Raw genomic sequence first — 130,581 nt, 5'->3', positions numbered from 1 at the left:
GAACTTATAAGAATTGAATTTTGAAAAGACAAAAAAATGTGGAAATTCATTTGACTTTCAAATTCGTCGTTCATTATTACTTCCGATTCGTTTGTTTTTGCAGAGACGGTTCAAATACCTATTCATAATAACAATACAACCTCCAACCTCTTCTTTTTCTCACACATAAGAGATCTGGTTCATTTCCACAAAGCGCAAACATAACGGTTATTTGGGCAAATGTGCCGATGAATGCATATACCTCGGTCGGGTATTGCATTACTTCCTCTAAACGAACACGTATCGAAACAATTTGATAAAAAAGTTTATTTATCGACGAAAAAAATCCAGCACAAAGCATGTGTTTGGCTGAGGTGCGACCGCATCGTGCTATTATCGTTGATTATCAATTATCGCAAAATCGTGTAGCATCAAAGAAATCCACCAATAGATCATTGCGTGTGACAGGTTGTGTGAGTAAAACGCGCAATTGAGAATAAAACAAAAAAAAAAGACAAGAGCCGATTACACGCAGACAATCATCGCAGCTAGCTGATGATGATGGTTCGTATAAAAATTGTTTGCGCTCGCACACACATAGACACGTGAAAGAGATTCACTTACAGCGGCATAAATATTATAATTAAAAATGATTTTTAGATTGCGCTGTGGTTATTATGTTTGCCAGTGAATGTAAATTGAAATGAAATCCGCTCATTTTATGCAATTGTAAACATCAATTACTTTATGGTCGGTTTTAAGTTGGTGCTGCAATTGATAGCGCACTCGCACAAAAATGGCAACAGTGTGAATCGAGTGTTGGAGTTGGAGCACTTAATAGAGAGAAGAAAAAAATGGTATGAACACAAAAAAAATGAAATGATTAAATGAGTAGTTCGGTTTCAAGAGAAGAAATAATTTTGTGAAGCAGAAGAAAGACATTTTACACCCGATAATGTGGCCAGACAAGAAGTGGATGTGTGACGATATAGCTACAATTGAAAAACCACACATTCGAAAGATCTGTTGTTTTCTATTTCATTCGCTTCTCAACTGTACACGTACACTCTTGATGCGGGCATCTTTGTTAATTTATAGTCACGAATTTTGCTTGCATACACAATTTTCAGCGGTTTTTATTCCGTTCATTTTATTTCAGCGAGCACACATTGCGAGCAAGCGATCGAGCACACACACACATATACATTTTGGCTTCAACATTACGATTCTCTGGAACAAAACGGGCGATTACACATGTGTCTTTCGATATGCATGTGAACATTGGGCCAAAGGAGAAAAGATAAACAAGACGAAAACGAGCAACAACAAAACGTAACACTCACAAAGCCCCAAAAAGATTTATTTGATATGAACTTTAAATCATTTTGCAACACACACACACATTACGTCGAGCACTGAAGAGTTCGCGCGAGCGCGCTCACAAGATAGATCCGTAATTCACTGCACTTTTCCATCGGTCGCAACTGTATCTACAAAAAAGTATCTACGGATCGGTATTTAAGAGTTAAAGAGTTAGTTGTGGCTGGATAAACTTTTACATTTTCATTGTCGGGCCTCGGAATATTGTTGTTTGAAATCAATATAAAGATTTGTTCCAGAATTTGAGTGCGATACAAATTGCATGAAAATAGCAAAAATTGTGATAAATTCCAATAATTTGAAGGTGTTAGAAATAAATTATGATATTGCACACACGCTGCTGCGGAGACCACAGAGATCCACTTTGGCCATACATCAAAATATGAAATAAAATTATTCGCTTTTTTGTGTTGCGAAAGACTTATTCCATTTTGATTGCCATCGTATCAGCCAACCGCTTGTACATCCATAAAATGCACTGCACGCATCCAAAACCGATGAGAATGTGAGAATTCACCTCTTCCTGAACTTTAAAGTTACACACATTTCGCGCCCGCAAAGAGAAGAAGAAGAAGACGGAGGAAAAAAATATATTAGCCTAATTGCATAGCGCTCATTGGCACTGTACCACAAATGAGGAGGAACAAAGAAGTCGCTGGGTATTATAAAATCGGTTGAATGTGTTTCTTCCACACAGAAAAATGTGTTTGGTTCATGTTCCTAGTTCGTTATCGGTGCCGCATATTTAAGCTCACACGTACGTGATATTTAAACAACGGCTATGATGGCATCGTGAAGAAAAAAAAAACGCTGCAGCCAAAGACAGAGAGGGAAACAGAGAACCAAAAGTGTGAGCACAGTGTGCTCGTACACTGTAATTGTTCGTATGAATTGTTATTACAATGAACAAAGTATCAAATTGATTCGGTTGGTGAGAACGGGTGAGAGAGAGAGTAAAAGAGTGGCAATATGACGGTGGTTGAAAGTATGGTGTTAGGAATTTTGTCATATTCCGTGTTTCACATATTTGTTCGATGCACGACAAAGACAGAGAATCGACCAAAAACTTGTGAAAAGAAAAGACATCCAAATCTGAGGCGATTATAAATTCACTGTTCGCCCCGTTCGTATCCCTCGCACAGCATAGCATTTTATTAATTTTATTCGCGTTTCACGTGCAAGACCTTTGACTTAATTTAATAAATAACAAAAATACAGATCATACTAGAACGGGAGATAAACGAAGGCGAAATATCTTTTCTCATTCGCGCTTGTGATATGAATTGTGAAAATGACGAGAATCAAAATCAACGGCGAGAAGAATGTGGCCTGGAATCGAAGAAAAATTCACCGAATGGACTTGATTATTACGAAGCAAAATGCTTTGGTAAATAGTTAATCGCGTGCAAACACGTTTGAATCAGAAAAGAAAAAAAATCTTCATCGATGGATTTCGTAACTGGTTTATGATTCTTGAGAAGTTCACATATTTGGCTTCTGATTAATGCGAAGTTTTTTTTTTGGGGGTTCATTTAAAGGCTTCCGCTAATTTGACACCGCGCTTCATTTTGGCATTTTAACCAAGCGCATATAAACCGCTTCCTAAGTGTATGTGTAGACATTTTACATGTGAAACGTAATATAACGGGTTTCCGTTCAAGATGTACACGAATATGATTTGCGAATACGTTTGCATTTTCGGTGGGTGGTAACCAAAGTACTTTTACGTTGCACATACGCTCGCTCGCTTGCTCTTACTCTGTTTCATAAGTCGTTGGCATCTCTGCTTGCCACAAAAACATTATATTTGTATCCGCTGTGAAAAGCTCACGTATCCACTTGATTGCATGCAGTTTGACTTTTACGATACAATGAATAGCAGAACCAGTATCCAACTATACACATTGATGCTTATGCGTGGAGTATAACACTCAATACGTGCGATTGATAAGGATGACACGAGCATCCCTTATGCTTGCATTCCAGAGGATAAATCGCTAAACAAGGCCATCTGTTAGCTAATAGTTTTCGACATATGAAATTGGCATCGATGCAAAAAAAGAGTCAGTGATTCGACTATTTTGAAATCACTTGTCTCATGAAAGAAACATCACCATCTTTTATTAGCAAAGCAATTTGCGTAAAAAAGAGGCATCCGAATTACTTGACTGGAAAACTGTGTGCAGGATGAGTATGAATACAACATGAATGCCGGCATAAGAGAAAAAGAAGGGAAAAGTTCAATTAATGCGTCTCGCGCGAATTGAAAGTTTTTTTTTTGTGCTCAATTTTTCTTGGCACTCCGACGATTTCGACTAACTGTTGCGACGACCTTCCGCTTCGACTATGTATACAATTTTTTTTGTCTTTCGTCTATTTGCTGTTTACTATGCATTATGAGTAACTTTTCCACTTTTTATTTCATCCAGAGCTCTACATTTTTCCACATTCTTTTTTTTCGTCTCTCTCTCTCTCTCTCTCTCTCTCTCTCTCTTGCTGTCTATCTCATTTCAGTGTAAACAAGTGCGTGATGCGCGCTGTGTTAATATTATATAATCCGTCAGACCTACTCTGTAATACAATTTGTACACGCTGAATTTCATTTTCTCGCGTTCGTTATGTTTTGCTTATATTTTTTGTTACTAGTATGTTCGTTTTCTATCTCTCTGTTTCTCTGTGTCACATTGTTTCCTTTATTCCGAAGAAATCTTGAAATTTTGGGCGAAAAACAGAAGCGGAAGAGAGAATGCTAATGAACAAAAATGCCTGGAAAAAGGAAAGTGCTACACGCAAACAGACACAGAATAAATATTGAAACATTAATGTGCCGGTGGTTAATGACTTTCTGCTTGATGTGCGCGCTTTTTTTCTATCTTTCTCTCTCTCTTTCTCTCTCGTCATCCCATGCCGCTCACGTCTCGCGCTTACACTTGCCGAACATTTTGGAGTTTAAGTGTGTAACACCGTATACAAGGAATTTCATTCATAATTTTAAAACAACGATTTGACTGCTACGAAAGAAAAGGTTCTTTGTTTGCACTTTGGTTTTCTTTTGCCTTGAACTTCTTTGGATCGGGCAAAAGAGCGACATAGAACAGAAGACAACGAAAAAAAGAAAGAGAAAGAGATTAAAATCTGTTTTGTTGAACCGGTTAAAAAAGAGTAACTGCTCTCAGAAAGTCAGCTGACTTATATTCTTGCTGCATTTTTGTATTGAGATATGCTAACTGACGTTGTTGCCGGAAAACTTGAGCCAAAATACCGTGAATAAATTTGCCGTGATAAACTGTTCAATTAATCGAATTTGCATTCATCTAGTGGAGAAAATGTAATATTCTCACTTCAATTGCGGTAATTAAGTCGAATTCGTTTTGATTCAATGAGTGATTATTGTGTGGCGTTCTCATTTATGCCGCCACTGACAAGCGAACGATTATAAGAAACAAAAAAAAAACACCAACACAACGAGGGATGAAAGACAAATCTCAAACGCACATAGCCGCGTTTATATCGATGTCGTCATCGTCCTCATCAACAGCGTTTTGTGTATTTGCATTTCTCTTGTATCGTGCTACGACGATTCTTCTTTTTTTTCGACGAATTGGTGTATATCGCAAAACAGCTGGTTGGTGTTGCTTATTTTTTTTGTCGCTCATTATTTCTTCTTGAAAATGTGTGTATTTTTTTGTATTTTGCGTTTTCGTTGTTTACATATTTTTTTGTAAGCCATCGAGCGCGCGATCTCCTTTTTTTGCACCATTCTTATTTCGAAGCGAAAAAAAGTATATTTTTTATGGTACTTTTCTTTCGGTACACGTTTTACGTTCCGCATGCTCTACATTAGTTCTACAGCCGGCGTGGATATTGCATCTGATTCGCACCGCGTTCCATGATGCCTCTTTTATTTATATTTATGTGGCTCTTGCGTCTTCTCATAATTTTTTTTTCTTCGTCTTTGATTTTACTTTTACTTTGTTTCGAATATTTTTGCATTTTTTTTATGCGTGAATTTATGTATTCTTTTCTCCTTCATTTTTCATGTTTGTTGCACGATAATAATTTGCTGTTTCGTGTCCCAATTCTATATATGTTCAATCGCTACCAGCCAAAAGTATTGAATTAGAACGCATTCGCGACTACTGGTCTTTCCTTTAAAAGGATAATTAATGTGTTTGGCGTTGGATTTCGCTTTTTGGCAATGAAATTGACGACAGCGATAAAAAAACAGATTATTTCTTTTTCTCTTTCTTTATCTCATCCTCCTTAAACTGCTTTTTCTTACTTTTTGCATTTTACACGAGAACATTGAACAAAAAAAAAATACGGTTGCATATAATAAAAACCAACACGGGTTCCCTTCATTCATCAAATTCAGTGATATCGTTGAAAAGCGCATATAAATTGTAACAAAATAATAATTTCAAATTGACAAGCGATATACACGCAAGGTTATTAGTAAAACATGCTTATATGATATCAATCTGTGCTAATTTCAATATAATTCAATTCCTTTATGCTGTAGCATTGAAATCGATTGAATGACAATGAAGGGAGAAACCAAGGCAATGAAATTAGATTACATAATACGAGTTAATTGAAATAAAACAATGTTTTGAGTTTCAACCGAAACCTCTGCTCATTCTAGAAAAAAATTAACTCTTCTTCGGGCCTTTTTATTTTGGAATTAATTATTAAAAAAAAAAATTATTCAAAAATGATCTTTTAAGTGTGGCGATATTCATAAAAATTTCCATTTTTAACACTTCTGTTAAGTTACCTAAACGGTTGTACGGATTTTGCGATATATACATATTTGTGCATCTCTTTCTGTCTATATTTCTCCAAAAAGCTCACATATGCGTTGAATACGAATGCATATGTGTTTGTTTGAATAAGCGCCGATTTTGAACGTAGGTAGGGATAAATGGCTATTTAACAGTGACGCGCGCGCATATGGAATATCGATAAAAACCAGCCGTATTCATACGCCTGATAAGAGTTCTCGTATGTATCAATTTCCACACACGAACGATTATATAAGTCTCGGTCAATTTCTCCATACACACACGTGAGAGCTTTATACTTCTTCACCCCGCCGTGTGCGCAAAAACGGCAACAATATAGTTCACTGTCCCCTGTCACCGATCTTCTCCTTCGTTCGCATATTTCGACCCATTTCTAAAAAAAAACGTTTAAAAAATTGTATTTCTAAAAAAATTTTGCGTAAAAACATTGAATAATTTCATTAAAAAAATTAATGGTGCTAAAAATAAAGAAAAATAATGATGAACATCAAATACGTTACACATATGCGCTTGACATTGCTCACGCGAATATATCGTGTAAGTTGTTTCTCCAGCAAATTGCTGTAATTCCATTTGACGACCGTAAAGTCCATATGAGTACATAAACGAACTAACTACACACAATATATAATCCAACACACATCGACTCCGACGACAAACCGCAAAATATCGCGCACGCACTTATGTATTTCGGAGCGAGCTGCTAACCACTTTGACTCTCCTCTCCTCCGCCTTCATCGGTGGCCGACTGAATGCATGTGTTTGTATATACCCACATGTGCGTGCATGTGTGAGTGATCGAAATAAATAGCGCGACGGTTTTTCAATCCGAAATATAACTATTTCCATTTCCATTCGATGTAAACGGATCGGCCGGAGAAATGCGTTTGTATATTTTGGTTTCAGTTGGTATAAAATTGTCCGAAATTTCCATAAATAGCAATTGTTATCTTTCGACGTTTATGTATTACTGAACGCTGTACGGAATGCGTTTTTTTATTGATGAGACAATCGAAACGAAGATCTATGCACCAAGAAAAACGGAATCGAAACCCAAATTCAAATCAATCCACATCCATTGCGTTATGTGTATACTCTTTCCCTCTTTGCATTATTTGTTAGGTTCATAAGCGTGCAAGTGTGTTCACTGTACATATAGAATACTCTCAGTATTTGGAATTGAATTGACGACATCATTATTGTCGTCGTCGTCGACGCCGTTGTCGGTGTGATTGCGTTTATTGTACATGCGGTTGTATTTGTGAAAAATATCGTTGCGAAGAGGGTTTAAAATTGAATCAGATGCATGAACGGATATGCAGAGAGTATATATTCATAATATACTAAACCAGAGAACATACATGCATCGATACAACGGCAAAAAAGTACGTTATACGACCGAAACGATAATAATAATAACAGCAGCGTCGACTGCTTCACTTCGAATTGCCGAGAGTACTTTTGCTTATTTCCAACTTAAGTTCATCTGTTTCTGGTATGGTTCTGTTGTTTTTGTTGTTGTTGTGCCTCCTAATGCGGCCGCTTTTATTATTGTTTTTGTTGTTTGCTCCGGCAAGCAATTCTAGTACTCTTTTCTACGATGATGTGCTGTGTGCATGTTTACTTACCTATTGCTATTCGCTGCAAACACACCGATAATTGTCAATCTCTCTTGCTCTTGCTTTGTGTACATGTTGTATGTGTGTTTTTTTTTTTTCATTCTGTTCCATCTTTTCTGTTTGTAAATCGCGCGTTCACTTCTTACCGCACACCGACGTCGCTGTTCGCGTAGATCTTTTTAGACCGCGCGCACGAGTTTTTCATATGTATATAATGTGTATACATAATTTGGTGTGTGCATCACGCGTTCCATCCAACAAATTCTCCATACGATTATATATTTTGCGCGTTTCATATCATTTTCCATCCACGGCGGCACCCGCTGTCTATGTAGAAAGAGTGACTGATTTTCGCCTGCTGTTGCTGTTGATGTTGTTGTTTATGTACATTGCACATGAGAGTGTATGTTAGTGGCTGGCTCTGGCTATATGTTGTGTCTGTGTGTTTCATTTTTTACTCTTGTACTGTACATGGTTAGAGTGAGAGATGATATTTGTTGTACTCGAGAGAGAACGCGCGCTGGCTGACTGGTTGAGAGAGTGTGTGGAGTTGTGTAGTATATTTACAATTTTGATGGTGGGACCGGTGACCAGCGCGACTCGAACTCGCTCGTGATATAACGTATTTTGTTTGGCCCATCATATTAGATGTAAACGGACTGTCGCGTTGTAAGGACGTTTGCGACGTGTTGTCGGCTATTCAATTTTTTATTATTATCTCCTCTTGTGTGTATATCTCTTCTCTGCACTGAGTGTATTTTCTCATTCAGAAAGTGTGTAAAGTGTGCTGTAGCGTGTGCATCTGCAACCAATTGTCAATGCAAATCGACGATTTATTCGAATTTGTTATTTTCAATTCCATTCAACTGAAGAACTATACTGTCATCGAGTTTTTGATTATTATTTTTTTTACGAAAAATTTGAACTGAAGAAAACTTTTTGAATCAATTGTAGTGACATGTGTGAATAACGATTCTAAAAAGTGGACATCAATATAAAATCAGTTAATTTTGACTTGACTTTTTTTGCGAAAACACATCAACTTTTGAAAAAAAAAATTAAACATCTTTATGTTCGGTATAAAAAATTTACCACATTCAAAAAGATAACAAGTGACACAATATTTGAAGGAGCTGAACAATATTTTGTTTTTATTTTTGGATATTCAAAAGATTATTAAAATAAATTTTATTTTAGAAGAAAACAAAAACTCAACTTTGTGCAATAAATTTTTAAATTTGGATTTTATTATTGGATTTCTTTTTCTCGTCAAATTCACGGATTATCTACAAAAAAGTGATGAAATCATTTGATTTTCAAACTGGATTTTACAAAGACACACATATTTTATTTAAATAAGCATTATTTTTCACACATAATTAAAGGACTGCAATGAATTGCTAGCGAATGAACACTTTGACAGAATATTTTAATTCGCAGTTTTTTTTGAAAATCAATCGAAAAAGTTATGTAGCATGATAGAAAATGATTTAGTGCAGTGAATATTTAACGAATTTTAGCGGACATTGGCCAGTATTTATGGATTAATTTCTGTTACAGAAAAAATAATCCAATAAGATTTTTATATAGTCTAAAAATCCGAAACAGATCCAACCAAATATGAATATGAATCATTTCACAATAAGTGAGAATAACGATTATAAACACTAATAACAACTCAAAGGAAATCATTTCGATTTATGTATGCGTCAAAGATAAAAGACAATACGATCAAACCATAAAATTGCATGGTTTTAATGAAGAAGTGAATTATTTGCTTTGTTTTATCAGATAAAGCAACTCAAAGAAAAATTGACTTTTATTTTCGAGGCTGTGAAGTGTCAGATAAAAAAAATTGCCAAAATGAGAATCAAAATGCCAGCCGTTCGAATTGCTCAAGGTGAGACATTTTTAATTCATGTAGTAATTCCTTTAAATTTGTTTAAAATTTGTGTATTCAACGTTTTTCTTTGTGTAACGAACAATTCGATTGATATGACATTAAAAAAAAAATTGTTTCGACAAAAAAAAAACTCGAAACGACTGAAATTCATAAAATTCTTCTCATTACATCATCATCGTTGCTTGTGTTTGTCACCACATGTTTTTTTTCGGTTAGTTTCTATTTTACACTCAAAACTCTATCAAACACCTTTTTCGCAGTATGATTTTCGGTTTCGGCTCTTTTTTTCATATTCGGGTGACGGAAGCATCCTTTTCATTTTCCTCATTTTATTACACACAGACACAACACTCTTTCTCTCCGCAGTTGCTCGATTTTGTTTATAATGTCGGTTTTATTTTGCGTAGTGATACATTGCATAGTTTTGTGTCGTCTTAAAACCCCTTTCTGTTTTCAACTCTAACTAACATTAAGGTTTCAGGTATGAACGAACGAAGAAAAAAAAAGAATTATTTAACGAAACGTTGTTCGGAAATTACATTTACTATTTGCACGGAACTAGTTTAGCTCGTGTTTTTCACGTGCTCTATCTTTCAAAACTCATGTGTGTGTGCGTGCGTGTGTTGTTCTTATTGCATATTACAATATTTGTCGTGCACTTTTTACATTTGATTTACAATTTCCGCTACGAGAATATTTTCTATATCTTCATGTCACAATAGTAATTTAAAGTGTAAACTTCTAATTTCAAGCTAAAACTTTTTAATTAACTCAATCGTCGAAAATTCGTTTCCGACAACATGAATGCCAAAACATTTAAAAGCAAACCAAGAATAAGAAGAAAGCGATAAGTGAACGAATATGAATAAAAGACAAAGGGTGAAGTTTTATCCCGTTTGTTGCTTCAAAACACAAGAATTGCTCAATGGGTTTTCTGTTCCATTTGAAATGCGCGATACAAACATCGAATTCTTTGTGTGAATTCGTGTGTAATATATTCATTAAATTTATCAGTCGAAGATGATCGCAGCCAAATATTTTCGGTGTATATGTATTTTTATCGAGCGCCCGCTTTTGCCACCAAGTTCAAGCAAAGATGAATCATTTTTTCGGCTTCCTTAAAAACGAAGACAGAGCAACAACAGCAACAAACTAAAAATAAGAGAAAAAACTTATCATCATTCCACAAATTTATTGTCGTCGCAGACGGTCGACTTTGAAAGCAGAGCAACAAACTAGATCGAAAGTCTGTGCCATTTCGACGAACGGCACCGAATCGAGGGGGTTAAGAGATGAAATAGTAAGGATAATTTCTTCTTCCTTTTTCAGTGTTGGCACATTTTATGCACCCGTATCCAACGACAAGGAAAAGTGAAAAGAAAATTGGCTGCATGGTTTTTTTTCTATCTCTCTGTGTATATTTTCATCTGTATTGCTCTTTTTTGTCTTCGTTTTTTACATAGAAAATATATATATGTACGCGTATATTCTGACTGCGAAAAGTTAAATTCGCGAGATCGTACGCTCATTTACTTTTACATTATGTAAATGAAAAAGCCGTGTAGCATCGCGCTTTCGGCATTTATCTTTGCGTATATATACAATTCGGGGTTTCCATGTGACACCCATCGTGCTGCTCTTTTTGTGCATGCATAAAATTTTCCGACAAAATGCGGTCGCATTGCATCGATTACGCGCAAACACCAAACAAATTCAGATTCAACATTCAGGAAATGCGCCAAATTTCCAGACTGAACATTCGGTTTTGGTGTCGTTTCAACCACCGACGACTGAAAAAATTTAATTTGCAATTGATTTGAATCGTGTATTATTCAAAAATGTTTATGAGAGGAAACATTTTCTCAAGTGTAAAATGGTAAATCAAATTGAAATTGACCGCAAAGTGCTACTGCAATTTCTTCTATTTGAAAAAAAAAAATCCCATCGATTCATCATCGAAAATCATTTTTCGAGTCATTAATCGATGCGAATTTGCGTATCCAAACGATAATTCGTCAGCGAAAATGTGCAAAATATGATGGTTTTTTGGAACCGTCGATGCGGTGAACATTTGAAACTCGAACATTTTGTGATGTATTCGGTTGAATTGTTCACCGTTGAACACACAAACATATGGTCTCCAAACGCGCAATGCCGTTGCTCTGCCCGCTTTGCTGCTGAAAGACCGCTTAAATTATTCACAAATTAATGCATTTTCGTTACGCTTCACTTTGTGTCCCAAATAAGTTCTTTAATGAATTCGATCGTTGTTTAATTTTGCGTATAAATATTTCTTTTTTTCTACTGTATATCTGTCATATGAGTTGGTTGGGCATCGGTTGCATATTTCGTTTTCTCATTTCAAATATTGTTGTTGGTTTCGCTTGGTTTTTTGAAAGAGTGCGCCCATCTTGACATTCATACAAAAAAAAATTGATTGAGACGAACGTTCTAGAGAAGAGAAAAAATAAATAAACACGAACCACCAAAAATACAGTCGAACCAAAATTATTCAATTCATTTTATGCACATAATTAAACGGACCATAGAAACATGTGGCTGTATGGCGAACGCTTTTCACTCGCTATCTAAATATTTTGCTAATTGCTATCCAATAAAAGTGTACGATTCAACACAATTTCGTATTTTTTTTATCTATACACAGCAAATTCGTCTTTGGAGATATTGTTTACTTTCCTTAAAACATTCTTATTGTTGAGTGGAGAACATTTGTCCATATTTTAGTGTGGTTTTTGTCACAAAGCTTACGCAAGTGTATGTGGTTGATAAAAAATAGCAAAGCACTTTCGCACACTTGTCAATTCGAACAACAGATATCGAGAAAAAAATCGAATTATCAAAGTTTAAATTATTCGTAAAATTCAAATGAGAAAAGTTTGAGCCAAACCGAAATAAATAATTCACACTTCAGAAAAATAAGTCACATATGGACTAGTTGGTTTAGTTGACGTGAACAATTCTCGTCATTCGACCGATACCAAAAATTCGATTTTGTATTCATTTTTTTGTGTGGTTGGTGCAAGTGTTCGGTTTGTCATAAATATTTAATTGGGAATTGTTCTGCAATGTTTGCGGACCTTCATATCATCAAAATAGACAATTGACGTTACTTCGAATGGAAATGAAGTTCAAATAAAGAATATTCGATGTTGCGTATGTGTGCGAATAAGAAATAACCGCCTATTCATCGAAACCATTCGATTTTAGGTCGATACAATGCCGTTTTTTTTCGTTGTACGTGCCTTAACTATGAAATTAAGACAGCAATGATAAAAACTCGCACAAAAACCAAACCAGATTTTTTTTCCCAAATTATGTTGAAACTTTTATCCATTTTAATTGAAATGTACGTCAATTTACTTTAGCAAGTTGACGACATACACCGATATAAATACAAAAGTCAGAAAGAGTAACACTGGTTTTTAGTCTATTTTAATTGCCCGGTTTTTTTGTATGGAAATCGGTTACACGCATTCGTCAACTGATGGAAGACCAGAATGCTATTTAAATTTCATCGCGTTTTGCATGAGAATAAAAATAAAACAATAAAAAGAAAGGAATGATGAAAAACAAAACCAGCAATACATTATCCGACGTAGGTTTGGTTGAATGTTCTTTGACCACCCGCATATTGTTGTTATTGACCGACTTTTGTGTATCCAGTTGTTGTATTGCGCATTGTTTTGCCCAAAGTATGTGTCTTTTTATCTATCTCCTCTCTTCGCCCGTTCGATGGGGTTTGGTATCGTTCACACGAAACGGGCAAGGGCCTTGTGCGTCACACAAATCGCGCAATAAAATTTGTTATATATTCATTTTAATGCTTGCACAACTATAAATTGGAGCAAATGCACTTTTGATTTGTTTTTTTTTCTTTCTGTAATTAAGCATGGTGTTTGCATTGCAACCATGTACAAAAACAACTTGTAAATTCCACGAAAGTGGTTTTTTCAAAGTACGAACAATGTCCAGTAAAACAAACTGTGAATCATTGTAAATGCTTCTTTTCGCAAATTACAAAACTTTGTAGAAAATAACGAAAAAAAAATCGAATTGCCCACTTGAAACATATTTCTCTGGGTGGTTTGTTTGATACTGTCTTAAGTGAGTATACAAATACCCAATCTTAGGGATTAGTAAAACACGATTGTTTGATCAATGATGATTTACCTCGAATAAATAACGTAGAAACCAAATTCACCCAAAGGTGTTCAATATAAATGAACATATACATCTATTTTGTGGTTTATCGCAATCAAGCAAATGTTCGAATGCAATGTGAAAAGGACATATCATACTTCGCGTATAAGCAATCGTATGGCAAACAAAATGTGTATTTGTTTGGATAATTTTTCATATAAAAATGTCAATTGAAAAGCGTGTGGTGAGCATTGATCATAAATTGATACGTCCGACGGGCAATTGGTGTGCGCACCACACCCACATAATATCATTGTTTTTGAAAAGCAGCGTGACAAAAAAAAGAGTCATATCAATAGCAAACCATTTCTTTTATCGTCGATATATTTATTCGCAGGAAATGAAAACGAAACGGTGACCCGGTGTGTTGAAAATCCGTGCAATTGACCGTAGCCTACCAAATGCATAAGCGGGACTCCTTATCGCAAATTTTGAAAACGGAAATTTGTTAAAGATAAGACAATTGATTGGGTTCTATATATCCATAAACCGAATGACAGAAAAAACAACAAAAGAAAAATGGTCCGAAATCAAATAACACATTTCTTGTGGGCTTCTACGTACACCAAATGGGAACACCATTCGAGGTGCTTGATTCGATGAAAAATAAAAGCCGATGTCGTTTAACGCATGTACTAATTATTTATTTATTTGGAACAGGTGATAAAACCGATACATATATTCTGCTCGTATGTATGTTTAAATAAAACAAATAAGAACGAAAATGAAAAAAAGAAACGAAGCCGACATTACAATTACGCATATGCATCGAAGTGAAGGCGATAAGAATGAAACGAAACAACTTATGACTAACAATAGTTGCGCCAGCGCCAAAATCCATTCTCACTGCATAAATACACTCACACGCATTCGGAACAAATGGACGCTGTTTAACATACACAGTTAAATCATTGTTTATTTGTGACAACATTGTCGTTCACACTTGATAAAGGCAATTTGTTCTGTTCTGGTTTTTGTCATTTCTTCTTCAATTGAATTCGGTACGTTTTGAGAGCACGAAATAATGATTATTTCGGTCGTTCTTGTTTGCTTCTTTCTTGTAACTTTGCATAAAAACAACAAATAATATTCGTGTACAATATGACTTGAGTACGGTTACTCTCTCTCTTTCTTTCGCAGTACCCTCTGGGATACAATGTAACTGATATTGAAAAAAGACACATTTTTATCGAAAAAAAAGAGTTGATCGTTATCCACTAAAAAATACCATTAAAAAAACTGTGCATATGTTCCCATATCCAATTGAAATGTGTGTCATGCATGTGGAAATTAGCCACCACCGGAAAGGGCAATTTTCAATACAATTTACGAATGTAAATGAAAGGTAAACAATGTCAAATTACCAAGTGTTGAATGTTTAACCGATAAAAAAAGCGACTATTAAAAATGGACAAATTAACTGGAATCGTTTACACGCTCACGTGGTTTCATTTGCATAATTCATACACCTTTCTTCAAACACACAATGCGCACAAGTAAACGATAAATGAAACCAGTCATCAAGTCATCGTGTGGTCATCGCCAAATAAAGGCGAACACCAGAACCGATTTAAGTGTGTCCATTTGATTCCAATTATTCATAACAATATGAAGCGAAAAGAAAAGAATATCACTTGGACTTGAATGGTGTGTCCATAAGGCGCTATTCCATTCATTGAACGATGACCGCTTGACCTCTCCGGCAATTATCTACAGATCAAAAGATTACACATATGAATAGCGCTGTTAGCAAAAAAAAAGTCAACTGAATTTCCCTGCGACCACTTCAAGTTTGCATCGGAACACCGGTTAGTTTGCAAAAGAGTGTAGAAAATGAAATACCGTCGTCTCTTTTTACAAAAATGACGGTTCTTGTTTACTTGCCGTCAAGAACATTGCTCAATTAAAATAAAACTTTGCACTGAAAACACCGAACAAAACGGTCGGCATTCATTACACTGTTTATTTCCGAACAATTGCACATATACAATCGCTTGTTGCCATTGATGATGACTGCTTGAGTGAATTGAAAGACAGCCGCCTTGATTTTCGTTCGGAACGAGAGGAAAGAAATTATGAAGTGTGATGCATATATAGAAATCGCAACCCTTATGCAAAAGTCCATCTTGATGATTACGATATATTTTTTTTATTTCTTTTGCGCACAAACAACAACAATAACAAGAGAGGATTGAAAAAAAAACCAGCATAATTATGAGATGGTTCAGTGGAAATCGCTTTTGTTGAAATCGATGACGATGTCCGTTTTTACCAAAGAAAAAGAGAAAAGAATGGAAAAACAGCGGCATTTGTATTGATGCTGCTTTGGACATTGCTTTGGTCTTTCGTAACTTATTTACGTCGTCGATTTGGGAAACAAAGGAAACGGCTTTTATACACACATACATTCCATGGCATCAAGAGAATTATAGTCTCTATCTCTCTTGTTCTTGTTTACTCTACCTCTGCGTTGCATTCACCTCGTCGAATGAAGTGAAGAAAACGAGACCTAAACAAAAGGAAACGTTACAAACGAGAAGGGTTTGGTCGCCCAGTTGATTTTCTTCAGTCCTCTGGCTCTCTCTCTCGCTCGGTTCACGTAACTCGAATTACTTTTATGCTTGTACAGAATCATACTCGATTCCTTCTTTTATTCTTTCGTTTGTTGTTGTCTTTCGAATGTTTGTCGGACATTCGGTTTTGTTTGAATAACCAACGTAAATTTATGCAAATCAATTTCAATGGAAAATGAATTTTAAGCACATGAACAACTGTTTTATGAGGGTATGAGCTGTGTGAAAGGGTCACTCTTCGTTAATCATGCACTGCGAAAAATACATTTAGTGTGTGCTAACGACATTAAATGCTTGCGCGTTTAATTTTTTTTTCATGAAAAAATATAGTCACAATGAAATTATATGTCAACCGCGGTGATGATCTTGAACGTAATGAATGCATTCGGAGCCTATTTAATGCTAAAATGTAGTGGATATGTTGAACACACTCATCAGATATTCGGGAATCGATTACAATTTTGATGTATAAATATAACAATGGGTTCAGTGAGTGAATATAGTGCGTTTGACCAGCATAATGAAAAAGGGTTTCGACAACAAACGGAAGTCAGAATATTCACACATACGCACATGACTGTGTCGTTGATTGTACAGAAAATCCTTTAAGCCATTGGTTGTGTTTTCAAATCAATTGTATTTTTGTAATTATTGTGTACAAGCAGTCTAAGTCCGACACAAAGTTCGTTTGCCAAACGGTAATAATCAATCAATCAATCAATCAAACGCCAACACAATAATCGTCTTTTAAATAAATGATCTATACGCGTCTATTCAATAGCCGCCTCTGTGTAATTGATTTGTATCCAATCAAGAGAAAAGTAATCGTTTCAAGCCATTCAAGCGCAAAAATTATTCATCACAATTCAGTGCTAACAAATTACAGATCCAATTCATTTAAAGTCTATTAATTTAACGATCGAATTAATGGTATACAACGAAAACCATATGTGACCGAGTAATTATATCGCCAACGGAAAACCGACACATTCAAAGCGCATAATGGTTAAGACGCAAAATCAAAATTCAATCAAAACAATGTATAACAATGCCAATGACACGACAACACCAAGAAAGTTCGTACGGACTTCACGGTTGACGTTGCCGGTAAAGTGTTTTATGGTTGAAGTCATTATGTTAGACGTATAAAACGCATTTGAAAATGCTCACAAACTCAAAAGAGGGAAAACAAAATCATATGAAGAGTTCAAGCTCAACGTCTAACAATCGTTACATCTTACACAAAAACTGTCATATAAAAACATAACAATTTCTATTGTGTTCTACTTTTGATTCGTATCCAAAGACTCTTCGAGACCTTACCGTAATTTTCTATCGCTAATTCAGGCGTCATCATTCGGTGGCTCACTCATTCATTTTTTCCTCTCATTATGCATTGAAGTAATTTAAATCGAAAAAAAATCCAATTGGAATGTTTGTGCATGTTGGCGTGACAAAAAAAAAAGACTGACAAACATCGAAAGAAACATACTTCTAATTGACAACTTTTCAGTGCAATTTTTTTTTTTTTGAAGAATAAATTCATTACAATCAATTTCATTGAAAAAGTTCGCATTTTGTGTTCTTTTCATTGGAAACCTAATAATATGACGATGAAATGAAAACGCTTACCATCATTATGTTATAGCTGCGATTGTTGTTGCTATTTCCACCTGCATGGAGTACTCTAATTAAAAATCACATCAAAACATGTTTTCGGATGTTTTACACGGTGATTTATTATCGATTCGAAGCGTCTGTGCACTAATTTATGTTTGTGGTAAATTCCAAAGTATAAGTGTTCTGTTTACGCATTTTCTCTCGTTTTCAATTTATGTCCAATGTTTATTTCTGTCGTATATTGCATCGTTCAATTTTAATTCCAATTAAAATCAACTTTTGTCGTTAGTTCAGTGTGTCAGTTGTTTGCAATACACCAGAAGTCCCCTTGTAGCACTCGGATTTTTTCTTCCTCATCCGAACGGTATTTGTTGGTTGGTGGAATCAGAGTCTGAATTTTGAAAAGGCCAATTTTAATAGAAAAACACGAAACACGACTGAAACATCATTCGTATTGGAGAAAATGGATATAGATATCATCGATTCACCGCTACCAGTTTGATTTTACCAGCAATTGCAACAATGTGCAATTTTGAAATTATTGTCCAAAAACCATGATAACAATCTATGTATCGTTGCAATTTTGCATTGTGGCGCTATTGTGGTGATTGTTAATTGTTTTTCAATTCACAAATGTCTGTCATTGTTGTTGAACTTATCACTGAGGGTTATGTGATAAACAACAGTTGAAAAATAGACAAGTTGGTCACACAAATTCACTACAAAGTATTGACTTGTACCATCGCACATAGCCACAGTAAAATGCAAATGTTCACCATCATTCCAATTCGCTAACAAATTTTCAAACCGGCAATGTCAATAGACAAACTGATCACAAAAGCTGAAAATGCATCTGTCATCGAAACTGAACCATGTTTTTCATGATGAAACAAAATAGGAAAACTCTCGGCGAGAATCAATAGAATATTGTATAACACGTTTTTTACCTCTCGTTGCACACCACACACACTCACACATGAGAATTAGGGATCTCTGGCCTCAATGCAACACCGTGGTTTTTAACATGAAAATCACATCAAACTGGCATTTCGAAATTTGGTTTGTTGACAATGTACACGCGGAAATCAGGTACACTCATATTCATTTATGCGGTTTAACCTTTTGAATGGACCAGCATATGTGTGTCTTTTTTTTCCAAAAACTGAACATTCACCCGCTATTTTACTCACGCTAACTCGCTCTCTTTCTCTTGGTTGCATGGCAATTACAGGCAGGAAAACATAAACTGGTTACCAAATGAATATATGCTCAACTCCAGCAACACATCTCATTGTCATGTTGAAATGAGTTAGTGCCCATTAAAAATTTATAAGTCGCTTACGTGCACATTTCACGCTGTTTGTCACATTCGGATGAAATGTATTTTGGCACAGTGTGCATAGATTTATTTTTATTTGTTGTGGGTAAAAGTTTTTCTTTTTTTTTGTGATGTTCACTTGCTATGCATACGCATTAATTGTATTGACCTGTGTCTCATTAGCTCATGTAGCAATTAAAACGTCCAACTGTGTGGCAGAAAAAAGGGCTTAATGCATATTAAAACTTCAATATCGAGAGGGCATGAGATAATTTTAAATGGCATAATTCAATATTCAGCGCGTGAATATTTTTCCCCGGCCATCGAAAGAGGAAGAAAGAGAGAGGATGGGAGAGGGAGGAAGAGAAAACATTCAACGAAGTATGAGTTTTGCATAAAACTTTAACATATATTCAAATCAATGTACATCATGACTTTTCTATTTCGAGCGCTTGTTTTCAAACTCAATTAAATATTAGTTTGTGATGAAATTTATTTTACTCGCTCAGTGTGCGCCATATCAATTATTCAAATGGATTTTCCAAACAATTTTATTTTAATTTCATGCGAAATCATTTTCCATATATTACACTTGACGGCATACGGTATTTTTTTTTTATAATTCGGTCGATAGCGTTTTCGGAAAAAAGCGTAATAATTGGATTGCGTTGTCAGGCGACCGAGAAAAACTACATTCGCTTTACGTTCAAAATGAGCAGGAATGAAAAAAAGCTCAAGATAAAATGTTCATTATGAATGTGCGGTCGACCAGTGTCGAAACGATTCCATAAAAAAGTGAACGGCATACACACACGTTATCACTGCAAATGTCAAACAAAACGAATTCACTTGTTTTGGTTGCGTGCGTGCGTGTGTGTGGTCGTCGTTTTATGTCAGAGAAAGAGTGAGTGAGCGAGCGAGCGCACGACTGAGTGATATGTGAATTTTGCAACGGACACCTTTTGTTCTTTCGATAAAGATAGTCATGGCTTTTCTATTCCATATTTACATTTGTTTACTCTATTACAAATAAAATACAGGGCGATGAGCATATACGAGATAACCACACACAATATTCATACTGAAAAACGATGACGAAAAACTGTACAATTTCGTTCAAAATAATCGGTTTATTAAAATTGGAATCATCATCATGAGACATGCGCTTCACTATCTCGAATGATCGAGAGTACATCATGCATTGCCCGAGTAAAAAAAAACTTCTCATGGAATTTCACTTAAGTAAACAAAACGACTTAATTTTCCATTGTTTAACTTTAAATTAAATTGTTTCGTTTTTCATCGACACTCATCCATTACCAAATGTTTAACGCCACTCGAATCGATGGATAATAACGTATATTTCATTGATTTTATTAATAAATGGTTTTAAAAAATCGGTAAATATTGTCAAACACATGTTGAAAATAATTTTTTATTTGCATTCGATGCTGCGCGAAGAATTCTGGTCCACACACTATTTGTTGTAACGACATACGATCGGCGATGATGAGAACGAAAAACATCAATTGAGAATTCGAGAGGGAGAGAGAGAGAGAGAGAGAAACTGATCTGAATAGATTACAACTTTTATTTGCATAGAAACAGAGGCTTGTCATGAGAAGCCAGAAGGTCTAATGAAGTTGTTTTGGGTCGATTTTTTTTTGTCAGTGTTTAAAGAAAAACAATAATTTCAAAAATAATCCAAAACCATATGTGGCGACTGTTTAATCGACTTGTATATTTTTCACATCAAAATAAAAATAAATGTATTTGACGCTGACCAGTGAAGCAGCTGCGTTTGTAAACCACTGTCTAGTGCGTACAATAACCCGTATATTGATATGAACTGAGCCGTCTTTCGATATAAAAAAATATTTAATATTGACTTTTTGCCTGGTTCATTATTCTCTGTGTCCATTTTAGAATGCCAAATTTCAGCGAAATGGCGATGATTCAGCCAATGAGACACGTGTGCTATGTTTTTGAAGCGAAAAAAAAAACATCGCAATAGTGTTTCCAATCTAATTTCAAGTAGTTTTTCATTGGTGTTCGAAACAAAAGCCAACTCACCAGTTCCATTCAATTGAAATAAAATGCGACCAACAAGAGACGGTAAACTTTGCTTTTAAAAAGTCAAAACTATGAATCTCTCTTTCTCCTGCCAATCTCAGTGCGAACAGAGAAAACACGAAAGCAATCAGCATCAACAACACACCTTTTCTTCTCTTTTTTCCCAACTCTTCAGCGAGTTGGTTTCTTTTCAAAGTAACATTGATTTAAATGAATCGCCATGAGTTGTGAAATGTGATGATGAAGAAAGAGGAAAAAAAGCAAAACAAAACGAAACGAGAGAAGAGAAAAAAAAACCGTACGCCAAATAACAACGACACTAACAAAAAGCAATTCTCCCGCCGCGCATTCGTTCACGCCTGGACCAATCGAACGCCAGAATTCTTTTTTTGAATAGTAATCATCAACATGACATATATAGCCAAAGAGTTGAATAAATAAGCATCAAAGTGAATTTACACACTTTTTTTATACATAGCCCCTTACAATCGGCAACGTTCGGCTCGTTTACCGTAATGTATATATATATATAACCGAAATCGTATGCAAAACATACCATTATAGCAAAATACATTCTCGAAAAATATAAAAGAATGAAATGACGGCAAAGACACGACACAGCGAAAGAGAGAAGGAATGTGAATATAACGGAAAAAAAAACACGAATGAACAAAAGACAAGACTTAGAATGTATTGAGACGAAAAATTAAAAACTGGTTTTTCGAATTAACACAAAAAATTTCTTTGCCGAAATCGACTACCAATTGAAAACACGATCGCCGTCAAGCAGTTAATCGCTTTTGGTTCTAATTTTCGATTTTTCGCTTCATACATAGTTTTACATCTCTGCGGCCCTTTTGCATGTATGTGTCACACAAAATTCGTGTAAATTATTATTCATTCAAAGGCCGCTCGGAATATCTGAAAAATTTCGGTTGAACCGAAGAAAATCGAAATGTACTCGGAATTCATTTTATGACCGAATCTCACAAAGAATTACATTTTTATGGTTCTTTATGTCAGTCGTGGAATCATTTGATATTGTTATGTCATCTCTATTATTAAAGGATTGTATAGAGAGCGGTTTTTCTATAGTTTTAGCGCAAATGACGCAACTATGATGGTGATGATGATTAACTCACAATTGCATGGAAAAGCCATAAAAAAACCTCTCGCTTGCAAATATTTGATTTGACAATTTAAAGATCGCCATTTAAAAATGTCTTACTAATTTATCTTATTTTTCTTTGTCTCATTCATATAGGTAAGCTTCTCATTAGTCATCACATTGGCACACATACATTGAGTGAATGCGTTTGTATAATCGAATTTATCACTGAATTGCCAACAACGAATCGTCGGTCGCGTTAACGGTTTAAGAAATGAGGTTTGTGTACGAAAACAAAATAAAAAACGATGAAGATTATTCACGATAAGCGCGAAATGAAGCGCAAAACCCCAAGTATATTAGATACTCGTATGTCTCTATTTTATCATCAAAGACAATATTTCAGTTTATTGTGCATGCGTTCCATTTAACGCAATTTTATTTTATTTACATAACTATTATTTTTCGGAATAAATTAACCAAAGCGAATGACAAAAGAAAATATACTAGAATGAATGATAAGTGGCGATAGTTTATTTGTCGAAATAAAAGTAATTAATTTGAATTGAAATGGTAAATTGGAGTATGGTTCATAATTTTATTGTGCCGAATATACTAAAAAAAGCCCCGAAGTTTGTTTGATCGAATTAAAATAAATAAAAGCAGGTGAATTGAAATGTCTGACCAATGTTACGGTTAGCGTTCACCCTCAGCTGACTTTGTACGCTTACTACCCATTTGCCCACGATGTTGTTTCGTTGATGGTACATCCAATGTGTAATATGTGTTGCTATGTAAAATTAGCGCATAAACAAAGTAAATTTCCCATTGCTATTGCCATTGTTTCTTCTACGTTCGGTGAATATTAGATCGGTACCATGGGCTTCACTCAATAATTCACATTTCATATTTTCATGTCCAATTGGATTTATGGCATTGCCGTGCACTCTACAAATTTCAACTTTGACATAGCGTGCGCCGTGGAATAAAAAAAAACTTCCCAACGACGAATTAAATCCAATCATTTATAAATGTTAATGGAATTTGTCGACACTCACATACATTGGAGAGGTAGAGAAATACAAAAAAAGAATAAAAAAACCCAACAATTTGTTTGGTTTTATTTATTATAAATTTGTGTGACGTAGCGCCCCCATTTTCCAGTTGTCATTGAAAAGAAATATTTATATGTGAGCTGACTTGTGTTTTTTTTATCGCATGGAAATGCGAGATATAACCAAAATAAATTATGAACTTCGATTGATTTGGGTCTTTTGGCCGACTCGGTACCATATACTTATCCATCCAAAATCGCATTTTTATTTGATGGTTTCAGCCTCTGTTTGTTGACGACGTCCCAACCAAAATGACCCGTTAAATAGGACATTATCCTTTTGTTTATCCTTTGTCTATGATAAAGTTCAAGAAAAGGAGCGATAATATCACTCATTTACTGCGCACCACATGATCACACACGCACACACAGGTTCATAGAAAACAAAAATCATCGATCGACCTGCGTGTTTACAGTTGCTCTGGTTTTGTTCTGCGGAAGAAACTGAAGAACAAAAACTGAATAAAAAAAAAGAAATCCGCATCAGTTGACAACGAAACCAATTTCGTTTATTATTTGGTTAGCGCGTTCAAAAGACGATAAACATTACTATCCACACACACACACCGCGCGCTCTGAAATGACGAGAAGAGCAAAAATAGTTCGTGAGAACTAGATGTAAAAGAGATAGTTATCGATTTCACATCGGTTTATTCGACAAGCTTCGCACCGTGTTCCGCCATGGGCTCAGCCATCGATTGTGTGTTAACCTCATACGAATAGGCAAATAAAAACCACCAGAAATTTATATATATATATGGAAAATAGACAAGGGAAAAACTGTCGCGGCAATAGAGAATAAGAAGAGAGATAGAAAAAAAACGTGGCCAAATCAAAGACAAATACACACAATATTTGCATATTGCCAAAGATCTAGAATGAATGTGCAGCACACACACACATATTGTGGCATCGGCTATTCGAGAGATTGCTCTTTGGCGCTCGATTCCAATGAATCGGCAAAAACTCGATACGACGATGCGGCGTGTGTAACTCGGCTTTTTTTCATACTGCTCGCTCTAAATGAACGTATACGAATGAAGAAAAAAAAGCAACAAATTAAAATAATCACATCACAACCGCATTATAAATTATTGTATATTTTTCTTTGGCCAAACTGCTGTTGCCTGATGGTTCGACTCACTTTTTGCTCTGTGCTCGCAGTGTGCACCGAATGAAATATTGTCATATAAATGCTATAGAAAACTTGAAAATTATGTAATAAATAACGCAGACCGAATGAAATATAAACGATCAAAAGAGTATCCAGTTTAATTCGATCGTCCATCGTTGTCGTCGATACACACAATGGTCTTTGAACAACAACAACAACTGAAAGTCACCATTATCAATGTCGCGCACTGTTCATTGTCTCCGTTTCTCTCACTCGTTCTCTCCTACTCTCTCGTTCTCTCCTTATATTCGGGATCAAATCGAGACCGTTTCTGAATATACATGTGTATCCATCAGTGTGTGGCGTCACCGTTGCCATTTATGCAAAATACGAGACAAAAGAGGAAAAGGTTCTAGATTTCGATTATTATTATCGCACTCATATCTTTTAACTCGTTGGGTATTGTTATACCGTTTTGTATATCGTAAATCGTTTCAGTATGACCAAAGCAAGAACCACCGACATTATCACATTAATTTATACCTGAGAAAAGCATTGCCGAGAAGACTTTTGTTTGCTCTTCAGATTTTTCACCATTGATGCACTTACCATTTGCACCGATCAAAGCGAATACAGACAGGCAAATATATATACTCGGTGCAGAACATCGTTTCTCGTTTTGGTAACAATTTATTTGAACAATATTCAAAAGATTAGCGACACAACGAAACCTTTTTTATGTCGCATTTATTTTACGCTAAACATACAGATTGAATAGATCATTTGATGGCGTGACCATAGCAGAACAATAAAATAGAACAAACAACGAAAGAGTCCAACGTGAGAAATCTGAACGAAAAGGATTGATACACAATTCCAAATCAAAATTTCCAATGAAGTTGATTTATTTCATTTTAAATACTTCCTCAAACAAATGACCCACCCAAATTCAATAAATCACAATTTGGTCAGAATAAATTTTGCACGAAATTGAAAGACCAAAAATGAAACAAAGTAATTCATCTCATTGTGAGTCCTTTGTTTGTCACCGAAAACACAGTGAATTTCTATACAAATAGATCACATCGAAAATAGAGAGAGAGACTATTTAACGGTAAATGTGTGCACAGTATGAGTATGGTTTTCCGTTCGAATAATAACAACAACAGATAATATTTGAAGAGGAAAAAAAGGAAAAACAGAGAAGGAAAATGGATACAGCACCTGTTAAAAGTTCCCATGGTTGTCGGCGTGCAACTGTGAATGTGATGCATGGCCATGGACTACTACATACAACACACAGAAGCATCAACCGTTTTAAAATGGTTCGTCATTATATTCATTTTCGGCTTAGCCGCAATTGACCTGAAAAACGGAATCAAATGCCAAATCAAAAACTGTACTACATTTTGATGTGTTTAAGGTCAAATGAAAGACACGAATGAATGGGCGTAATGAAAAGGAAGAAATAAAAGGAGAAAACGCGCACAGAGACGAAAACAGATTTTGTACAATGATTTTAGAACATGAAATCCCATTTTTGGTCTATAACAAAAACGCTAAATACGAACGAGAAGACATGGCCATATGGTTCTTATTTTCAATCATGATCGATGTGAAAGATTCCATTTGGATACTCAGAATGAAAAAAATACGCACATCGTTTATACTCATTTTTTTATGTAAACCACATTATTTTTTGAATTTTATGACCTCTTCAGCCAGCGACATGAAAATTCATGTGTAAATGTACACTAAGCGGTCGAATGAAGTGAGGGCGGCCAAACGACAAACAAAATGCTCTTTTGCACTTCATCATAAAAATACTTAAATTACATGTTTTTCGTCGTCGTTGTTATTTTGTGTTCGTGTGAGAATATTTATTTATTCAATTTATCCGTGTCCCAATGCGACCGATATTGATCTCTCTCTCTCTCTCTCTCTCGGCACTAGATAAGTATAAGGATTTAAAATAAAATACAACCAAAACTGAACAAGGGTCATTTTTGACCTGTTGCAGTTTGTTTTCTCACCAAAGAAGAAGCACATCATTTTTATCCTTGCTTCATATCATCCAGTTATTTAACTTAAATATTCTCTCTTTTTTTTTTCGTTTTAAGAATGTTACTTGTGTTTTACTGTTATCCTCTCTTTCTCATTCTACGGTCCGAATTCCCGAGACAAATTGAAAAACCAAATACGGATCAAATTTAACAAGATTCTCTTCTTTCTCTATCTCGGTTAAACATGGAAGCAAACATCATACATCAAAGCAAAGTAGGAACCGAGGAAAATACCAAAGACCATATCGAATAGAAATAATCACATTTGATGTATTTTGTGAGTGAATTAGATATGTCGGATATTTAATCTTTATGGTCATTATATTTCGTTTTGCTCTCTATTTCTTTTACATATTTTGTTTCAAGTGGCTACATTTTTTGGTGCGTAATTCATCAACATTTTAATGCACTAGCTTCAGAATTTCATCATTTTTCAGTTTATAATATTAATAGTTGGTTATGTCATGAAGTAATAAAAGGCAGTGTAAGATTTAATGCTAAAATTGTCCAATTTTAATGTAAATTCCACATCATATCCAGTCACATATCCAAAAAGTATATACATTGTACAAACATTTAATTCACCATTGTTTGGTGTAATTTTGCTGCCCAGGATAATGTCGCGTTGGTTAAATTGCGTGCATGAATTGTGAGCGATTTCCATGTTACACAATACGATGCATGTTAAACAAAATTGTGGCCGTGTGAAGATGATGAACAGTGAGAAAATGCCTCGTGCAAGTAGTAATTAATAAAAAAAAACTATGAATTGATTTAGAGCGTTTTCTCTCTCGCTAAGACAATGCGCAAGCCCACTGCCAAAAGACTGAGCTAATTTCCAAATCAAAGTGCAAAGACAAAGAGAAATTAAAACACGTCGAAGAGGCATGCGTGTGGAAAAAAACATACACACAAAACAAAAATTTCCATCTTTCAAAATGGCATGTAAAGTCAGTTCAATCATTCTTGCGCATGTTTCCTCAATTTTTACTGTTAGCCGGTCGTGCGCATGAACAATAGTCTTTGTATGTGCATTTTCGCTGCATCATCAGCGATTAAAAATCTGTGTGTTCTCATCTAATGCAAATTGAAATGCATCCAGTGCATGTGAAATGTAACTTGTGTGTGTGTGTGCGGTCATTAAGTCAGCGAAGTAATTTCATTTGAACTTTGATGCTGCTGCTTGCTGCTGTTAAACACACGACGGTCGAAATGATGTGCATAATGTCAGCGTTGCATGCAATCGCATTTTAAATGTGCGCTTAATTTGTGTCTACGGCGCTTCACATTCATAAAATCATTAATAAACAAATCATTGTATCGTTTACATGATGGGAAAAAAAGAAGAAATGCATCACACATACACACACGAAAGATGCAAAGAGCGACCTGTCTTGCCAACTTTGTGCTCATGATGATAATGAGTGTAACGTTAAAATTAGCGGGTGTTAAAATATTACTGGCAACGAAAGGATCGATTCGCATTCAAAAGAGTGAGACGAAACAGAAGAGAAGAAAAAAATTACGATGCGAATAAATAGAAACAACAAAAAACAAAGGCTATTTTATGCGAGAGAAAGAAAAAGAGTAAGAGCGAGTTTGCATTATAATTATCCAATAGTGCAACTGCGCGAAATGCATTTCGTATCGAATTCCCGTGGCGAACTTATTCATTTGTCTTAATTTGGTCATGAAACGAATCTCTTTTTAGCCAAACAGTAACAAGTTACACATACAGTGCTGTCAGTCGTTGCATGTAGCGAGAGAGAGAGTAGAGTCGAATCAGCAGCCAACGACATTAAAATGCAGAAAAGCAACAGTTCAGAAAAGTTGTAACACTGAAAAAGACGACGTAATACGGAAAACAACGAATGAGAGAACATAAAGAAATTGGATGCGAATAGAAGAGACAAACGAACGAACGACGAAAAAAATAATACAGTTGAGAATCAAAAGAAAAGAAAAATGCATACGAAAAATCGTACGGCCGCTCGCATGAATGTGCGAAGAAGAGCAGAGCGAGTTGTAATGCGCGCGAGTTACTTGAAAAGTGTACACAATTCAAATGTGATTATTATGTGTGATGCCAAGTTGTGGAAGGTGTTCGTGTGTAGACATGATAGTGGCGACGGGTTTATTGCATATTTTTTCTTCCATCATTTTCATCGCACAAAGTCCATTTCAAATCTTACACAAAACACTTTGAACAAGCGATGTAAGCAAACCTGCACTCATATCAATTCGACACAAAAATTGAACAACACCAACTACAACGAGCAGCAGCAGCGTGTAGTGACGTTGATGAAGAAGAAGAATCAAATCAGAGCAACAATTGTGAGAATATTCACATCACACAAAGTATATATTCGTCGATGGCATAGACCATTTAAAAAAAAATTAATGGAGAAAGAAACGAAAAAAAGCATACATTGCAATTTTTTAATTGCTCCCGTTGTACACCTGACGAATGCACCAAGAAATACGATTATTTGATTATAACTGCAAATTTTCAAGTTATTGTACTTGCCAAGTGGCCCAGAGGAAACACACAAAATGTACACTAGAATCTTGGGTGTGTGCAGGTTTCTAAACAAAATATCTGAACTTTTCGGAATTTTTCTACGATTTTATGCATCGCCGTGCAATTTAAATGGGATTTGTGGGCCTCGACTTTGTTTTCCATCAAGTCTCTTATCACTTCTTGTTGCGTCTGGCAACTGGCATTGCCAGTGTGAAGCACTAGATTTATATTATGAGAATTTTAAATAAATGGTGACGCGCTGAAAAATTACGATGCGAAGACACACTAATCGTCACATCGACGAAACTCACACAGTTTCCTCTCCATCTCTTTACATCATTCCAATGAAAAGTGATGCGATTACTTGGCATGCACCTCCTATACAATGTCTTTTTTCTTCGCGTATTTTTTTTTGTTGTTCAGTTGCATTTGTGGGTGCAATTAAACATTGTTTAGTTTGACTTGTTTGGTTGCTACTGTTTTCATTTTATTGTTTTTACAGGCATGTTTTCATCGACCGTCGTCGCCGCCACACACACATAAATTATTGTTATCAAATATGTTAATAGAATGCAATATTTATGTGGGTGCGTGTTCATTAAAATTGAATTTTTTTCTTCTCTGTTTCGTTTTTTCGTTCAAACACAGAGATGAAAGAGAAAGAAAACGACATGCACACGAAAAATTGTAACAATAACATAATAGATACAGTTATTCCTTTCCGTTTGTGCGTCCCATGTGTGCATATTCTAAAAAATAACAAGCCGCTAAGACAAATATTAGTAATGAATGCGGAAGAAAAGTTCATTTTTTAACGAAAAAGAAAAAAAAACATCGACCGTTTTTCTTTTCAATTTTCACTCTATTCATGGAACGCATGCGGTAATGAGAATTTTTTTTTTCTCTCGTTTCATTGAAATCCAAGTGCGCTCCACAATTTATCACACTCTGTGGTCTTTCTCTGTTTGTAATCGCGCTATATACATTTCGATTTAAAAAAAAAAACCTAACGGTTTTTACTCGTCTCCATTGTTCAAATTACACGGAATCACGCGCACACATTGCCATTTTCCAAATTGGCAACAAACTATCTTAAGCAATTAGCTAAAATACGTGTCGATTTCCATGGGTGACATTTATCAATTTATACATATAATATATAAAATTTGTTCGATCGATGGAGAATAAGAAGAGAAGAGAAGAAAAAAAAACCTGCGCGCATTGTGATCCAAAAATGTCGAAAAACATTGACCAAAATTATCTGGCAAACAAAATGGAAAACATTTTATTTATTGTGTGCATACAACAACGGACCATATTTGGTGATACGAATGCGGACGATATACTATTTATAATAGCGCGTACATATCGACAAACAACGATGCTCACAAACCGCAGAGAGTGATATATTTGCCAGGCGAAATAAAATAGCCTAGTTTTGCTCATGTTACAATTTCTTTAGGCTCTTTGTAGGTCTTGTGGACGACGACAAGAGAACAAGCAGTGAAGGCACGATAAAAATGTGTCTCATTGCAAAATATATTATGTGAAAATTGTTAAAGATCACTTGGCTCTCTTGTCTCTTGACTGACTTTATTTAGCAAATACGCTCGCGCGCGCACTCACACAACACATGAAAATTCACTGCAATAACTCACAATATTCCGACAACTGGAGGAGATATCGAGCGATCGAACGAAAAAAGCAAGTGCAATTTTTGTCTCCAAATCTAAAAGCCGCATCTGAATCGGCTGAAGAGAGAAGCGAGAGAGGAAAAATCACTGCAAAGCAAAAATCCCAAAATCAATTCATTTCCAATTCCATTTAATTTAACGTGTTCGTTTCGATTACAAACAAACGATTTAAATGGTGCAATACATAAAGAATTCAAATGGATAAAAGTGCAGTTGCGCTCCACAGCTGACGATGAATATACGAAAAATAGACAAAAAGGAAGAAGAAGAAGAAACAAGAAAAAGAAGACAAGCACATTGAAAAAGAAAAGAAAATCAAGAGAGCGCGAAAAATTGTCGCTTTAAAATGCGCAAATCAATGTTTTAATTCGATCGACCACGGGATTGGAAAATGTTCCGCATCGAGTCAACGTTTTGCAAAACAGCACTGTTTCTTAGTCGCGCGTGAAGAAATAAACCAAACTCCAAAAGAGTTAGTTTGGTTAGTATGCAGTTCATTTTGTACATTTCTTTCGTTTTTTTTTTTTGCACTATTTTATGTAAACATTTGACTAGTTTTATTACTCTGATGGGATCAATTCCGTAATTTTTTGTTTCGTTTGTTTTTGTTTCGATTGGTACTTTTTACCGTTTAGTTTTATTTCGATCGGATTTTTTGTTCGTCTGTTGTTGCACTTCATCAACCCAGAAGAAATAGTGTGGTTTTTTCTTCAATTCACAGTGCCGATTTATCGCGCGCGCGCGAACGATACGATGCGTACACCTTTGTACCATTGAATCGTGGAGTTAGTAAAATGCATTGACATATTCACAAGAAAAATGTACCGCTGTTTTGCAAAATCCTATATGAATCGCGATGTTGATGGTGTTTTTCATTCGCATATGTTGGGCCATGCAATGTGCTGCTTCGCTGCTGCTTGGTTTATTTATTCTCATTGCATCTGTGCAGTAAATGCGAGTGTAAATTGTGAATGGTGAGCGCGAATGAGCGCGCGCTTCACTTACAAACAAACAAATAATGCCCGTTGCACCATTGAACTGCTAATTATTTTCTATTTTTCTCACGATCTACATATGTAATGCTTCACACACAACCGCTTCACATGTATTCAAATCAAAATCTAATATCCAAACGCATACACAATCGCGAGCACTTTTTAACTTTGTACATACACCCGAAACTGAAACAAACACACACACACACGAACGCTATCCACTTGAGATGCATTGCACTTTCTTTATATTTTATGTTATTCTTCTGTTTGAAATGAGAGACACTAACCTAAAGAGAGAGAGAGAGAGAGAGAGAGAGAGAGAGAGAGAGAGGGAGAGAGAGAGAACGAGAGAACGCCTAGTTGCGGCGATTTTTACACAAGCAAAAGAGGAAGCACGTTACTTTTTATCACGGTATCCATTTGAATTAAACATGGTTTGGTTCTTGGTTTTGTCTAGGTTTTTCGTGGATGCCAAACTATCGCAAAAATGTTCATATCCGCTATTTTACCGAAAAGAATTCGTGTCTTGCGCATTTTTGCCATGTGTTAAATTCACCTTTTGTACGAGTTAATACCAGTTTCGACAAAAGTGTGAATTGGCCAGGTACATTTTGTATAGATTTACAAAAGCCGATAAAAACAAATACGTCACATTCATTTCGCGTGCACGACGGTCACAACTCAAAAGACTCCATTCATTAGCTTCAGAATAAAACGAAGATATTTTCTTTCTTCTTCATCTAATTGATGGCAACGGCAAATTTCTAACGCTGATGGTTAAATCATGTGAACTTTTTCAAGTGCTTCAATGACTGAAATGTCAGTTGAACAAAACAAAAAAAAATAATCGCGGCCAGCAAAGTGACAAAACCGAGTGTCTGCGAATAGTGGTCGTTGAATCGACTATATTTTTTTTCATAAAGCGGTGTACATGATAGACCACAAATGGTTATGAAGTCAAATGATGCTTTCACAATAGTCATTGCTTTCTTTTCGAATGGAGAGCATAAAATTAAGCAGCAATCTTGCCTTTTGTGTGATGTGACAAAAAGAAGAAGAGGAAAAAAATCGATTAGCCGATCCATGGGAAAATGGTGTTACAGTGAAAGAGTTGGAACATTACTTCGATTGAAATTGAAATGGGCATTAATCTCGACAAATGAGTCACCCGAATATTCGTATTGTGAACGTACTGAGCGCGTTCATTATTTCGTTTTGCTATTGAATCCCGTACATTGTCCATCGCTGCAAAGTTTTCACGATCAAACAACATGATCATATACGCACTTTATTATGATTTTTCATCATACAAACACTAGATCTGTTCAAAAGCATTTAGCTATGCGTTGTATTGCTTGTAAGCAGCAATAAATATACAAAGCAATTCGATTGTTCTGAAAGAGCCCTTTTGAATTAACTCGATTCCTTTTTGGTTGTTGTTATGTTTGAATTCGTTTTCTCATTTTTATTTTGTCCATTTTTTTCTCTTCATTTCACGATATTTCGCATGACAATATGAACAATATGCACATACACCGACACACATATTCACACGACAAAAGATGAGGAGAGAAAAAAAATAAGACATCATCGAGTTCGATTGTTGCTTGACGATACATATAGCATCGCATACTTTGTTGATTTCCATTGTTTGCGGTCGAACGTTATTGTTTTCGTGTCATTCTCTCCGTTGTCGTGACACATTCGGTATCAAGTCCAGTACAGAGCATATACAAAGAGCAACGGTAGTTTACCTGTGTGCACAATCGCTTTGATCTGACTAATGACAAATGGTAAAAATGTAAAAATATTTCACTCGTACAGGCGATGTCATTTTGAGGTGAATCAATTTCTTTCGATCGATATTTTTGATGGGAAACATTCATTTTTCGTTCACATTAACCCTTTCTCTTCATTGAAAGACACAGAGAACAAAAACAGACAAACAAAACAATCTCATCTCGTTTACTGACTCTGCGGACCAATTTCAAATTACATATCTGTCATATTTTCATTCGGGTTTTTTTTCGGAATTTTTTGTTTCTCCTTCTTTGAATGCGGGGTTCTTTTTGTTATAAAAATCTATATTTTGTGGTTTCTTTTCATCGTCAATTTATCTGTCGGAATGCATTTCTCTGTGTGAAAGAGAATCTCGCTGCATTGACCGAATACACTTCCGAATGCTAAGTAGATGCACTTAGGAATTATTATTTTTTGGTGAAAACACACACACACATCCCACCATGGGAAAGTTTCGATTGACCGCAGTGCCGAAGAATGATGATCATTAGCTTTCGGTATTTGGCATGAAAATCTTTTCAAATTAATCCTTTTGATTTTCGGTTCGATTGGCGGTGGCACGAAGTACCCGGCTTATTAATATGGAATATTAAGCATTGCGAATTTGCGTAAAGTATTTGTGGTTTGGTTTCTTTGTTTGGCGGAAAAAGTGTGAAAATTGCTCTTTTGCGCAAATACACATTGGCACACTTTTTCAAAGCATTTATGCAAACGTGAGGACCACATTTTCTCACGGTGCATAAAGATCGAAAATCAATGAATGGTGACCAAACTCTTGAAGAAAAAAAAAACCGTTCATCTCCTTGGAAACACACACATACAAAATGTACCGCTTTCTTATATGGTTTTTTTCCCTTTGAAGCATAGACGCAAGACGGTTTTTATGCGAATTTATCGATTTGAATATACAGATTGTGTGATGATGCCGATTAGAACACCAAAGTAATATACGGAAAGTAGAGCAACAATAAGACACAGAAAGATTTTTGCTACGGTGTCGCCTATACGCCTTGACTTTTTCCGCGTTTACATTTGGTTTGTGCGAAAATCGGCAAATCGAGCCTGTTTTTGCCGTATAAAAAGCGGCAAAAATCCGTTGCATAGACAAAGCGTTTGCAAGGAAAGAAATGCATTTTTATCATTGGATTTTTATCGATTTCAATGCACTATGCATGAATCGATGTATTGGCAAAATCAACGAAAACGATTTGGAAATGTTCCAGTCTTGCATAAAAAAAATATGCTAAATTTTTCTGCTGCGATATGTGATCGGTTTTTTTTCTCTTCTATTTCATTCAAGTTGATCGTTACGCAAATTCAGTTTTATTATGGTTTGGATAAAAATCAGCCAGCAAATTGTATCACCGTTGTGATCGTTAATTGTACTTGTTTCTGTCTTCTTGTTTGAATGTGTGTCGCTTTGCGTTTTTTTTTATTTATTTGATTTTTTTATGTTTTCTTCTGATATTTTTTTTTGTTATTGTCGTTGTACATTTCTTCGAATGGCGTTTGTTTGACTTGTTTCGTAATCGAATCACAGAGATATACTCTCGGCGGATGCGATTTGAAATAGCTGTGTGTGTGGTGCATTGCACGGTTGTCTGTTTGCGGGTGCGCATTTTCTTTTGTTTATGTCTCGCGACCAAATTGGTATCGATTTACTCTCTCTTTCGCTCTCAAATTGAATCGAATCGCAGAAACTTATTATTAATTAAGCAAAAGCGGCGTATTTATATCTATAAAAATGAACTTGTTCACTTTTTTGTATTGCGAGATGCATTGAATCTATCGATTGGATTGGCATTATTCTATGGGTTGCAGCTAAATTCAATGAGATTCAATGCAATTCACATGTTTTGCTTTTCCCTCTCTCTGTTCCTCTATTACCAATTCTTTTCCCTCAATTCGAATAATGGAAATAATAAAATTTTATTTACATGGCCTGATCGGTTGGTTTGCAAAAAAAAATCGTATTAATTTGGCGTTTGGTGTCGTTGATTATAAACAATGTGGTCTGATTTTAGTGCTACTACCTGCCCGCAAAATGGGAAGTGTAGGTGAATACATTGATCCATGCACCACACACAACTTGAAATTCGTAATTCGAAATCGCTCAATGCATTGTGTCGATCCTATCAACACAAATCGACGTAACACAAACACACAAAAGCAACCAGAATAATATACGAAGAAAAAAAATATATGAGCGCACATACACACCGTACAACAACACTTTATCTTCGATTCAATCTGAATCGGCGTATCACGTAAATGCAAAACATACAAGCCAATTAGTTCGATAGTTTTTGCGCATACGTTATTTTTTATTATATTATTATTTTCCACGCGCACACTCTATCCAATGGATTTCAAGAGTCGATTTCGCACACTGCAAATAATGAAATATAATATGCGGCCATTAAACACAGAGAATTCATATTAACTCCGGCTGAAAAATGGCGAAATTTATTTATTTTTTGGTTTCACAAAGTTTTGTATCGCTATCTCTTTCATGGCCTTCACGGTTGACGGAGGCAAGAAGGAAAGAGAGGAAGAGGAGAGTGAGAGTTGGGAAAAAATTTGCGGGCAAAACATAAAAGGAGTTATGTACACACACACATTTTTCAATCGGCGGATGTTTTTGCTTCTTTTGGTAATGAGGAAATCGTACAAAAATTCAATTAACAAGTAAAAGGAATTAAATTTGTTTCCCTCGTTACAAATCACAAAAATTGCACATTCGATTTGACCACATAATCTGAGTATTTCGATCTTTTGATAGAACCGACTATTTATCGATTTTTCATTGAACATAGTCAACTTGACAGTGGAATGACATTCGCGATTGAAACGAAGAAGAGCTTTAAAGTGCTTTAAAATTGATTTACTTGATGAAGTTTGTCACTGGCTTAAGAATAAAGATCCACTTACGTATCACACAACGAATGACGGAAGTCAAATCAAAACATGCAATATTCAGAGCTAGTAATGCCAGCCATCAGCCAGAGCGCATCCAAACACAAACATTTGAAAATGAACAAAATTAATGTGCGCTTGTGTCCGCAGTTTGTGCGATGATAAATTGTCAAATGTCTCATTATTCATAATATTATGTTTCTAATTGACCGCATTATTCTTCAACCCGATGACAACACGGCGAATAGCGCGCTCTCACACACACAGTACCTCGCTCGAAACTATACGCTATTTCCATCGTTAGTCGTGTTCACAATTAAAACAATAGCAAAACACATTTACTTATGAAATGCATTTGCTAGCGGTTTCGTTCATCGACCATCGAAGCATCTATGTGTATCGGTTTATGAGAGTAAACGCAATTGTTGTGTAACATTAAACCACGGTGACTTTGACGAAATTCACATTAATTGAACAAATGTTCTGGATTTTGCTTGTGAGATGTTCTTAAGGCTTTTGCAATTTTATCTTTGTGTTATTTCTCATTCGGTTGTCTCTCTTCATCGGTGCTGTGACGAGTGAACCGGTGCCTTGAATTGTCGTGGCATTTTCAATGGGTATTAGTTGATGTGCCGATTTGCAATTCGAGAGCAACTTCATTTGACGGGTTTTGTGTGTGTGTGTGTGCACATTGTGTTGTTGTGTTGCCATTTGGTTTTATCGTTAGTGTGCAATCACTGAGAACGGGTCTTGGTCACATGTAAAACAATTATTATAAGTAAGTCGCCGCATGTACATTTTTTAACGAACATTTTATTGAATTAAATTGATTGTGTCGGTCAATAAACAATTGGATTCATGGCGGCGGCGAGGGAGCATCGATTGGTGATGGCGACCGCGGGTACGCGCTCACGTTCACACAAAAAAAAGACAAACGAAAAAAAATCCAATTCAGAACAAGAAAAACCGATAGACACAGCACAAAAAAAACGGTTCAGCATGCGAAACATAACAATAGCGCGGCAACACAGTGAGAGCGACAGAGAGAATCTCCTCTAGGAAAGTGCAGAAGTCATTGATGTATGGTCATTTGACAATCTTGCCGATCTATCGATTTTTCTTCGGGTTTTTTTTTTGTGTCGCAAAAGTAAAAGACGAGCTGAATCTCAATACAATCTCATTTTGTGAAATGCCAATTTACATGCAGGGCGCACTTTATTTCTCTCTCTCTCCCTCTTGCTCTCTCGGAAGATTGTTTGCCAATATTCATTTATTTTGTTCGGCGATGCCTTTATTACTTTCGTTATGTTGAATGCACGCGGATTTCAATTACATGTTAATGCATTCCGATGCGGCGCTTCAACGCTGAAGATTGAGTGGACGTGTTGTTTTTGTTTCGTACATTTTTTTTGCTTTTACAGCATATTTTCCATTCGTGCTGTCTATCGATAACATTTCTTTTCATTTATTGATATTTTTTTGCTCTCTCTCTTCATTGGCAATGTCGTCGTCGTTGTTCCCGTCGCTTGCCGCTTTGTGTCTTTGCTACCGCACTCTGCAATTCACATAAATCTCTCTTCAATTGGAATATTCAAAACACTAAACACAATCATTTAACTTTCTGTTCATATGTTTTGTACTTTGGGCTTAGGTTTTTTGTTGTTGATTTTATGTCTTAAGTGCATGTACCAAATGAAGGGGCAGATTAAGATCAGCGGTTGACCGCATAACCATTTCATCGTCATCATATCGAATGAGCTGGTAGAAGAAAAAAAAAACACACAACGACCAACAAACATATAACAGAACAAGAACATTCATTGTACGATCAAAGAGACAAGAACTTACGAAAGCAGTTATAAGACTTGACAAAAAAACGACTCAAACGCATCAGGTATACGAAGAGAAAAAAAAGTCGAACAAGCTGAAAAGTTACCGCCATTTCTTGCTATCCAAGAATAAATGCAAATTAACTTGCAGATAAAGTCAATTCTCACACTTCAGTGAAATGTAAGTTGCTTAAAAGCTTTGTCATTTCGTCAACGACAGTCTGAAAGAGTTGCAGTGCTCAAGTGGCTCACAAATTTTTCGAATTTCTTCATCTTTCGCTCGTTAATTTTGGATTCGAATGTGAAGATCCATTGAATGAATAATAGTGGCTTGCAATTCGTTACGATCGTTCAAATTGATTGGAAAAATAGAAAATCATCGGTTGTTGTGGCTGCTGTAACATGATTGCGTCCATTTAAATACATGGATGGTATGATGATGTCCCTCATTGTTGGCCCATTCATTGAACGGAACGAATTGGATAATGGAGAAACATCAATTGCTCCCATAGATGTGTACAATGCTTATTTCGGCCTTAAAGACCACATTATAATTCATTCCATTGTTGAATCATATGTATGCGAAGCATTTCAACGCGCCGTTTTAATTGCTCGATTCTGTCTTTGTTACATCGGCGAACAATTTAATTGAACGAAAACGTTCGAAAACAAAGTCATCAAATGTGAAAAGAGTAGAAAGAGAGAAATTGAGTGAAAAAAAAGCGCGCGCAGGTACGCGTTCGCCTAATCCAGTTGCGCTCGTGAACTGCAATCCAATAACAAGTCGTAAAAATGCCTTTTATCAGTTGTTTGAACAATTTTCTGTGATTTGCATTTTAAATGTTCATTGTCGTTTACCGTAGCTCAACCAGAGCCTTCACACACACACACATGTAGCGAGACAACATTGAGGCCAGAATGTTCTTGAATGCGTTGTTGGCGCTACCTGATTATGCACGTACAATTCGAAATTCTGTTCCACATTTCGAAAATGCATTACATTGAATGGCATTATCTCATCGCCTTGTGCATACGAAAACGACATGTTGGTGCGCGCTCTCGTTTTTTTTTCTTCACTTCGTTCGTAATTTATTACCAAAAATGTCAGTTACATAATCGGAACACATCCGTACCAGCATCACATGCGACGACGATTAAGAACCAAGAAATTTTTTTTATCCATTTACACCAAAATGAAGCGGATATATTTTCGCAAACTCATTCGTATCGATATTTTCATCAATTTTAATATTGGCAAATACACGGTTAATCTGTGGCAATCGATGGCGAAGAACAACAGTGCAAAAGCAAAAACTCGCCACATACATCTCGTTGCATTCTGTCGAGACAAGTACCCAGCACCCATACACACCAAATTAACAAACACAAAGAATCAAGCAAAAGACAACGAAAGAAGGACAGAAAGTAAATCGAACATCGTTTAAATGTAAACGATTATAAATTACATGTGTCGCGAAAATTGTAAGGTTTTCAAGTGAAACAAGATAAGCAGCCGCATTGAAATATACATACGATTTGCGATTTTAAAATTCGCTGACAAAATCAAACAGTCACATAGCCAGCCAACAATAAAGTAATGAATTGCATGGGATGTTGTTGTATGCAGCCAGAGTGTGTGGAACTCGCGCTCGCGCTCACCAAAAAAACGAAAAGGTAAAACGACGATACGTGAAATTTTAACATTTTCGCTGAAACAGGCAGTTTGTAAAATGTCCTGTTTGTAAAGTAATAGACATCAAATTGAACAGAAAACAACCAACACAAAAGCCATTAGAATCGTCAATTGCGACGACTTTATAATCGACACACACTTGATTACATGTGATGGCAAGCCGAACAGTCGAAGACGAAAGCGAGAGAGCAGCAGAGAAAAAAAAACAAACACGAAAAATGCCGGCCCCATTGAAACACACATGTACACGGCATACTGACGGAACACAAACTAAACACACATTTGTTGTTTGTTGTCACCAAATCCGCGCAAAGACACATTTTATCGTATTCAATTGGGTCTTAGGTTCGAGCCAATACAATTTGTTTTTCAGCTTGTCGATCGATTGTCGCTCTCATTTAGCATAAGCACTTTTGCAAATGAAATGACGAAAGAAGAAAAAAAAAACATACAGCGAGTTTCGACTTAAATGCGAGAATAAATCGCCGCTTTTGCGGCGACTTGTTGACATCGAATCGTTTTCAAATCGCATCGATTTTTTTTTATTGAAGCAATAGAAAATTGCCAAATGACTTTTAGTTAATTAAATATGAACACACACGTTCAGGTTTGATTACATTTGCTGTGAAAAGACTAAGAGAGGGCAATGGGAGTGAACGCGATAAACTGACTACTGACTAATCAATTAAAATGGCATTGTGAATCAAGTGACATTTCGTGTTGAAGTGTTTTTTTTCCTCTGTCAATTCATCCGTAAATACATACTTTTTCAATGGGTTTTAATTACAAATACATTGCCGAACACCAATCGGATCGAACACAAAACATGAATGAATTTTTAAGTTTAAAAAATGTTAAAGCAATTTGCTAATTGCAATAAATCCCAATCATTTTATTGTATTTGCTAATTGCCTGATAATAAACGAAACCTATGAATGGCATTATTGAGGATGGCAATAAAACTTAACTATATTCTTTGTATATTCACCTTCTTCTCTATTTGTTGTTATTTCGACAAAAATGGAGCAGAAATTGTTTAAAGCGATGAAAAAATAAACCCAAGAGAACAAAAATGGACAGTTGACAAAACTAACAAAGACATCCTTCATTGTCGATTTTGTTGTCAAATTCTCTAAGAGTTATCTGCTCGATAGATACTTTGTTTATGTTTGTGTGTGTACGACGCACTTTAAACAAAGCTCATTGTACACAGTAAGTCCGAGCTGGAAATTCAAGTTGTTGGATAAACAAAAATGCATAATGTAGTAGCAGACAAGAAAATCGAAATAAAAACAAAAACCAAAATGAATGTACGTACAGTGAACGAAAGCGTAAACAAAAGTAGAAGGAAAAAAACTTTACTTCGTTCAATGGGATTAATCTTCTTGTTGTTGTCCGTTTTTGTTTTACGGCAACAGTCATTATATGGGCATCGTTGTGTTACTTTATTACTTCTGGTATTAACAAAAGTCCATTCATAACAACAACGCACCATTCAACTTGAAAGATACCATGTCGGATATGCATTCACAGCAACAACAGCAGCAACAGTATCGTATGGCAGACAGTTCGACCGAACTGACCCTTGCGGCACTTACGCAAAAAACCAACGTGCAAACGACACCGCATCATAAATAATGTTGCACTCACACAAGATAGGTGCAAAGAAATTCGCACACAATTTCCATATGAATGAATTTATTGACGAATACAAAATGCAATAACTGTCCAACATTTCAGCACATAAATATGCTGCACATTGCCAAGCATTAACAAACAAATGGAAACGCACAGGGAGAGACAGAAATACTGCATAAAGTTTACGATTCATGCAAATCTTTACCATACAGCAATGCACTCGCACTGAAAATGTTATTCCATTCATGAATCCTGAAATGAACTACGATCATTCGGTTGCTTTATGACGGTCATTTATTTGTTGTCTTAGGCTATCTCTCCTCATATGAGATAAATCGTCTTTTAACACGATTATAATTATAAAGGCATTTTTCTTTCTTTTGTCCTGATGCTTTGAACAGCATTTTTCCTATACTGCATTTTCGGAAGGGAAATATGCATTTTTTACTGTCAAATTTGCATAACTATCGCATTTCTTTTGCGAAGATAACAATGATGGACACACAACTCATATGCTCTTGGTAGTGCGAATCGTAGCCACTTCAAATACGGACAAAAAAAAAGCACCACTATTCTGAACTGAGAAATTGCTGTTGCTGCATTCATTCACTCCTTAGTCTATTCATTGATCATATTTTGGTCATTTTAAAGACATTCCGAACGAAAGAAGTGAAATAAAATCGTTTTTGTTATGGAACTGCTCTTTTGATGATGTTGATGATTCAAGACCGAACGATTTTTTGAACGAAAATGAAAAGGACACAGAGCCAAGTGTTCAACAGGGCAACACAATGAGAAGAGAATCCATCAAAACTTTGAATGACATGACAAAGCTGCATGATTACATCAAATAATGCACAATGCATTGTCCATTCTCGCCCATCTCAACATCCATCCTTCTGATCTCTTGCTCTCTCTCTTCATTTGTTTGGCGGATTCTAATTTCAATTCAAAATCAAAAAGAAGACAGAAAACATTCAAATGAATTTAATTTAACACGCACTGTTTGATGTCCAAGACCAACAAAACAACACAAAACGATTGTTAAATGATTTTCGACCAGACTGAAGACGAAAAAAGAATTGTATAAAAGAGTCCAGAAATTAAAAAAAAAACTCTTGTCATTCTCCATTTGTTCGGTATGGTCTGTGCATCATCGAGTGACACGTCATGCCGCATGGAATTATGATTGATTTTACCTTTTGACATTTATGTAATAACACAATTGATCCAATACTATTTCATAAAAATACAATCGACTCAAATTCTATTGATTATCCTCAAATGTGTCGATAAATGGCCAAGCCTAAAAATCAATTTTCGACCATTTTTATTCACTACATTGTGAAACCTACGATTTTTTTCCTCTCTAACTGCGCAAGAATTGAATTAGACGAAGCCCAAATGAGATTTAGTTTTCTAATGAGTTTGTGGTTCATCACAAGAAAGTTGCATGCACACGAATAATTAATGTTTGTTGTGGAAATTTGCCGTTAATGCATGCTTTAAAACCGTTGCGTAAATCTTTGCAATAGAAAGAGATGGTATGGTGACCGTTAGAATAAATTTTCCTCGGATGTGGTTACTAATGAAATTCCATCACGCAAGAGGAAAACTTGAAGATTTTCTTTTCGAAACTAAACTTTAACATGCATGAATGTGCTTGTTTTAACCGATTTAACAAATCTGGTATGCCCATTGTTATTATTCTACACAATTCTTCTTCAAATCTCTCTCTCACTCCAGCATTGTTTCTATTCCGCATATCTTTACTTTTTTTTCTTGCTCTTCCGATTTAATAAATTACACAAAAATTAATATTAATAAGGAACGGTGATGGGTATAAGCAAACTACAATGTGTTTATTTTTTTTCTCATTCACATCTTGGGCTAGTTTTTTTTCCTCTTCCAAGAATCTCATGTGAAAAAAAAAGAATGTGGTATGAGCACGTAACATGCATGGAACACATTTCAATTTGCCTATTAATTTTAGCGCTCATCTATTTTGATAAAGGTAATGAATAAGTATTTCAGTTGTGCCATCTAAATAAAAGGACAACATCTATGAATAAAAAAACGACAGTCAGAGAATGCATCCGTTGGATGAAAAGAAAAAGCCATGGGCCATAGATCTAACATATTTAAATTGCATGGCATTTTGTTGGTAGATGTTTTTTTGCGCTGAGGGTTGAAAACAATGTATTTCTTAACTAACAACAAATCGGCGCAAACCAAGCGAGATGAAAAGAAAAAAAAACGGTCAGAAAAACTGGCTTGTGCATAAAAAGATGCGATTGAAGAGCGAGAAAAAAATCCCATACCCATCATTATGACATTGATTTACATACATGTGTGTAGCTCGAGCGATTTATAAAAAATACCGTTACATCGTAAAATGTTCCCAGGGTCTGAGACTGAGGCATTCGACAGTAACGACCCCGAACAAAGATGTGAAATGTGCATACACACATTTTTAGACCGAACGACGGAAGAAAGCAAAAAATGAAACAAACAAAAAAAAATGATCGAAGGAATATTAAAAAAATGTACGCGTACACACATCAATATCGCACACTCACACTCGACTGCTTTTTGGGGTTGAGCACAAACGGTACATCGAGACGAAAAGATTGTTCCTAACAAAACAGCACATTACAATCAATGTTTTTAAGAAAATAAAAGATTATGCCGAATTGAAAATGAACATTGTTTTTCTTTCGATTCGGCTCAACTGATGCCGACTTTTTTCTCCCTGTCTTTGCGCGACAAGATCACATTACCATCCGCCGAAAGCAAGGGAATAGCAAACAGAACACAAATCAACAACACATCGAAAATTACTAATGTGTGTGCAATAAGATGCACAATGATCAATCTGAATTGAATAAGAACTGCGAAAGGAAACTAAAACCAACAACGCACATAATCAAGATGAATAAAAAAAAATCACAACAACAAAATCGTAAAAAAAGGAATTAATACCCTAAGTTTTTTTCATTCTTCTCCTTTTTCTTAATTTCACTCAGCGTTTTTTTCGCCCTTCTATTCAATGCGATAAACAAAAATTTAAATTTAAATGTGTAAAAAAAATCTGCTCGTGATTTTTTTTACCCTCGATCATCTTTGGAATAAGATAGCTCTCTCATCGAAAGTCGCATTTATAAAAAAAATGCACACACCAAAAAGAAATTTATTACCTGAACACGTCGCTCTTTGTTCAGCAGCTCATTCGCCTTACCAATTCACGTCCGTTACTTTTTTTGTCCTTTCTCTCTCTTACCGTATAAACCCATTTCGTCATCGTCAATAGATTATAAATTTGATCGTGTCTCTTCATCGTCATACTCGCATCATCATCATCATACTATACAAATGCATACATTACAGTCGTGATAGTAATGAAAAAAGTGCCATTGGGTCGAAATGTGTACGCAGACTTTTTCACTTCGAAGATTTTACCTGCATATACAATTTGGAATGAAATCGGATGCAAGGACATGCGCTATTCCAATGATTATGCGTATTGCAGCCGAATTGTTACCCTCAAAACTATACTCACATATTTCAACCGATCATGACCGTCGAATATTGCCATTCTATTCAAAATATTCGACATCCTTCTCTAACCAAATACAACAATTCTTGTAGTGGTCTGTTTTTTTCGCTCTTCCTGAGGGTTCGTTGAATACGCTTCGATTTATGTGTATACGCTTCGTTGTAACGCATCGACGGCTATTTTTTTTCTCTTCTCTTGTTTTTTTCATTCTGGTAGCGTCGTCGTTTATCCTGATCGAGTGCGTGTGTAGCCGAGATGCGTACGCTTCGACCTCAGTAAGGTTTTGTAACCCAGAAAACGCACACGGACCCTCTTTGCTGTTACTCTCTAGTTTACAACAGAGAGAGAGAGACGACGACGAAAAAAACACATACATAAATTTCGGTCGACCGTACGCATTGCACTGCTGCATTTCGTGAAGTGAGCGACGGACCACAAAAATCACACTCACATTTCGATAACGATTTTTTGTTGGCCTGCTCAGGCTATGGACGATTTTTTCCGTGTCAGTGTTGTTCAGATGTTTCAACGTGAAAGGTCAGCAGCAGCAAATAAGAATTATTTTTTGGAAATAGAATAAAACCATACAACGATCAAATGAAATTTGAAATTTTTATTTTTAATTCAAATAATCCAAAAAGATTTAAAACCAACATCCAACGAATTTTTTTAGTTTTATAATTTTTTTTCCGTGATTTTTTTTCCCCGCATTTCTTTATAAAAAAAAAATATTATTTCAAATAATTTGTTGAACATTTTATGAGATTTTCACATGTATTTTCGGTGAATTTTTCGGACAAGTTCAAAATTTCTGGAAAGAAGAAATACCAAGCGAAAAAAGGAGATTTTTTTTACTTTCGAAATAAGCGTGCGATTAAATAGTGTTATTTATGATTTATAATCAATTAAGTGAGTATTTGTTGAAGCATTTGGCTCAAGTGCAAACATTAATGATGATGTCCGCGAGTAGTGAAGATGCTGGATTTCGTTCAATAACGCGTAAGTCTCAAATTTAATATTTCCCTCCTTGGAAATCTGAAACCCGAAGGCGATTGATATTGGTGTTGTTGCAATTATTATTATTTTTTTTTTGCTGTTTTGAAGCTAACAAATGTTGGCCAGCATTGTGTTAAAAGTGTTTGTGGAGAGAATTTGATCTTGTGAAATTTAAACTGAAAAAACGTGGTGCACGTTGAGTAATTAAAATAGTCTTTCGCCACCGCAAAGCGACGTCATAAATAGATGTAGAACTTCGAAGGCCTCAGATTTTGTGGTTTTCGATTCGAATATCATTTGAATATTTTTCTTCTCTGAATCGTGTGTATGTGTGTTTATGTGTTTCAAATGCATTGCAAAATTATTTTCAAGTCAATAAGTTGCATTCAATCGATTGGCGTTAAATAGTGGCACAAATGTATAGAATGAACTAGAAATGTCGAATCGAAACGACCAAGTGAAAAAAGTGGATACAAAAAAAAAATCATAATAATAATTAAAAAGATAAAGTCCATCACCTCGTTCCATATTCGCCACACGAGCGATTCATTTCATTCGGTTGTGTTTGCTTAGCATTCGATTGGTTGTCTCTCTTGCGATGTGATAAATGCGCGATTTTATGTGGTGAACAATAGATATTGTGTAAAATAACACGTACTCTAATCATAGGGACACAGAAACGGCAAACGGGAATCTATATATCTTAATTGTATCATAAAATCACACAAAAAGCAAAGCAACGATCATTTGCCCAATACGTGTGTGCGTTTTGATTTGACGCTCCGTGTGTCTTGTGTCATTTATTTTTTGTTGTTGTTCGATTTTGTAAACTAGATAACCGAATCACATCTATATTATTTTATGACCACAAAACTGTAAACGGCTCGTTTTCATCTTTACCGTACACATCAACTTGTCCAGATTGTCATTTTTTGGTCTCGCATTTTTTCCACACAAAAAAAAATTTGTTCATTTCTCGGTTTTCCGATTCGGTCATATCTCTGTGGCGTTGTTTTTATTTGATTTGGTTTTTATATTTCGATCTAGTCGGTTTTTTTGTCTGTTTGGATAAATATCCGAAAATAAAAGTGAGAAAAAATGAAGAAAAAGCAAGAGAAAAAGAGATGAAATATTAAAAAATGTGAATCCCAAACGAAAAGCGAAAAAAAAAACATACACACACCGATGATAGCCAACAAACTGATAAACTTTGATAACTTAGACGAAAATCAAACAAAATAAACCTTATTATTTGAATGAATATCGCTCTATATTTACGAAAGAGACAACCAAAAAAATGACAAACTCAAACACAACCGTTGTTTTTAACCATTTCTCTATTATACGCTTTTTATCGGATATTAAATATTCGATGCGATAAGCGAACGAAAAGATAAAGAATCAGCGCCTTTGTATTCTGCTTTTTTTTTATCTTCATATGACCGTTGTGGTTACTCTGGTTACTTTTGGTGCCGCCACGTAAATGCCATATCATAGCACAATTCTGTGATATTTACGATGGGCAATTCAAATGATTGTATTTTTCTTTCCTCTCTGTATTTGCGGTTTAAATTCTTTCCTTCCATTACAAAAACACGATGTCTCTCGCTCGTGTATTTGATTCGAATCATAAAAGAACAATCGTAAAAGTTAATGCCCAATTTCGAAAAATAAAATCAAATTTGCCATTTGAAAAATTTTGCAATTTTTTTATAGCGCTTCTTCATTTAAAACAATTTGATCATTTGCGTCATTTGAAATGGAATTAGAATGAAGTCGGAAACAAGAGCAAATAGTCAAGAATCCGTTAAAATTAACTAACGGATAATGGAATAAGTGCATTTCTTTTTGTCAGAGAACAAAAAAATGAAATGTATGTGTGTGGGAATGAATCTAAACTAAATAAATTAGTTTGATTGCATCTTCTTTGGGGTTTTCAACCTTCAGCTCTTTGATCATTTCGAAAACAATTCATTCTTCTTCTTCTTCTTCAACTTCAACGGTGGCAGAGAGAATAATTAGAGCTGCATTCCGTGCAGCCACTGAAAACGAACGGTGATTCTTTCACGCCGCCACACAAAGGTGATCGTACATAATTTTTGCACAATGATTTGCAATTACCCACATAAATTGCAACAAACAATAAAATGTATCATAAGATTGTCTTTTTTGTTGAGTTACGAGCATTGTGCGTGCATCATGCTTTGTAATGTAGGCCGACAGTGCAACGACTGAATGTATACTGTTTAGAGAGAGAGAAAAAAAACATCCTGGCACAACAAACACAGCCAAGTCAAGTTTTCAGTGACTTGAATTATCATATTCATAAAATGACAACATCTCTGTGTATCTCTTGTGATGATTTCAATATTTGTTCCTGTTTCGTGTGTTTCACTTTTGCCGCTGGTACTTCACGCGGCCCTTGCATTCAATTAAATCATTCTAGTCAACATGAAGACGTTACTACAAATCATCACCACTTTTTTATGATTCATATTAATCTTTATTTTTTTCTCTATCACTCGTTATTCACTTTGTTTGTCCATTTGCTTTCGTGTCCCCCCTCCAAAAAACACAGATCCAACTCTAGGAGGTTGTTTATTCTTTGATTTTTGTCCCGCAATGCGGTGATTTAGATTTAATTGTATCGCGCACCAAATAGACAATAAACATTAATTTTTTTTTCATGTAATATCTTTGTTTGTCCTCAATGTTTTTTTCCCGTCATGTCTTGACTTTGTCGTGTACATTCTCATGGTCATACATTTCGGTTTTATGGAGGGAAAATTTCGAATCGAAATCTGTTTTTCTAACGATACGCCACACCAAAATGAGAGCGTCAAGTATCGTTTTGGCATAATCCCAAAAAAATCCAGGATTCCTAATTGTGGTCGACACAATTTACAATGTCAAATTGGCGAGTGTATGTCATTTGTCATTTGTTCGTTTTGCTTGCTCTTTCTCTCTTGTTTTTAAAATGATAAGCAAAAAATTAGATTGTATGTCACGTTTTATGTTACCTTCTTCGTGTGATATAATCCACACAAAAGCCAAATTCACAGAAAAAAAAACACACATTCATTTATCTAAATTGTGTCTGGCAGTTTTTGTGTGTGTGGCATCAATTCAAATTCATTGATTTATTATTTGTGTGCGCTGCGTTGTTTATGTTTTGTTCAGAACAAATTCAATGGTGGTGGTGTGACCTTTGATGCAACAAAATAAAATTGATTTTGAATAACAAAAACACCTTTTCATTTGATATATATTCAATGCTTAAACCCTTCAACGCACATTCGAAAGATTACATATGACGACACACAAACAATATAGAAATAAAAAAAGAAACAATCAATGATTTCGGAACGAGCACCTTGAACTACATTTTATTCAATACGTATAAATGCATGTGCTCCTCTTTTTTATTTCCACCTTCAACATTTTATACGTTCGGTTACATTTTATTGACGCATTATCTCTTATTGATACTGGGGTAAAACCAACAAAATATCCAAACAAAAAAATTAAAGAGGACAAAGAGTACGTGCCTCATTGCATTTAAAATGCAGGCGCATCCAAATCAATATGACGGTAGTCGTTTCGGTTGCATACAAACTGAAAAACACACAGCTGAACGCTCTATGTTTAATAATTTTCTTATTTTCAACAAACCAAATTGAATTTAATGAGAAATTTCCCGTTACGGCAAAAGAAACCATTAAGTTTGAAGTAAATGTTGATTGTTAGTTCAAGAGGCGTAATTGCAACAAATTTACAAGTAAATTGCAATTTTCCCGTCCAATAAAAACGGAATTTGTGTGCGTGCGAGACACTATCGATATCGATATTGTCATTTGTCAATCGAAACTGCCACATCTCATCCAATTTGTTAGACGATGTTCGTAAATTATTCACATTCATTGCAGAAGAAAATATTCCAATCGCTTCGGTACAAAAAAAAAACGATGGGCGAACGTACAATCGTAAAAATCTGTTGATTTAATATTCGTTGCGGTTGAAGTAAATGTCGATGGTACAGTAAAATAATTAAGCGCAATTTTTGTCTTATTAACCATCCAAATTGCATTTTATCGAAAGAATTGCCACTCATCATATTGTCATAAAAGTCAAGTATCGATGTAACGAACGGGAAACGTCTCTCCATTCCATGGTGATTGCACAATCATAGACCAACCAATATAGACTTTGTAAATATTCCATTTTGGTGTGCATTAATTTTTCTTCTGCAAATTATTGCGATCTATTTTGCGAATCGATAGTTGAGTTCATTACTTGCCAACCATTCCATATATCTATTACAGGCCAGTAAATAAGCCACCAAAGTTAATATTATGCTAAGAGACAACAAAATCAAATCATCTGACGTATCTTTGTTGTGGCAAAAGAAACTCTTGAGCGCACCAAATTGCCGCTACATATCGAGAGATTGAGTGAGTTGATGGCAATCTTGAAATGAAATAAAATACAAATTATTTTCCGTGAATTTTCATTAGCATAAAATTGAAATTGATGGAATACGCCGCGTGAAGAGAAGGAGGCGAAACAAAAGCAAGCAATCAAATTGGCCAATTTACTCAATGCGAATTTTGTGTGTGCGTGTGTATGGGTTCTTGGTTGACAAGCATTTCAGAATTTGATGCATGCTAGTTATGGAAAATGCCAATTCGATTGAATCGCAATGAATTTTCATTGAACTGTGTGCAAAGTATTTGCGCACGATTGTTTCTTTGGAAAGGAAAAAAGTTTCGCCAAACTGTCACGAGCATGTTTCGACGATAGTATCTATATCAGAGGTCGACAATATGCTTTTTCTCCTTCCGCATTTCCAATACTTCGTTTTATAGATTTTTTCGCCATTAAAGACAATGGATAACAACAGCCAATTCAGACCGTATCATTTGATTTGACAATGTTTTTGAGAGCGAGAAAGATAGAATATAAAACGAACAATTGCTTCGAAATTACTACCATTACATTGTATAGTTGAAATGTGAACTAGCAAATGAAAATCCATTTGATAGCGTCCATATTGATTTCCGACTTATGTCTTTTTCGTCTTGAGCACCATCCCATGATTTGGCGAGAGAAAAACATGAGATATATCCGGAAAATATGGTCGCAATTGAAAAACCATAAATTTAATGTGAGAAATACGACTTGGCAAAAGTAGATTTCTGATAGAGAGCGATGGGGAGAGAGAGAGAGAGACCGCGCGATGGAAAGAGACAGAGATTCATTAGCCATCGCCGAAAAAGGAAGACAAGTCCATTACATTATGTAATATTAACTACTTCCTCAATCCATGCTCGATGCTCGATGGCGATTGATACACCACGCGGCATATATCGCTTGGATGCTGTATATGTGATTTCGAACGAAGCGACAGCAGTACATCAAACACATACGGGAATTTAATTTTATGGTCGAAATTGTCTCTGGTTTTGCCCGTTCGCCAAGAACATGCATGTGTGAAAGTTATATCACATTGAAACGGATATTAGAATAGGATGCGCGTTATGGCGAACAAGACATGAAAGAAAATGAAATAACAAAAAAAAAGACAGTAGACCATATAGCTCGACGAACATTTGAAAATACAAACCAAGCGATCTTACGCTTTGATATTGCATGGGAAAACGGAATCTCGATGTCAATACCATATCGGAGTTTTCCTTCATTTTTATTTTCCACTTTCCGATGTGAAACGTGCGCGACACATATTGAAATCAGAGCACGCCGTTAGTATTCGGACGTTCATGTGTTTCAGCATCAATTTTCAGATCTGATTTCTGGTTGTCATATTTTGTGATATATAACTTCCGTCGTTTCGTTCAATTTGAACAGAGCCTTGAAAACTTTGAATCCAAAGAAATCGATTCGATTTTTTTTTGTTCTTGAACATCTGAGAAAAAAACGGTAATCAAATTATTTCCGTATTTCGGACTGTTTGTTAATTTTATTAAAGTCAGCAAAAGTATCCAAAACTTGAAAAACACACTGCCAAACGTACGAATCGAAACATAAAAATATTAAGGGTGAAATTGGTTCCATCATTTTGTTACACGCACAAAAACCAAAAACATTCTTCTCACACTCAACTGACTTTTACAGGCCAATTGTCGATTTCACGTTATTCAAGTAAATTTTATGCTCAACGCATACAACACATTCGTACATTTCATTCATTCTGAATCGCTAGCGACTGCCAATTACTAAATGCTCTCGCACAAATTGCAGAGAGAGGGAAGTCATTTGAAAAAATTTATTATTATCAAACACATAATTTTATTGGGTTCAAATCGAAAAACTGATATTTAGTCGACAGCGCACACTGAGCACATTTATTTTTGGTGATTTCATCATAAATTGCTGGATAATATTAACGCTCGATGCATGCGATAATACTAGACTCGGATAAATTGAGCACCGCTCTGAATTTATGGACTCGATACTATTACACTAGCAATACACATTGTGAGATCTGATTTCAACCGCATAACATATATACAAAATAATCAAATGGAAAATGGTCCATTTCGTAGTTGGGCAAATCCGAACGAGTATCATATTTCTTGTCTGATTCCGACGCAACCATCAACTGCATTATATCTACATGCATTTACTAATTTTTATGGTTTTTTTTTGTGGTCGGTTGATGCGGCGGCCCCTTTTTTTCTGTCGGCGACTGCTTTATTAAATTTGCTCTGGTGGTCAAACTTCCTTTGTTGGCCCAAGTTGCCATTAATTTGATTAGACGGATTTCATTTAATTGCATATGCACTATGATGCTACAATGCTGTTTGGGTTTGTCATTGACATTTGGTCGCTGTTGAGAATTCTCATAAAATAAAGGAAACGAACGTTTGCAATGCAAATTGCTTACACTTGCTTAGCACATACTCGATATTATTCGGTCGATATAAACAAATAATTTTTCGGCATCACCCCTCCGAATACGATTGGCGTGATGCTGTTGTTGTTGGTGGTGTTTTCGATGCACAAAAATTGATTTTATGCAAGGCCGATTTTCGATGATTTACCATCGAAATATTTCACATTTGCGGATTTATGGCAGCTAAGAAAAATGGGCACCAGTAATAATTCCTTACCATTTTTACGAATGTAAAAACTTTCTTTAAACGAAGTTTTCGAAGAAAGGAAGAGGGTGTGAGAGAAAAGTAATGTAGCGAATAGTTAACGAGTTGAACTGAAGTAAATCCATTCAAAGTATAAATAATCCTTTTGTCGTGGCAAATGAATGTGATAATGATTTTTTTTTTTCATTTTTCGCGAAAAAAAGAGTTAAGCTGCTTTATGCTCCTTATGGGATTTTCGTTTCAATTATAAGTTCATTTTGACACGTAAAATATTGCCCGTAGAAATCTCTCTACCGAGTCAAAAGCATAAAAAACAGTTCGATAATAACTACGACGACAACGACGCCAACGACATCATAAAAAAACGAGAAAAAAGTTTGAAAATATAGCTATTCGATAACGAATCGATTTTTACGTATAGTTAAAAGGGCGTTACCAACCCTTATACATGCGCATTTCTTTGACCAATGGTCAATGTGAACGAACTACACATGCATACATACGAGCACCGACAAATGCCGTTGTTGTCACACTTCTTCTTTCTGCGTTGACCGGTTCGTACAGTCATATAAACCAAACACTGGATGGATACACATATGATCGACGACGAGAGACCGACGACGCATACACACCACTACATGGACAGTGTGGTTTCGATTTTGTCTATTCCTTTACTCTGCTACATTATCCGTTCCGCTCACCACACCTCTAACGCTGCTGCTACAGTTGTAGCATACAGTTTCACAAACGGGCACTAAGCCTTGAAAACTACTCGTGAAAAAAGGCACGGGATTAAATGTATTGGTGTTGCTCCTGTGCTGACCAATGCGTATAGCCGCTATAAAATGTGTTCCATAGTATAGAACGTGGGATTGGATATATGTGTATACAGTAGCTAGTTTTACAGTGTGTATCACGACTTCGTGTATCTGTGATGTGCATGTATCTGTAAGTGCCCCTTTAAGATTCGGTTCCATTGTGTGCTGCGAATGTGAGAGTATTTCTTGACACGATGGAAACGATTTTTTTTGTTCCTACCCTCTTCACGATCATCCACATACCGCTCCAGACGAAAGAAATCAATAGCAAAAAAATACGTCAATTGCAGATACACGTGTGTTGAAAGTTGGATACCGTCGACAAAAAAAATCCGCCATAAAAACTGAAACAAAAGTTTATTTTTTCTACCAAAGTTTAAATTGACACAGCGACTACATGTTTGTACATTCTCGCCTCGTCTATTTCGAATCAATAAAATATGCAAAGCTGTAGACTATCTGGTATTTTCCTATATCGTTTTATTGGTTTTAAATAGTTCATTGAAATGAAATGACAAAACAGTGTTTTTACCATTTTAGAATTCATTATTTGGCATACATAATTGCACAAAATAGTGCATTGAATTTTAATTTGCGATTTTTGCAAAATTTCATTTGAAATTGCATTGAAATGTAATTTTCATTTTTGTGGTTCAACCCAAAGTGATAAAACGGGTTTACAATGATATCAAATTATTCTTTCGGTGAAAAATTAAACGAAATTCTGCCAATTGCGCTTGTTGAACATTATTTATTATAGATGACTTCACCGCCAACGCGAAATACACATCGACTGGAAATTTGTTTGAACAATTTTTGCAAAAATACTCTTATTATAGAGAGTATATTTTGACCGCAGATGTTTTTCAACGAATCGAATAATGTGAATTTGACAAAAATTCGTGTGACGCATCGCAAGCATTATTTCATTTTTCGATGAAATTTCCGAATGGATTCATTTAACGTGACGAATGGCCAGACTCATGTTCCATTCTGTCGTCTCTCTCTCTCTCGATTTTGGTTTGCCAAACAATCGCAGATGTGTCAGTTTCGATTCCAAATTGTTGAATAGAAGGTTGGTTATAGTCAACCAAAAAATATTTGTATTGTTCAAAATGAGGGTGGGTCATTCGATGATCACACATGTTGCTTGTGTGGCTTTCGATGAATTACCGTGTAGATCTGAATAAAAAAAATGATATTTCCAAATATTATACCATCAAACAAAAACAGAAAAAGCAAACAACATTGAATACACTGCAAACGAAGTTTTGCCCTTATTAAATGTTTTCGTTAAAGTACAAAAAAAAACTTGTTATTGTTTCTGTTCAAAATTATTTGCTAATTGTTCCAAAAACAGCGGCTTACATCAAACACGGACGAACTGTCGAGCTCTTTTCTCCCATTCTGTTCACATCTTTTTAAAGAGCACATTTATAAAATCATAGTTATGTTTATTTTTTCATACGAGTGTAACAATGTAATAACATTATTTTGAATGGGTATGTGAAAAGCCTGACGGAAAATGAATCCAATTACAGTACCAAATCACTTTTCAACAAACAACATTGCACCTTTATACAATGAGGCTCTCATCTATCGTTCTCGCATTCGATGCGTAATTGTCGTTCAGGATGTTTCGTTATGCAATTTTTTATGCGCGCATTTTTTTCAAATTCAATGCATTCACAAAAGGCGAGCAAGCTAAATGTTTACACACATTCGAAAATGTGTGAAAAAAAATTATAAATCCGTCGAATCTGGTTCACCTTCGATTCACAAAAGCGTCATTGCTCGCCGAGATTCGAGATTTACCATAGCTCGAATGCAATTAGGGTTGCGAAAATACCTTTTAAACGGTTTAAATCGAAAAAAATCAACACACATTTTTTTTTCAAGCAGCTAAAGCAATCACATCGTAAACGAGGCAAAATAATAAAACTCAGAAGTTCATAAAAAAATACGAATCGTTTTTTTTTCGCGACGCACTCTTAGCGCTGAACGCATTGCAAGAGAATTTGGGTTATGTTTACCGTTTTAATGGAGCGGTTTATCTTTGATCCAGTTATATCGGCGTGTGTTGGTTTTGTGCGTTTTTCCCTTGTTTTTTTTATACATGTCGAGTTAATGGCTCACTTTGAGTACTTGAATGTTTATTTTAGTTTTTCCGGTGCAATGGCTTTTATAAACTATATTCAACGCACAAATTCTTTCTCTCTTGATGAAATGTTCAAACATTTTTTATAATAAAAAATGGATTCATTCATCTACCCGAAATAATCAGTTATGTGTGTTTCGGGTCAGTTGTTTTGCCGCAAACGAATTATTATTTGGTTCGTTAGCCAGAGTTGATATCCAACATTTTCTTTTTTTTCAAAAAAATGCTCTTTTCGTAGAAAAGTGAACTAACAATTTAAATTGGATGAAAAAAAAGTATGACAAAAGGACAGTTTCGCTTGAGTAAGAATTTACCAAGCGGAGGTCAGATATTGAGCAATCAATTAATAGAAATGTACACAGATCGAATATTATGGGGTGCCGAATGCAATAAACCAATATTGGCTGATGTGCGTGCTAAAATCCACAATAGAAATCGGAATAGCGATTGATTTGGGTTTTTTTCAGCTTGATTCAGATGTCACATCTAATACTTTGGTTCAATAAATGCCCTGAAACCCTTTTTAATGATCCAAAATGACTGCAACTTATGATTTACAATTCATTCGAGAGTGGAATGAAATTTCGAGCATTTGTGTGGCATTCATTCCGATTGGAATCAAATGAAAATGGTCATAAATTCAAACTTTATCTAGATTATTGCTTTTTCTCGTTCATTAAAATAATAATTTTATAGTTGAAAATACAGAAAAGCACATTTATTTACTTGAAAAAAAACCAAAAATGACATAATATTTTTTGAGTCGCGTCAGTGCCAATAAATTGCTTGATTTTATTTAATTTTCTAGATGGAAGCAATTAATATTGAAATTAAAATTAGTCGCCATTGATATTCATTGGTGATTGCATTTCGGATTTTTATCGGCGTATCGAATTGAACAATGTGACATAAATAGCTTGCAATCAATTCAATCGATTCGCTTCGAAACCATCATAATGTGGTGAAAAAATAAAAAGTAAAAACTTTCCGTACGAAAAAGAGAGAAAAATGCTCAGCGAATCAATATCTGTTTAATCCCTTTATCGAGAAAGGGTGAATAACCAATGTCGAATACGAATGTTGGAAAATAAAATCGAGACGATTCTATTTATTTATGACTGAATTGTTTTTGTGTATCGCACACAGAATTCAATTGATTCTGAGAGTTTTCGTTGGCCAAACCAAACACAATATGAAATGTGTCAATTGCATTAGTGCATCGATTTTGATGTAATGCTGTCAATATCCATTCCATATTCTCAATAAAAATGAATGTGTGCTCGTTCGTTCAACAGAAAAGGGGTAAAAACCGAAACAGATTGAAATGGAAAAATTTTATGCAGGCGCAACAATAAACATTGACAGATATGAAATCATATAATGTTATCCAACATTATTTTGAATTGCAATGTGTGTACCAGTTTTCAATATGGTCTAAATACAGACATAGTACACACAGAAGGCGACCGATGGTTAGAGAGAAAAAGAACCATCATCCTTTTGATGTTGAAGTATGTCATTTGTCAAGGTATTCATTTGCAGATCAAGGACTGGCTTTTGTATTGCGAAGCAAATCAATTCGTTTGCGAAATACGTAGTTTGCTGACGTTGAATGCCAATACTCGTCCCCGACTACGTTTTGTTTTCTTTTTTTTATTGAATTATTGTGTTCAGTGCGATGTCCGTGCACAGTCTTCAAATGAAGCAACGCAATTTCCCTCAGCACCAAATAAGCACGAAAAGTTTTCTTTTCTTTTTCCACCTCAAAGTGGCGAATTGCGTTTTTTTTCACCGTCTTGCTTACGTAAACGACGTAGGGAGATTTTGCAAGTTGGCTCACAGACTGGGGCCAACAAGATAATTTGATAAGTATTTTGACGTCAGGGATTTATTAATATCGTTAGATGAGGAGCGCGCCCATCATTCGGATATGCCAATCCACATCATTGGCATTTAAACATGTGTGGTTCATAGCGACCAGCATGCACATACATATATAATCGAATTACGTAATGCCGTCCGTCGAATTCATCGATAACAAACAGAAATCCGTTCATAATTTATTCAGTGGTGTTTATGTATTTTTTTTTTCTTCTTTTGGTATGGTACTGTTTTTCAATTAAACCAAAACCAGTGCAAATAATTCACTGCAAATTACTGTGCACGAACAGAAACCCATCGAATTACTTAAGACAATTCTAAGTGATTTTTCTTCGTTTGCGCGCAAATAAAAACCATCGAAATCGCTTCTAATGAATTGCACCATTAATTTCTTCATTGCTTCATATTATATCCAGTGCCTGGTTTCGATCACAAACACATACAGTCCATGCATGCCATGAAATACCGAAATAGTTAATTCGAAGAGGGTAATAATTATAATCTCGCAGTGAATTTTGTGCCAAATTGTGGCACTTAGCAAAAACCGAACTTTATTTGTGAATATCACTTTCGAAATGATGCGCGACCACAAAAACATGTGAAAACTTTGGAGGTGGTGGTGGTGATTGTACCGCAGACACAATGTTTGTGTGTTAACATTCATTTGTACGATACATTTTTGAGCCTGGAGCAAAATTATCGTCGAATGTGTGAAAATGAACATAAATGCTGTTTTCTAGCCACCACCTCGCGTTCTCTGTGCCCGTATAAATTTTGACATACGGTTTCTGACACTAACGGCCAAAGGGTAGTACTTAAAGAGATTATATACCGTATTCTACGGCTCTCTCTCTCTCTTTCTCAATCTACCGAAGAGTGCCGTTACATTGTACCGAGAAAATTCCGTAAATGTAACATTTAGACATATGGACCAAGTGTCTGTATTTTATTGGATAAGTATTTATATTTTATTAAAATCCACGAGGTTATCCACATTCACAACGTTTGGCAAATAGTTGTTATTTGTGCAATTGGTCGCAACCGAACCGAGCACCAGTTGACAGAAGCGACCCTTTTGTAACTTTTCTATGTGACATTTCGTCCCCCCCTTTCAATTACTGAATAAATATTTGATTGGCTTATATTATTGTGCTGCATTTAACAAACGCATTCACGATTCACCTATATGTGTATAGTTGTTCAATCGGATTTCAACTCTCGATATTAAACACTAACGTCCGTTTTCTCTTTCTCTTCATCTTACAGCAGAATCTGAATCAACAGCAGAACCTGGAGCTATACAGGATATACTAACATGTGGCTCATGTCAAAAAACATTTGCACTCGGCGACATCGTTAAATTCATACAGCACAAAGTTTTGCAATGCAACAAAGAAAATTATGGCCAGTGCTTTCCACAAGGTAAGAATATGTTTTCAATTTTTATTTCTATTTTTCATCTTTGTGTATGTCTGCGTTATAAAACAAAAATCGTGTTCAAAAACGGAGTTTTTTTATTTGTTCTTTTTATTTCATTTTTAAATAAAGGTGGTACAACCGGCGACAGAGATTCAGAAGACGGTAGACCATTGAGTCTTGTGAATCGACGGCCGTCAATTTCAGCACCAATTTCCACACGTAAACCATCCAGTTCATCATCACGTGTACACACACCACCTCTAGCTAGTCCTGGTTTCTTAAGTGGTGACGGTGCATCGAGCACACCAAAACGACTAACGCCCGATGGTAAGCATGCAATTTTTCTCTCTATTTCTCTCTCTCTCTCTCTCCATCATTTCAATCAAATAAACAAATAAATGAAAATGCCCATGTGTATTCGTATCGAGCACACTGAAATAAAATTCCCACATTCAACTGGTCCATTTTTTTTTCGTTTAATTCTTCGCAGATGAAAACGATAACGAAAATGAAAATTCCGAATCAAAACAATCGGAATTGAATTCGTTGGAAAATAATAGCAATTCAGATGATGAACAAAAACGTGGAAATAGCGTAGACAGTAGCAACTGCTTAGAAATTAAACGTGAACGAAATGAAAACAGCGGCAACAGCAACACAAAAATCGATGGAAACGATGGTGAAACCAACACAGTAAACAATGGTAAGTCAAACATTGATGCTTCTTTTAACTTCTCTTCTTCTTCTGTTTTTTTTTACTTTTAAATATGACAACATGTTTTTTGCTTCTAACGAGCGCGTAAATATTTGACGAAGAAGAATTGACCGTGGCAAAAGAGTGACCACTTTTGTTTGGTGTTTTCAAAAAATAAATCATTCCCTTTGATCTTTCAATTTCCCCTCTAACAACTGAAACGATGTCTTCTGTGAGACGTGCGACACTCAATGTTTCGAGTTTGACAAAGTTCCTTTGAAGATTTTCACCAGACATGTATATATTCGTTACAAAAGACAGACAACACAGTGTTTCTTTTGAAAGTGGTCATTTGCAACCCCATCAATTTCATCATATATTTTTCGAAATATACGTCGCATGTTGGCTCGTGGCTATTCATACAAATGATGAAATTCCTCTTTTGCAATGTACAGTGAGAAAGAGCTGAAAAAGGGTTCGAAAAGTAGCCTTTGTCCATTTTTCAAACTTACTGCACGGTGCACCGTCAAGGTATGCACGCGCGCGACCAATTAATGCGAATTAAATATTCACAAAGGTGCTGAAAAGATGTAAATCTCTGACAGTGTCATTGTTAGCAGGTCATTGATGCATACACATGATATTCTCTTCGTAGTGTGCAAGAATCATTTAAGCGAAATATATTATCATAAGCCGACTGTTAGGGGATTTAAGCCAAATTCATTTTTTCTCTCGATACTATGAAAGTCTAATTATTCGAAACGGTTTTTTTTCTCTCTCTCTCTCTCTCTCTCTCTCTCTCTCTCTCTTGTTTTGTATTGAACATATGACAGCATTTTTTCTGCTGTTTTGATTGAATTTAAATGAAAAATATAACCGACAATTTCCAATGTTGTGGTTACGGCAGATTATAGAAAAGAAAAACGGAAATATATGTCATTAGTATCGCCGCACATCTGCTACTGTCGAAGCAATCAACGTTTTTTTTCTCTCGTACAATACCAAATGCTTACAAGAAAGTGAAATCCACAAATCTAAGAACATCTTATGCATACCATTACCATTGTAAAAAATGCATTTTTTCCAAAGTGAAAAAAAACGTTAAATTATTTCTATTTTACAATTCCTGGAACTTTAAAAACACAAGGAAAACACGCGCTGCGCACATTAAAAAGAATCCTTGGTTGTTTGAGTGTGTTTTTTTACCCAAAAGTGTGATTAGAATGCTGTGCGTTATGCTCATGGTGTCTGTACATCACAAGAAACAACATTTATCGCATATAAACAAAAAAAATCTCCGAATTGATTACATAAGAGAAATAGGCTGTGAATAGATAGGCCAGGCGGATGTGTCGGTAGATTTTGAGTGTGTCAGACACAACCATCGCAATAACAAATTAAGTTGAAAATAAATGATAAAATCGATGTTAACGTGTGTTAAGTTGCGCGACCACCTCTTTTCTTTTCATCGAATTTAAATCGATATATGCGGTACATTGAACGTGTAATCAATTCAAATGGCGAACGCAATGGAAAAGACAAAAAAATACTGAAAATTACACATTTTATCATTTAATATCCATTCGTTGCGTTCGTAATTCGCACACCTTGGAATCAATTGTCTCGGTTAAATGTGTTTCTTCTCTCAACCAATAATTAAAGTCTTGAGTGTGCGCCGCTCCATTGAGATAAAAAAGAAATACACACAGCCCACACTCAATATTCACGGCTATTTGTTGCGTGTGTTTTTCAACGTTCGTACGCAATTTTTTCGACTGGTCTTGGGCTCTGCAGTGCATTGTTGTATCTCATAAACACTCTTTGTGTTCAAACATTAAATGTAATGACTCAATCTAAATCATGTAAAATTATACAGGTTACCAAAACAGTCGGCATCAAAAAAAATTCGCGTCGAACATCCACTCACTCACACACACACACACACAGCAAAATAGATGTGAAGAAAAAACGATGCAAATATATTAATAATTCAACAGAATTTATCCAATGGTTTTTTTTGGTTCGTTGTATGTTCATTGTATCTGCCCAAAGTGAGACTGGAGATAAATATATATGTTTTTTTGGTCTCATTCGCATGGGCTATGCGAGCACATATTGCAATTTTTTGATCTCGATTGCAGTGCCGAGTCAGTGCTCTTGATTGTGAGTGAGAGAGAGAGAGATGAGGCGGACGAGGTGTGTGTGCGCGTTTTAGAGTAAATACAGACATTTTTACAATAGCACACAATTGAATTCATTATTTGGTTCATTTATGAGCGCAAAGGAGTTTAAAATCAAGATTATATTATTATTGTCTTCTCTTTTGACCGATCTGCCTGGTGTCATTTCGTTTTTATATCTCAATGGCAATGCACCATAATAGATTTGTGCGTCTCTCTCCTTCGCTCACCTATCTCACCGCTTGCACACCTATACGATTCAATTTTACATGTTTCACAGTTATAAATACAGGCTATTTGTATAATATATCGATAAATGATAAATTCGTTGGAAATTATTTCATGTTAATGATTTTTTATTCCCTTCATCTCTTTACGGTCATATATATAGTGTTTTGTGGCTGCTCAAGCCGCTTATTGTTTGCAATTTTGCGAGCGCGTTTGCGATTTATTTTCAGTTGAATTTTAAATGAGTTCGAGTGTGCACAACCAAGTGTATTTGCATCGAATCGTCATTATACCGACCACGTTCACTTTGCATATCGTTCATATTCAATTCGTTTAACAACAAATATAATATTTGACCAAAGCGCGATTGATTCCCAAATGTGATGGAAACCGTTCATTCAGTCGTCGTGCAGCTTCAATCATTTTCTACTATTTATTTAATGTCAAATGGTGCATTGAACAGCGAAAAAATAAATAAAGAAGAAATTGCATGCAATTCAAACACTTACCACTGTTACGTTATTAATCGCGATTCGGTGAATGGCGACACGGCCGAAGAAGAAGTGAAAAAACAGCAAACCTTTAATAGTTCAAAGCAAATTTTTCTTATTCGGCGTGTCTAAATATGCAAATTAAATGGCAATCGAAGTACGAATTGTTGAACGCAGTAAAATGTGTATTGAGAAATCAAAGCAAAATATGAACGTAATACATTGTTGATAGAAGATCATTTTGCTTTCTTTTTTTTGGACGAAGAGAATGCATTCTGTCGCCGTTCGAAATAGACCAAGTGTTTGTTGATTGTTTTTGTGTATATTTTATATTATTTAACCCGAAAAAAGGCAGCACTAGCAGCTTCAATGGGCCGCAATATGGCAAAGCACAAACAAACCAAATGGGCTGCACAGAGACAGAGCGAGAGCCCAATTCAAATTTACGCGAAAATTTATGATCGCTTTGTATGTTAATTCGTATTAAAGGGAAAAATACGATGATGATGTCAACGCTCACTACATTGCAAATTTATCGTTGGCACAATGGAAACGGAGAAAGAGAGAGAAAAAGAGAACAGGGCATAAATCGATGATCTTCTTGGATCTTAAGCAAGCACAGTGCTCGCACTCGTTCGAGTAAATAAAGTGCTCAAAATCAAGTACATAAAAAATGGGTATTAATGGTATAGAGTGCATAAAGTGTAGCGCGCTCCATCTAAAGCCTCTTTGATTTGCATATTTCTCTTTGGCACCATTGCGATGTGATCGCTTAAATCTTCTTCATACGTTTGCAGAGCACAGTGTTGATCACGCCGCGTTCACAACAACTGACACACAATCAATATGTAATGCACTGTAACATAATATATCGCCATCGTCATCGAATGACGTGCGGTTCTTCTTAAGTAAACATTCACCCAAATGCAGTGCATCAATGTGCTGAAATTATGGTTATTACTGAATGGAAGAGTGATTGCTAGTGATCACCATGCTTAGAATGTGTCGCGTTCGCGCATACATAATTTTCCAGAAAGAGAAACCAACATGATTTCTGACATGAAAGAAAGAAATAAATAAAAAGTTTACTCGTGTTCTTGTGCCTTACATAAGCAATTTGCATGCATTGATTTTGCGCACAGCCTCAAAAGCGTGAATATTTATTCAAATTCCGTGTACGCTTCGGTTTTTTTTTACTATTTTGAAAAGAAAATTGACAAAAAAGAAATACCAAAGCGATTTGTTTGAAATATAATGTTGTTATAGCGCTGTGTACACGAGTGCGCACACTGGTCATACAAGACATATTATGTGTGTGTGTGTGCGGCTGGTTGTTTTTGATTTATATGCATGGCGTGCATTACAAAGGTAAAAGTGATTCTGAACGACTTGAAAATAATTAGCACTTACATCATTTGAGGCGTTGTTTAACCGTCACTTTAATTGCTGTCATTTGCTCATTTGTCAATCGTTTATAAATTAATCATGTGCATTAGCGCATTCATGTCGGCACAAATCAAATATGTTCTATTTCTTAGATTCATGAATCGATCGGTTCGGATCTTTTGCAAATTATATTCTAATTTCACGCAGTAATTTTTGACATTCATATCGGAGACTTATCGAAAAGAGAAATCACAGTGTACAACATCGTCGAAAAAATTTAGCGCATTGCAAATGTGGCCTTTGTGTCAGTCTCTGTCTCTTTGTATGAATGGAAAAGGATTGAAAAGAAAAGTGCCAGATAAAAGGCTCGGTCCTGTTTCGAAGATATTTGCAGCCAATGTAATGTGCAAGCGCCAAAGAAAAGGGTCATTCATGCGGTTTAATCTTTAGTGGCCACTTATTTGTTCCGGTTTTCGACTCAATTTTCATTGCATCGACTACTTTAATGGCTGCATTTTTTAAGCTTGCTCAGTCACCTTTTTTGTTTTTGTGTGTGCTGCATGCAGTGGAAAAAAAACACGTTGTTTATCGCAAAAGCGGATAATTTTTTTGCATTGTTTTTGCGCATTCCGAAGTACAAAGAAAACGGCACATCATACCACACCACCATAATTCCATTGTGTGAAACTGCATTCGTTGACTCGTCGCCGATGACAGTTTTTTTCTTCCTTCTTGGCACTTTTGATGGCTTTTGTTTCACATTCGAATGGAAAAAGTGACAATGAACATTGAAAAAAAAGAAGAAGTCGAACTGAATTGTGGTATCTTTTCACCCTCATAAACAAACACATGCAAAGTTCATCGATATTCGTACTCTCACTCACACTGTACTCTTTGCTCGATTCGTCGGGTCGACCGTGTATTGCTATCGTATCTTGTATACATGCAATGGGCCTTTTCTAAAGGCCATTTGAATCGATAAATGCAACGTGCACACAAAGCAAAGAATACAAAAGGTCCGCTCTTACATATTCACTCTCTTTCTCTCTCTTTCTATCACTCTCATCATTCAATGGCTATCCGGCATTAAATATGCTGAATACGTGGGCCTTTTCCAATGCTCTTTGCTGAGCATTTTTTCTATTTTTTTTCTCATTTCTCGTCTCACTCACTCTCTTTCGCGCTCTTTGGCTTACGGATTTTGCATTTACACAATGCCCTTATGTAAGTGCGGACGGCTTATGCAACAACAAATATGAAGTGCAGCCGAGTTATTAGCAGCAATTATTCATCATACTGTGTGCACCCTCAGTGAAGAGAGGATAGTGAATATGATGCAGTTCTGTGCATTTACATCACATTCAACACAAATGCGAGCTCATTTTTTTTTTATTTGATCGAATATGCGAGCACTAAACTAAAACTTTTGCTTATTTTCTTGCGTTAATCCGATGATGCTGGATTTCCGAGAGAAAAAAACGAGTCGGCAGTAAAGTTTCATATGAATGCGGCTCACTCACATAGGAGACACAAAGGGGTTTAATTGCCTCAATTTAAAAGAGAGACGAATTACGACATTTTTGGCCGATGTTAATATGCATCAAGATTCATCATTGAGATTATTTATCTCAACAATAAAAGCATGCTGTGGTCGTTTTAGCCTCGTTGATTTTCACAACAAAAGAACAAAAACACCTCATTCGTATATATAAAAGCGTGCTTTTGTTTTATCTTAAACCAAAAAATTTTGACTGACACGTTGAAAAATTAACTGAAGTGCTTTTTTTATCGCAAATTAAATCATTTCAGAATCCGAAATTCGAATTGCTTCCAGGTGGCGTTTCCATACGTGAAAATCCATCTGCAAATGTTTAGTGTAATTGACACAAAAAAATTCGATTGGACTATTGTCGAAAAAATAAATCATGTTCGGTAATTCAATTCAATTGATCAATGAAACGATTTTATTTCATCCGGTTTGCAATTTAACGATTGAATTTCTTGAGAAATTCGATTTTCTCTCTAATTGAAATGCGATATTTTGTGCTAGTATCTATGGAGAGAAAGAAATGACCCATCAAATCGAAATGCTTCAAAATGCGGGAAGAAAATATCATATCACATTTGATTAGGTGAGTGAACCATACGACCATCCAATCGGGTCTACTGTTGGCTCGATTGTCTCGGACATTTTTATGGATATGACATTTTAATGTTCAGTATTTTTTATTACGCCACTGCATTGTGAATGGAAAATATTCAGCAGCGCGACATCATTTTGTTGTTATTGTGGTATGTGTATGTGTGCGATCGTTTTTTTTCGGCGCATGCATGCTGTAGTATTATAGTCATAAAAGCAAGTGGTCTTTTATTCTCATTCTCTTTTTCCATTGCTCGCTGTCACATTTCCTTATCGTCTCTGCCACAATGTCCGCATAAAATGCATTATTATGCAATAATAGAAGAAGTTGGTTAGCAAAACCGCAAAACGAAAAATGATTTTCGGCCAAGATAAGAATCTAACAATGGTTTTGCATTTTGAAGCAACAGAAGCAGTTGCACAGTAGCTAAAACCGTAAACCAAAAATAAACGCGACATGCACACAAAAGGAATGTTGGCAATGGCATGCAAATGCTGCTCTTCATCAAACGGGCTACAAATACAGAGAAGACGAGAGAGAAAAAGCACTCATTCACAGTGTGTTCGAATGACCGAAAATGGTCAAAAGCAACGTAATAGCAAACGCGTATGAAAAAAAAAATAACGAGATATGAAAGTGAACAAAAAAAAATAAATAAAAATAAAAGGAAAACAAGGAAAAACTTTTTTTGCTCGGTTTTTGTGTGTCGTAATAAATACGAAATTGTCTACCGCCCGCAGTAATTTTTATACAAATATGACAAACACAGCCATGCCTTCGTAAAGTAATCAGGCTTTTTAGCATTTTCTATTTCACAACGGAAACATTCCGCATGAAAGCGTCCATAATAATGCAAAAGAACTATTGTAGTGTTTTCGATATGAATAAAAGAGACGGCAAAAAAAATCTTTGAAGCAAATAGATTTTATAGGCAATTTCCTATGGCAATTGAAACAATAAAGTGCTGATTTCCTTCAGTGGTTGCTTCCTGCATTTTTTTCTTATTGAAAGGGGCGCGAGCAGCTGGAATCTGATAACTCACTGATTATTTCATCAGTACATCCAAAAATATTTCACAATCGATGCAACAGTCAATTTATATCGTAAAAATAGCAACTAAAACAGCAGAAAAAACACAATGAATGTGTCACATGAGAGAACAAGTCGACCCCATTTGAGTGAGTCGAAAAGGAAAAAATGCATGTATCGAGTGTGTGGTCGTGTCACTTTCCAATTTCCTTACAAGATAATCGATTGCGGTGGTCTTTCGCTCTTTGTTATCTCAAACACTGATGCTATTTTCCAACTACTTAACAGATCTTTTTCACATTTTTCATCTTATTTATTTTATAATACGAAATATCCGTTACGGGTTACAGCTCTCCAACGAACTGAGAAAAAAGAACGTGTGTTAAAATCTAAAAAAAAAACCAAGAGGTTACTTGAGTAAGCCATGGGGCGGAAATGAATGAGACGAAATTTTCTCTCTCATGGGCGCAGCCATATTGAAAATTTTGTATGCGCTTATATGTAAAATTGGTGGCGCCACTGGTATATTTGATGGAAAAAGAAGAACATGTTTGAGTCTCACTCGTTTATATGTAAATTACATAGGCATTTCCAGGCCATGGAGTAAGCGGACATGAAAGACAATATCGAGAAAAGGGTGATGATTTTGATTGAAAAATAAAAGTTTTTTGTTTGAGGATTTGGCCGGAAGGGTCGAGTTATGGACAAACACTGCCATATCTTTGTCATCGAGTGTGACAATAAGTAGCTCAACATCATCCGATATCCAAACATATGCATAATTTTGATGGATTTGTTTATGATTGACCGCAAAATGAGGGAGTACACGCTTACGAAGAAAAAAATGCAAAAGAAAATTGTATGTAACTTCTTGGGTTATGGAAATGTGGTCATAAAAACCATGAAATCAGTAAAGATACTGTACTTCAATCAAATCGATGTGATAACATATTTATTATGTAATGCTCATAAAAAATGTATATCGCATAACATAAATTGACTTCTTCGTGGCCAACCGGACAGAAAATAATGTGAACATGAAAAAACAGCAGAACACTTGGGGTTGATCGATTTTATTGAATAGTATCATGTTCAACACAGTTTATAATCACATTTGCCCTATATCATTCACAACGAATCACTTTTCCCAGCAAACGTTTCCCCAAACATACCACTGGACTACTTGTTGAATTCAATACAAAACTAAAAGAAAAATTCATTGCATAAACAATTTTTCTTTTCAATTGTTCGATTGAAATGTATTTATTGGTTGTATTGCATGCGCAACGCGCACTCTGCAAATGTATTTATAACCATAAATTGGTGTAATGAAACGTAAGCAAAGTGTACAGTACGATATAGTTTGAATTGAGATTGGAAGTTGGAGGATATCAGAGTGTGCAGTTGATTGAAATGGTGAATCGCTTCGATGGGCACAAATAATGCGTTGAACAAAAGAACACGCACGAATTCAAATGTGCATCGCGTGTGTGGGTTGGAAAATTACAGACTGTATTTGTACCAGTTTAACCTAGTTTCCACCGAGTAAAATATCCACAATGTCAAACATCGCAATCGAGTAGAAAAACTTTTTGTTGTTGAAAAACTGATTGAAAAATGTTCGAATGTAATTGACATGACGAAAACTTTCACCATTTCCACAAATGTTTTCGTTCAAAAATCAAAATTCGAATTTTCCCATTGCTCGACTTACTTATTGGTACACATTTTTTTTAATAAAATATTACAGAATATTGAAAGCATTAATACACGAATTCATCCCTTACAAAAAATAAATTGTATGTAATCTCAGGTTTGTCTTTTGACAAAGACAACGAGGGCCAATGGTCCAATATAGATTCGATATTACAGCCAAATCACAAATATCAATTCTATATCTGAGTCACGTTCATGATTCGGTTTCTATTCTGTGTGTTCCCACTCTGGCCGATGATATGAATTTTTCACAAAAATGTTTCGGTTACAAATTCAAATCTACAGCCAGTGGAAGGCACAGATGGTGTCGTTTAACACAGCATATTTTTACGATTTCTTCGTTTCACACAAGTAACGTTGAAATGAAAATGCTGGGTGTGTGTGTGTTTGTTTAAAATTGACAATATCAAGAAAATATCGGACATTTGTGACAATGCTACCAGAGTTAAAACTAACATTTTTGCCATACGTACCCAACCGATGGAAATGCCAATAACATCTTGTTTACATGAAATATCCATGTTCTTCGATTGAACACATTTCGGGAGACGAGATAAATCATCATCATTATTATTATTATGATAAACATGGTTAGTACGGTTGGTCTACAAAACATGCAAACCAATAACAAAAATGGCCAAAATAGCATCGGTTACAATGCTCTTTTGTTTCACATGTGTTACACCCATCGACCCGAGGAGATTTGCTGCCAGCGAAATATATTTTTAAATTCAAAATGAAAAATCGAAAATTGTCTGTATCGCGTGTCGGTGTGTTTGAGAAAATAATATGGGAAAAATGCATGTGACTATTGAATCGCCCCCGTATCATTGGACTTTTATGGCGAAACGCACATTCGTCGAGGGTGTTAATGACTTTGCAACATGTTCACCATCACATAATCCAATGATAGTTGCCATTTTGTGACCACCACTGACGTCGATGCCAAATACTAAAAACCATCATTTGGTTTCGTTTTTATTAAATTTCACAATTTTAATATAAAAAAAATTCAAAAGCTATTTCGTACATTTGCGTCACGATTCGATTAACGATTATTTTGTGTTTTTTTTTTTTGCTTCATCTAAAGAACTTCAATATCACCACTGTTGTTTCATTGTTAGCAACTGTCATATTATGTAAAAGTGTGTCCAAAATTATGGGTTCGTTTCAAGTACAGCAATAGAGATTCAACAAAAAAGAATGTTTAAAACATATCCTTTTCGGATGTCATCACTGTTTTGTTCCATCGAAATATGTTGAGCGGCGAAAGTTTGATTTTTACCTTTTTTTCACTCTCTCTTTGTCTCATTTCCTTTTGACGTTGTTTTATGTAATGACTTGTAATCGAGAGAGGCTTGTGGCTGTGTGTGCACGCATGTATTCATGTTGATCCCAAACATAAATATTACCCTCAATTAATAATTCTAAATGCGCGTGACGATCGTGCTTCCGTTTTTTTCTTGATTGTTTTTTTTACTCTTACTTTGTTAAAAGTCGTCAAATGCGTCAGGCTCGTCGTTGTAGTGTTCAATTTTGATAGTTTACCTACACGTCGTTTACACAGAATGGGCGACTATTTGAGACGAGCCTATAAAAACTTAGTTTTTTGTCTCTTGTTATTTTTTCTACTTTCTTTGTTTAATTTTTGAGCACACGATGCTCATCAGTTTTCAATCGTCGACGGATGTAAGCGGCATATTTATTAAATGTTATCTATTATTTCCCTTTTGTTGAGTGTTCGCCTTCGTTGCGCAGACGTATCGAGATGAAAACCATTCTTAGAACACATTTCATCGGCTTAACTGCATTTGGGAATATGTCGTATGGGTAATAGGCTTTTGCGCGCGCGTGCTCATCTACAGAAGAAAAAAAACTTTACGATTTTTTTTTCACCGCTGCACCCTTTTGCCTGTTGTGATATATCAACGGTTTGCCGGCTGATGGTGCACATGAATTCAAATAGAGAAAGACAGAAACGAGGAAAAAAAACTCACCAGGAAAGAGTGAAATGTTTTGTTGTGCATCCTTTCCATATCATATGGACGAAAGAGTACAATGGTTCTTTATTATTTTAAATATCATCATTTTATATCGAAACAAAAAAGAATTTTGTATTATCACACTAAATGCATGCTCGCGCAGCTTAAAAAAAAACATCCACAACACAGCAGATTTGAAAATGTAGTTATTATCCATTGTAAATAGAAGCGCCCTGTCTCGAATTCGGGAGAAGAGAACGAACACAAAAAAAAATGTGAAAATGAATATCAAATTAGATGCGCGTGGATAATGAAATAAAAGTCGCAGTTGCTGTACACAAACACATACACACACCTTATTACGTTCACGGAATAATAATTAAGCAAACAGTGTTCAGATGCGTTTTTGAATAATATTTAACATTCCATATGGTCCAATTTTGTGATCATCGCCTTCTTCGTTGTGTTGAAAAAAAAAACTCTAAAAATACATTTGGAACTATTGCGTTGAAAGGGTTAAATAACTGTTTCTAATTGAATGGTTTCAATCCTGCTCGATTCGAATATTTACTGTGCTCAACTTAAACACTTTTTTTCCTTCGAAATTCTATTTATTCGAAAATTTTAATCCATCATTTTTTTCTTCGGTTTTTTTTACAGAACCCAGTAACTACGTCTGTTCAACATGCAAAACAAAATTGAGTTCGGCATGGCGTCTCGTGCAACATGTTCAACATGCGCACGGCGTTAAAATTTATGTAGAATCGAATAAACATTTGCTTGATGCTCAGCATCATCAACAACTGCAGCAACTGCAACAGCTACAACAACAACAACAACAGCAACAAGACAAAGAAAAAGAAAAAGAGAAAAGTTCAAAGAATTCCAGTTCATCATCGGATTTGAGCAATGCAAGCAATCAATCGGCATCGAATCAGAAACAAAATGATCAACAAAATGCACAGATTTTGAGACATCATCCATTGTTGCCGCCGCCCGATATGCATGGCAATCCATTCGGTTTATTACGAATGCCGTTGCCACCTCCAGCCGTTGGACCATTTTTGTCAAGATCCCATCATGATTTCCGTATGGAACAACTTGTCAGCGAACAATTTCGTCATCATGGTTTAAATTTGGCGGCGGCTGCGGCTGTTGCTGCTGCCAATTCATTGGCTCCACACAATGCAGGTTTCCAATCGCCCGGCAGTGAACGACCAGCATCAACCGGTGGTCGTATCTCTGCATCAGCTTCAAATCCAAATCTCTCAATTGAACCACAAATCGATTTTTATTCGCAACGTTTGCGTCAATTGGCCGGTACAACAAGTCCAGGCGGTAATTTAGTGAATGCCAGCTCGCCAAGTCCACGCAAACAACAATCACCGTCATTTGCAAGCCCATCACCATCACAATTACCACCAACTCCATTGACAAATAATTCACGGCCACAAAGTTTAACACCGCCCGAAAAGCATACAAGCGATGCAAACAACGATGAAGCCCGTAAAATAATAACGACACCACGTTCAGCATCGACACCACCAAAAGAGGCTCAATCCACCGATGGTGTACATGCTTGCGAATTTTGCGGAAAGAAATTCCGTTTCCAAGTCAATTTATTGATACATCGACGCACCCACACCGATGACAAATCGTACAAATGTAACAGCTGTGATTTTACCTGTTTCCAAGCATCGAAATTAAAGCGTCATCTTAAGGTGCATGCAACACCAGAGGATCGCACAAGTAACGCTGGTTCAGTTGAGACATTTGACGGCGATGAATCGAATCCAGAAGATGAAGAAGATGTTGAAGAAATCGAAGACGAAGAAGCCAATGAAGAAATGGAATACGAAGCTGAAGATTTAAGTGTTGGCAGTAAAAGTGAAAAACAATTTGATATGAAACGTGATTTACTTTTGGGACATCCACCGCCATCGTTGGTCGGTGAGCTAATGGATAAATTTGGTTTGTCAAACATTCCACAATATTCGGAAGCATTAAAGCAAGCCTGGCAAGAGAAAGCGCTTCAAATGCAACTCTCAATTAAAGATCGTGACAATAATAATAGCAGTGCAATGGCACCACTCTCCGAAAAATTGAATGGTTTACCGGCTGCATTACGTTTACGTGAAGAATTCACCAAGAATATGCTTCAATCGCAACAAGCTCAAACACCAAATCAAGTACCAATGTACAATCCAAATCCATTCGATAGCCCATTCGATCCGGCAAAACGTATGAAACTTGATAATGATGCATGGTGGTCATTGCCCGGTTTACATCGCAATGATCCGTTCTTTGAAAATCTTAAAGCAAAAACTCACAACATAATTCCAACGTCAACGGCAAATCTCATGCAAAATCCATTGATTAAAAAAGACCACAAACGAAACGATACATGCGAATATTGTGGTAAAGTGTTTAAAAATTGCTCAAATTTAACGGTTCATCGACGCTCGCACACCGGTGAAAAACCATATAAATGTGAATTGTGTTCGTATGCATGTGCACAGAGTAGCAAATTAACGCGTCACATGAAAACCCATGGTCGTTCTGGTAAAGATGTTTATCGTTGCCGATTCTGTGATATGCCATTCAGTGTTCCATCAACGCTTGAAAAACATATGCGAAAATGTGTTGTTAATCAAAACAAACATCTAAAAAATATGTCAGCAGCAAGCGGTTTAAATCCGCACAATTTTTCAATGCCTCCACTACCAACATTGGCCGCAATGAATGCCAGTCTATGCAATAGCGTTCCAAACATGAGCGACGACGATGGTGCAACGAATTTATCGGCTCAGGCCGCATCAAGTCTATCGACACCAGTTTCATTGCCACCATCAGCATTATCATCGCCGTCATTGTCATCACTATTACCTCAACATCATCAACATCAACCGATGTCTATCAAAGAGGAGGCTTGACTTTATTCCAACTGGGCAGCCGCCTATCGACTGCCGCCAAATCGAATGATGTCAAGCATCTTTTAGAATTTTTGATAGAGTATATACAAAACACAAAGTTATTTATTTAAAAAGAAATCAATTCCCCCCACACTTAAAATGCGCGGCAATACACACATCGGTTATTAAATATTTATCGTGTGCACTTTTGAGAAGATGAATTAATCAATTTTTTTTTATTATTATTATTTTAATCAAGTATTTTTTTTAGTTGAATTCGTTTTAAGTAACCAGTTGAAAAAAAGAGAGAAAAATAATGAAAAGAAATACAGAGGCATTAATACCAAAGTCAATGAGGCACTATCTACAGTTTTATTAACTTCAAAAAAAAAATTGAGAATAATAAAAACTGAAGAAATCATGTAAAAGAACGTAATTTTAAAACAAAAGACATATGAAAAAATGCATAGTTAATTTGAAGAGAAATGATAACATTTAGCAGGCAGAAATTAAGCATCATTTTAGGTATGTATTGTAAATATTCAACCTACTATAAAATCTAGATAAGATCATTTAAATATTATTAATTATTTCGATAAATGAATGAAATGAATTCAACACAAATCTTCAATCCAAACTTATAAACACACACACAAACACTCCCCAAACCATATTTTATGATTCAAGACAACAATTTTTAAACTAAAAATATATATATTCAATTTAAAAAGAGACAAAAAAACATCAACATTCTAATGTCTGTATATGTATAAAAAAAAGAATGAAGATTTTCGAACGTAAGACGAATTCTATATATTAAACGTAGTGTCAATTGTATAAAATATGAGTTAAACAGAAACTACGCACAGTCACCCGAATTGAAAGAAGAAGTTGAAAAACAAAACTTAGTTCATTTTGCAAGAAACATTTGTTTTTTGCCCCCTTTTCAATCTCCTTTTCACCTCTATATAAGAAAAAGAAGAGAAAACGCAGTTTTTAAACCACTTGTTCGTATCTATTCTACTAGCAATTTTAAATCTAATTTAGAACTTAGTATTCTTAATCGTAGTGTATTCTGTATAAAAAAAACACACACACAAATGATAATGGATTTTTAATAAAAATCATCACATCAAACGTAATTTGAATCACCGTTTTTTCCCTCTCAAAATTGATTTGTTTGTTTATTTGTTTTGATTCTGTTGGTCGTTTTTTTTTTGTTCTCTTTCCACATCTCCGTTTAAAGTTTGCACATGAAGAAGTCCTTTCCTCGATTTTCCTCCACAATTGAGATTTTTCGTTCACTTTTGCCTTCTTATGTCAACCTCATAGTTTCTTCTTTTTTGATTAGTTTGTAATGTTGCAAGTTTTATTTATTCGAATTTAGTTAAACGTATACTTGAACGCAAAGGTAAATGCATTACAATTAATTAAGAATAAGAAAAAAAAATCTCGTTTTATGTTCACACATACAAAGGAAAAACAATTACAAATCGAAAAAAAAAATGATGAAAAGAGTGTATCGTTGTCTATTTGATGGAGCAAACAAAATTATGGAAAGAATACTTAAATCGAAAGTTAAAATGGCATTTTCGATCAGTAAACGGATCAAGTACTTTTTGATTAGTTTCTTTTTTTTCGTCTGCGTTCGTTTTATGGTATTTTTTAAGACTGATCTAACATTTAATGAGAAAATGAAATAAATTAACTTGTTTTATGATTTCTTTTGCAATTTAGCGCATTTCTTTGTTGAATCAGTAAGCATATGAATCTTAATTGTTCAATTTTCTGCCAAAAAGAAATCCTTTTTTATTTACATTTTGTTTTTTTTTTCTTTGAATTCTTGTTAATTGCTTTGAAATTAAAAAAAAAAATCATTATTCGATCACTTTTGAGCCTGCATTTTATACGCACGTACTACTTTGTCAACGAACAATAAAAACGTATTACATTGATTGAAACAATGAATTGTTTCAATGCAGATTGTTATAATCTGCAGTTTCAAAACCGGATCAATCTCTTGATGAGAGGAAAATCGACAAGATGACTTCAAACTTTGCGATATTTTGCGAATACGGATTGAGTTATCAATTCATCGCAAAGTGTTAAAATAAACGAAAAAAAGAACAAAGAAAAACAATAAATAGACGTTTTTTTTAAAAGAAGAATAATTAAATGGAATTAAGATTATTATCGAAGAAAAGGTGAAATTATATATCATTAATTGATAAGTAATATATATATATATAAATGAAAAGATGTAGACACCGACACCTAATAGTGTATTTATTATTATATAAATCTGTGTACAATTTGTTAGAAATTAAAAAAAAACTGATGCAGTAATCAATTCAAAACATGAAAAAACACAACAAAAAATAATCTCATGATTAAACGAATTCAATAACAAAACCACAGACAAACAAACACACAATTAGACGTATAATGAGAAAGAAAAATTGTGAAAATATGCAAAAAAGAATCATTTAAATAAATTTTCGGAAAAATTTAAACACTTTTGGTTTTTATTTTCATTTCTTAATTTGGAGCTTATGTTTATGCTTTCAATTTCGCACTACATTGGTTTCAATTCTACTCGAAAAATCAGATGTTTACATTTCAGGTAATTGGCTTTAAAAATCATGATTAACTCAACAAAATTCCGGAGCACTTCAAATGAAACGCAATCTGAATAAATTTATGTTAAATTGAAAAGGTAAAATATTAACAAAAAACTCGATGGCAATCGCCGTATATGTTAAATGACAAACTACAAAATAAGACAGGGTAATTTTGACATTAATAGCAAACAAACGAACAAAATACATATATACATGAAGATAATGTTTATCTAAATTTAGGAAGAAAATATTATGAAATCTTATATAGAGTACTACAATTCCGGGTGAATGAATGTTCTTGGAATTGTATTGAATATTTTCACTTTATTTTTCATTTCTTTTTTTGACTTGTTGAAAATGGACGCAAAAACCAAACTCCAACAAGCAAAACGTTCACAATGACAACGAGAATAGAAGATTTATTTAAAAAAAAAGCTCAAAACAAATAGTATGGCTAAGAACAAGAAACTTGTAATTGTAGGCAAATTAATTTGACTCTCAATCCAATTTTGATTGTTATTCACTCCAACCACAACAACCATATGGTATAAAAAGGTTAAGAAGACAAAATAAACATTTTACTGATCATCATAATGTAACACAAAATCATAATCAACTGATGTTTGCTTCATTGAACTTTCCTTAACTTTGATATTGAGATTCATTGAGCTGGAAATTCCATTACGGACACAGCATCGAGTGAGTATAGTGCTTGGATTGCATAATTTCAGGGGGAAGTCTCTATGTTATGAAATGCAGTTTACTTCCAGGTATGTGATGGAATTTTTCTAATTGGATTTTCCAGGTAGAGCGTATTGAATAGGTAAGTCGCGTATCGGTAGCATACATTTGGGCGCATTTCAATATGTATTCATATCTTAATGAAATTGACATTATCAATTGTTTTATTTCACTTTTAAAATTGAATTTTCAAGAAGAACACCAAACCAATTGATGCAGTCTAATCGAATTTGACTACGAAATGTTTTGCCAAATGAATAACCACCTAAATAACCATACACTGAACATGAATCAATGTTAATAGTTTCATAAAATCGAACTGTTTGCGATTAATTGAAATTGTTGGTGAAAACAATTGAAACTGCTTTCTCATTTTGTTCACATTTACCAAATAGAATTGAGAGAAAGTTTTAAAAAACGGCAAATTCTAAAACCAAATCAAAATAAATGTGTGCATATAAGAAGCATAGTTTCAGCGCATCTGTCTCGCATTGGTCGCCGATGCTCGTTTTTATTGTATTCTGTAATTCACAACAGAGAATAACCACTGGAAGGAAGAGTTTATCACTTATTTGTGCGAAATGTGTATGAGTATGTTTGTGTGTCTCTGTGTGTGCAATTCACTGGCTTTCATGCCATCTAAATAAATTTCTTATCATTATTTTACGCTAAAATGGATTTTGTAACCACAGAAAATGGTGAATTTTAACAAAATTGCACCATCGAACGCATCTGTAGTGGTTCCGGTTATTGATGCACACCAAAACCGAATGCGAAGAGCGCGAATAGTGCCATTTGCCACTGCTATATGCTGCTAGAGACGTTTTATTATGCCACATTCGAGTTTATTTTTCGGTCGTGCGGCTCTTCTGGCGAACGACGCATATTGGTTTTGCGAGTCGGCACTTTATCAGACAACACACAACACTTGCACAATATTGCTCACTGAAATAGACACAACGATTCGGAATGAGCGCAAGAGAGTTTTATTCTCGCAAAAATCAATGCACCAAATGCACTCCACTAACTGCAAACCAGATCGAAAAGAAATTTTCAAATTAAATTCATTTATACCCGAATGCTTTCATAATTAAACTGATTTACATTCGCAATGCACACTTTTCTGCAGTGTAAGTGTATCAGTCACTTAAAAGGTCGTCGTATTGACGTTTCTATTTATTTAAAAATCATCATCAGAAGCAATAAATGACAACGATATAAGAAAATATAAGTACAAGTACAACATTCTTAAACAACAAATTCTTACGGTATCAATTGCACGAAATAAAATAATTCGAAACGTCAAGACGATGACCTTTTAAGTGATTGATAGTCACATTTAAAAAAATGCATAGTGTTTTAATTCACATTTATATTATCAACCTTCCAAGTCAACATATAAATATTATTAATACTGACCGTCAAAACTTCAGCGACAGATAGATTACGAATGCTTTTCTTTTGTGTGTTTTGTGAAATCTAACAATTTCTTCTGTTGAGTATACAATGAAATGCATGTGTGACAGTGTTGGGTAATTGTAAAATTTTTGGTATCTAGATAAGATGAGATTTTTTTAGTTTTGCAAAAAATGTATCTAGGTAAGATACCATATCTTATCTTAAAAAAACGCAAAGATAAGATAATATCTTGGGTGTATCTTAGATACTTTCAAAGATATTTTTACACAGAAAAAATCACAAAAATTTTGGACTTTAGATACTCAAAAGTATCTATATAACTCTAAGTATCTAGATATTCAAAAGTATCTAGATAATTTCATTATCTTTTCATATAAATAATTTTATAAGCAGATAAGATATATTTTCCAATTTTTTTTGAATTTTTTCGTAAAAATCTCAAAATATCTTAAAAAGATCTAAAGATACCACCAAGATATCGAAAGAAAACTTAGTTATCTAGATAAGATGAGATATAAGATATCATCTTATCTGGCATCTTATCTGGTATCTCATCTTATCTAATATCTTTACCCAACACTGATGTGTGAGGCTTCATTTTTACTTATAATTTGAAAATGTTGAATAAAACAATGACATACTTATTTGACTAACACAGAACTCCCGCGATAATCTAATAAAATTCGTGCAAAAAATGTATAGAAACATAAATTAGATACTGTTTCATTACAGTACATTAATATTTGAATTAAAATATTTGCATTTGGTAAAATTAACGAATAGCTCCTGATATAAAACAAATAACAAGTACATATTTGTCACAACTCACAGTTTGCACGCGCAAAATTTGTGCAAAAATTATTTAAATTGCCCTAAATTTTCTATGAGTTCTGTCGAAGCTTCGAAATAATTAAAAACCATCTCTATTTGACTTATTCATACCAAATTCAGTAATTCGCTTATTAAAAGTGGTTTTATCTTCTGACGTTACATAAGTTTTGTATTCATTAAGGTACGAAACCAGTCAAAAGTTAAAGCAATGAAGCACTTTTTATTTTTGTCGATTTTGGTGTTTGGTGAGGTAAGAATTAATTTATATTGTTTGCCAATCCTCCAAAATGGAAAAGACTATAATCTAGACTATATTAAATTTTAAAAAATTGATTAATCTCTTCCCAATAATTTTCGTCCAATAACTGTTTCTCAGAGCAATAGGAGCAGAGTGAGGAACAAAATATTAAAAGTAAAAAAAAATATTCAACCTAATAATGTTATGATTTTCGAGGTTTTTAATTTTCAATATAATGCAGCTCACTGAGGACGCTCATCCGGCTTCTCAGAGTACTCCTCCTCCCAATATATTGCTCTGCGAAACAGTCTCTGATTATTTTATTATTTATAATAAGAAAGAACCGTAAATCTATTTTAAAAATGGCCAATGTTATTGCGGGTAACCTTTACAATACGTTTTTAGTAAAATTTAATACATGCAACAAAGTAGATATTTGAGCATCCGGTTGATATTGTTCCTATTTACAATGTGGCATTTTCTAAAATGAGTTTGCAACTTATTTGATTCGTGAATGAAACTCTTCCAAATTGGCCGATTTAATACTTTCTCATTTGAAAAGCGGAAAAGTAATGGTGAAGAATGAACAATGTTCTCTGATAAAATGTGCGCTTAGAAAACTAACGAATTGTGCAAAATTTTCGACATTCATATTATTTCAATTCAATTTCGAAAATGTGCTGCGGTAAGTTTCAATCTTATAGTCTAATGGTCTGAAGTGAAGAAAACATTTTTATTAGTTATTTTTGGTAAGTAGTTCGATTTATTTGATGAAATTAATGTGCAGTTCGATTTTCCTCTGAAAAATGTATTCATATTTTAAACCAGACTTCGGTTTCATGAAAAATTCATATCAAAATCTGTTTCAAAAATAAACCATCAACTATTATGTACTATAATAGTTTGGTAACACTAATTCTTATACGAATAACACAAAATGTAAAGCTGTTGAAGCGTTCCGTGCCCCTTCTACTTCACGTCATTGCGTGCGTTTATGTATGTACGGTAACCGTATGAGTCTAAGTCATTTGGCTTTTGCTTGTGCCTAATTCAACGCACTGAAATCCGATATCGAATCGAGTTGTGCGTTTTATTGTGTTCGACAATAATCGTCGGAGGAACCGTATGTGCTGACCAATAAGAACCGATTGTCTGTCCCCTACTGAACAAACTATTTATTATGTTTGATATAATGCCGTAGGCACATGAGCACACGATATCAATTGAGGCGAATAACGTGACAAAAAGAAACCGAATGACCACTCATATTGGCTCAATACATTCGAAACAGTGTACGGACTGAAAATCAATAATGGTGGGGATTTCGATACGCTTTGAACGGCTTTGTACATACATAAGTTATTTTGTTGCTATCGTATCTCTAATCGATGGAACGATTTTTTTCATTTTTCAATTAAAAATCTTAATAAAGCAAAACGGTAGGGGATAAGCATTTCATTAAGCATTGAACTATATTGCCTTCAGGTAGAAAAGTCGACGTAAAATATATTGCTCACAGCAACACTTACCTTTTTTACGTATTCAAATTTGTTTCCTCTATTCGCGTTTCTGTTTTAATACAGGTAAAAGCATTCGATGATTCTATTCAACATTTTATTGTGGTTGAAAAAAAATTGACATCATAATGATACTCTTAGAACGAGTTTTAACAGATGTTATTTTTGAAAGTTTTTAAGAAATGAATTACAAACTGCTGAAAAATAGTTTAGTTCACAATTGTTCACCATTGCAGTTAATGTAATATGCAAAGGCATAGGAGATAATCTTAATCGTCCAAAATGAATGAGATATTTTTTATGTGATCTAATTTTAGGCCACACATGTCCATTTTCTAATCTTCTAACTGCAATAGAATCTAATACTTTTGATCAAAGTTTTCAATTTTACTAATTTTGAAGTCATTATACTATTATCCTTTTGAAATTTCGAACTCGTGTATTAGCATAAAATATTAAGAAGGCTATGTCGTCTACCTTTTGTAATGGGTTTTACCATTACACTTTCAGGGTCAATGGTAATTGAAGATATTTTGCACATAATTTACAAGGAAATTGTGAAAAATAAAAAAATTACTACCAAAAATTCCTTGATTAATTCCGAACATTTTTAGTTGTGCGTTAACAGTGAGAAACTACCTGGATGCGCTTCAAATGAATTCCCATGGGTAGAAAAACCGCTTTATGTGCCAAGATTAACTGAATTGGCCGATGGTAAATGATTGAATTAGTTTTTTTGGTAACGTTCTCAGTTCTATCATTCTATTTTATCAGCTTTTTTAGCCGGACTGAGTGAAAATTATGCCAACGTATCGGTGAATGTAGTGGATAGTCCCGATTTTATGCAAGCCCCATACCACTTGGCTTCAAGCGGAATGTCTGGTTCACAAACTCTGATTGATGTTGGCGCTGATACATTTTTACTTCCTTTGCCGAATTTCACAAAAACGTACAATTTTATTGATATCGCACGAAAAGCAATTCCGCATGCAAAAATGATTTCACTCAACGGTGCTGGAGCTGGGCCATATGACTTTAAGGATTCATGCTGCGAGGTATAATTCAAATATGGTTTCATGTGTTCTGATTAATCTTTATTTTTATTTAATTGTTCGATTTTCAGGGTATCTATAGTGTACGAATTGCAGAAAATGGATCATTTCACAGTGAGTCCCACGTTGCATTCATTAAACCCAGCGACAATTCGTTTAATCTGGAACGAATTCCATCGAGCGAGATAAAATTCCCGTTCATAAACAATTTGTTTGCGTCAGAGGGCCAAAGAGGAAAGGTTTGAAATTTCTTAAAATTTCTAGTTTGAATATATTTTTTTCAATGTTGTGTCACTTTCACTCTATAGTTTCATTGTTCATAGGTAATTCAAATCAAAGTTAAAAAACGTGTAGGAACAGAAGCTAGCTTCGTTAACATTTGCCGCAAAGCAATTACGGATGCATTTGAAAACCAGCCGGTCGGTCAGTTAACGAGATGAATACCATTCGAAATTACATTTTCACTTGATTATCAATTTCATTTTAATTCAAGGTATTGGTGGAGTTTTTGCAATGAAACAAGGCAAGGCTTTACATCATGTTCAATCAAATTGTACGGAAAAACTCGATTCAAAAGAAAAAATTCGAAAATGGTTAAAAGTGCACGAAATACCTGCTCCTTTAACTGCTCTTGGAACGTTTATTACTGATAAAATGGATTTAGATTTACGTCCGCAACATTTTCATAGTTTTACAAACACCAATCTCGGCGGTCATTACTATTACGACACAACACCGGACACAATCGAATACGAAGCATACTTCAACGTTGCCGAACGCATAATTCGCGTCGATCGTGGTAAAAATTACTAAACCAACTGGACCGATTCACGATTTCTTCAACGGCTCATGAAAAATGCGCCTATTTAATCTATAATGGCTGCCAAAAGGACAGTACAATACTTTTTAATTTGTATGGAAAGAGGAGATGTTTTGGTTAAAAATCAAAACTGAAAAAAGTAAATTATTTATTTGTGAATTTAAAATATCTACCAAAAAATCTATAGAATGACATAAAGAATCAATGGCAAAGAATGTACGTTATGGTTTCTTTTTATCTAATTTAAATTTATATCATAGTTATTATTTGAAATTTTGAGAACGAGTAATAACATTTTTCTAATTCATTTGATTTCTTTACTTGAACATGAACACGTTCAGAAATGAATGAAAAAAAAAACAAATAAAAATATGCGAACTATGATGTACAGAATATTTCCGTCTTACATTTTCTAATGAGTTATGCAATATCGGAGCAATTTTCAGGTAAACATATTTATAAAGTCTTCAAATTGTTTTTCGTTTCAAATGAAATTCGATGATTTGATAGTTCAATAAACAAATAAACAGAGAAGTTCAAATAAAATAATGCTTAAATTTTGCACATATCAAGTTGTTGTATAGTTTTTTGTTGAAAATTTAGTTTGGTAATTGGAATAAAATAATTTGTTCATAGTGTTCTTCAGCGTGTAATCGAAGAACTTGTTTTTATATTTTTCGAATAATTGAATTTTAAAGTTTATGGAAAGGTAATTGCCCCACCCATGATTTAAATACATGCGGTAATCAGAAGCAATTTGAATTAAATTGAAGCTGTATTCTGTATATTTGATATCTCAATCAAAGTTGAATGCCTCGATTAAAATCCAAATATATATATGGTTCAACGGTAGTTTCACCATTTTCATCGGCCAATAGAATGCACGAATTTTCAACAAAAATACGAAAATTGTGTGTGTTGTTCTTGTAAATAATGTAAAGTTTCAGCCATATTTGTTTATATCTGCAGACTTTGTATGATTTATGAATTTAGTTTGGTGGTATGTATTTTGTTCGTTTAATGTGATATGTGATCACCATAGTTGTTTCCGTTTTACATATTATTTATTCGGCGGCCAAATTAGCAAAGAGCAAATATAAATTGAATAGGACGAAAGTGGCGTTGGTGATTATCCCTATAACAACTACGTTGCATTCTATATGCTGTGCGCACAATGATATAAAAGAATACGGACAGAGAAAAAAAAATATAGAGAGAAAATAGAATGTGAGATGATGACGACAAATGCAAAAATAGAATCACCGCCATCAAATCCATATACACATTGCGCGCCAAAGTTGTAGTAACTGCGGAAGCGACCGAAACGGAAAGCATTTATCATTAAATTTAAAAGGGTTAGAAAATCTCCAATATGAATGCGCAATGTGTATGTATGTTTGTGCCTTGTCTCATTTGTGCGTATGTAATACTTTGTTAGGACCCTTTCACGATGATTTTTAATTGAACGAGCACGTCTACGGCCAAGTGTTAGAAAAACGGCCCAAACGACAATTCCACACACCGTTTGTTTCATCAAGCATGTGTGTGCGTGTGTGTGTGTGTGAAAGAGCTGGATATAAAGAAAAGGCGAATGAGAAAATACACAATGAACAGACACACATAACGGTGCTTTTGTTTTGGATCATACTGAGTGTACTGTATGTCACATCCGGATGACATTTTTGATAAGTGGTCTAGCTCACATACTCACAATTTCTTTTTCTATGATCGGAACGAGCGTGAATGCGCTCGGATGCGCGCACGCACACACGCATACTTTCAATATACCAAACCAAACGGACGCGGTGGAAATGGCATCGACGGTGCCCATGGTATGTATTTTGCGTATTCATGCTGACAATTAATCCGAACATACATGTGTGTACTCAATACAAAATAACAATGGGCGCCTTTAAATTCGCTAAAACAATAGCTGCAAATCAACAAAAACTTCAAGAAAATAACGCACTGAAATGACAGCACACACATACACAGGCACATACCGATCTATAAAGAAATTAATAATGGTCTCGTTTGTGTGACGCTTCACTATGTATGGGAAAAATAAATGTGTTCGACCCTTCCACTCGCAGCATATCTCGCTTTGCAACGAATGAATAGAATTCGCTGAAACAATGGACACTCCGTTTTGACAACAGATAAAATTGGCTGCCATTCAGCCATTCAAACCATTCATCACCATTTAAATGCAAACATTTCGACCGTAAAGAATTTCTTGTTGTTTTCTTTTTCACCCGAATCAAAATATTTATTCCACGAAGATATCGATTTGGTGTGAGAGAAAAAGAAGAAAAACAATGATGAATTCAACGCAATGCCACAACAAATTTTGGTTCGCACAACAAATTTCGTCGAATTTATTTTTCGAATAAATTTATATAGACATTGGCCGATTTTAAACTATAACGGTTTAAAGGGTAAATGGAAAATTAAAATTGCTTGTGGCAATCAGCATTTTTGTATCGCTATATTTTGTGGATTCCAAAACATTTCTTGGAATCGGTGTTTTTTTCCTTCTACTTCATCGCTTCTTCTCAAGACATTGTGCGCTGGTTTGCAAAGTTACCATCGTTCACATGAAACTATTTCAACCACAATCACCAGAGGCTAAAATCGACTATTTCCAACTTATCTCATCCGAAACCAAGTTGAACTGGAAAAAGCTTAAAATTTTGCATTAATTTTCAACATTTCGAGACAATTGCACTTCGTCCAATTTCTTTCAATCAAAACTGCATGTATGCAGAAGCAATTCTTTGACAAGTACTTGCGAGCACCAATCGACGACTCACACAATGCGAAGAAGAAAATGTTCTTTAACTTGTAAATTGGTTACGGTAACATATTGTTTTGAAATGAACTTTGCACAGCCACACAATGCTACAATTTAATTGTGATTTCTTAGTCGCGCTATTTTCGATTGGTGTTTTTGAAAGTTTAAAATATGTGTCCTTTAACCATGACAAAAGTTTGTTTATTTCAAGTCGATTCATCGGATTTTGTTGACGGTAAAATCAAAGTTTGACCTTTTAAGCCATAAAACTCTAGCTCTTCTAAATCATCACGGGCCTTTTGTTTGAAAAAGTAATTAAGCTTTTGATGTGAGCCGTATGTTTTGATATTAGCACATCTGCTAAGCTCTCTCTCTCTCTTTCTCTATTTCTCTTTCTTTCTCGCTGTATGTGTCGCTGTAATTAATTACAGTACACTAAAAATCGTCTAATTTTCAACGGAATGCCTTAGGAAATGAACACTTTATCCAATGTGCTAACACCAGTTTAAAAAAACGAAGAATGGCCGAAGTTTACTCAAGTTACACATGTAATCAATTTGTTTATGCCAAGCCAATTCATTCGAGTCGTGTTGACGAAAGGATGAAAGGTCGATGTATAAATGGAATGATCATCATTGGCAAGTGTTAAATTTGGTCGTGTGCGTGTGAAGAAAAGAATTATGTCAATTTTTGTCTTTTGTTGATGGTTCTTCTCTTTTGCACTTATACACAAAGTCATTAAAAAGATGACACAACGATGAGTTGCCAAAAATAATCCACATTCAAGCGCGCGTGTGTATCAGCCATAAATGTGAAAAAGGATGGGCGAGCCCAAAAATCGCTGGATAGTGACATAACACACAATAACAAATTTCCTTAATGACATTAATATTTTACATTAGATAATGCTCTAACAATCTGATTATATGATTACTGAACGCCTTGCATTCGCCGAACGATTTATCTTTGGCTCGGTGTGTGAATACATGCTCACATCCTCTGTTTGTTATCATGTCATTTATTCGGGCTAAATTAGCAGCAAGATCTACACGCGCCAAAATGGTTGGCTACCGTCGTTTTTGTGTGAGCGGGGGAAAGTTTTTTGAGCGCAAAAACTTTGTCGCCTAATAATACCCAGCCGTTTGTTTGATCGCACATATACACACACGCGCACATTACCATTCACATGTGCTATATGTTTTTAACTTTCGTTTTAATACACGCATGGTGTCTCTATCGTTTAACCGCGGTGATTTTGTGTGTCTAAACGATAGAATGATTTGTCTGCTTTATTTTGAACACCCTCTTCCGTGCGACTCACACTTCTTAAAAATTTTCACGAGACAATAATTACGATTAGCGTCTTGTTGGACTTTGAAGCAAATTCCAGCTTGCACTAAAACATATATTTTCAGACATCTGATGTTGACGATACATAGTGTTTGTTTATATTGAATCTGATTTGAGCAAATGACTGTAATTTTATCGAACACATGCTTCGCTATAATGCCCTCGCCAATCATTAACAGCGGGTATGGTTTGAATTTTCAACATGCGCCAGTTTGTAATGATGTATTGGCCTTCGAATCGAACTGTATGCGCGTGTGATATGAATGACAAAACTCTCTATGAAATGATGATAAAACTATCGCTTAGCCATTCAGAATCAGCAAAAAGCCATAAACAACGACACAAACCCCCCATTTACATGATTTTCCAAAGATTCATTTTGCTTATGTGATACACCACTTCGATTAGAACATAAAAGATGCTTCTTTTGTGAGCAATGCTTACTAAGCACCAGTGTTGTGGTGCTCTCAAAATCGTCTTGAACTAATTTTCTTTCTGAATTTCAATTGAAAATGCCACACAGCAGACGACGGTGATGCCATTGCCTCGCAACTTCCTGAATGATTTTGCCACTGAACTTTTTTTTGTTCATTGTACTAATTAGGTAAATTCAGATGTCAGTTGCACTAATGACGAATAGTAACGTGCACTTTAATGTGAATAAAAGCGAAAATCATTCCTACAAATAGCAATTAGTTATCGTGATTTATGGCAATGTTTGTGACGACATCTGTTCATGTCGAGTTCTTATTAATGTGTAGAAAGGGCATTTTTGAATTATTAAATTTTAATCATTTCATGGATTTGCATTGGATTTGCATCGGTTTGACCATGGAATCGAAGCCAAAATCAACTCCAAACTTTTGTTAGTTGTTACCATTGTTTTAAGATTAAAAAGACAAAATCTAATTTTGATTGAAAAAATAAATAAATTCCAAGGGATAATTAATGTTTAATAGTTTTCGGCTGAATAAACGAGCGAAGGTTAAACGCACATGTGTAAACACTTTTCTTGTCGTTTCAAAATATTTTATGGAAATTTTTACCACAAATCGACAATTAATCATAATTTCGCCTATACGCGAGCCAGTCAAAAGGCCAAGAAAATGTTGTCGTAATGATTTTATGAACGGCACTCTTCAAAACGAGTCTGTTGAGTAGTCTTGGCTGCTTTTTTTGTCGATTCAAAAACTATTTATTGTTGAAAACTTCTCGACAGAGACGCACACAAGTTCACACCCAATGTTTATACAACTGAGTTGTACGCGGTGCATAAACAATTCGGAACCCTTTCCCGCATTTTAGTTCTTACAGCCAAATGTTTTCTTCCAACATTCGCGATTCAGTATAGCCAAGCCATTTATTTATGCTCGACTTTTAAGCATTTTCCAATGAAGTTGGGTTGTTTTTCAGCGCCTTTCATCTATGATTTACTAGTTTTTAATAATTTATACTGTACACATTTTACAGTCTATAAATATTAGTGATTGAACAAAATTTTAACGAAAATTTCTCTCTTTCACTCTTGCACATGCAGCGTGTAAAATCCGGTTGAAAACGGCGATTCAATATTGAAAACTTCGTGGACACACGAGGAAAACGAGTGAAACTAGTTTGTCATCACGCCATTCAAAGTCATGTACTTTTTCTCTCGGTCTCGATACGTACAAATATGAATGTTGATCCCTGTACGCGTTGTTGTGCACCGAAAAAAAGAACTTTACTTTCCAGTTGGTTCGATGTGAACATCGGTGTATGCATGTATATGTGTGTCCGTGTTCGAGGTTATTCAATATAACCTTTCTATTAGTGCGGTATGACCAATTATGTAAATTCATTATATTCACGAAATTGGTATTTTATTTTTATGTGTATGTGCATGTGTTTGTCTACAATGAAAAAAAGATGATGAGTCGCCGGAAAGTTGCTGTTTTATTTTCTCTCTTGTTCGCTTATTGATTTAATGGTTATAGCATACAAATTGGTGATGTCGCCAAACGTAATTTTTGTTTGGTACGCTTCTACACTTCCATGCAAAATTGACTCGAAAATTTTGTGTTACCCCATGCTACACTGTCAAACATTCACACAGTAATTTTATGACATTGTCGTCGAAACAACAAAATCATAAATGAACTTTTGTCATTTGATAAGCCTGTAATTCGTTTGTAACGATGGTTTATTGGCCGTTTTATGCCATTTTTCTATGATTTCATGCCGAGTTGACAAAAATACGTCGTAAAAGTGAAAATGATGAAAACTTTTCGTCTTTGTTATTATTAATATTTGTGGCGGTTGTGTTTCTTTGCATCACTTGCTCCGGTTGTGATGTCATCATTTGTTCACTGAACTCCACTTCAAAATACTTTATTGCCAAATGGAATCAAATGTTTCGCATTCAATGTGATCAGATTTGGCGGACATTCGAATGGCAAAAGGGTTAATGCGTTTACACGTCAAACAACGATTATAAATCATCATCTGCTGCCACCGTTAAATGTCTATTCGGCGGTTATTTTCGTGGTTAATTTACCAGTAAGCGCGATTGAAATACGCGTTTCAATCCAGTTTTCAGTTTTATCCACCTCATTTCCTTTGCTTTTTTTGCAGATTTTTTTTGAATATACCGTAGTGAAGTCGATTTAAAACTGAAATATTTCCGATTTATTTGTAATCAAAAGATACATTTATCATCGTTTTTCCAATAAGAATGTATCAAAGGATTCATTTGCTCCTATGGACTGAGCGATTGAGAACAAATATGAATCAAACAATTTTTCTGCGAATGACCGTGACTGAACTAAATTTATGTTTAACGGATACGAACAAAAAACCATTATGGCGAACAAAATGTGAACGTTCTAGTTTCACTACGAAGGAAAAATATTTAACCTTTCTACAAATTTTCTAGAACGAACCTGATCTGAATTTGAAGTTAAAATACAAGATATTCTGTAACATTCATGCCAATGCCGATTTGCTTGATTCCAAGCGTGTTAATCGAAACATTTCCACTTATAAAAAGTTCACACTTAACATTCGACTGCCATAACAATATTTTATCAGTTATAAATTGCCCGTGCCAAAAGGAAAAGAGAGTAAAAGTAAACGAGCATAGAAAGTGTGGTGGCGAATGGCCGACGGTGTTGATTTTCAACAACAAATATGGAAGACAATTTTAATGTTTAGCCGCACAATACAAATATACGCATCGTATCGACATTAGGGAAAGAATAAGCATCATGTGGAGGCGCTTAAGCGTGTCAGTCGACAAGTGACAAAAGTAAATAATTGCCGAATGGTTAAAAATGTCAGCTACACCAAATAAAATAAGAGAAGTGGTAAAATGAAAGGGTTCGGTCAAATTTGCTGGATACACCAACATTTATAACACATAACGATCTTATGCGTACACATACAATCGTGCGCTCTTAATAAATGGTGAAGCATTAAAATGGATGCGATGGCATCGAGTTTTTGGCAGTGAAAATCAAACATAAACCGTGATTACATTATGTAATGGGCATTGAAGAGAGAATTACATGCTGTGGACGCAGTAACAGCAATTGCACACGTCGAGTGGATGTAAAATGAATTAAATATAATTCTTTGAGCATTCGAGACACAAACATGTAATTTTCATTTTTCCATGTGAGCGTCAGTTCGCTCGATGCTCGTTAAACATTCACACATTCGTCACATATGCAAAATCTTCAAACGAATCGCCATTTGCCCTCGAGATACAGCGATTTTTGTGATGTGTTCGCTCATTTAAAAGGAATTAAATGATCCTTATGCCATGCATATATTCACAAATCCACCAGTTACTGTTGTTCAAATTAGACCGAGACAGATTAAATATGCAGAATGGAACAAATTTCAATGACCGATTTGCATACTTACAACCATGTTTCTCTGAATCTCATCATCGTCATCATCATCGTCGTCGTCGTCATCGGCTGGACAAATTGACTCAAATGGCTGACTTTTGATAATAAAACGGTTTATTCGCCAGAGTAATCATCTCAACCGTATTTCAGACTTTAGTTTCATATTATTAATTTTAATAGTTGAATAAACAAGTCGCGTATCCACACGGTTTAATTTTGTAAAGTTTTCGAGGTCGAAAAAGTAGGTAGAATAGGTATCATTTTAGTTTGGTGGTACGTTCATTTTGTACAATGTGTCAGCTATTTTGTGTGTATCGACCCTTTTTTGGATTGGGAATTTCGGATGTTCGGATCGTGCAAATGTGATATGATGGTGAGACGAAATGAAACAAAGAAGAGACGAACGAAAAAAAAAAAATCCAACCGAATAAAATATTGAGCGTACGCGTTCCGTGGCCTCTGAGACCATGTATATACATGGCATATATGGCTATAGCCAACTCGGACTAATGGAGAGTGTGTCGACAAGAGTATAGTGAATATCTAATAAAATGTTTTGTTCGCAGTCTCTTTTGCCCGTGTTGGTTTTTCTTTTTTCATTCACTTCAACTCCGTTGGGTAGGCGCACAAATGTATACATTTGATTTTAATATCCAACATGCATTCCTTCTACATATTAATTTTACATAATGGTTACCGTCGTTTTCAGCGACGACCATTCCTATTTTAACATCCATAACACATGCATATTTGTTGGCATTGTTATGTGCGTCCTTTTTCTTTCCCAAACCATACGACGAAAGATTTGCTCTTCATTTCGATTTTGGAAAGGCCAACGGACTATCGACGCCACAGCACACACACATTTGGTAAAATTTTCGGAATTTACCAATGTTTTGCAACACACACACATTTAAATTCTCTATACTTTTTTCATCGTGCATCCCGTACTCTCTTTATGTATATATTTTGCAACATAACGTTTCCTATCCGACCGACCATCTACGTGAATATTTGAATAATAACAATTTCACAAAATTGTTTTACCAAACAAAAGAGGATATCTTTCATTTGGAATGGACTGAATGTTTTTGTCCTGCGCTAGACAACCATCGCACCAATGTGTATTCACAAAAATCCATTGAGTAAAATCCAAACCGAAAATGTACCTTCTGTAGGTAGTAGCATGAGTTTTAAAATACTTTTCGAAGTTACGACCATAATGCGGCACGCATGACAGAAAACGGAAATAAAACTCATATTACGGGACCTTTTTATTATGTGCCCTGTGTGTGCGCTTGTGTATCTTGTCTTCAGCACACTGAAAACCAAATTCAAACAGTTAAAACTAAAAAATAATTCACATTCATTACACAACTCTTTCAATCCGCATCTACAGTTTTTTTATATGGAATTCAATCGTTTGGGTCCAAAAAAGTCGAATTTTTTGGTCAGAGAATTTAGTGGTTTTCCATTTTGTGTATCGAAATTAAATTGATTTTGCTGAAAGGCAAATTTTGTTGAACGAACCAAAAACAAACAAATGAATTTTCATGGAGGAGGATTTTTCGTTGAACAGAAATGTGAAAACCAATGCAGAAGAGAGAAAAAAGACCGAATTGTTTATTTACCAGCATAATAGAAGGTCGTTTCTTTGGAAAAAGGCCGCTGGCGATGCTCGAATATCGTTCACATATCGACAAAAACATAAATAGATAATTGCGTCCGCTTTCTATGCAAATTTGTGGATGTCGCTCTTTCTTGCCTTCTGGTGCTACTTCAATTCAACTCGAATCAATTGATTGCGCAGCTACTATTTTGCATTCGAATTTTGAAGATGAAAATAAAACGCACAGAAAACGAACATCCGAAATGGCTGCAAGGCCATTTCCATCGTCTGCAAGTAATTCTATTCAATCGGTACTATTGCAACTACACAATGAATGTGAACGGAATAAAGTTGTACCGAAAACTTTGCCATTTACTGTTCTCATACAATCAACGATTTCAATGATCAATTTGAACCACTAGCAAGAAATAGAACTTTCTCTCATTTGCAACTTCAGCGGTTTTTTTTTATTTTGACACAAAAATTCGATGCAAATTTAAACTGACCAAAAGGTTGCAACATCATTTAACCCCTCGACTGAATATTAGTGTGAACTAACGAAACATACCGTGAATTTGAGAGAAAATGTAGTCAAACTGGAAACTACTCCTCTCGATTTCTTGTTTCGTCCCCATTTTCAACCAACAAAACAAGATCATGATGTGAAGAAGCTGCACCCTGCATCCATTCAATATGTACCGATGTTTTGGTCACTTTTTGTAATAACACACATAATTTGCAGTAGTTTTAACATTTTGAACTTTTGGCACTGGCTTTTTTTACAATTGACCAAATGAGAGATGCTGTAAAATGGGAGGATACTGTGTGAGAGAGAAAAAGGGCAAATAAAGCCAAAGCTACAAATTCGGGTCAATTATATAATAATAATCAAGTGAAATTATAACTTCATCAAAATACCATATTTCAATGGCAATTTCGGTTCATTTTTCTAAAATACAGTAAACGAAATTCAACGTCGACATAAACTTTTTTTTAAATCACATTCGGCTCAATCTTCGCACTTCTCACACAGATTACATTTGATAACAAAAACTCAACGCATCAAATTTTGTCTGAATTGAATTGATTGTTCAGTTTCATTTAAGTCTTTTTTGTTTGAAAATGTCGTACAATTTAAGCTCTGTTTTGGATGAAAAAGTATCTAGTCCGTTCATTTTTACGGAATGAATTCAACTAAAGATTCTTTCTTCTTGGCAAATACAAAACTACGGGCAAATGAACAATTGAACATTTACTGTTTCCAAAAGATTATAAATTCGAATCGTGTTTATTATGAGCAAAATGTAAAGGTTTGTTCAATGCGTGGCGAATATTCGAGGTGAGAAAAGATGGCAACTAAAGAATGAATTGGACTTTTCAAAGGAACCGCTTGCATGGTCTTTTTCTGGAATTTGACATGGTGGTTCCAATAATTAAGGTTGAAAATAAAGAAATTTGGAAATTGAGAAATTGAATGAGGCATTATATAAAATCGCATTTATCACCACATTTATTGCCGATACAGTTGTGGACGATTCGAACAGAGATCATTTACATTGCACGCAATCCAAAAGACACCGCTGTTTCGATGTATGTATCACATTATGCTCAGAGATGCACACATGCTCAAACAATTTTCGGGGACTACTGAAGAATATTTCGATCAATTCTTAGAGAATAAGGTGTGTTCTTAGGTGTGGTGGGCACAACATCATGCTCACGTTCTTCCACAAGTGGCAACTTATTCATTTGGACAATTTTCGATTGTTTACGTATGAGGAACAATTGTCTGGTTAATTCGGTGGGATAAAAAATTGCCGAATTTTTGGAATGTACGTACGGCGAATATGAAACAGCTCACGGAATATGAAAAACTTGAGAATATGAAGAAACTTTACACTAAACCAATTAATAGATTTCAGTTAGTATTATAAATAAAAGTGGAGAAGAATCAAAATAGATCCAAACATGGGAAGTATTTTGATTTGATTCTTTTTTAGATTCTATCGAAAAGGAAAGGCCGGTGGATTTGTTCTGAAATAAGCGAGGAATATGTCAAGAAATTTGATGAATGGTCAGCTGCTTATTTCAAAGACTCGGATTTAAAGTTCACTGTTTGTTCATTTATTCACTTTGTTCATTTATTCACACTTTTGAAAACATTCGGCTTAAATTTAGAAATAAAATAATTGAAATAATGTGTATGGAATAGATTTTGAGTTAAAGAGTTTTAATATTAAATTACATCTCCAATAGATGTCATAGAGCTTTTTATCATTGCAAATAATACATAAAAGTGCATCGAGTAGTGGTGCAACATGGTTTATTCAAGCGATCAAAAATATTTTGCCAATTCAAGATGTCTATCACATCTGGTACAAACCAAATAAAAGCCCAAGTAATTGAAAATTCAAATTGCTTCCTAAAAATGTACGGTGCATACGTCATTAGTTTTGTGTTTTCAATTTGCATTTGGTATATGTAGTTAATGTTTATCTTGTGCATATTCTAATTTACGAAAATTTCCAATTTCGCTTCAGGGCGTGGATTAATTTCAAATCACACATGAAACGGATTTGATGTTGTTCATGTGATTACATTTGCGTCGAATGCATTAATCGATCGTTCGCAATTATTTATTGATGAAATCTAAATGGGAATCTCATGTGATGCTGCGGACGGAAAAACTTTTGTTTGCCTCATAGCAATCGCTATGGTAAAACGAACGGCAAAAAACGGCAATTTCATTTAATTTGAAAAGGAGACCGCCCATAACGGATATTGCTGTTTTGGAATTGTGAAATTTTCATCGGCCAATCATTTCAAAATGTCAGTGATTTCATCGTTTTCGATTGAGTGTATGCCAAATTTTCAATGCGACATTTATGTTTGGCTTTTTTTGTGCGCTTGTTACTTTTTGAAAATTCATTCACTTGCCTAATTTCATCAAATTAGATTAAACGATTTTTATCGCAAACTTTTGAAGTCAATACAATTTTAATGCTCGGTTTATGTATTTTTTTCACGATTTTAAAATGTGATTGGCATAACCGTTTTTTTTCTCGCTTGCAGTTAAAGTTTCGTAAAAGTTTCATTGCATCGTTAGTACGAGTAATGAAAATAATCGATGCGGAACTGTATGAGAATCATGGTTGTAATTGCATCGCGCAATTGATAGAGGCAAAAAAAGGGATCAAGGACCATTCGGCCATTTTGGATTAAGTAATTATACATATTTCGCATGAAGTAATTCTCGGCCATAGAACAGAGATATGCTGGTAATTCAATACGGACAAAGGAACTTTTTGTTCTATTGTGTCACCCCAAACGCCTTCAATGCTATTGACGTTTGCGATTGCTACCGCTACTGTTGTGACGACGGAATAAAAAGAGTAACAGTAGAACGCATTTCGAATGGCAATATAGTCCATTGCATTTATCCACTAATATCTCAATGGATTGGGTACAATAAGTCACCATCAAAAAGGTCGTAAAACTCACACATCAACAAATCGCAATCACATTCACACAAATACAACGAGACAAGCAATTCCGTTCCATTTCAACTATGACCAATACACATTTCGGGACGCTCTATATGGATTTGGTGCACATGGTGAACCCACTCACTCTTGCCTCACTAGAAAAACCATCGGAAAATAAATGAGTTTGCTACCTCCAAACGAAGTAGTGTGAATATAACAACAAGAGCAAATGGTTGGCTTAAGATAAATGCTTTCTAGTGCCCAAGTGCTATTTATAAATCGAACATTGTGTGTGTGTGTGTTTTCGCATGTGTATGTAGCATCACAAAACAAAAACCAACCGCATACACCGGCGAATCGTGAACCCTATGAAATGGATCTCTTTTCTCTTGCTCTCGTTACCGCTACTGCTGCTGCTGCTGCTACTGATGGTGGTTGTGTGCTATATCGCTCGAATACATTTCATTTATCGTTGTTGCGGTAGAAAATTCGTGCCCGACAGTTATAAGAATACACTTCCACTGAATATGAAAGCGATGTCGACTATATGGTAGCGGCAGCAGTAGAACCGTGGACCAGCGATAACTGTGTGTGGCTCTTTTGTTTCGAATACTTAACAAACGCAAATAGATACCGTATATATTGTATACAAGCTATATAGAAATGGAACGAACGAGGCTGGCTGTTAGTTACACAATGTCCGGTAGCATTGGCAATGATAAATGAGCATTTTGGATTCTTTGCCATTTCATATATGGCATGTTGTTTAACGGATAGAAAGTGAGACGGTTGGCAGTGCAAACGAGAAATGGTGGTATCGCCAGCTTAAAAATATGGATGCGGTGAATCCATTGTACATGTGGCTAAGCATGCTCTCCATTCTCTCTTTGCTAATTCATTCTCTCGTTCGCTCTTGAATCGCTCCACATTTATTATTCGACTGAATTATAATGCCGTTTTGTATGGAACGACAGAGTCAAAGCTATATTTGAGTGTTTTTGTGTTTTACAGCCACTTCTGTTTCTTTAATTTACTTTGGAGCACGCATACAAATACAATACAAACGGGCACATTAAATTGTGGTCGCATTGCCAGAAATAAAATGGGAAAAAGACTTCTTATTGTAAAGAGACAGAGAGAGAAAAATAACGAAGTAAAAATAACAAAAGCATTCCAACTGAATCGAGTTTGATATTTAATTTTATGCATAATCATACGAGCGATACCGTTTCATTGGATGCTACACGGCCGAACAATGCTATGCATAATGGCAAGTGATTTGATTGAGATGGATCAAGTCAACTCTGTTGATGTGAAAAGATGTTTGATTGCTGGAATCCTACACATCTTTCGCTTGATTATATACGCGCAATATAAAATTTTAAACAATTTTACTCGTTCGTTCTAAGGTAGAGCATTTGGTGACGCTGCACTCAGCGCGGACAGCACGAATTCATTCATAAAAATGGCGAGCACAAAATTTGTTCAAATGTTGAGGAAAATTGTGTATTTTATAAATGATTCGGACATGACTGGAATAATTGACGCGGTTTTTGGCGTAAGGTGCTTTTCTACAACCATTGACAACGTGAACTCTATCCCCCTTTCTTCATTTTCAAATAAAAACATTTACAAAGTTTTGAGAGAAATTCACTCTCTCGCTTAATGATTTATTGATTTACGAGACAAGCGGAGATGGAAAATCGCTCGTTCTTTTTTCAGTTCGACACAAACTTTTACTTTTATCCGGGTTTCTTGGACGATTCGATTGAGAACATAGCCGATGTGATCCACATTTTTTTTGCTATGCTGAACTTTCGTCAGGTTACTCTGTTTGTTTATGTTTTGAATTTAGCTATGTGGTGCGAAATTGAATAGATGTCGAATCGGCGCCATCTATATGCAGATGGTTGAATCAGCTATTTAGTTCTTATTTACCAACTGAAACAACGCGTTCGAACGCATCCATGGTGAAGGAGAAGCATGCGAACGCATGGTATTTCCCCTCGAAATGACCATCAGACGGTTGAAATACATAAGACTTATATAGGCGACGCCGCGATTATCTACTGCCGCCGAACTCAACGATAAACTGCATTCACATGGAGCGAATATATATATTTCATAGTACATAAATTGTATACAAACAAATGTCGCACTCTTGAGGGTTTATTCACGTCGGCTTCCGTTGCTATTTACAACGTTTTTTTTCTTTCAAATTCTTGGAACTGCGCTTTTTCCCTCAAAAAATAGAAACAATATTTTTTTTTTTTGTAAACATGTCCGAAAACGATTTCTTCTTCTCAATTTATAAAATTCTTTTTGAAGAAAAAGAAATGTGCTGGACGATTTCCATTTCGATTTTCATGTGAAGAATGAAGTAAACAAGCGTACATAAGTTGACATGGGATCCCATTGCAAAATATTTATTTAGTGGTCAAATAAGAATGGCAACTATACCACGAATACGAAGAACACGACACAACGGAGTACATGGAAATCTTTTGAATTGTAACATTTTCAACAACACAACCAAGTACCAGGTAAAATGAATCTACTATTTAATACATTTTACAAAATAGAATATACGGAAACATGGTTTGGTGTTTGTTTTTGTTCCATTTTCCAGCCATTGAAAAGACGACACGTTGGGATCGGATTCGTTGTACAAAAGTTTATAAGATATTCGTTAGGATGGAAAGCGTTCTTGTTTGTGTCCATTGTCGATGGTATACATAATCATTCAAAGCAACGAACAGCACTCACTTGATTCGTATAACAGCCCATATTGCTGTCACCATCTCTCGCCTTTCTTTAAATTGTCGGAGAACCCATTTTCCAGGACGAATTCAAAGGAAGCTAAAAGAAAACAAATATTTGATTAGTTTCATTTTTGTGTATGTGTGTGTGTTGGATGGATAGAAGTACATTGGTGCCCTATTGCAAATACAATTTTATTACTTCAATTGACTCCACCGCAAGTGTATACAAATTCATCCTAAATACACATGTTCACATATTCGATTATCGTGAATTCAATTGGATTCTTTCTTTTAGCACAATATTTGTTATCATGTTACACGTGCTTACTTTAATTATTTGGAAAATCAATTTTGACGCATGTATTCGCTGTCCAAAAAAAGGAGAGAAATATTACTTTTCTAAATGGATCAAACAATGAAATTCATTAACTGTGAAAAGCTTCAAGAGCATAGATTTCATTCAACTTCACGATATGTATATAAATTTAAACAAATGTGAAGAGAAGAAAAAAAATAAGCAGATGAGAACGAAAAAAACGGATGGTGTTCACAGTTTGGTTCGACTTAAAACCGAGTCTAGTTTATGAAGAAGTTTTGAAACTTTGTTATTGTTTGAAGCACAAAATAGAAGTGCACCATTGTTGAATTTGCAATACACGCCCGAAATGCCCATGCTCATGAGCTCATGATATCATTAAATCAGTAAATTTTCTGCCGTTTCAAAGAAACGCAACTATTGCAAATGTACTTTTCCACAAATTTGGCGTCTATACACTGTTCTATCCAATCTAAGTATGGTAAAAGCAAATTTTCCTAATTTTCCCCCGAAAACCTCGAAGTCGAAGTGAAAACTTTTTCTTATTCCATACAATCCGAAAATTCGTGAACGAAATGCATCAACAAATAGAGGAAGCTCGAATGAGCACAACCAAGAAGTATATGCGAACGAGAAATGAAACATAACTATACATTGAGCACAAGTTTTACGGAAAAGTTTTTTTTTACCATGAGTCAGGCGAAAAGTATGAACTCGCGCATTTGCACACATTCGCGCACAAAATACGGGTAAACAAACATAACTAGCCAAAGGGTGGACTCTGACAACATTCACGAAATTTCGAACAAAAGAGAAATTCAAATAATAAACTGTAATTTAAACAAACCAAAAGACACGAACACAAAACTACCATCAAACTCACACTCTGTGTCGTGCTTTCGTAAAGAGATGGAGAACTCCAACACTGAATAAAATACATTCATGCCGGGGCGAAGAAAAAGTTTTTGCTCTGCTCTCAAAAAGCGGGTACCGCTTTGGTTGTGGCCGCTTCATTTCATGTGCAAGGTTTTCTAGGTAATAAGTTCAATAGAATATGCATTTCAACGACAACGACGACAGCACCATACAACCGAGATATATTTAAAGTGCATTTAGAGCATTTGCATGTGCTATATCGGCAATGCGAAACGATGGCTAAGACATAGCGAGGATTTCCATGCGACAAACATATTTTAATAGAGATATTTTCTAGGGAGGCCGCTTTTGGATTTCTCTATGTGTGTGCACTACTTTTTGGCCCCAATGTTCGTTGTCGTGCTGTTGACTTTTCGAGAAAGTTTCGAATTGAAAATTTATGCATACAATTGCTTATGTCATCTTTTTGGAGGTTTATCCGCAACCCAACCCTAACCGAATTTCCAAATCGAAATCGAGAAATCAATAGAACAAAAATTAAGCAAAATCGAGCAACGAGCTTTAAATTGTTCGAACAAAATGACTTTTGAACAAACTAAAGCAGCAATTGGACAGAATGAAGATTTCAACTTCTAATCGAATCAGCTGCGATAGTCAGAATGGTTGTTGAATTTAGCAAAACCGGGCCAACCCAATACCATTTCGAAAAATGTCGATTCTCCATCTCATTTTAAGCAGCAAATGCTTACATCGCTCTCCTTTTTTAAATGGTCTTCCCATTCATTGCATTTGATAGAACATCTTCAAATGTTACGAAACACTTCTTCGCTTCAACCCCACACATCACATCCGCTTCGTGTATTTTACGTCGACTCTCGACCACTTTTCAACCAAATTAAATTGACAATCAACGATGATTTAATTAACGTGAGGCTTTTGCCAAGAACTTTTCAAGCTCAACAACAGACAGAGACAGTCACCTTCTTCTTTCAACGCCAATGACTACTCTGGCTTATGAAATATTTTCCGTTCGGTTGAATGTTTCGATGTCCCTATCTTTCATTCTCGTTTCTCGCCATTGTCTTACTCGCTCAAGTTAAATTTATTAAGAAAACCAATGGAAAAACGTTAACACGCTCTTTTTTCAAAAAATAGTTTGTAAAATTTGGAAGAAAGCACATCAAACGACTTTCTTTTGTGTGAAATCGAAAAATTTTCTATTTTGAGCTACAAACCCATTTTATTTCATTCACTTGTTTCAAATTATAAGCAAACTATTGTTTTGTTCTATAATTCAAGTTTGGATTGTATGTTATTTGTTTAAAATTATAATGTTTCAAGTCTTTTGATCCATTTACAGAATTCAATTCACAACATTTAGTTCCATTTCACGAGATTTTGTATGTTCGCAATTCAAATGGAAACTTCGTTTTTCAATATATAGAAGTTTAACATGAGCATACTCCTTTATATAGATTCAATTGTGGCAAATCAATCGCCTCACAAAATTTTCAGTCAATTTCGGGCTAATGTAATTTGATACTCAAGAGAGCGGAAAATCTAGTTTTTGAATTTTTAATCAATTCGAAATATGATTGGCATTTCAATTTCATATTATTCACTGGAGCTGGTCATTTGGAACAAAACCCATTAGTGTGTTATGCCAAATTCCTTCAAAATTTTCATGAAAGTTGAGTATATTTTCTTAAAAAATATTCGAATTCAGAGCATCGAATGGTGTTTATATTGATGAGTCGACCACTAGTGAAAATACTTTATAAATGCGATGCTTTGCGTCAGCAAATCCCAATGTGATGGTTATATATATATGTAATGCGTATGCATCGTATATATACAGATATAGTAGTGTGCGATTCCAATTGGTATTCCAATATGAATGAGTAAAATATATATGTATGTGTGAGAGTGCGTATTTGTTACGAGGAACAAAAGCGAGCGAACAATGAATAAAGGACGTAATTTCTATTGTATTATTTTCCTATAGTCGTTCAATGGACACAAAACGATTGTATAGGTGAACAGTTGTTTTTGCTACTACGAATATGTTGGAACGGTTAGTATATGCTGTGCGGCAGCAAATAGAAGGATAAATGTGCACATAAGCCGAAAAAAGAGGGATGAGGAAAAAACATTCTCTTTTTTCCTATTTGGGCTAACTATTGCAAGAGGGGTGGTTCTCTCTCGGCTACTTCAAACGTACATTCTCATTTTGTTTTTCAACTGGTCGATTTTCTACTGTAGCTGTCTGATCTAGCTATGTTAGTATGACCATTTCTTTTAGTTTATTTTCGAGATTATTTTTTTTATAGATTTCAACAAAAATGTCACAGTAAAAAAAAACGAAATAAAAAAGAGAAAAAATTACAAAATTAAAATGACCACCGAACACATTTGCTTTAATTAAATGAGAGACGCCGTGCGTAGTAAATATCATTCGTGCAAATAATGTATAACATTCAGATGTAAGATATATTTGTAGATGCTCAAAATTACAACAGGTACTATATATCAAAATTACGAACGTTGGCATGGATGCCTGACCTACGATCCAATTTGCATATCGCTGATTTAATGTAGAGCATGAATCGCAGCACGCGAAACATGAAAATGAGCAAAAGAGCGAATGACAGAGAGAGAAGGAATGTGGATCGTTGAAATGTAATAAAACTCAAATACAAACATACGCTTTCGCTTGAAGTGTGTGTGTGTGTGTGTGTGTTGAATGTTATATTACGTGCACTGAACCAAATGAATGGATTTTCCAAGAAAATTTTGAACCCGCCATCACCGGCGAACGTTAACAAATGCAATTGCTCTTTTATGGAAACGTCCGACGGGTGGATATTATAGTACTTCTTAATATTTCATGGCTATCTCAAACGATTACAGTAAATATAGAAACATACGTGAAATTTTTGTTTTGAATGCGAATACAAACGAGCAAAAAAAAAATACAAAAATGTGGTTAAAAGTCAATTTCATCGAAAGCAAACCGGTTTGCAAATTTTGAGTGTGGCAAAAGTTATTGCATATGAAAGCAATAAATTGAATCCAAAATGATATTTGATACTTTTATACGAACGTATTCAATTGAGTTTTGATGCACGCTTCCATCGTCCGTTTAAGAACATTTCGATGTTCTGACATAAATCTTTTGCAAGTATTTTGACTTATTACAAATTTCGGCGCAAATTCTACCAAATTTTTTTTTATCGATTTTTTGAACTTCAATATTCGAAGGTCCGTGTACATATTTAAATGAATGAGAATATTATTCGAATGATTATAATCCGACATTTATCATTTGAATTGTTGATTGTATTCATTTCCAAGCTGAAAACAAAATAAATGTTTGTGAATGAAATGAAGAAAAATGCTTCAATTCGAAATTGCCGTTGGGCCATTCAGTGCACACGTGTACAGGTCAGCCAAAAGTAAAATCTTTATTATTTTGTAAATAGAGAAAATTGCCTTATTAGCATATTTTTATTCGTTTGGTCAGTCAACGGAACTTGGGTTTTAAGCTAAACAAATCCGAAAATGACGTTTAAATCGGCCAGTTGTTGAGCCCAGAAAAAGGATAAAATGTATGTGTATTGCCATTAATCGGGAAATGGGCCAAAATAAAATAATCGCGTTTGAACCTTTTTTTATTTGACGCTCAATGCATATGCTTGTTTCGTTGCGAACCGAATTCAAAACACATGGCAGCATAAACTCGCTTCGCAAGAAGGGTTTTATTTTTTTAATTTTCAAATTTGAATCGGTTCGGTTGAGTCAGTTCTTCGGTGAAAGGGTTTTGTGGCAAGATTCATGGTGTCTATATCGAGCGAATAAATTTAAAAGCGATAGATAATGCGCAACAACCCAATGAAATATTTAAATATTCGTCATTCGGTGAAATTGAGTAAATTTGTCCAACTACTTTTGTAGCCATGCAAAGAGAGTCTTCAACGCTCTGCCAAAAAGTAAAAAATTAACAGTTGATTTGACGCTATTATATCTATGACCTACTAATGCTCATCACGATAAGTGCAATAAATTTGGAACATATATCGTAAGTGTACATTTGATGGTGATTGATTTAAATGGAAACGTGTCAAAGTAAAATGCCAGCCATTTCTGTCAAACTGATTTTGTTTTTCGATTTCGGTCATTTAACACGGTAAATCATAATTTAAAATCTATAAAAAGAAATCGAATCGAAAATCGTTCGTTTTGCAATCGAATACTTTTTAATTCCCAAAGCGAGACAGTGACTAATGGCACAGTGCCTGTAACGGATAGTTTAAGTTGAATTTCGGTCAAATGGAATTAGTCAACGGCACATTGAAACATATTTGATTGTAACGGCAAATGTGTTACGAGCGACAAAGTAACACGGAAATTCAATACCAATCAACCCCTTTCACATATATTGCAGCGTCTTTGCTACACGCAATTTCTTCCTTTTTCATCATGGACACATCTACGACGCACAATAACACATCGTTTGTTTCTATTTTGCCGTTATGTTCAACATGTCCTTTCATTCGCTTTAGCTCGTTCTATCTTTATTTGTCGAACATTGTTACTTTCTTTTATTTTTATTGCATTTAAAAAGGGTCAAACGAGAGATAAATGTTCGCATTTTTTCTCCTTTTCTCACTTTGGATTTCTGGGAATATAAAACCCTCAAGACATCGATTTTGTCTGCTAACAACGTAATTCCGCATGGATATTGCATTTGAACACAACCGCGAATCAGAATAACAGAAGGCAACAGAAAAAAACGGTTCTAAGAATAAATGGTTTCTTTGGCCGGTTCGGTTGCTTACTGAATTTCACGCTAATGCATTAACAAATTAACAGGAAATTCGATAGGCCACACTGAGCACTGCTAGATGAAATGAAAACCAATTCCGTCCAATTGATCGTGATGCTGAATTTTTACAATCCATCCGAGCGCTGTTCTTCGCTCGCCACAAAGTGAATGATTGCTTTTAGTCAAATGAAAGAATATATATTGATGTGAATATTATGGAATTGGCATGTTAAATTTATATTTTCTTTAGCCATTTGTAGCTTTTGATACTGTTGAAAAAAAAAAACTAAAGTCTTCCGCAATAAATCGCTAGGTAATACGATGGTCGCAAAGAAATGTGGACAATTTTCTCTCTCTTCGTATTGATTGTAAACATTTTCTTTTTTCGCTGTCAAAAGCAAACCAATACCCAAAAATCGAACGCATAAATTGCTTTCATCGTCGTCAGAAAATGTATCATTTTTTATTTTCAGCTTCACTTCAACACGAATGCTATAAATTACCATGACGTTTTTGCATATAGCGTCCGAAACCACTTGAAAGCAAGCCAACCGATCCGAGACTATGTTCAAAGAAAAAATAGATTGATAGTGGAAAAAGAAACGAGAAAAAAAATTCAAATGACTTCGCCAAGGTGGAACGGGTGATGTTGGGAGGCGATTGAAATGTTCCGTCATGTTTTTTTGGTTTTCATGAGCGCCAATAAAATAGAGTGGCGATAGAGTGTTCATTTCGAGAATGTTTCGGTTCTATGGACACACATCGATAGTTTGGCCATTCATTTGACACAACGCACATCACGATATCATTTGAAAGTGTTAAATTGCGCTCATAACTCAAATATTTATTGCAATTCACCGAAACCATTTTACCCTTTTCCCATTTACGTTTTCATAAAGGCAATAAAAAGAAATATGACAAACAAAAATGTACCATCGAGTCGAACTCTCTTCTGCGCTCGACAGATATATATGCTGTATGGAGAGAGACAATATTTTTTAGGCGCCGGTCACAAAACTGTTCAGGTTGTTGTGTTTGTTTAACAGGCACCAAAAGTCTATCGAAGCGGTAATAAAAAGTCGTTACAACTCAAAACAAAATAAATATAAATGAAAAAAAAGTAGCAACAGAATCGTTGGCATTCTAAAATAGGAAGACGTTTTGGGTTGTGTTTTATTTAACCCTTTTTCACGTGTGTGTGAGTGCAAGTCACACAAAAATATTGTTCGATTTGTTTGCCATTTGTTGATAGGAAGTTGAATCCATTTCTGGCATTGCATCCATATGTTATTCTTTCCGATGCAATAAATTATTACGTTTTCCATTCCAATTGTGTTAATTGTTTTGCCAATATTTCGATGCAACCGACAGATATTTTGTTGAACTCTTGTTTTGCGGTAATTATTCATTTTTGTGTCGGTCGTATTGTCCAAAGTCAATCAGTTGAATCTTCGATAGAGAATTTGGAACATTTTTTGTTCACAATTTTTACAGCGGCTTCTCATTTTGTGATTTGAGTGAAATGAAACGAAAAGCATATAGGAGAAAGTGGCTTGTGTCTCAGATGTTTCCTTCATATTTTCCAATCCATGGGAATCATTTGGGATTGTTTCCATTGCATTGCATTCATATATGTGTGTAATGTACTTTTGCAATATGATGCGTTTCGTATGACAATGACTTTGGCGAGTCGATATTTTTTTTGTCATCCCAACACACAAAAAAAAGTATTGACACTACAAAATCCAACAACAAAGAAAACAGTGACGATAAATAAAACACCCTTTTTTTATCTCTATGCATTTACGATTGGAAAATGCGATTCACTTTCAGTTTAAGTTTCAAAGTTATTGCAAAAAACGACACACCGTTTTGTTGTGCATTCAATTTTTTTGCACACGAAGACATTAATCAAAAAATCCCTTTTTGACGTCAGTGATGGTTTGATACTTTTTGTTATATGTGCGTGCCTGGCTACGTGCTGCAACTGGTCTCTCCGAAAGAATTACGGCATTATCATCGAACGCGGTTTTAAAATCGATTTTCAATTCCGTTTCAACACGAATCGTCGTTTCCATATCGCTCACATTGAATGAACACTAAAAACGGATCGCTTACATATGATACGTTTTTTTATAAACCCTTCCATTTAATTCAACTCTTTTACAAAATAGATAGACAGACACATACGAAAAATTGCTGCATCTAATGAATGCTCAATTTTAAATTTGATGCGGCCTGATTGTTATTGCCGTCAAATATTTACCATGAAATTTGAAAAAAGAATGTGAAGTAAGAATATAACTCAAAAATTGTTGAAAATTTCTTTCGATTTTATGTTGTTTGATTCCCCTCTGTTGAGTTGAACCCATTACATTCAAAACTGGTTTTACGATGACTATATATTACACTAAAACTGTGTCTAATGCAAAGCAGCACACGTTTCATCATGACATCTTACGAACTTTATAATGTTTATTGTGTAATTTTTCTTGAAGAAAATTCATCAGTCATCCGCACTGGTCACTTCAGCACATCATAAACAACTGTATTTCTCAATATCATCACGCCAGCAAAAACTGGTCAAGCCACAAAATTTCCCATTATAAACAGATTACAAACATAATAATTGAACTGAGGAAATGGGAATCAAAAATTGTGGCATAACATTGAAAAAAACAGCCCTAATATGTGGCATTTTTTAAATGTGAATATTTATACAGTTTGGCTTTTTCGAGGTATTCATTCAATTTTTGCCACACTTTTTACCTATTGACCTCTTGCATCCTCTTGTTTTCTCCGTATTTTTCATTCATCTCACTGCATTTTACGGCAAACAAAATCCAAATTACGTGAAAAGCGGACAGGAGATTGACAAAATGTGATGTGGTGACGCGCGTTTGTGTGTGAGGTCATCTCGTTGGTCAGTTTTAACGTAAATACAGGGAGACTGACTAACAAGGGATGCTGCTCAATTGTTTGGAATACATCAATTTACATAAAAAAACTAGATCATTGATGCTGGTTTTTTTGTGTCTGACTTTGTTCTCGCTTTTATGGAAATTATGATGTTAGCTGCATTTTGTTTGAAGATCAACTCAAACCGATGAATATGTAAATCGACAGAATGAGATCGTTTTTTTAGGTCAAAAGTGGAATCTGTTGATGCGATTTGATCCGATTTTTATGAAAATGAGATGATTCATCAAAGGGTGAATAAATAGAACACTTTTTTCCTGTCAAGAGTTTCATTTATTACGTGAGGTTAGAGTGCAAATAGATTGTAGTATTGGCATTTTATATGGCAATTAAAATCAAACGGAATTGATGCTGAACAAACAAACAAACATAACCCTCCTCACGTTGTTTCGATTTTTGTCGTTTTGAAAGACTTTTTTTCAGCTAAATTGAATAAACATTTTGATTTTCGTCTTTTTTTGGCTCAAACATTTGTTGTTGGTTTGTTTGTATAAAAATTGATGAACGTCGATAAAGTATATGACAAAAGAGGAGGAATGTCACAGACTCCCTGCGGTGTTCAATTTCACACAAATCAAAATCAAAAATTTTTAAAAGAAAGACTCAAACGGCGACTGGTTTCACTCTCCAAATTATGTACACACATTCGAGTTAGACGAATCGCTCCATTTTTTCTGTTGGTTCTTTTGAATGAATGTGGCATGTGAGCTTGCCGTTGAATTGATCGACGCAAATAAATTCAATCAAACTGAAAGTGTCAGAAGTAATAATAATGGTTGCACCACCCATAATTCAACAAAAGAACAGCATATACGATTTTTATATGTGGCACAGAGAATTGGACAGAGAAGGAGAAAGAGTGTATATGTCAGTAGCACTCACCTTGGTAAATCGGTCGGTATTTTCCTTGTGTGCGAGCAACTGTAGAAACCGTTTGAACATTTAATTTAATTGAATCGACTTTCACCAAAGGACATTTGTAAATGTAAATAAAACATTTGTAGTTTTGCGTCAACGTCATACCACACAGACGGAGAACGGTGTTATACGCTAACTTAATTTTATAGAAACGAATATGTTAAAGAGATATTCAATTTCAGTCATGATAAATCGATAGATGCGTACGGTGAGCAGTTGATTGCAAAAGAAGATGGGATTTGTTGCCAACGGTGAACGTTGTTTGATTCAATGCAAATCTCACTCACACGTTATAAATAATTTGCAAAACATTTCAATTGGAGATTCGACAAATATGCATGGTTACCATATTGGATGATTCGGTCGCTATGAATCTGTTTTCAATTGAAATCGATGTACGTATGACCGTTTTTGATGTTGGATTAGTAAACAAGGACGACACATGAACACAATATAGTTCACACAGATCTCTGATAAATGATTTGAAATATTTTGTTTAAGTGCTTAACTCGATCGGGGCGGGCATTACAATTTGTAAACGAAGACCATCAATTCATGATATACGTATTCGCTCTCTTTCTCTTCCTCTCTCTCCTTCAATGCAACCATTTTCTTTTGAATTGTCTGCCGAACGTTCTATTGAATAACATCAAAAATATCGTATTGATTTCTTGTGCGCTCGCATTTTATTGAATGAAATTCGAAACTATTGTATGGTTGAGATTTTATTCATCTTTTGTTATCTACTTACAAATAGCTAAAAATGAACGCGTGCTTGCAATGGAAATATAGACGAAAGATAAAAAAATAGAAGAAGGAAAAAGAACCAACGAAATAAAAGTATAAAGATGAACAAGAGTCGACTTTACTGCGATTAGCTACGCCCGATTTTTTTTTTCGTTCGTTTCTCATATTCAATATTCGAATAAAACGATTCATATTTCAGATCACAATAAATATTCATACCATTTAAGTCCATTTTACTTTCTCTCACACTATTGACAAACGATGGAGACACACAGAGCTCAAACCATAATAAAATATAGAAATAACAAACTTTCGAAAAAGACGACGCGAATAAAATCTGGTTTAAAAGTTCTGGTTTGTGTGTAAAATATTGTCCTCTTTTAAGTACATCGAAAGGAAAAGATGTATGCGTTTTTCTGTTCTTTTTTTGTGTAGTCGAGAGATTTTTTTATCTACTTCTCTGGTTTCGTGGAGACTCCGCAGTGGAGCTTAATGCTAGTACAATGCTTATATTTTACGATATCAAGAGCATTGACAGCGGCGACAATGGCAGCGACAATAACAAAGAACCACTTAAAATTCTGTTTAAATTGAATCGAGATTGAATCGCTAACACGCAAACAAACATCAGAAATATGAATATGCTGACGAAAAAAAAATCGCAGCTCATCAATGTTGCTGGACGGGTGCGCACCCATCATCGAGACGAAAAGTAATGTGCAAATTCATTCAACGGATCATTGAAGTATGGGTTGTGTGTTTGTCTCCTTTGGCCCAAATACGCAAGCACACACATTGCCGGATTATAATGGAATGCTAATATCATTTGATATAGCATGAAATTGCTTGATATGCAAAAATTTATATGACACGATAAACAAACTAAATGGCATCAATGGAGCAACGGTGTGTTTTCTGTCTTTCTCTGTTTCTGATAAATGGTGGCTTTTATCGCGATATAAACACATATATGCGATAGCAAAAGGGTCATTCGAACAATATCTAATAGTCAGCAAAAATGCCGGCATGTTTGTAAATCAGTGCGATATGAATGGCATTGTCATTCGCCGCCTGGCCCAGCCAACCGCCACGAATCTCGAAATTCCATATACGAACAAAGTTCAAAAGAAAGCTCAAATGCTTCGGATCTTGTCATTGGTGAAGTGTCTTTCAAATATTTATTTGCAATGTCATTTGAATCATATTCGGGTTTTTTCTGCTCTCGCCACCGATTTGCTCCCCGTGCTCTTTGTGTGTCGACTTCAACATTTTATGTTGTTTTTTTTTGTTCTTCATATGGGCCAAATTTTGCTCTCAACTCTTCGATTCGCATCAGATTTACGTCTCATTCGCGTTGTTTATCTATCGTATTTGCTTAGGCGGACGCTTTTTCTAGTTGTTTTCTGTTCTTCTTCATCTTTGGCGCTGATATGGCACATTCGCACGCAAAATATGATATTTTTTGGAGAAAGATGAATCCATACAAACCACTTAACAAAATGGTCTCTTTTACTATCCCAATATATGTGTGTATGGACTCTTTATTTGCAAAAGAGATAGTCGAAAATGTAGAAAAGAAGATTAAAATACGGATTTTTTTTTTCGTTTTCGGTCTCTGAGTGTGGGGATGGTTTTTTCTCGTCGTTCGGTAAATGGCAACGCGTTATTATTTTATTGCATTTGTATATTGTGGTGAGACAGTGACTCTATAAGTTTGTTTAAGTTAGATAACGAATGCGGACTGAATGTGAAAATAAAATGAAATAATTTTTGGTTGTTATTTGCAAAAATACCACATGCACTGTAGCAGAAGGACAAGAACAAGCAAGGGTAAGACTATTATAGATTGGCATGCGTCGAATATTATTCGCCAGCAACGGCTATTGGCGAAAGGATTTCAGCAGCGTACATTTTTTTTCATATCTCTCACTCTCTATGGCCAGATTTCATCGAAAATATGAAGTCGTTACTTTATCTCTGTTTGAAAGTTATGCGAAAAGAAGATTAGACCGCTGGAGAGTCACATTCTAAGCATTTGGCTTATAATTTTACACTGAAAATCATGAGGGTCGCTGAGTTTATTCAATTTTTCTATTTGTCATTCTCTCTTAAATGATAATTTTGTATTTTTGATCTCCCTTTCGAAAAAAAAATCAACCAAATGGAATAACGTTTTCAATCTGGGTTGCATTTATAAACTAGGAAAGCAAAATTTGCATTGTCATCATTTATTTTGAGTATATTTTTTTCTGCTCATTGGAGATTATTTCGAAATGATAGAGAAATAAAAGCTATTTCGAATTGTCATAGATAAATATGAAAACGAAAAAGTTATTTGTTAAAAAATGCGGAAATTAGTTTTCAAATAAAGGAAAAGTTGCACCGAAACCATGGCACTCAATTAAAATTAGGCACACAAATGCACGATGAATAGTCTTAAAACCCTTTGAACGGTAGCGTATTGTATATTCGATTCGTCGATCTATAGTAAACAACACCACTTTTGAATCGTTTGCGAATAGCTATAACCGGTTCCCAAGCAATTTAGTTCACTTTGAGCACTCTCCACATAAGCTCTTTTACGTTTTGCTGAAATGAAACTCATCTCTCTCTCTCTCTCTCTCTCTCTCTCTCTCATCTATCCGTTCCTTTTATGTCCTTTTCCAATTTTTGTTTTAAAATATTTTCTCTTCGGCAAATTTTCGAATTGATGTGCGCTTCTTCTTCATCCTTTAATTTTTTTTTCTTTTGTTTTCATTGTTGAGTGAATATGCGCGCACGAGACAAACCCACAAACACAAGAGTTCCATCTCTTCGTTCGTTTCGGCTTTTGTATCCAAGCACATTCCATTCCGCAGCATTACATATGTTTTTCGTTTGTTCGGGCAAATAAACTACATACAAACAGAATGTCTGAATGGAATCCCATTAGCGTATTGTTAGCGAACATTATAAATAGATCGACAAAAACGTGTATAGTTGTAGCTTGTGCAAAAGCAAGTGGTTATTTACAAAAGTCTGAATGAGAGATTTTCCTAATGGAAAATGCTTTGCAAATAAGAAGTAAAATGCAGAGAGATAGAGTGAAAGAGAATGGAAAATGGACAATATGTGTGCCCGGCCAATTGTGCTTGGTCGTGTCTTTCATTCTACATTGTACATTCTCGTATTTCGTTCGCATATTCATTTGCATACGAGAAATAGTTGCAAATAAACCAAGTTATACGACGTCATCATATACGGAAATATAAAGAGAATGTTTTAAATGAAATGTGCCTAATAAAAGACGCATGGAAACGAATTGACGAGTATGCCAACGACGACGGTGGCAATGAAAAGCTTGTCTGTGTGTATATGTCCCATTACATTGCTTTCATTACGTGCATTTATAGAATGATATTTGTTGATGGCTAACAGAAGTAAGCTCTTTATTCAATGGCCATAAATATGGTATAAAAAGGAGTCGATTCAGAGACAGAGAAAATTGAAAGTGCTGCCCGTTTCATATAGTGAAAAATGCAGAGTAAAACAGATAAGATGCCATTGAAATGGTAACGACAAGGCGAAAATGCTGCAAAATATTCAATGCCCGTCTTCTCCAATGCGGACAATAACAATAACAATAAATATAAATGTATGCACAATACACCATTAAACATATATGTGATGATGCCTCCCTTGCTCCGCTGACAGTATTTACATGCAATGGCATCAACATCATTCGAAAATATAAAGTCAAATCGAAAACCGACCATTGACAAACAAAGAAAAACACCCGTAAAAACCAAATTCAAAATTGCCAATGTTGTGCAGACGACAAAAGTTGTGGACATTTTCGATTTTCCATTCGACTCTCTCTTGTCGAGTCTATTGTACATTGGGAATATTAAAAAAAGGGAAGAAAATATTTTTCACATCTTGTTCAAGTTTTTAGAAGGAAATTCGTCGAAGGCAACAAGAGAAATGGACCAGGAAGACAGCATCATCATGGTTTACATATGGCGAAAAGTTTTTGACTGTTGTTGTTTTCTTTTTTATTATTATTTTTGCTCGGATGTGCGGTCCATTTGATCATAAGGGAATTCGTTTCAGTGTAGCACATAGTGTTGCTGCTGAAATTTCGCTTTCAACTCAGGCAAAACACACAAATCGAACCAAATTTTACATACATTTCAACCATTTCAAATGGCAGAACATGTGGTCGCCTCTTCGTTTCAATGTTCATTGCCCATTTTCATGCACTTTCAAACTCCAGCCATAAAACAAGCATTTCATCTCATTCTCTCTGTTCGCAATGTATTCAAACACAAAAATAAAAAGAAACAGTGCTCCGAACAGTTAATATCGATTGATTTTCACAAATGAATATGTTTCACTTTGAATAAAATATGTTTTTATTTACAAAGCGATTCTTTAATGTTTTCTGTCGGATCTGTTACTGTTGCCTCATTCGTTTGAATGAAGATAGAAGAAAAAAAATGAAGCCATTTATGTGATGTGCGTGCGTATTTTTCGATAAACTTCTACAAAAATAGATATGCGATGACAATGTGCGTCCGAGGGTGAATCACATTCAAATCGATCTGTGCGACTTCGTCACAAGGAATTTCAAAAGATATGCACGACACATGTTCGCTATTGTGTGAATTTTTAATGGAATTTTCAATCGAACGAAAGCAAAAAAGAAGCGAAAGGAGTTGATATTTTGCCCGTAATAAATTTAATCACCAACAGACAGCAAGACATGGAATCGTATTATTTAAGTTGGCAATATTTTTTTTTCTTCTTCATCATGAAACCCCTCTAACATCGCAAAAAAAAACCAATTGTGATTTAATTTGCATGAATTTTCGCTATAGCTAAAGAGTTCATATTTATACAAGTACGCGATGTTAACTGAAACGAATGAATGCGAACCACACGCATTCAGATTAATTTGCATTTAAAATATATTCGAATCGTTATTTTGAATACAAAATTCGTGCTGTGTTACGGTTTGTCAATCATTGTCATTATCAAAGTGTTACTTAATTTGCTATGTGTTTTTTTTCTATCATTTGAGTCTGTGTTGCGAGTATTGAATGCGTCGTAGCAAATGACCACTTTATTCGCAATTTATTTTGTGCACAGTGTGGCTTCACACAAACGAAATCGCAATTAAATGAACATTTTTCCGAATGAATGCACAAAATTCGATTGATCATCGTTGTGCTGTCATCGTGCCCATTTTAACCGGAATTCACCGTAACAGCCCATCAAATAATTGGCAACGAATAAGCAGAAGATCTTCAAAAGTTTCATAACAATCGAACAAGCAACACAAAGGAATGGATAATCATTTTCCCATATACATACATTTTGTGTATATAAATACAGCTCGGGCGATTAGTGGAAGTGCTCATCATAATCAAAGACACCGCATATTTTCATACACTGAGACAAAGTTTCTTTTCCAACGGATTGTTCTTCCCTTTGTTCAATACACCAATAATTTATTCGACGTCTATCGAAGCAGAATATTTTGGTCGCCGATTTTTTGAAGCATGCGTATCTATTAATTCACCATAAACAAGTTCGAAAGCTAAATCTATTTTATTCAAATTCGTGGGCGAGTTAACTGAAAAGTTTGTGTGTGAAAGTGAAAGTGTCACGGTTCAACTGGATGGCCTAAAACTGTTTCAAAAACGTTTCAACAAAACTAAAGACAAAATTTACATAATTTTAAATGTTCCGCAATTTTGTATTATTGAATACATTTCGGAGGTTTTTCATCCAATTGACAAGGGCTTACTTAAGGATTTTGAATGCGAACGGGGAAAAAAATTCCAAAATGAAAAGCGAACGAGTTGAATCACAACCTATATATTTTTGAAAGAGAACGACAACGGCTAAATTGTATATCGCTCTCATTGATTCAAATCGACAGTCAGTTGGTCAGACGAAGGTTCCATTTTATTTATTCGCATTTCATGAAATCATCCAATCCAAAGAAGGTAACGTGTATTTCATGACAGTTTTTCTGTGCATTTTTTTTATCACAAGTTTTTTTCCTCATTTTGTCCTGCTGTAAAAGGTTGAACGATATAGGAACATTGCAGAATATATACTGCATAGCAATATCATTGTCCTTCTGTGCCATATATTAAGGCATTTTTTTCCTCTACCAGAATTCACTTTTTCTTCCCGATGTCGTGTTTTATGAATGTTTTCTCTGTCATGCGGCATGCAAATGCCGCGGATCCCTTTGCCGTTTTGAATGGTGAATTTTTTTTTTATTTCACATAAAAACGGATATAATTTTTGCTGGCCATGCAATATTCCGCCATCAATTTGAACTCACTTACACGTGTGGCTAAAAACTCACTCAGTTTTTGCATCAGTTTCATACCCACCATATACATACCGTAACCATTTCAATATCATCCAATTTTGCATGTTTTTGAGCAAATGATGCCATCATGTATACATAAAATGGTTCGGTTGTATATCACATTCTACCCAAATTTTCAATTTCATTTTGCCTTCGCATCGGACGCTATCCAGAAAGTGGCCCGTCGCAATATCGTTACTTTTTGCATGCCGATACTTTTGATCCAGCTTCGGTATTTTTTTTATCATATTGGCTTATGTTAACTATATAGGTTTTCGATGCTCTTGTGTGTAAGTATCTAACGGTGGTTCTTTATATGACAGTATTTACATTTATACCTCGAAATCCGGTGGATTGTATTTCGATTTATGTATGTAATATTCGACCGTTTACCATCGATACCAACGATGAAAGTTGAACGATGGCACATGCATTACTTGAGGCTACTAATCATTCTGACATTGTGCATTAACCGGCTAAAATAATATGAAAATTTATTCGCTTTAAATTTACCAGAAAGATTTTCACTAATCTTTTGGTAGTTTGTTTCGGATTCTTCTCATACTTGAGTGGCGACCAAAGGTAAGTATGGTCGTTTCGTTCATTTTATTTTTGGTTTCGGTCGAACGATATGGATTTTGTATTTTTTGTTCACTCTTATTTCACCAGCAGCACTTTGTGACATCGTAAGAAGAAATTCAATATGTTATATTATTACGAAAATTGGAAGTTTGCGTAATATCTATCGCATGGATGCGAGCCAAAAATCTATCTTATGTTATAGTTTGCCTCTGTCTCCGCTCTTTCGGGTGCTGTTTTTCATTGTAAAAATATGACAAGAAATTACATAGTTTGCAAAGCATTTATTGTGTGTAATGCTATGGCCATGCGGTCGATAGTAGAGATAAAGTTCCGTATAGACGTGGATGTTTGGATGCGAAACAAGAAAGAACATTCTTAGATAAAGTTCGGTACAATTTGAAGTGCATACATAGTAGCCTAGAAGAAGCACGAGAGAAATAGCGGATTCAGATATCCTAAGCCTTACATAATAACGTATGGCAATGGCTATTTTATATAAAGCACATCAAAATGGAAAACGGCTACTTTAACGGCTGTGCTACCTACAACTGATATTGCTACCCTAAATGTAAACCTCTACCACATCCATGGAAAGATAATACGTACACAATTGGTCGATCCATGAGTCCGCAAACACTAACGCACACAAATACGTACACAAATACAGTCGCATCAAAAGGACCAAACGATATGATAGGGGATTGCTGTTTTTTTTTCATCATTCCTTTTTTGCACTGTGTCGCTTTGCTCACCAGAGTATCGGTTGTTGGACATGCAGAACGAATACATAATAGAACAGCAGTGACAGGCGACCGTAACAACCATATATAACAGACGACGCAGAATATGGGTATGGGTTATTCGGCCGACCGACCAACCGACAACGAACCGAAACACACTGAATATATGTATGTTTGAATAGCAGAAAGAGAATGAGTGTGAACGAAACGAGAACCTTTTTCCGAAAAGTTTTGTTTGCAAAGTTTTTTATGCTACACAAAATGTAGGAGGGATGGCCACAATCATATATATACACATATCACTATGCTATAGATACATATGTAGCATATTGTAATGGTCGCCATCGAATGGAATAACTATTTCGAAAACCTGTACGTTATTCACCACCAATTTCGCTCTCTCCCTCTTACTATCTCACTCGCCGTGTCTGTTTCTCTGTATAGGTTTTTGTGTGAGGAATTTCAAATGTTCTTCTTTGCTCTTTTGCTGTTCGCCGTTTTCCATTTCTTTGGTTCGTTTCTTTCTTTTTTTTTGATGCTGTTTTTTTTTCTTTACGACTTTCTTTCATGTGTGACTGTGCGATGCGAAACCTTTTCCATGTTACCCAACATTTAAAAGATACCAAAATTTAGTTATATATGTGTATGTGCTATTCATATGTGCCATACGTTGTACACTTGATACAAATCTCATTGGGGGTATTTTCATGTCTTTTGTACAAATGTTTGTTTTGCCGACCCAGAACCCAAATGGACGCTACATGCATATATATTTGAATGTGTGTGCGGGATATAGAGACACACGTATATTATTTGATGGCTTGTAACGACGGGCATCTTGGCAGTGCAAATGCAAAGTACACCGCAGTCAAATGGAAAATTGTTTACGTCGACTTTAATTGATTTTTATCTTTTGACAGTTTTTCTCTCTCAGTCACTTTTCAGTGGAAGATAACATGCATTTGCCGGGATACAATTTGCTGGTCTCACCCATACCGTACGTTCAACAAGATGTAGCTGATACCATTTTTCGGATTTCGTTTCCGTGTTATCAAACGGAACATTATAAATGTATATATTTATCGTACAATGAAAAATGAAGTGGCAAAGTAAGTAAGAAAATGAAACTGATAGCCATTCATTGAGCTTGCCCTTTTCCTGTGAACTGATACATTTTGGGAAAATGGAATTAGTATTTATTTAGGTGTAAAATAGGTTTTACACAAATAAAATTTCGCCATGATGAATCTTAATGGGGGGTTATATACCGTCGAATTTTTGTTCATACTTTTCGGATGCGACTACTTCTACTACTCCATGGATCGATGGTATCTTGAAAATAGTTTGGGCAAAATGTTCCAAACAATTGTTCTACCACTTGAATCAATCCGAAAAAAAATTGACCTTTTCCGGTAGCAGCAGTAACAATAACAACATTTTCAAACTAATGAGATGCTTGAACAGATAACGACCATACTTGTAATTTATCCTGCATGGATTGGTTTTTGTTTGTTCTTCTTCGGTAAATTCAAAAGTTGAATGTGAAAATTCCAGTGAATTTTCATAGCAATTATTTCAATTTCTGTAATTTTCTGGCAAAGCAAACAATGCATAAACACACAGAGAGAAAGAGAAGATGGAAAAAATGTCCTCCAATTTTACAAAAATTCACTAATGCAATTTTTCTGTAGCGGATGCAACAAAACAAAAATCATTTTATAAAAAAATCAGTTAAGCAGATTTGATGATGACAAACTTGTCATCTCAATGCAATCACATTTGTTTTGTCCACAAAACTTCAAAGTCGATACGACAAACATTCATACACTCACAAATGAATGCAGAATTTTTTTTTTCAGAGTTCACTTTAACTTTTGTGTATTTTGTTTCCGGTTTCTGTATGATTTTTTGCGAATTTTTTTTATTCGTTTTCATCAATTTTATAATTACCCTTGTTTGCTGCACACAGAGAAATAGTCATACTGATGCGACCAGAGTGAGCGTGAATTGATGCTCTATATGGCTTGACAATGCTGTTGACAAATCGCATGACGACAGTCACAACAACAGCGCGAAAAGTCAGTAACAATCGACAGCGAGAGAGAGAGAGAGAGAGAGAGAGAGAGAGAGAGAGAGAGAGACCAAAAGTGCAAGCAAAAACGAATGGGCAACAAAACAAAAAATTATGATATCCAACGACATGGGAGCGACGATACAATACAATTTTTAAAGGACCATGCAACATCCTAAGCGTGCTACATAAAAACAATTTCAAAAGCAGATTGTACTTGAGATGCTCGACGTCCTTTGCCAATGATTGTGCCACCCATAGTCGCAGTTATTATTGTTATTGGGCTCTCTTTCTGTGTGTCCCGGTAAATTTGCATATGCATAGTCTTCAATTCCAACATTTTACGTTCGCTTTTCAATTCGCAACAAAAACGAAATGTGAACAATAAATGTTCGCTGAATGAATATATTGTGTGTGTAATGTAACGCGATGGTCGATGGCTTCGTGTTATCATTATAGCTATAGTATATCCATTCTAAGCTGTTGTATTTGCAACGAATAATTTCCGCCCTCATCCATCTTCGACGTTGACTGTGCACCATAGAGTACACAAGCAGTTTGAACCATGCCGTCGTTCTATTCATTAAAATACTCATGCTGCTGGTCTTGTCTATTAGACGATGTCTGTGGGTGCATGTCTATCAAACCGAATTGGCACAACACTTATATGCATAAGAAAAAAAACGTGAACTTTCTTCTGTATTTTATTGCAATAGTTGTTTTTACTTGTAACACAGTTGCAAATTGGTTCGTATGAAATAGTTTGTTTTTCATTCAATTCAGTCAATTGATAAAAATGAAGTCTATTGAAAAAATGAGCAAATCGTTGCTGGTAAAATGAGCATTAATAACGAGTTCAAAGCCATTTTTAGTTTGAATGTATGTTCGCCCGTTTTGAAAATGGGATGATTTTTCTCATAATATCATATTAAATTTCCATTCATGGTGAATTCTTTGTGATCCCAAAACCTTTTCGCACAAAAAAGGCAACGAATAAGCTGCTGGTATTTTGATTGTCTCATATCGTATTATATCCGTTCATTTTTGTGACCGATGCGCAATATCTTATCATTACAATGCAAAGGTCAAATTTCCATTATGTGCTCGTGTATGTGTATTCGGTTAAGAAGCACATGCGGCCAACAAAAACGATGCATCGAAATATAAAAATTGAATAAAAGACCTTATTACAATATTAAAAGAAAAACGAGCATGCTGGAAACATTTACAACGTAAAACATTCCGAGCATAAAAGAATTTTGAGCAGCTTTTTTCCAACATTGGACGCAAAGGATGCAAAAGACCGAGAGCACACCAAATATCATTACGAACAATGTTATTGTGGCCAATACATAACCATACATATTGGTATCCGTGCTCAAACGTACAGTCCATGTAATATAATCGAATAAAAAATATTTTCCATTCTTTCGAATTTGTGTAATCATCAAAGGGATCACTTCTATCATATCTTATATGCATATGCGCTTTCGTCGACATAGGGTCGTCACATTGAAAGCATAAAAAAATGAAAGACAAGAGAAAAAGTCATAACATTTTGAAGATGTACACTCTCATAAGGGTTATGACTTGTAAAAAAAAATCAAGAATTCTACGGTCATGATCACCAATCAATTTCAATTTAATACAATGACCCCACAGTGGCTTGAATTTTGTATGAATTAATAAACTAAACAGAACTTATGCTCACTCGTTGAATTGACATCTAGCTGAAAAAATAGCCGAAAAAATCAAAAATAAGTGCGAAACATTTTGAGCTATTGTTTATGACGATCAGATAAACATTGCCAAAAAAAGACCAACTACTTCACATTTTTTGTTGTTGGTGAGACTTCAATCAGCCCATTGGAAGCGCCACTTAATTACGATTTTAGATAAGTATTTATTTCAATGCGTAACAAACACTTGAAAATCAGTGAGATAACGATGTGAAACACCGGTGCGATGTGATAGTGGTGCGCTTTTTGTAAAATATCCATTGACAGACGATAAAGTACTTTGAATTGTGGTTAGAGAATTAGCTACTCAATCACCGCATGATCGCTATCAAAATATTGAATCGAAATTTACTTCACTCTAATCTACCTTCATCTCTTGCACATTCAACTCTTTTTTTTCTGCTGCTCCAGCCAGTAGGCTCTCGTAAAGTACATCAACCGAACCGAAATAACAATGAAAATGAAAATCATTTTCTCTCTCTCTCGAGTGTTGTTTGTTGATCAGGATATCGACTGTTGAAAAAAAAAAGAGTTTTAAATTGTCATAGTGACGAAGATAAGCCATATAAGCGTGCATTATTTGAGTTTTTTTTTTTTAAAAAAGGTGAGTGAATGTACACAATGATTTTTGTTCGGTTTGATGAAGTGCAGACGCACAAGATTTGGCTGCGACAAATGTCTACCTACTTCATTTTTTGGCAAAAACGATGAGTTGCTTTCTTACGTCGACGTTGGAATGCCAACCAAAAGCAAATAAATGCATACACGGAGAAGGAATAAACATTTATTATGATTTTGACATGCAGTTTTTCTTCCACTTCGTTTTAAACACTTTAGTACGAGTTTTATTCACGACAGGAAGACCGTACAAATAAAAATCGTTTAGTATGCGAATGGAAATAAATACGTTCGGCACTGTTTTTGTTGTTAATGAACGCATCTGAATTTGTCAGCTTTATAATGGAAACAAGATCATGTGACGTTGCAGCACGAAAAGAATGGTGAAACGAACTACGTGCAACGACACAATAGAACCCTTTACCATATGCGCCTCGAAGCACAATATTCAATAGGAAATAATTTTAAAATTTGTACCTGCATTTTGCTTTTCATTCGAACCAAATAAAAAAAAAACACACAGCAGTGAGAAGTGATGTAATGTGTGTGCCGTTCATTTCATTAAAATAGTGAACGAGAGAAAAATAATGTGCATTAACAGACAGAACATTACTTTGACAGCTTTAAAATTCAACCCTTTTTGCACACGCTCGCTCTTTTTTTCTGGTCCCATTCTTACTCGCACGTAGTATATTTTCAATAACAAAAAAAAAATTATAATAAATTTTAACCTCAGGTAAACAATTTCGTGTTTCAAATAGAATGAAAATAATAAACGGAATTATCGCGTCTGTTGTATGTGCCTAAAATCGTTTTGAATGTCGGAATGAAACACAAAATATCAGATGTCTCATGTCGCACGAAGCCATTCAAACGCATTTTCATATTTTAAAACGGTTGTCGCATTTTAATTTTTCACCATTTCTTCTATTCGAATTATTGAATCAGTTCATTTCATACCTTCACAACCGAAACATCACCAAATCTCAGAATGTGTTAACAATTTTTTTTAAAGAAGATTTTCGATTTATTCGATTTGATTTACTTTCGATTTTGTGAAATACAAAAACCATTCAAGTTGAAAAACAAAATTTCTTCCAAATAAAATGTGGAAAAAAAGAGAAAAAAAATCTACGTCGACCCTCTTCAGATCTTTGGTGTGTCTGTGTTTCACATGACACAAATTTGTCGACGTTGATACACAGCATTACAAATAAATTCAATATCGATTTCAAATTGAATCATTTCCACTCAAAATCAAGAGAGATAAAGAACTATAAAACTCGTAAAAAGTCAAAATATATAGTAAATAATATCTATAAAAAAATACTGACTTACATACAGTAAGTGAGATGTGTAAACAAAAATACTAAACTCAATAACACAATAAAACGCCCTTTTGACTTTTCTCATTCGTTCGCTCTACGTGTTATACCAATTCAGACAATGAACCAACCATTCTGTCGATTTTGCCAAATTTGTGTAAAAAAAAGTAGCAACGAAATCCGAATCGGAAGAGCAAACAAAACACCATAAAAAATCTGTACTCAACAATCAACAATTTATGTGATTACCTGTAATTTATACCCTTGACATTGAATGCTATGTTTTTTTTACAAAAAAAAAAAAACTTTTTTTGGTTGATGTATTTGGGGTTAAAAACATTAGTCGATTATCGCAGATAATAACACGCAGTGGCATTTTCCGAACATTTTTTCCTCGTTTTTTTTTTCTAAATCGAACATAATTGTTCATTTTAGTGAACTTTCGGTTGAATTAACTATAATTCAATGTCAAGTGAAATAGAAAGATCGTGGGAACTTTTTTCGACTGAAAATAAATATACATTTCCGATTTGTCAATATTTTTCAGAAATATGAAAGAAAAGTCTTGAATAAAGAATTTGCAAAAGAACTTCAGAGTAATTTACCTAATTTTAAATATAATTCAAAATGATTATATTTTACAATATTGCGTTCGAAAAGATTTTCAAGCTGAAAACACGCGTTATTCTTTTCGCGATGCACAAGATCATTTCGTTCGTTGACTTAGACGGAAATAATCCACTAACGTACTATCCATAGAGTCAAGGCGGAAAAACCAAGCGTGCTTTAGAGAAAAATCCAAATGGATGTTACATTAACGAAATTTATGACTAAAATCATTTCTTATTTTTTTCCGAATGGATTTTTCCTGTGTGAATACACGCATACAGAGACGCAATAGATGAACCGCACCATGTGCAAATACGTTCTCATTATAGCCACAGATATATGTAGTAATAGTCAAGCAAGAGTGAAAAAAAAATCATATTTTCTAAGCGATAAAGCAATTTCAAGTAAGGACGTTGAATGAAGAAGCAAGGCAGGAGCAGTAACTGTTAAGAAGTATACGTTTTTTTGCGTTGGCTATAGAGTGATCGTGGTCGAAGTCGTTGTGACGATGTAACGAAAAAAAGTATGCTTTTATTTACCAAATTTCACCTACACACTTCCGACAGCCGCAAAAGAAATATGTTTGATGGGGAATGAATAAATAAATAAATGTGTGCATTTTGTTGAAACCACACTATTTACTTTGTGATGTGTCCACAATGAAAGTGAAAAAAATGTGTATACGCAAAATAGCAAAAAGGAAGAAAAGTATAATCAAAATACGCATACGACGAAATCAAACACAACTATAAATATAAATTTGGATAAATGGTCGTTGTGAGAGCATGATGACAACAACAAAACATGGCCAAGACATTGAAGAAAAAAATAAACGGCACCGGGAGTGTGGCATATTTGGTCGAGAATGAAAATGGGGAAAAAACTGTATTAAATTTAAGTAGTTGATTGATGTGTTTGGTTGTCTGGCGAGTTCAGATAACGTTTGCAGTGGTTTCGTTCGGTTTGCCACGAGTTTTATTTCATTTTATTTTGGTTGTTGGCTCTTTGAAATTTACATAGACAATTTTATTCAGTTGAATGCACGACAGACGAATTCAATGGCCCTCATATCGAAAAAGAAAACACTTTCTCTTCGTGGTCGTTGATTTCTCAAAGTTATGGTCCAGTGAATGTTTCGATAATAAAAATGTGACTACTTCAAGAAAACGAATAATGTAACAAGCAGATGCGCACATTTTTGAACACTCGAAACATTTTCTTTTAATAGGAATTCAATGCGTCCAACTCTTTTTTTCATCTAAGCAACTCTGATGCTTAGCATTCGATTAATATAACGACAAAAGAAATAAATGAACTTGAGGTGAAGTTCAAACTTTCCCAGGCACATTTAATACTAACTGCGCGAAAAGATTGAAAACCAATAAATTATCATCTAACACTTCGTCTCCGGAGGATACTTTTTTACCCCTTGCAAATCGAGAATAACAAACATTAGACTGCACAAAGTTCTTACTAATAAAGTATTGTCAGTCACACAGCATCAAAAATAAAACATAAAATGAGGTGCCGGAGATGCTTCTAACCGTACTGAAGAGGGGTGAAAAGTTTTTACCTGCAGTTAAAAAAATGCAACATTTCTTCTCACCATGAAAAACGATAAAGCAAATCTTTTGTGATCAATGAAAAGTAAAAATAAACATACGGTAACAGAAGTAGAAGAAAAGTTACTTCTTTCAAGGTCTATCGAATGAATAAAAAAAGTTTACCGTTACTTTTGCCATGGAGCATCATCCATAATGCGCTACGGATGTGCAATTTGTCTAGCCGCGAGACGAACTTGAAATTAAAGAAGAAACAGATTAAACAATTTTTTTGTTCATCTTTATAAAAAGGGGAAAATTGTGTGCTACCTGACGCGCGCATTAATTGAATGAGGAAAGAAAATCAAGGACCGAAGACAATAGAATTATAGCGGAAAATACGAGCAAGTCTTTGACACAAGAAGGGTTAAAAGTTTCTCATCACAATAATTCCATTCGTTTTATTTATTACATTCTTTTCATTCTTTTTGTTTTCTTTCGGAAATTACATTTATTTGTCTTTCTTCCCTATTTTAATGCAATGAAAAAAACTATCCAGCAGCTGTATCAGCCATTATCACGTGAAAAGAAATTTCGTCTTTAAAAAGATCTCGATCTAAAAATGTGCATTCATTGATTTTAGTCAATCTTTAGAGTTCGTTGCATTCAGATGGTTTTTTCCGCGAATATTTGGTCTTCATAAATTGTTTTGCCAAAAGTGTTACTTTGCATTTTAGTTAGAAAATAAAAACAAAAATCAGTTAATAAAAAGAAAATTGAATTGCCCGTCGACCTGCATATCTCTTCTTTTTTGGTCCCAACACAAGCTTGGCACTCGACTCGAGATATTAATATATATATATATTTTTGCTACAAAGAGATGTGTCAGCATTTTATCCGTCTTCTTTTTTTCACGCGAATATGTACACGTGTTTCCATGACACTTGGTTTTAAACTCCATTTGCCAAACACTCATGCTGCAAAAATGCTGAGTTGTATAAAAATTTTAATATGTGTAGAAGATTTGGAATTTCTTTTTTTCATTCGTGCTGACGTTGAAGATGGCCAGCAGAGGCAACCAATATCGTAACAACAACGAAAAAAATGAAATCCATTTGGAGAAAAATGAAACCGCTACATCGACCATGCATCAGCAGAAAAAAAACATATACGCAAAATAAAAGAAGACAATGTTACGTCATGTGTGTTTTTAAGCGCATCTTATTTATTTTATTTTTTTCATATAGAAAATTGTAAACATAACAAACAACACACACATCGATATGTATCATCTTCACGGGATGGTACGTGAGGGTGAACCAAGCAGGAAAACGAATGAATAAAACGTAATGTATGTTTTATATGTGCATAAACTGAAAAAAAAAATGTGTGGCATCACCAAAGTAGAGGAAGTTTGAGCAAGAGAGGGAGAGCAAAAAAATATGTGGACGCCAAGAATGGCAGATAAATGATACACAATATTTGTACATTTCGCAGAATGAATTGACCATTTTTATTAGAGTAATGGGAGACATATTTCTTGTGCTTCATTTTTTCCGCTCTCGTTTTTTTTTGTGCGATGACAATTCGTTACATGTGCGTGAGTGTGTGGGCCTTCGCCTTTATTGGGATTGTTAGCTATTGTTAACAGAGATACAGTTCGATTGGAATACACCCTTTTTTTACGTTACTGCATCATAATGGCCAGTGAAGGGTATTTTTTTCTCTTTGTATACACAGAAAATGCGTATTAGCTATGGAATATTGCCATAATAATGGACTGCGATGAATGTACGCCTTTGAACAGGATGTTCCGAGGACGAAATAGATATTAAAGCGAACAAACAGATGACGTAAAATCGATGAATTTTGCCCAACCTTATTCAACCATTGAAGCCTCTGAATTTGCGTCATGCAATCGTATAATAATTGTCGGAGAATCGACCATTTTCTATTGTACAATGTATCGTCCGGCTGTCAATTCGATCGGAAACTTTGTTCATTTCAATATCAATGGCCTTTCCAAGCCTAAGAAGATGAAATTTGGATGCACGGTGATTGACAGTCAGGTCGATCAAATCAAAGAATATATGATATGTCGAATTAAAATTCATTGCAAGTACATTCATGAATCTCATTGCGCCATGTGTTTGGATTGAAATGGCTCAAAAAACGGCTTCTTTTTCTCTATTTCTCTCCCCGAATCTTTTTACCGTCGATCAAATATATCGAATTGTTAAATCTCTGACATGTGCCGGCAACTAAGTGGATGCATACCAAAAAAAAAAACTGACTACAAGCAAAATGTGCATTCGAATGAAATGTATTTTTCGCATCAATGGCCGTTGATTTGACAGACGGTAAGGCATTCATATTATAGTTTGCCCGAACATTTTTGGCAAACACAGACGTTTGCCATTCTTTCATTTTCCCATTTTTTTTCTCATTGCCATTTCTGATCTTAATTCAAGAGCCAACCGAATTCAACTGTGTATTGTTGGAAAGTTTAAGACGATGAGTAATAATAGAAAGAGAGTTTCTATTGAAAAGTCAAGTTTATAGCGTTCTTGTTTCGTGAAACATCCATGGTAACCAGTCTAAAATGGCTTAAGATATGTGTACGGAAGAGAATCGTCGGTGAAAGTCGGGTATATTGTAGCTAAGCCATCATATCCACATCGCTGGACCATGAAATCTATTTTGAATTTTCATTCAACGTCTTAACTTATACTAGCTGCTCTTCGACGCATTTTATTTTATCTTCATCCATTCCTATTCGCTGTTTTCATCTTGAATCACTGCATTATTTGTTCTCCTGTATTCATATCTCATGCTGAATCGCACTATTAGATACATAGAAAACATACATACATCTTATTCATATGCAAAAAGAGAAACATTTTCATATCTCTGTTCGCAATATCTGCTTGGCTAGTTTAAGGGTGCGAAATTCCATCTTTGAGCCAAACGAAAAATGAAATTCAATAAATCGGCACACGGAGAAAGTATATTACAAAAACTCAATATGGACGTTTTTTTTCACAATTGCAAGACAAATAATAAATATAGATGTATATGAAATGGTGCTGCTGTGAACGATTGAACGGATTTCACATTTGGTGAAAATGCTGAAAGAAAAAAGTTCAAGCACCATGAAATCAGACAAGACATCTTCACAGCACAAAAAAAAAAACACGAATAACATTCATTGGCGAAAGATGAACCATTCCACATCATAGTACACGCAAAAACAAATTTCAAGTGATCAATTCCATATGCCACTTTTCAATATCAAAGTAGCCCAGCAACGAAGCTGTTATATGAACTGAAAACCAAAGACGAAGAATCTTGAAAACTCTCAAAATTGTATTTTTTTTAGTTTGTTAAATCATACGCATCTGAAATAAATAGGAATAGACTCGATGCGTCGCATAAAGCAATAATAATACAAAGCTTTGGTTTTCAAACTTATAGAATTTCTTATTTGAAAAATTATACTGCGAATAGGAAAAAAACTAAAGTCACACACAGTACTAAGTAAGACTAAACAAAAGTTGGTAATTTGAAACATTCAAATTCACCTAAAAAATTCGTTTATACAAAACGTCTGTTTCGTTCCTTAATCATTCGGATTGAAAGATTGTGCAACTATTACTCAGTGGCCCAAGGGATTCAAATTATGTGTATTTTTTGTCATGTTACCCTCTTAAATTTCTTTTTTCGTGTTCAGTTTGTTTGAGTCGCGAAACGGAAATGAGATTTTTTTGGAAATGAAATAAAAATGCGATTAAGAAAAATCGCATCGGTCAATTTGTCATCCACTTCATCAACTGTCTTGTAAAAAAGCGAAGAGTGACATTTTTGCGTTCAATTTCCTATTTCATTAAAAATTGAAGAGAATTCGCTTCTTCCCATTTTGATGTTATACGACATTTACCCCGAAATAAAAAGGGAAGTAAAAAAAATCGGTGAACCATCGATTCAAAAAAAAACTGATCATATAAAAAAATTATTGGTTTAATAAAACAAACAAAATCAAACTTGAATTTTTTATGATTGGATTACATTTGTTTTGCAGATAGTTGAAAGTCTCACTTCTTTCTTGAATTTAACGATATCAAATGGTGAATAACCGATCGGATTTATAAATCCGTTAATAAAATTGTTGTTTAGTAAACAGTAAAATGAGCAGACCAAAGGAACGTGAGCGAGTCAACGTTGATTTGCTATTTGTATTTATTCCATGTGATTTGGTTGAACTCATCGTCCATGACTCTTTTTGATCGGATTTGTTATATTTCGTATGTGTGTGTGAGTGTGTGTCATACGTTTTATGTATAAATTTATTTTTATAACTTTCTTCGACGGTAATTCGAATGTGCAAGAAGTGGTTTTGATACACGGCAAAGCAATGTTTTTGCTTGTTCTAAAATGGATTTCTACATATAAATATTGTTGCCAATAACAGCTCAATGTACTCATATCATGAGCGTTTTTTTGTGTGTTTTTCATGAA

General features: G+C 35.0%; 2 protein-coding genes across 5 annotated transcripts; both read left to right on the top strand.

Moving 5' to 3' along the window:
- Positions 1 to 9,048: 9,048 nt before the first annotated feature.
- Positions 9,049 to 75,823, top strand: LOC116342897 (B-cell lymphoma/leukemia 11A). Of its 4 annotated transcripts, none has more exons than XM_031770700.1 (5): positions 9,049 to 9,683; positions 59,773 to 59,925; positions 60,052 to 60,249; positions 60,413 to 60,625; positions 72,430 to 75,823. In XM_031770700.1, the coding sequence occupies exons 1-5, from the start codon at positions 9,647 to 9,649 to the stop codon at positions 74,700 to 74,702; spliced, it is 2,874 nt and encodes a 957-aa protein (XP_031626560.1). In that variant the 5' UTR covers positions 9,049 to 9,646; the 3' UTR covers positions 74,703 to 75,823. The 4 variants fall into 4 exon arrangements, with proteins under 4 accessions (XP_031626560.1, XP_031626559.1, XP_031626558.1 ...); XM_031770699.1 differs by having other exon boundaries at positions 9,050 to 9,683; positions 59,770 to 59,925; XM_031770698.1 differs by lacking the exon at positions 9,049 to 9,683 and adding an exon at positions 46,278 to 46,531.
- A 4,585-nt stretch (positions 75,824 to 80,408) lies between these two features.
- Positions 80,409 to 84,139, top strand: LOC116343079 (ester hydrolase C11orf54 homolog). The gene is made up of 6 exons (XM_031770967.1): positions 80,409 to 80,543; positions 82,663 to 82,762; positions 82,823 to 83,103; positions 83,172 to 83,339; positions 83,424 to 83,523; positions 83,594 to 84,139. The coding sequence occupies exons 1-6, from the start codon at positions 80,502 to 80,504 to the stop codon at positions 83,911 to 83,913; spliced, it is 1,011 nt and encodes a 336-aa protein (XP_031626827.1). The 5' UTR covers positions 80,409 to 80,501; the 3' UTR covers positions 83,914 to 84,139.
- The last annotated feature ends 46,442 nt before the right edge of the window (positions 84,140 to 130,581 follow it).

Source organism: Contarinia nasturtii, unplaced genomic scaffold, assembly GCF_009176525.2.
Source record: "Contarinia nasturtii isolate CC-2019 unplaced genomic scaffold, AAFC_CNas_1.1 Cnas_scaffold_928, whole genome shotgun sequence".
In the NCBI taxonomy this organism is placed as follows: Eukaryota; Metazoa; Arthropoda; class Insecta; order Diptera; family Cecidomyiidae; genus Contarinia; species Contarinia nasturtii.
This window is presented reverse-complemented; position numbering and strand designations above follow the sequence as displayed.

Coding starts and splice junctions, on each gene's coding strand:
- LOC116342897 (XM_031770697.1), top strand. CDS start 46,423: ATGATTTATAATCAATTAAGTGAGTATTTGTTGAAGCATTTGGCTCAA. Junction 59,926..60,051: donor TGGCCAGTGCTTTCCACAAG/GTAAGAATATGT, acceptor TTTTAAATAAAG/GTGGTACAACCGGCGACAGA. Junction 60,250..60,412: donor AAAACGACTAACGCCCGATG/GTAAGCATGCAA, acceptor AATTCTTCGCAG/ATGAAAACGATAACGAAAAT.
- LOC116343079 (XM_031770967.1), top strand. CDS start 80,502: ATGAAGCACTTTTTATTTTTGTCGATTTTGGTGTTTGGTGAG. Junction 80,544..82,662: donor CGATTTTGGTGTTTGGTGAG/GTAAGAATTAAT, acceptor GAACATTTTTAG/TTGTGCGTTAACAGTGAGAA. Junction 83,340..83,423: donor CAGAGGGCCAAAGAGGAAAG/GTTTGAAATTTC, acceptor CATTGTTCATAG/GTAATTCAAATCAAAGTTAA.